This window comes from Setaria viridis, chromosome 5 (genome assembly GCF_005286985.2).
Source record: "Setaria viridis chromosome 5, Setaria_viridis_v4.0, whole genome shotgun sequence".
Taxonomy (NCBI): Eukaryota; Viridiplantae; Streptophyta; class Magnoliopsida; order Poales; family Poaceae; genus Setaria; species Setaria viridis.
The window spans coordinates 40,833,714-40,952,310 of NC_048267.2; the positions used below are offsets into that span (position 1 = coordinate 40,833,714).

The 118,597-nt window shown below is 48.7% G+C and overlaps 19 protein-coding genes, 1 long non-coding RNA gene and 1 pseudogene across 24 annotated transcripts; 10 read left to right on the forward strand and 11 right to left on the reverse strand.

Moving 5' to 3' along the window:
* Window positions 1-38: 38 nt before the first annotated feature.
* On the forward strand, window positions 39-3,360 carry LOC117855388 (laccase-6). The gene is made up of 5 exons (XM_034737731.2): window positions 39-487; window positions 687-841; window positions 948-1,303; window positions 1,381-2,370; window positions 2,996-3,360. The coding sequence occupies exons 1-5, from the start codon at window positions 386-388 to the stop codon at window positions 3,124-3,126; spliced, it is 1,734 nt and encodes a 577-aa protein (XP_034593622.1). The 5' UTR covers window positions 39-385; the 3' UTR covers window positions 3,127-3,360.
* Window positions 3,361-8,021: 4,661 nt separating this feature from the next.
* Window positions 8,022-11,813, forward strand: LOC117858701 (laccase-7). The gene is made up of 6 exons (XM_034741823.2): window positions 8,022-8,178; window positions 8,650-8,801; window positions 9,518-9,762; window positions 9,925-10,047; window positions 10,169-11,071; window positions 11,179-11,813. The coding sequence occupies exons 1-6, from the start codon at window positions 8,098-8,100 to the stop codon at window positions 11,628-11,630; spliced, it is 1,956 nt and encodes a 651-aa protein (XP_034597714.1). The 5' UTR covers window positions 8,022-8,097; the 3' UTR covers window positions 11,631-11,813.
* A 1,390-nt stretch (window positions 11,814-13,203) lies between these two features.
* LOC117855192 (laccase-8) lies at window positions 13,204-15,733 on the forward strand. Its single transcript, XM_034737488.2, has 4 exons — window positions 13,204-13,548; window positions 13,679-13,830; window positions 14,003-15,288; window positions 15,392-15,733. Exons 1-4 carry the CDS (start codon window positions 13,456-13,458, stop codon window positions 15,520-15,522), a joined length of 1,662 nt encoding a protein of 553 aa, XP_034593379.1. The 5' UTR covers window positions 13,204-13,455; the 3' UTR covers window positions 15,523-15,733.
* A 1,618-nt stretch (window positions 15,734-17,351) lies between these two features.
* LOC117855189 (uncharacterized) lies at window positions 17,352-26,972 on the reverse strand. Of its 3 annotated transcripts, XR_004640469.2 has the most exons (11): window positions 26,815-26,972; window positions 24,205-24,451; window positions 23,917-24,132; window positions 21,666-23,829; window positions 21,176-21,589; window positions 20,888-20,992; window positions 20,700-20,782; window positions 20,417-20,580; window positions 20,217-20,328; window positions 20,037-20,128; window positions 17,352-18,794 (listed from the first exon to the last, which is right to left on the reverse strand). XR_004640469.2 is itself a non-coding variant. In XM_034737486.2 (10 exons), exons 2-9 carry the CDS (start codon window positions 24,409-24,411, stop codon window positions 20,256-20,258), a joined length of 3,426 nt encoding a protein of 1,141 aa, XP_034593377.1. In that variant the 5' UTR covers window positions 24,412-24,451; window positions 26,815-26,972; the 3' UTR covers window positions 19,866-20,128; window positions 20,217-20,255. The 3 variants fall into 3 exon arrangements, 2 of the variants coding, with proteins under 2 accessions (XP_034593377.1, XP_034593378.1); XM_034737486.2 differs by lacking the exon at window positions 17,352-18,794 and having other exon boundaries at window positions 19,866-20,128; XM_034737487.2 differs by lacking the exon at window positions 17,352-18,794 and having other exon boundaries at window positions 19,866-20,128; window positions 26,679-26,951.
* Window positions 26,973-27,683: 711 nt separating this feature from the next.
* On the forward strand, window positions 27,684-28,675 carry LOC117855325 (heme-binding-like protein At3g10130, chloroplastic). Its single transcript, XM_034737646.2, has one exon. It carries the CDS (start codon window positions 27,826-27,828, stop codon window positions 28,489-28,491), a length of 666 nt encoding a protein of 221 aa, XP_034593537.1. The 5' UTR covers window positions 27,684-27,825; the 3' UTR covers window positions 28,492-28,675.
* An 898-nt stretch (window positions 28,676-29,573) lies between these two features.
* On the forward strand, window positions 29,574-35,854 carry LOC117856234 (fructokinase-like 1, chloroplastic). 2 transcript variants are annotated; one of them, XR_011898239.1, is made up of 3 exons: window positions 29,575-30,686; window positions 31,183-32,020; window positions 35,232-35,854. XR_011898239.1 is itself a non-coding variant. In XM_072293826.1 (2 exons), exons 1-2 carry the CDS (start codon window positions 29,793-29,795, stop codon window positions 31,873-31,875), a joined length of 1,587 nt encoding a protein of 528 aa, XP_072149927.1. In that variant the 5' UTR covers window positions 29,574-29,792; the 3' UTR covers window positions 31,876-32,169. The 2 variants fall into 2 exon arrangements, 1 of the variants encoding a protein (XP_072149927.1); XM_072293826.1 differs by lacking the exon at window positions 35,232-35,854 and having other exon boundaries at window positions 29,574-30,686; window positions 31,183-32,169.
* On the reverse strand, window positions 32,582-37,199 carry LOC117856233 (O-fucosyltransferase 19). Of its 2 annotated transcripts, XR_004640619.2 has the most exons (9): window positions 36,615-37,199; window positions 35,016-35,088; window positions 34,816-34,886; window positions 34,649-34,737; window positions 34,438-34,570; window positions 34,101-34,330; window positions 33,518-33,994; window positions 33,108-33,445; window positions 32,582-32,822 (listed from the first exon to the last, which is right to left on the reverse strand). XR_004640619.2 is itself a non-coding variant. In XM_034738640.2 (8 exons), the coding sequence occupies exons 1-8, from the start codon at window positions 37,050-37,052 to the stop codon at window positions 33,235-33,237; spliced, it is 1,722 nt and encodes a 573-aa protein (XP_034594531.1). In that variant the 5' UTR covers window positions 37,053-37,199; the 3' UTR covers window positions 32,582-33,234. The 2 variants fall into 2 exon arrangements, 1 of the variants encoding a protein (XP_034594531.1); XM_034738640.2 differs by having other exon boundaries at window positions 32,582-33,445.
* A 10,770-nt stretch (window positions 37,200-47,969) lies between these two features.
* Window positions 47,970-50,641, reverse strand: LOC117857049 (reticulon-like protein B12). Its single transcript, XM_034739520.2, has 4 exons — window positions 50,171-50,641; window positions 49,819-50,002; window positions 49,027-49,238; window positions 47,970-48,390 (listed from the first exon to the last, which is right to left on the reverse strand). Exons 1-4 carry the CDS (start codon window positions 50,244-50,246, stop codon window positions 48,227-48,229), a joined length of 636 nt encoding a protein of 211 aa, XP_034595411.1. The 5' UTR covers window positions 50,247-50,641; the 3' UTR covers window positions 47,970-48,226.
* A 260-nt stretch (window positions 50,642-50,901) lies between these two features.
* On the reverse strand, window positions 50,902-54,927 carry LOC117857048 (putative ataxin-3 homolog). Its single transcript, XM_034739519.2, has 2 exons — window positions 54,478-54,927; window positions 50,902-51,973 (listed from the first exon to the last, which is right to left on the reverse strand). Exons 1-2 carry the CDS (start codon window positions 54,739-54,741, stop codon window positions 51,242-51,244), a joined length of 996 nt encoding a protein of 331 aa, XP_034595410.1. The 5' UTR covers window positions 54,742-54,927; the 3' UTR covers window positions 50,902-51,241.
* A 1,246-nt stretch (window positions 54,928-56,173) lies between these two features.
* Window positions 56,174-60,597, reverse strand: LOC117858413 (polygalacturonase). The gene is made up of 9 exons (XM_034741477.2): window positions 60,096-60,597; window positions 59,850-59,987; window positions 59,597-59,767; window positions 59,458-59,478; window positions 59,169-59,376; window positions 58,872-58,953; window positions 58,508-58,616; window positions 57,252-57,368; window positions 56,174-57,148 (listed from the first exon to the last, which is right to left on the reverse strand). The coding sequence occupies exons 1-9, from the start codon at window positions 60,309-60,311 to the stop codon at window positions 56,924-56,926; spliced, it is 1,287 nt and encodes a 428-aa protein (XP_034597368.1). The 5' UTR covers window positions 60,312-60,597; the 3' UTR covers window positions 56,174-56,923.
* A 1,341-nt stretch (window positions 60,598-61,938) lies between these two features.
* On the forward strand, window positions 61,939-63,260 carry LOC117857573 (protein DEETIOLATED 2). The gene has a single exon (XM_072293827.1). The coding sequence runs from the start codon at window positions 62,216-62,218 to the stop codon at window positions 63,032-63,034; it is 819 nt and encodes a 272-aa protein (XP_072149928.1). The 5' UTR covers window positions 61,939-62,215; the 3' UTR covers window positions 63,035-63,260.
* Window positions 63,261-68,218: 4,958 nt separating this feature from the next.
* Window positions 68,219-70,905, reverse strand: LOC117856542 (E3 ubiquitin-protein ligase WAV3-like; annotated as a pseudogene).
* A 1,863-nt stretch (window positions 70,906-72,768) lies between these two features.
* On the reverse strand, window positions 72,769-79,061 carry LOC117857569 (alpha-glucan phosphorylase, H isozyme). The gene is made up of 15 exons (XM_034740307.2): window positions 78,745-79,061; window positions 78,457-78,636; window positions 77,645-77,821; window positions 77,475-77,560; window positions 76,742-76,931; window positions 76,456-76,548; window positions 75,877-76,061; window positions 75,633-75,750; window positions 75,421-75,552; window positions 74,932-75,150; window positions 74,655-74,858; window positions 74,353-74,511; window positions 73,896-74,159; window positions 73,606-73,796; window positions 72,769-73,172 (listed from the first exon to the last, which is right to left on the reverse strand). The coding sequence occupies exons 1-15, from the start codon at window positions 78,931-78,933 to the stop codon at window positions 73,046-73,048; spliced, it is 2,514 nt and encodes an 837-aa protein (XP_034596198.1). The 5' UTR covers window positions 78,934-79,061; the 3' UTR covers window positions 72,769-73,045.
* Window positions 79,062-83,099: 4,038 nt separating this feature from the next.
* Window positions 83,100-86,203, reverse strand: LOC117857571 (calmodulin-binding receptor-like cytoplasmic kinase 2). The gene is made up of 6 exons (XM_034740309.2): window positions 85,924-86,203; window positions 85,122-85,345; window positions 84,844-85,009; window positions 84,342-84,431; window positions 83,750-84,054; window positions 83,100-83,663 (listed from the first exon to the last, which is right to left on the reverse strand). Exons 1-6 carry the CDS (start codon window positions 86,201-86,203, stop codon window positions 83,349-83,351), a joined length of 1,380 nt encoding a protein of 459 aa, XP_034596200.1. The 3' UTR covers window positions 83,100-83,348.
* Window positions 85,339-86,701, forward strand: LOC117857575 (uncharacterized). Its single transcript, XR_004640817.2, has 4 exons — window positions 85,339-85,913; window positions 85,987-86,252; window positions 86,369-86,470; window positions 86,592-86,701. It is a non-coding gene; the product is annotated as an uncharacterized lncRNA (long non-coding RNA).
* Window positions 86,702-86,846: 145 nt separating this feature from the next.
* LOC117857570 (probable anion transporter 3, chloroplastic) lies at window positions 86,847-90,184 on the reverse strand. The gene is made up of 8 exons (XM_034740308.2): window positions 89,723-90,184; window positions 89,048-89,274; window positions 88,538-88,901; window positions 88,392-88,436; window positions 88,158-88,304; window positions 87,720-87,857; window positions 87,595-87,628; window positions 86,847-87,500 (listed from the first exon to the last, which is right to left on the reverse strand). Exons 1-8 carry the CDS (start codon window positions 90,143-90,145, stop codon window positions 87,316-87,318), a joined length of 1,563 nt encoding a protein of 520 aa, XP_034596199.1. The 5' UTR covers window positions 90,146-90,184; the 3' UTR covers window positions 86,847-87,315.
* Window positions 90,185-90,657: 473 nt separating this feature from the next.
* On the reverse strand, window positions 90,658-92,216 carry LOC117857572 (uncharacterized). Its single transcript, XM_034740310.2, has 2 exons — window positions 91,762-92,216; window positions 90,658-91,692 (listed from the first exon to the last, which is right to left on the reverse strand). Exons 1-2 carry the CDS (start codon window positions 92,175-92,177, stop codon window positions 91,038-91,040), a joined length of 1,071 nt encoding a protein of 356 aa, XP_034596201.1. The 5' UTR covers window positions 92,178-92,216; the 3' UTR covers window positions 90,658-91,037.
* A 3,146-nt stretch (window positions 92,217-95,362) lies between these two features.
* Window positions 95,363-95,764, forward strand: LOC117856543 (small ubiquitin-related modifier 1). The gene has a single exon (XM_034738883.2). It carries the CDS (start codon window positions 95,363-95,365, stop codon window positions 95,741-95,743), a length of 381 nt encoding a protein of 126 aa, XP_034594774.1. The 3' UTR covers window positions 95,744-95,764.
* An 820-nt stretch (window positions 95,765-96,584) lies between these two features.
* Window positions 96,585-97,000, forward strand: LOC117856544 (small ubiquitin-related modifier 1-like). Its single transcript, XM_034738885.1, has 2 exons — window positions 96,585-96,707; window positions 96,752-97,000. Exons 1-2 carry the CDS (start codon window positions 96,585-96,587, stop codon window positions 96,998-97,000), a joined length of 372 nt encoding a protein of 123 aa, XP_034594776.1.
* A 655-nt stretch (window positions 97,001-97,655) lies between these two features.
* LOC117858624 (sedoheptulose-1,7-bisphosphatase, chloroplastic) lies at window positions 97,656-100,748 on the forward strand. The gene is made up of 8 exons (XM_034741734.2): window positions 97,656-97,902; window positions 98,006-98,137; window positions 98,266-98,451; window positions 98,532-98,613; window positions 99,168-99,389; window positions 99,482-99,582; window positions 99,713-99,784; window positions 100,307-100,748. The coding sequence occupies exons 1-8, from the start codon at window positions 97,798-97,800 to the stop codon at window positions 100,586-100,588; spliced, it is 1,182 nt and encodes a 393-aa protein (XP_034597625.1). The 5' UTR covers window positions 97,656-97,797; the 3' UTR covers window positions 100,589-100,748.
* Window positions 100,749-105,047: 4,299 nt separating this feature from the next.
* LOC117854638 (protein OCTOPUS) lies at window positions 105,048-107,197 on the reverse strand. The gene has a single exon (XM_034736870.2). It carries the CDS (start codon window positions 107,180-107,182, stop codon window positions 105,227-105,229), a length of 1,956 nt encoding a protein of 651 aa, XP_034592761.1. The 5' UTR covers window positions 107,183-107,197; the 3' UTR covers window positions 105,048-105,226.
* Window positions 107,198-118,597: the final 11,400 nt, after the last annotated feature.

The following is a 118,597-nucleotide window of genomic DNA, read 5'->3' on the forward strand; positions in this document are numbered from 1 at the left end:
TCAATTGGAAAGGTGTTGCACGCAGGTCATCAGAGGCCGTAATCAGCAGAACATTCAGCTCAAGGCAAAGGTGCGGCCGGGGGTGTTTCAGTATGAGCATCGGTTGACTTGAAGAGCAGCAGTCTAGGAAGGACCAAGCACAAGAGGCCATTTTTCTTCACCGCTGGGTAATATTAAGTAAAGGCTTTACGCGCGAGCAAGAAAACACCCCAATGCCTGACTGCGTCAACTCAGACGAGTATAAAGGGCATTTGGATTGCATTTGTAATCATGGTAGGTTGAGTCATTTGTAGCTAGTTGATGTGAGTTCGTTATACATGCATCTGAGTGAAGCCCAGACAACAGCAAATCGTTGCTGAGTTCTTGCTGCGGCCTTGCAAATCCCATGCACTTCCGTATCATGCCGGGTTCCTGGCTGATCCTAGTTTTGGCTGTGTCCTCTGCTGCAGTCCTTGCTCATGCTGCTACTGTGGAGCATACCTTCAATGTACTCTCTCGCACACTCTCGTCACAGTTTATGAATTGTTTCAATCCACATAGTTCTTTGCTGCATATATGAGCACCATTCCTAGCTCTGCACCTCAATCGTATCAAAGTTTCAGAGAAACCGAAGGGCAATTGTTCAAACGGCGTTCAGTTTTGTTGATCAAACATGTTAACATGGCATATATCCTCCAAATTTTCAGGTCGCGACATTATGCTGGCCGCGCATCAGCCAGCCGGGGGACGTGAGCATCACCGCCGTGGATGGAGTACCCGGTCCCGTGATCGAAGCCTACGAAGGCGACACCGTGGTGGTCCACGTCATCAACGACTCTCCACACAACGTGACAATCCACTGGTACGCACGTAACTGAACAAAAACCATGGCCACGATTCCAACCAAAACGACCGCGCCGCCGCCGGAATAATCACCAGCCGCTGCCTCGGCCTCCTCGTGCGTGCAGGCACGGCGTGATCCAGCGGGGCACGCCGTGGGCGGACGGCCCGGAGATGGTGACGCAGTGCCCGATCCGGCCGGGCACCCGCTACACGTACAGGTTCAACGTGTCCGGGCAGGAGGGCACGCTGTGGTGGCACGCGCACGCCTCCTTCCTCCGCGCCACCGTGCACGGCGCCCTCATCATCCGCCCGCGTGCCGGCGCCGGCGCGTACCCGTTCCCCACGCCCGACGGCGAGGCGGTCGTCCTGCTCGGAGAGTGGTGGAACGACGAGAATGCCATCAGCTCCAACGTGATCGCCGACGCGTACACCATCAACGGGAAACCCGGCGACCTCTACGCCGGCGAGACGACGGCGAACCGTAAGCCGAGAGCTAATCGACGTACACTTCGCGTGCGTGTTCCGGGTTTGTGTTCACCGTCGATCTTCTGCGTGCAGGAAGCGCCAAGTTCGAGGTGACCCGCAACTCGACGTACCTGCTGCGGATCATCAACGCTGCACTCAACACGGCGTTCTTCTTCAAGGTGGCGGGGCACACGTTCACCGTCGTGGCGGCGGACGCGAGCTACACCACGTCGTACGAGACGGACGTGATCGTCATCGCGCCGGGGCAGACCGTCGACGCGCTCATGGCGGCCGACGCCTCCCCGGGCTGCTACTACATGGCGATCTCCTCGTACCAGAGCGCGTTCCCCCCGCCGCCGGGGGGTTTCAACGGCAACGTCACCACGTCCCTCGTCGAGTACGCCGGAGCGGCGGCGCCGGGCGGCGGCCAGCAGGCGCCGGCGCTGCCTGACACGCCGGAGCCGACGGACACGGACACGGCCAACCGGTTCTACACCGGCTTGACGGCGCTCGTCCGCCCAGGTATGCCGAGGGTGCCGCTCACCGTCGACACCCGCATGTTCGTCACCGTCGGGCTCGGGCTCCGCTACCCGCCGTGCGAGCCCACGCAGACGACGCCGTGCCAGCCGATCCCCGTGGCTACCATGAACAACCAATCCTTTGTTCTCCCAAGCGCCATGTCGATGCTGGACGCGCGGTACCGGAACACGCCGGACGGCGTGTACACCCGCGACTTCCCCGACCGGCCGCCCGTGGAGTTCGACTACACGAACAGGACGGAGATGGTGGTGGGCGGGTCCGCCGCGGCGCTACTGTTCCCGGGGATGCCGGCGACGAAGGTCAGGAAGCTGGAGTACAACGCGACGGTGGAGATGGTGCTGCAGAACACGGCGCTGGTGGGGCGCGAGAGCCACCCGATGCACCTGCACGGCTTCGACTTCTTCGTGCTGGCGCAGGGGTTCGGCAACTACGACGACGCCACGGGCTCGCAGCAGTTCAACCTCCGCAACCCGCAGGAGCGGAACACCATCGCGGTGCCCACCGGCGGGTGGGCCGTCATCCGCTTCGTCGCCGATAACCCAGGTGAATCCTTTGCCGCCCCGCCCGTTCATTGTTCTCTACGAAATCCGCATGAATTTTATGCCGGATGTCTTGAACTTGACTTGCAAACAGCATTGCATGGCCGTCAGCTGAGTCGATGTAACAGTTGTTGTACATAGAAATCGTGTAGTGGTTGGAGCATTTAGCACTTCATGCTGAGGTCAGAAATTGTCAAGTTAAACTCTTGAAAATTTTCATGAAATTTATGCGAAGAAAAAAAAATGCATGGGCTAAGGAAAGAAGTGGGATTAGAAAGGCTGGTTCGTGATGCACTTACTATTGGATTGGGTGGGTTGGCCGGCGACGGCCCACTAACAACGCAAGGATAAGTCAGGCAGAAAAGAATTGGGCCTACGGTTAGACTGGTCCACTGATGATGATGTGTAGAAGACACGCAATCACATTTTCTTTTCTCTCTTCTCTTTTTATATCATCAAGTTTTTTTCTTTATTCGAAAGGTCTACGATGCTTTTTGTCACGTCAAGCCGTTCTTTCCCGTTCCAAGAATCTTATCTTCGAACTATAGTCTTAGCACATTGGAGGGACGAAATACGCACGTACAACATGCTGCTGACAGGCTACAAAACTTTGGTTTGTGTACGTGTAGGAATGTGGTTCATGCACTGCCACATCGACTCCCACCTCTCGATCGGCCTCGGGATGGTGTTCGAGGTGGAGGACGGGCCGACTCCGGACACGAAGTTGCCGCCGCCGCCGGCGGACCTGCCGCAGTGCTGAGGCTGTTCGGGTGTGCCGTGTACGTTTCGGCCATGGAACCAGGCGGGGCCATGCATGGATTGCGCCAACCAAAATAATGTTCCGGACGAGAAGAAGACAAGCTGTATACTTCGATGATTTCGATTTTGCGATTGTTTGGGGGTGATAAAGTGTAAACTACTACACCCCATGTACGTATTTGCAGCAACTTTTTCTATCTTAAAATGTGATCCTTGATTGATTTTGGACCTGCAATTTTTTGTTAAAATATTCTGAGAGCGGTTTCAGTTGCAGAATCCTTACATTCGAAGCGATTGCATGTTCTCGGCTCATAAAAAAAAGTCTGTGCATTTTACTCCATACCGATTTCGAGCTTCAATTTCGCTAGCCCCTTCTATAATGCCCATATTGAATATTAAGCAATCAAGCGAATGTCCTTCAAACACGAACTTGAGAAACACTACAAGGATCGAATTTTTTTTAACGAACCATAAGACAGTACGAGTTTTTATATAGCAGAAAAATACAAAATTGCAACCTTAGGAGGCAATAGGTAGGGAAATAAAAAGGAAAAAAAGCCTATACTCGCCCGGTTGGATTGGGACATCAATGCGGATAACACTCAACTCAAAACCGCCAAAGCCGACCGGTTGGATTGGGACCTCAATGCGACCGCACACTCCACTCGACAACGGCAGCCGTACCAAAAGTCTTATCGCAACACCCACCAACAATCTCACTCTCATGTAGTCGGCGGAACCTTCCAGCGTGACCCCGCATTGACAATGATCCAAGAGAAAACAGACCGCACCACACCAAAAAGGCCACCATCATACGGGACCCTTCGTCATAGTGCCGCTGCAACACCACACTCCATTTGACAGAGTGATACCACTAGATCCGAACCTCTCGTAGGCTGCCTCGCAGTCACCACCACGAAAACACAAAAGCGCGGGGGCCTCGCCACGCCCGTCGTTGGACTCCACCTCGCTCTCGTCGCCTCAAAGAAACACCGCGCACGGGGGCCTCGCCACATCCACCACATTACTCCATGTCACGGATTCATTTCTATTGTCGCCATCAGAATGGAGGGCAAAGCTGCCCCACTTCCAAGGTCCCTATCGAACAGTCAAACCACCGTCGCAGGCTAACTTCATCTCATTGCTCCACCCGCGCACATAGCCTTCGCTGCCGAGGTAGTAGCCGAAGAAGTCGCTTGCGCCGTTTTCCGATGATGTACCACACTGGAGTAGCCTAGCAATGCTGAGCCACCCGCCGTAGTTCGATGCAAGCCTGTCATCCTACGATGCTGTTGCTGCAAGCGTCGTCCTCTGACGTAGTCCCACGCTGCACTGATAGTTGCCAAGCAATGCCCGCTGTCGCGGTCCGCTGCAAGCAGCCAACCCGACAACAATGCGATAACCCCCTGACTGCCACCAGGACTGCGATTGCCTCCACGTGAGATCAACAACCCCCATTAAGCTCATCATCCTGCACCATGCCGCCTTGCACCGCCACCGACTATGGCCTCCCTTGGTCGTCATCATCAACAATGTCACAAGCTGAGTTGGGTCTCTAGAGATGATGCCTCCAAGGACGGGACGACGTCGGTGGTGCCGCCATCGCTCGTCCAGAATCTGGACAGGGTTTTCACCCAGAGAACCCTATGCAGCAGGGATGGAGGTCCAAGATTACACCCTTAATGGGGAGAAAGACGCTCTAGGGCGCCACCGTCATTGCCACCAGCAAGATCGCCGGCAAAGGTTTCACCCGGAGCATCCCAGCCCTACCACTGCACGTCCCCAACCCGGCATTTCCAGGACCACAACCATGAAAGCCCTCCCGAGGCGCTGCCGCCGCCGCCGTGCCTCCTCGCGCCGCGCGTAGACCCCCCTTTGCTGCGCCACCATGATGCCTCACCGCATCGTCGGCGCATCCGCGGCTGCTGCCGCGCACGATCATCATCGCCTGCAGTAGCCCAACACATCTCGAGCCGGCACGCACGTCTCCTCCTTGGCGCCACCGCCGTTCTTCCTCGCGCCGCACGTAGACCACCCTTGTCTGCGCCACCGCAACGCCGCCGCCTCCACGTGCAGTTCTGGCCTCTAGTTCACCGAATCTGCCATCCCTGCAAGCTGACACTGCCGTGGCCGTCGACGTCGCCCGCACAGTCACCCTCCAAGCCGGCGGCCTGCGCCCCAAAGCCACCCCCGCGCGGCCACCTTTTTCCATCGCCGCTCCTCTACTGCGGCCGCTGGGAGCCGACGCATGACCCAAGTCGGCAGAGCCGCGCGCTGGCCGCGTGCTCGCCAGATCCGCTCGGCCTCGCTGGCATCAGCCTCTGGGGCCGCAGATCTACGCGCCGGCCACCGGAAAGGGCCCCCGGCTGCCAGCGCGGTGGCCAAGCTCACCCGACGGGGCCTGCCGCGCGCCTGCCAGATCCACCCTTGTCGTTGCCGGATCCGACCGTCGAGGCCACGGAAGCGCGCTTCGGCGGCTGAGGACGAGCGCGCCGCCACGGGAGAAGGGAGGCCATCGTGCGCAGCCCCCGCCCAGAGCACGCGGTCAACATGACAAGAGACCCCGCCGTCGCCATCCCTGGGAACCGTGCGGGCTTCCGATGGGTCCCTCCGGCGACGGCGAGGGAGAGAGGGGGAGGTGGCTGGTGGCGGTGAGGGGTGGTCGCCGCCCGCGTGGGGGGAGGGGGAGGGCGACGTAGTGGCTATGCTTGGTGTTACTGGCCTCTACTGATCATCGAGGAGGTCTTATGATTGAATTGACAGATCAAGACGACACAGGGTCCGTGCTTGGTGTTAGGTCCTGTTTGGATATTAGTGGCTAAACTTTAGCTCCTGTCACATCGGATGTTTGCATACTAATTAAGATATTAAATATAAGTTAATTACAAAACTAATTGCACAGATGGAGGCTAATTCACGAGACGAATCTATTAAGCCTAATTAGTCTATGATTTGATAATATGGTGCTATAATTAGCTCATGTTTAATTTTTCTAATTAGCATTGGAACATTCGACGACGTGATAAGGGCTAATTTAGCCCGAGGATAAACACGCCCTCGTCAAGTACACCTCCGGATTGAATTGACAGATCAAGAAGGAACAGGATGTGACAGTTCTGAGACGGACGGTGTGGGCCTCGTATATATCGTGATAAATGCAAGGTCGCCCACACATCCAGGCCAGCGCATACCTCCTGTATTTTCACAGGCACATACGGACTATACATCTTCGCTTAGGCCTGGTTTGGTTCGGTTGTAAATAAGCACCCGTCACATCGAATGTTTAGATACTAATTAGAAGTATGAAACGTAGATTATTTATAAAATCCATTACATAAGCGGAGGCTAAACGGCGAGACGAATCTATTAAGCCTAATTAGTCCATGATTTGACAATGTGTTGCTACAGTAAACATTTGCTAATGATGGATTAATTAGGCTTAATAGGTTCGTCTCGCCGTTTAGCCTCCACTTATATAATGGGTTTTGTAAATAACCTACGTTTAATACTTCTAATTAGTATCTAAACATATGATTAAACATTTGACGTGACACTTGCTAAAAATAAGCTAAGGTAACCAAACACCCTCTTATTCCTTCTCCAGACTCCAGGCCAACCGTACACGGCGATCCGGCGCCGTGCGCAGCCGTCAGGTCCGTGCACGGACGCCGTCGTACCAGCTGTCACCTCAGGCATTCAGGGCAAGGACACTCTGGACGCTCTCGGACGCATACGCAAGCTGGATGGGACTTTTATGATGAATTCTCGCCCGTATGCATAGGCATCACCGCGTTATCCCGTGAAGATAGGCTTCTCCGTATCAACTCCGCCACATGATTTTCAGGCCGGGTTTTTTTTGCCTCTTTTGGTGCCATCCGATGCGATACGGATGTGCAGTTCTTGTTTTTTCTATTGCCCGTGATGCGTGACCGCAATGGCATCGTCTCGGGCGGGTTCTGACAGCAGGAGCACGGGAGATTCTTTGCTTCGCAGGGGTTAAAATTAATGAGCTCCTTTTCATCTGCCTCACCCTTTGTTCTCCTGCTCCACAGTCCAATCTATGTACTTCCAGCTGGTCTGCACTCTCTGCACAAGTAGGGAGTGTGGTGTCTTTGACAGCGCATCAATGCCAAATGTGAATGTGCACCAAGTTTTCAACTCTTTGAGACAGAATTTGGGGAAGCAATTGTTTTTTAGGAATGGTTGTCTAGTAGCTAAGCTCCACGATTTTAAACTTCAAATAGCTAGCTGGCTAGGGTTACCTGGCTCGGGCGCAAAGTTCAGGTACACCTCAGCTTGAGAGCTGCTTTTCTTGACCCGAAAGGCGATTTAGGACACCGAGAGAAAGACGATTAGTTAGTTATTCCAGCAATGATGGTTTCCCAGCCCTAATTCCTTTTCAGTGCCTCCCTGATTACAAAACCAAGCTCGTACGCTAGCCATGAGCCCATCACCGTTCGTCAGAAAAATTAAAATTTCCGTTGCCCGCGAAAGTAAAACTCCTGATTGCCCCTGGTGAAAGCGGCATTGCGGACGTGTCGGGAATTCTGAGCTCGTGACTGTTCCATCGGATTTTGCCATCGATTTGATACTGCAATCAGAGCGAGGACGAAACAGGTTAACATCCAGGCACCACGAGGTGGCATTCATCCCGCCATCATTTGGTCAGGCCGTCGGATAAAACAATCAGGAGAGCACTAACACCTAGGCTAAGAGCTGCGTGTGAGCGTGTTATCGGTAGAGCAGAAGAAGCTTTATGTCGCGGTCACGGAAATTGGCCCCATATACGACGGCAATCCTATCCAAGTCATCCCTCCAGAAGTTGCCGAAAGCCTTCCGGAGTATATATACTTATCGTGTGCCCTCTGCACACACAAGTTGCCCGCGATCGCTGCCAAGACAGCTTTGCCTCTGCTTCGTCTTCCTCCCTTCTCTGACTCAGCTGCACTCTGCTCGACCTTCCATTCCACCCATGGTGCGGCTTCTCCTGGCGCTCGCGCTTCTCCTCGTCGGACCGGTGGCGGATGCGGCGACGGCGAAGTACACGTTCACAGTACTTCCCCTCTCTTTCTTTCTATCTACATGCATTCGAGTTACATTCGATCGGTTCAGTCGGTAGAATTTAGAAAGCTGAAGCTTTCGGCAAGACGACGAACTTGCTTCAGTTCGTTGTGCTTCCTCCATGAAAGAACAAGGGGTGTTTTAGTTCGCGAGTTACATTCCAGCTATCATGAATTCAGCTCAGATTATGCCTTATGTCTGAGGTCAGACAGAAATGGAGAAATCATACGACAAAACCTCTGAACCTTGCTGTTTTTCTTAAGAAAAAAAATCTGGCTGAACTTGATGATTGCTAGGAGAGTTCAGTTGCATAGTTCTGATGGAGCATCCTTATCTGCAATGCAGAGCCAGCGGACCCCCTAGCTTGCTAAAATGACACACGCTCATCTTTCTTTTTCTAGGATCCGCGGTTTTGCGCGTATTTCACTAAAAGGGCAATGCTTATCTGTAATGTTGCTATTAGGTGGGGAGCACGCAGATCAGTCAGCTATGCAGCACCACCAGTATTATTGCAGTGAACGGTCAGTTGCCGGGCCCGTCGATCGAAGTGAACGAAGGTGACGCGGTTGAGGTCAAAGTCATCAACAATTCACCATACAACGTAACCATCCACTGGTAACTCCTACCTCTTACTTAAACTCGAGAAACTTCTTCTTCTTCGTCGTCGTCGTCGTGTCGAAAGACAGGTTACTTTGCGAAAAAAAAAGTAGAGAGAAAATTATAGGGTTTTGTCAACAAAGGACAGTATTGCAGTTGCTTTGAGTTGTTATTTTAATCTCTTAGAAGCATCGAAGTCGCCTGTGACATCAAGACATGTACAAGGTGCCGTAAGGAACCTGCCATCCTAGAGTTTTATTGGTGTGATGGTTTTGATCGGTTTATATGTTGGATTTTCTTAGCCTCCATCCGGAAGAGCCGAAAGTGAAACCTCCGAAAAGGACAGCTTACCTGTCGAAACATAGCCTCTTAACTGTATGGATGCTCACCCCAACATTCGCCAAGTGTAGAGATGATATGGTTTATCTTTACAACAGAGTGTATCCAAAAAGCTTAAAGAAAAGTGAGACATGGAACGCCACTTAGAGTGGCATAACGTCAGAATCACCCAAAAAGTAACCAAGATTAAGCTAGACTGTTACTGGTACCACTTATAATTACTACTCCACTAGGGCACTAGGAGAAGAATTTGCATGGTTTTCACACTGCCTTTTGCGGCTGAAAGATACATCAAGCAATGGTCTATTCAGTTCAGTGCACTTCGACAGTATGGGCACCGCCCGAGGCAGAGCTGGCCTAACTCCTAACGCTGCTGATGCTTTGGAAATTGACAGGCATGGTGTGTTCCAGCTCATGACGCCGTGGGCCGACGGGCCGAGCATGGTGTCGCAGTGCCCCATCCAGCCCAGCGGCTCCTACACCTACCGGTTCAGCGTCCCGGGGCAGGAGGGCACGCTGTGGTGGCACGCCCACTCCTCCTTCCTCCGCGCCACCGTGTACGGCGCCTTCATCGTCCGCCCCCGCGCCGGCAACTCCTACCCCTTCCCGGCGCCGGACCAGGAGGTCCCCATCGTACTCGGTAACCGGTGTGCTGTAATGCATTTTTGGCCGCCGCCGCCGCCGCCTGGCATGGGGTCGCCCGTGCCAGGCGCGAGCTCGTGCATATCTTGATGGTGTGGACGGAAAGAAGAATCTGACGTTTCTTTGCCTCTGGATGTGGGGTTGTCAATGTCATCGACAGGCGAGTGGTGGAACCGGAATGTGGTCGACGTCGAGAACGACGCCATCTTGTCCGGCCAGCTTCCCACCCAGTCCGACGCCTTCACCGTGAACGGCAAGACCGGCCTGCTCTACCAGTGCGCGAGTACGTATGCATCGCGTCATGATTGATCGATTACGTTGGTGAATTGTAAATTGAATGCAGTAAAGAGTGCAATTGGTAATTGATTGTTACTGCTCGATTTGATTTGATTTGATTTGTTTAGATGAGACGTTCACGGCGGTGGTGGAGCCCAACACGCGGGTGCTGCTCCGGGTCATCAACGCCGGCCTCAACTCGCACCTCTTCTTCAAGGTGGCCGGCCACAACTTCACCGTCGTCGCCGTCGACGGGAGTTACACCTCCAACCTGAACACGGACACGCTCGTGATCGCGCCGGGGCAGACCGTGGACGCGCTCGTGACCACCAGCGCGGCGCCGGGGAGCTACTACATGGCGGTGCTGGCCCACGACACCATGAGCCCGCTGGCGTTCGCCGCGTCGGACACCACCACCGCCACCGCGATCCTCCAGTACAACGGCACGTCGACGAACCCGCCGGCGATGCCGGTCATGCCGTCCAGCTCCGACTCCGCGACGGCCAACGCCTTCTACTTCGGGCTGAGGGGCCTGGGCACGCCCGCCGTGCCGTCGCCGGTGGACGTGAGCATGACCATCGAGCTGGGGCTCGGCCAGCTGCCGTGCGACCCGTCGCAGACGAAGTGCAACGGCACCGCCGCCGCCGCCGCCATGAACGGCGTCTCGTTCCGGCTACCGGCGCCGGAGACGTCCCTCCTCGGGGCGCACTTGAACGGCCTGACGGGGGTCTTCACCGCCGACTTCCCCGACGGCCCGCCGCCCAGCGGCACGGCGATGGCGGTGGGGACCAAGGTGAAGAAGCTCGCTTACAACTCGGTGGTGGAGATCGTGCTGCAGAACCCGTCGGCCGTCCCGACGGAGAACCACCCGATCCACCTCCATGGATTCAACTTCTTCGTGCTGGCGCAGGGGGTGGGAACCTTCACCCCGGGCAGCGCGTCCTACAACCTGGTGGACCCGGTGGCCCGCAACACCATCGCCGTGCCCGGAGGTGGATGGGCCGTCATCCGGTTCGTCGCCAACAACCCAGGTATATATATACACACTCGATTGTTCTGTAGATTCAGCCCAAACGTTACATGGGCCTTTTGTTATTTTGGGCCTAACGAGTGGGCTGAAACTTTGGACTCGACGCAGGCATGTGGTTCTTTCACTGCCACCTGGACCCGCACGTGCCGATGGGCCTGGGAATGGTGTTTCACGTGGACAGCGGGACGACGGCCGGCGCGACGCTGCCTCCGCCGCCGGCGGATTGGGTGGGAGTGTGCGACGCGCAAAACTACGCGACGGCGGCAGCGGCGGCGGCGGCGGCGGCGACGCCAGCGCCGGTACCAGCCCCAGCCCCAGCACCAACATTAGCACCAGGATCAGCCCCAGCGGCAGCAACATCGCCACGGGCGGCGGCAGGATCGCCGGTGAAACCTTCGAGCCCGGTGGATCACAAACCGTCACCCAACCTTCCTCAGCGCAGGGGGGACGGGCGCCCCTCTGCTACCTCCGCTGCAGCTGAGCCGAGAGCGACTGGGCATCTCACTTGTCTCCTCAGTACCATTATTCTTTTCTTCGTTCTTCACGAACACAAGGCCTAGTGCGTGAGTGAGAAGCTGCATAGACGTGATACCCGCTCAAAAGTTACAGTTTTGTTCATTCGTGTAAGTAAAAGTGATTATTGTTTCTATACATGTGTATATGGATTTGATTCGATGTAATTGTGACATTCTCCTCCCTCCACAGGGGGAAGATGTGCATAACAAAGTTCAGAGTTCAGATTATTTGACTTTGTATTCATTCATGATTACGCACTGATAGAGCAATATACTGTGGTTTGAGTGCATGATGATGCTAGCCGCGACGCGATAATAGCATGGAGGACAGATGCCGAAGACGCCGCCACCGAAGGACCTAGTCACCATCTGACGACATTCTTGCCCATTCTCGTGCTTTATTTTTTCTATGAATACAACTATACAAGTTCCAATCATATCTTGCTGTCGTCAATGCTGTTACGCTTATCTTACATTCAACGCCGCAGGTTTCTTTGTATGCCCTGGTCTTTTCAATTTCTAGGTATAAATGACCAATGCGGCTTTAGCACAGCAACACGCAAACATGCTTTAGACCGTTTCGAGGATGATCATCTTAAGACGTAAATATACAAGAAGGTGCTGTCTTTTATTTCTGCGCTTCATTACACTGGAAAAGCAAGAGGGTTGACTTTGGGATTGGAAAGTAGGTGTAGGTGAAAAAAAAACAGGTGCCTTGCTTTATCTTTTTTTTCCTGATTGTCAACTGAACATAACCAACAAGATCATACTTTATTTGGTCTGTTGAAACCGAAGGCACAAGAAACTGAACCCAGTCGCTCCCAGTTGCAGGTGCCATATGCATCAGCTTTGTAACTTGATGAAAAGGATAACAAGAACTTCACAGGAACCAGCTGGTTCTCCCTTTGTTTATTTTTCCATGCAGTGGTTTCGTGTACATTTCGTTGCTGGAAAGAAACAACCCCATCTAGTTGCTTGTTTCAATAAAAATTTACCAGGTCATGCAAAGATACTTTTAGCACTAGGTACAATATGACTACTGGACAGGCAGAAACTTCCAATCCGGAAAGGTTCTGTAAACTGCAGTCTCGTTGGCCAGATGACTCGGGGAAATCAACGTATACACCTTTGCGAATAGTAGTGATGTTATGTTACATTCGACCAATGGCCATGGAAGTGTACCTTTCATCTAGTAACATATTCTTTTCTGAAAGCACCACTGCAGTTCTGACTTCTGTTTAGGACAACTAGCTACAACGCTCTACCTACTCCATGCATACGCTGTAACCGTTCAGAGAAAGTATTATTGAAGCATGCAATGTAAAAAGTAAAACAAATCATGATCAACCTCTATAAGAAAACTCTTGAGCACATTTGACACCGCATCTATACCATCGTTCTACGCATATACTACATGCACTTCTTCTTTTTTTATTTCCGAAACACAGTAGAGACGCAGGCGCAACCCATGTAAACACACCAGATTGTATATTTTGCAAGACATGACCCTGGATTCAACTGCTTCAGGCTTCAGCAGGCTGGTAGCAATGAAGAGGTCCAGAGCAAAGTGCAACCACTCCACGATAGAAAAAGAGAGAGACACAGCCGCCAGAGCGAATGAGAGAGATGTCCGACAGAGTATTCTCATGCAGTCGCAGTCCGATTACCTCTCCTTTGCTGAAGCTCTCACGCCACGCGGGAACGACATGGATCATCTGACGCAAGCCGGACTTGCTCCTCCAACGACTTATTCCGGCAGGATGGAGGCGTTCATGTGTAAATAAGGACGCCAAGCGGGTAGTTGTTGCTTTGCAGTTCGTGCACCTTGCACTCTCGTCTGAATTGCTACTCAGAAGAAGTCAGGAGATCGATGGCGCCGGCAGCCGTCGCGCTGCTCGTGGTGCTCATCCCGGCCATTTTCACGGCGACGGCGAGCGCCGCGGTGGTGGAGCACACCTTCAATGTAATTCTCGGTGCCGTTTCCTACATGATCCGTGGTGTCTTGCAAGTTTCCATTATTCCCTTGCTTGCTGGGCGTCGTTCTAACTTGTGCGTCCGCGGTTTGCAATGGCTCGCGCGTGCTTGAAAACCAGGTGGGCGGCATGGAGATCTGGCAGCTCTGCATGAACAGCGTGATATACACGGTGAACCAGCAGCTGCCGGGACCGACCATCGAGGTTAGCGAAGGCGACACCCTCGTCGTCCACGTCGTCAACGGCGCGCCGTACCCAATGTCGATGCACTGGTAAGTTAAACCACGCGCCATGTGACCATTCCGTTCCTTTCTCTCAACTACTGTGTTCTTCGTGTGTGGCAAAACAAGTACAAGGCCGATCTGCTTCTGGGCGCCAGCCCATTATTCCTACGGTTTTGGGCCCATTTTGACGACATTTTTTTTTCCTCCATGCGTGTGGCAGGCACGGCATATTCCAGCTGCAGAGCGGGTGGGCCGACGGCGCCCACATGATCACGCAGTGCCCGATACCGCCTTCCGGCAAGTTCACCTACGTCTTCAACGTCACCGGGCAGGAGGGCACGCTGTGGTGGCACGCCCACTCTTCCATGCTCCGGGCCACCATCTACGGGGCGCTCATCATCAAGCCCAGAGGCGGCTACCCGTTCCCGGCGCCGTACGCCGAGATCCCCATCCTGCTAGGCGAGTGGTGGAACAGGAACGTGGACGACGTGGAGACCGACGGGCTCCTCACCGGCCTCGGCCCGGCGATGTCCGACGCCTTCACCATCAACGGCTCGCCGGGCGACCAGACCCCCTGCGGAGGCGCTGGCATATTCCAAGTGGAGGTGGAGCCCGGCAAGACGTACCTCCTCCGCATCATCAACGCCGCCGTCAACGCCGAGCTCTTCTTCCGGGTGGCCGGCCACACCTTCACCGTGGTGGCCGTCGACGCCAGCTACACGAACCCGCACCCCACCGACGTCGTCGTCATCGCGCCGGGCCAGACCGTGGACGCGCTCATGTCCGCCTCCGCCGCGCCGGGGCGGTACTACATGGCGGCGCGCGCGTTCGAGAGCAAGACCGTGGCCAACCCGCCGCCGTTCGACAACGCCACGGCCACGGCCGTGCTCAGGTACAGGGGCGTCCCGGACGCCGCCCCCGCGGCTATGCCGGCGCTGCCGCCCTACACCGACGTGGTCACCGCCGCCAGGTTCTACTGGTCGATGACCGGCCTCGTCCGACCGGGCGACCCCGTCGTGCCGACGCGCGTCGACCACAGCATGGTCGTCGCGTTCGGGCTGGAGCAGGCGCCGTGCGCGCCGGACCAGACCAAGTGCCAGGGGTTCGCCGTCGTGGCGTCCATGAACCGGTACTCGTTCCGGTTCCCGGAGGAGGTGTCGCTGCTCGAGGCTCTCTTCAGGGGCGTGCCGGGCGTGTACTCCGAGGACTTCCCGAGGTCGCCGCCGGCGGTGGCGGCGGCCAGGAGGGCCACGTCGGTGAGGAAGGTGAACTTCAACGACGTGGTGGAGGTGGTGCTGCAGAACGAGGCGTACAGCAGCGTGCTCGGCGCCGAGAACCACCCGATCCACCTGCACGGGTTCAACTTCTTCGTGCTGGCGCAGGGGCTCGGGCGCTTCGACCGCGGGATGAAGAGCACGTACAACCTCGTGAACCCGCAGGTGCGCAACACCGTCGCCGTGCCGGCCGGCGGCTGGGCCGTCATCCGCTTCACGGCGAACAATCCAGGTGAGAGTTCGCAGCAAGCTAAATTGTTTCTTCAAAATCTGAGACGATGAGCCGTAAATTTTTAACCCTTCCTGTTGGCGGCGTAATTGTGACAAAATTGCAGGTATGTGGTTCATGCACTGTCACCTGGACGCGCACCTGCCATTGGGGTTGGCCATGGTTTTCGAGGTGCTCAACGGACCGGCGCCGAATCTGCTACCTCCACCTCCTGCAGATTTCCCCAAGTGTCACTGAACGTGATCGACGTACAGACTCTGCCTTTGCTTGACAGGTCCATTTGAAACCAAAAACGAGATGAGAGTGTGCGAGACAGCACGTGTGTGCGTAGTCGTTTCTTGTCGCGTATGGCTGCCCGATTTCATTGTGTTGTGCATGGCAAATGATTCCTTATTTTTCAATTCCAGTCGTTAATAAAGCTATGTTGAGGGGTTCGTGTTCTTTGGTATTCAGGCCCAGTGTCAATCTGTAAATGTTCGGGAAATGCGTAGCGTACCAGCGTGTAAGCATCATCAATCGCACGAGGGATCAGAAACCATCGTGAAAAAAATACGCATATTGTACAATCTTTGCAGTACGATTACAGAACACAGAAGAGAGTCCATAGTTGGATGGACCACAAAGTGTGCGATACCGTGCACAAACACAGTAGAACTAAAATACAGACAAACAGTCAAACCACAAACTTCTCTATAGAAGACAGTAAAAGAATCTATTTACATCGGTGCATACATTAATTTGTAAGCACCACTGAAAGTAACATAAACTTGCACCCTACATTACATTGTTATCGAAGATCTTAAGAATACATTGCAAGAATTTCATTACATCGGTAGCTACATTAGTTAGTAGGCGTACACCACTAAGGAATAGGTATTGCACGTCCAGGCCCCAGCGACAGGCCGCAGATATGAAGTGCCGTCAGTTCAGCAATGATCGAATGCAGTGAGCACAACCATCTTCAGTTGAGCTGCTACAAGAATCCCAAAGAAGTAACACAAAACAAAATAGATGCAGAACAAACATAAACCTTTCATATATTATGCCAAGATCGCACTGCAGCAAGACCATGAGTCTCTAACTGTTAGCACATTGAATTCAGTGCACAACAATGTAACCATCCTAAAAATTATTATTGTACCAGTAACCCAATTTATACTGATTCAATCCTAGCAAGCTGTAACATGTGCTTCAAGTCTTGGCACTCGAGGTAAGGTTCACTTCAGAGCAATGAATGTCACAAGCGCCAGCCATTCTACAGTTTCAATCTAGAACCCATGGGAGCGGTGAACACTGGGTTTGAGAAAATCCGTGACCGTGATAACATCAGTTTTGACCAAACCAGTGGGGTGATATGTAACCAGTACCCTCCCACTTCATGCCACTAAACCCCCATTTAGAATATCTACTACAAAAATGCTTGTATTTAGCTCTACTTTATACCTACAAATCAAATCTGCACAAAGTTTCAAAGTTCAAGCTAAAAGTAGATAACTGACCATTTTCTGGGTCCGAAACTGGGTGGAAACCACAAGAGACCTGATACAGCAAGATTCTGATTTTCACCCACCATCCAGTATACCAAACCATTGTTAACCCACAATTGGTGAATCCAAAATTATCAATCCGATGGTGGATCCAGAAGAGTCTGGCATGGCAATTGCTAACTTATCATGGCTGCCACCAACCTTGTATCTCATCAGAATCAATAAAATGTTCACTTAATCTTGCCCAATGATTTGTATCTAAACAACATTATATTTTTGATTTGTTTGCTAGATGCCTAGGGCCTCGTTTGGAACCGCGTTGGTGGCGTGTCTGGTGGGGAAACGCGGAATAATCCCGCCGAACGGTCCACGGCAAGCGCACTCAGCGAACCACGGCAGACGCAAAACACGGGATTTTCAACTGCGTACGCAAGAAGTGGGGTCGGAGCCACAACTCACTTCCTGGTGACACGCAGCTGCGGGACATGGTTCCAAACACGGCCTAGATCTCTAGCCAATTCAATAGCGCCAAACCAAACCGTGCGCAGAGGGAAAAGGTAGAACCCCCCCCCCCCCCCCCCAGGATGCTTGACGACATCCAAACCAACACATGGGCTACAAATTAAGTGTAGTACAGTACCCGCTATTCAGTTGTTCTTAACTAAAAAAATCATCTTATTAATTACCAAATAAATCTACACTCAAGTTTTGAGCATCTCTAAGGGCCTGTTTGGTTTGAGTTGCTTATTATAAGCAACTTAAAGTTGCTTATTTGGAGTTGCTTATTTTTAGTTCAGCTGTTTGGATACCCTTGCTTATAAGCATTGAATGAGGTGGATATTGTCATGTTTGCCCCTAATCATTGAGAGAGAGAGGGAGGGCAACCAGGCATTCAATGAGGGCAAGAGGTGTAAAGTGCATCTTTTAGTCCCCATAAGCAACCATAAGCAACCCAAGAGTTGCTTATTTGCTTATAATAAGCAACCCCATAAGCAAGAGTGATTGGTTTCATAAGCAACTTATTTGCTTACTTTAAGTTGCTTATGCATAAGCATGTGAAACCAAACAGGCCCTAACTGTACGGATAGCTGCCACCTATAAGATTCATACATGTTAACAAAGATGATACTATACACAGCTTTCACACTAATCTAATTATGACAGAGTCTACAAACATTAATGCAGTCCCACATGCAATAGATCTCAATATTATTGCATTAAATGGGTCCCAATACATTTCAATATTATTGCATTAAATGAGTAGACTATCTAGTAACTAGGAGGTACCATCTCTCTTCTCCATATAGGCAAAAATGTGACGCAGAAACCCTTGTATCTAGGTGATATGGATTATACGCCCTCAAGTTCTATTAATAAATAACCATAGTACAGTAGGTCAAAGAAGCCGCACATATGCGGACATTGAGCCTAGTTGAGTAATTCGAATCAAATCCAAGGTGAAGAAAATATGCCCAAGTTTAGTCTGAGCAACTTGTGTCTGGGAGAAATATCTTTTGTGTAATCACCAAGCGACTTTTTTTGGGAACAAGAATTTTTCTTTGGGTACTACTATCAGCCAAACCAACTAAACGCAGAAAAATGATCAAATGTTAGACCTGGACACAGCACAACCAATTGACCTTGGCATGAAATTGGTTTGAGCAAGTTCTAGAGACACTACGGATTACACGGACCAAATGTGCACAGAAGATATATCTAAAGATAAACAAAATCTTATGTCCTAAGAATCCTAGTGGCATAGCAATTCCTGTTGATCCACACAAATACATAAAATGCAATGATTAGTGTACAAGCAATTGACAAAAACAATAACATACACTTCAGCCCTGAACTATATGGGAAAATGTTTGTCAAAAAAAGTAGTGCGCATTGTAATGAAACCTCAATACATATCTTTCCTTACCAACATTAGTAAAGCATGTAATCCTTACCATCGTTAGGAAAGCATGCAAGAATGGCAGTCCAACTCCCGGCAGGAAATTATCCTACACTTTTCAGTTTCTGCTTAGCAAACAAACAACAAAAGATACAGATGATTTAATGGTCACTGTTGGAGAAATACATCCAGAAAAGGCTACCACCAGCAAAATGAATCGTATGCTAATAACCACATCAAATATAACTGAAGAAGCCATATTTCATCCACAACATTTAAGGTCAATTGGCTTCTAATGCTGTCCTATTCTGAACCTTACTATGGCAATGAAACAAGTGAACCATACATCACTATCTGGATGAGCAAAGCAACTATCTAGAAATGGACACTGCAGCTTTTGTATTGGTATTGACAAGTGCAGCATGCATGATGTGCACACCATGTTAATCTGAAAACCAAGTTGCCACCTCTCTTCTATTTTATTTTTATTTTTACAGAGTGTGAACACAATACTGCCACACATGCATCCTTTGGTTCTAAAACCTCCTTTCAATTAGACACCATCAATTCGTCTCTTACTATGCTAACATTCAAGCTATATCACACAACACAAAACTCTTCATGTTTGGGGTTTTCACTACACTTCTAAGACTCCCATTAACACTAATAAATGCGGGAGCAACATCCAATGAAAACTCTGTTAAAATCCAAAACCTCGTCCAAGCCAGCCATGTTTACATATTTTGTCCTTTTTTCCATCCAAACCTTGGATTTGTCAATTTTATATCTCGCAACTGGGACCAAGTTACAAGTTCCGTGACAAGCAATTCAATAAAGATGATGATCCTTAAAATATCAATCGCCATTAAGAAAGTATGGCTGCAGTGATGTAGCAAACCATCATATATACAGGGAGGCCTTATATTTTTGGGATCTATGTATGCAAACTAGTTAAAGTTTCAGGTACTGTAAGTACTGGAAACAATTTCTCAATTAGCATCTTACAAAGAGTTTGCAGTGACAGGTACTATTTTAGGGCTGCCTGAAAATACAATACACTTACGAGTCTTTTTGCTAAAGTTTCAGTGCGGTGCTGTGGTGTACTAGTAAAAGATCACCATCAGCCGAAGTATGAGCCTAGTGGAAAGACATGGGAGTCGCATACTATCACATATAGAAGACTAAAACTAAAAGGGTACTAACAAGTTAAGCATTCTTATGTTTCAGCAACTAAACATACAAAGTAGAACAATCGAAACCATAAAAGCATGTGAAGTAAAAAACATATCCAAAACAGTAAATCACAGAAACCATAAAGGCATGTGAACTCTGCAGACCAACATACAACAAAAGTTTTCGACCATTACAAGTTCCAAATATGCTGAACTGCTTTAACAAGATATCTGAACAGATCTCATTTCTCAATTGTCTTGGAAACATCCATAAGCATACTAGCAACCTGGCAAAAAGATAGGATAGTAACCAACTGAACCCAAGGGACAAAATAGCTGTGCTTTTGGAGAACAATGGAAACCATCAGCACTCACCATCAAAATAATCAGGCGCTGAAATAGGTAACAATAGTTCTAACGCCTATTCCCACGGAAGTGGCCCTTCCCAGCAACCTTTTTGTGGAAAGACTTGGGGCCTCTGTAATTCCTGAGTAAGCAGTGAATGTTCAGAGTTTATAAATAGGGTGCTTAACCTCAGATATTTGAAATCAAATTAATTTTAAAAAACATCTAACATCTTTTTCTGCATCGCGACATCTTGCTTCATTTTCAGAATAATGTCCATTGCAAATTGTTGATGTTCCCTTGTCTGTACGTGCAGATCCAGGTTCTCTGCACTTCCACAGTTAAACATGCATATGCGGCACCAACCAACATCTCCATTTCTCAAGGGTCCACCCTAGACAAACAACGAGTTAGCAGCCACACAATGCATAATCAGCAATAATAATAGCACAAGTGGTATTGCATTGTAAAAAGAAAAAGAAACAAATTTATATTCTCAAATTGATGACCCACCAAACCAAAGTGCACTGGTTCTTTTGGAAATCCATGACGAGAATAGTCAGCAAAAAGATTAGGATCACCTGGATACATGTGACCTGCGAAGTGGTGGCTAGAAGGTTTGGTTAAATGCGACAGGCCATGGTCATGGGCTCTCGAGCACCCAAACAAAAATACTTAGTATGTGGAAGGAAAAGAATCACCAGGGAGGAAATGAGGAGGGAACTCTGGACCATCAAAAGCATGCTGTACATTCCCAGGAAGGTTACCGGAGCCAAGCTGGTCTTTACGGGGACCACCACTCATCCCTTGAACAAATGCACGAAAACAATTCAAATTCATTAGAGAACCATCATTGATATATTACGGAAAGGCAAAGGTCGTAAAGCTTTCATAGTTTCATTCATGGAACCCACATAATAAAGATCTGATGCCACCAAAGTCTTCTAAAGGTTTAGTTATTAAAATTATTTAAACCAAACAATCCGTACCTGGGTTTCTGAAATTAGGCATTACATCAGCTCCATGGTGATTAAATTCTGCACCATGTGGCAGAAAGTCAGAGTGCCTAGCCATTGCATTTGGCTTCCTTGAAAAATCCTCATGCAAGGCTACAGGAAATGGACTTTTCTGGTTTGGAAATGGAGGCCTTCCTGGTAATGAATCTGAAAAACTATCAGGTCTACCTAAAGCTCTCTCGAAAGGTCTCGGACCCATCTGCAGGCCTGGACCATCCAGATGGGATGGCCCAGGAAACTGCCTCAGATCGTCTTCAATATTATTATGTCTACCAGGATATGCTGGAAGTGGCTTGAGATGTTCCCCTGAAGTGTTGAAACCCTCGTCAGGGAAAGCCCTTCCACTTACAAGTGAACCACTACCAGAGCCATTGCTCCTCGATGTTCCTGTGTGAATGGAAGTTAGGTCAGCATGCCCACAACAAAAAGGATTGAAGTATTTGCCTCTGAATCAGAGTATTACCAAGAGGATGTGGCCAACTCAAATGTTCGGGGACAAAAGGAGGGAACATTTTGTCCTGATCAGGTAATGGGCCAACCATGGGTGGTCGAATCATACCATCACAATCACCCGGTCTGATACCCCCAGGCTGCGACATTGGCATCTGAATTTGATTCTCTCCAAACAACCTTGATGTCGATCCAGAATGGAATGAACCATACGATTTCTGCATTGGAGGCTGAATATTTTCAGAGAAACCATGCTTAGGACCAGGATGCATCAGATGCTGAGGAAGCATTCTCTCCGGTCCAGCTGGATGTTTTGATCCCATGCCTGGGGGCACAAAGGAGCCTGGTGCCCCTGCATTTTTCTGTGATGCCTTCTGTAATGATCCACCTTTCTCACAATTATCCGAAGCCTTGTGCTCTTTTCCTCCCTGTACTGGACCATTTGAATTGCCTGCCCAGGCAGCAATTCCATCCCTTCCAATTGAACCATCTGTGATGTGTGATGCAACGCCAGTTTGCACTGCATCTTTTCTAACACCACCAAAATCATTATGTTCTCTGTTTATGTTTTCATCGCCCAAACCCTTCAACATTGTAGGTCTCATTACAGCAGATTCAGGACCATTATTTTTACTTTCGCTAACAGCAGTACTATCAGCAGCATTACTTGCAGTTTCTGACTTTCCTGGTTGCGAAGCATGTGTTCCCAGAGCTACAGAACCCTGCCCCATAGGTTGCCCAGCAGCAGGCAACTGGGATGCTAATACCACATTATCAGATCTAAGCATTGTTGGCTGTTGTTTTATGGCATCTTGAAAACTGTTAACTGGGCCACCAGGTTGATGTAGAAATTGCTGTGGCGGCGCAAGATGACTCGTAGGTCTGCCAGCTGAAGTTTGAACATGATGCCCAGCATAGCCATAGCCAGGAACATGCTGCTGCATATATGGCTGACCATGAGGTTGTGAAGGTTGGGAATGCAAGTGTTGTTGTGATGAGGGTATTCCTTGCTGGTATGGCTGACCTTGTGAGGAAACATATGAGTGAGGAGGCAATCCTTGCAGTGATGTCTGGGAAGGGATGACAGAATGCATTTGTGGCCGCTGAGTGGGGTACCCAATATGTTGTTGATGTTGTGTTGTATGCTGAATTCCTTGTGGAGTCTGCATAGCTGGCTGTTGGCCTGGCAATGGAGGGCGCATTGATGCAGGATGCTGAGAAACAGGGTGTTGCAATGAAGCGCTGTGTGGCATCTGCTGCTGTGATTGCGGCGCATAGGCCTGTGGCTGTGGGTAAGATTGCTGCTGCACTTGTGGAGATTGGAGCTTGACTTGAGAGTTTAGCTGCATCTGAGGTTGAAGATTTTGCTGTGGAGGTAAGGCTTGCATATGTGCATGTTGTTGCTGGGCAACGGTCTGTTGCTGTTGTGGAGGTTGAGCTTGTACTTGTGCAGGTTGTAATGTGGGGCCAGACAGTTGAAGAGGTACTTGACTTTGTGGTTGCAGCTGGGGAACTTGTGGGGCTGATTGAATTGGCTGCTGAGGCTGAGACTGACCTGAAGGTGCTTGAAGATGGGGAAGGTGGGGCTGACTTTGGGGTTGGGGTTGGGGTTGGGGTTGCACTGGATGCTGCTGAGGCTGTGCATAACCTGTTGGTGGTGGAAGCCGGGGCTGACTTTGGGGTTGCGTCATGAGTTGGGGCTGAGAGGACTGCACCTGAGGCTGAACATATGAGGTAGGCTGTGCAGAACCTTGTGTCATATTTTGGGACGCCACTTGCATTTGAGGTTGCGTGTACTGCTGATGCACCTGCTGGTATTGGCCATACTGTTGATATTGCTGCATGTAAGGGTTGTACCCAGGGTACTGCTGCTGGTAGTACTGTGAGCATTGGAGTTGCTGCTGGTACCACTGCTCAGCTGTTGGAGTTTGAGAAGAAGCAGCTGATGCAGCTGCTAAGGAAGGGGGTGCTGTTGCTGTGCTTGCACCAGTTGCCCCTCCTGTTGCTGCAGCAGAAGCTGTGACAGCTGTGGCTGTAGCTGCAGATGGCAATGTCATAGCTGGAGCTGCAGCAGAGCCTGCTGGGGCAAGTGATGGATCTTGGGTGATTGCTTGAGTTGTTGCAGCCGATGGCTGTGCTTGACTACCATCAGCTTGATGTGTTTGAGATTGTGAGCCCTGCAAATAACAAACAGGTAAAAAGATTATCAGTAACAACACATTTCTAGACATAACTAGGAGATTCTGAGGACATGATGGACATACAGGGCAGAGTTGAGCATGTTCTTGCACTTGACGATGTACAATCTGTGTCCCACAACGATTACAAACAACAGGGGAGTTCCCATATGCACAAGCAGTACTGTGTGTGATACACGCAGATAGCGTTCCTTGCCATTGGCAACCACTCTTATTATACAGGCAATGGACTGTGACCTTGCCAATTGTCTCAGCAAGGGATTTATTTGATTCTGTCAGAGGCTGCATATTGCAAATTAGGTTGTAAGAGGAGTGCCACAACTTGATATGTTTTAACTCATTGAATATGCATACCTTGGAATCAGTTTCTGTCACCAAGTAGCCATCATAAGGGCAAGCTTTTGTGGTTGCCGCTACATAAGCTAAGCAGGGTTTGCAGTAGAGATGTGTGCACTGAGTTTGCAAAGCTTCATTGGGATATATGAGTGTACGACAAACAGGGCAGAAATATTCACCAGGAAGGGATTGAATACTCATAATGCATTCATTATCGAAACCCATTGCTGAAACTTGCTAACTTCTGCCAGATCAAATGTCAAATCTGCACAAATAATCACATACACTTACGCATTGAATGTGTGCAATGCTGCTATAGGGGATTGATGCATAGAACATGTGCCTCTACCATTCAGAGTTAAAGAAATCAAGTGTGATAAACACTTGATATGCACAACACAAGAACATAGTGTCATCTAATAAAGGCACAGCATCCATGCCTAGTGCCTATTTGTCACCTAGCCCGCTTAGCGGCTATTAGGTGCTAGAGGCCACCTCATCCCCGTCTAATACTTTTGGAATGTACAAAAGAATATTCGTGTCAAATGCAGAACTTACTAGCATTTAGACCAAATAATATATTATGAAAGCTGATATGGCTAAGTCAACTATTACCAATAAGAACTAAGGAAAAGCATTAAGTTAACAAAACTAGAAAACTGTGTCACAGAAAGTAGGGTAACAATAGTAACCCATTTCATTATAGAACTAAAGAGTGCCTTGCTCACTATTCTAACAGGAAAAGTTATGGCAGGTCATCAAGGTAGCGAAGCTAAAGAGCACCAGCTAGGTAGCTACGGTACTAAACTGAGCAGAAACCGCATACAAACTGAAACAAAAGTAGTAGCATACATAATTAAATCTGAAATCGGTAAAGCTGTTGAGAAGGTAATCCAGGTAGGGAAACTACCAAACAGTAATGACATAATGATTAAAGCTAGTAATAACATGAAATCGCCAGCATAAATAAAGTTGAAACTGTCTAGTCTGAAATGGACAGTAATGGCCACATAATTGATCAAGGCATGCATTAATAAGGTGCACAGAAACCAAATACAAGTAGAACAAAAGAACTAGTACTGCCAAACTGCATTATTGAAGCTGAAATGGACACGTTAACGGCCACGAATGGAAATATTTTCATGTAATAAATAATACCATGCAACAAGAATGCCACATCGATATAGCTACATAGCAAACAAATACCTAAAAGCAGCTACCTCCATGTGAGACACAAGATAAACAAGCAAGAGAATCGAGTGATAGCAGATATCAACATTGATCTAGACTTCAAGAATGATTATCAAATATGAGCATGAATATACCAGTAGCAACTTGTAAAACCATCAGACACAAACAGACGTGAAAAACAATCAAGCAATGCACTGCAGATTATGATTTAGACATCATCTACAAGTGGAATGGAATATATATTGCCAGAATTACAGATTGCAACATTACTAAAAGACCCAGCCATCCCAACGTGCCACTTCCAGTCATTGACAAGTGGAATGGAATATATATCAACGTGCAGTACCACAAGCCAAACCAAAAGTAGTAATGTACATAATTAAAGCTGAAATCAGGCCTAGCATGGAAGGTAATCCAGGTACGGAAAGTAACCAACAGCATTACTAAGCTGCACAGAAACCAAATACAAGGGGAACAAAAGAACGTATACTAACAAACTGCATTGTCGAAGCTGAAATGGACATGCTAATGGTCGCAAATGGAAAAAATTTCATGCAATAAATAATACCATGAAACAATAACGCCACATCAATATAGGTACATAATAAAGACATACCTACAATCAGTGACCACCCCCACCCACACGTGAGACACAAGATAAACAGCCAAGAGAATTGACTGATAGTATGATATCAACACTAATCTGGACTTCAAGAATGGTTGTCAAGTATGGGCACGAATCATACCAGCAGCAAATTATAAAATCATGAGCCATAAAACAGACATGAAAAAACAATCCAGCAAGCCACTGCATAATATATTATGGAAGTATGATTTAGGCATCACCAACATGTCTCGCCAGAATGATCAATCACTAAAAGGCCCAGCCATCCCAACAATGCACTTCCATGACACAAGCTGGTGCAGTCTCAAGATAATTCTAACAAGCTACCCGCTTGCCCTTTCAGAACCAGTGCAATCTATTCACACGCACAAGAAAAAGGCTGCTCATAAAGCACCTAAATACCACACAAAGGAACGAACAAAAACTAATCAGCTGCAATCCTCCATAAGAGATCTAAGCAGGCAACACACCTCCCTCCACACAAGAACATGGAACAGAGAGGCTCCAGGCTCCAATCTAGGGATAAACAACAAAAAGAAGGATGCCAAATCGCAACAATGAATGTTGCTTGGCTGCCATGTACTCCACGAACCAACTTATCACGAAACACTGAATCCCCGATCACACCACCGCCATCAAGTGTATACCAGAGAAATGCGGAGCAAGGGATATGTACATCTTCGTTCGTAACTCGCCAGCTCCAAAACCGCACCGGCAACGGTGGTGGAGGAAAACCCCAACCCTAGACCGGAGGCAACTCAAGCGGCCCGAACCTCCGTTGGGCGCGGAGGAAGGATGGGGGTAGACCTCACCTAGGAGTCCACTGCGGCGGGCTGGATCGCCGGGGGCACGAGGACGACGAAGCGAAGCAGGGTGGGGCCTGGAGGGCGGCGACTGGAAAGGTTTTGTCCTCGCTGTGCGTGCGACTGCGAACGACACCGAGGTCCGAGGAGACCAAGATGCGGCAGGATCTTGCAGATTGGGCCCTATAGATTCTTACAGATGGGCCGTAGGGAACTTCCAGACTGAAGCTATATAGCAATACGGCCCTTCCTAAAGTTATCTAGCAATACGGCCCGTTCAGAGAACGAAGAATTACGACTGTGACATCATTTCAACTATGTGCCGTTTCAACATTTTTCCATTGCGTTTCGAATTTCAGAGTTGGAAAAATCAAATCCGAAGAAAACACAAATATAACCACATGGCTAACGCGAACTGAGCATACCTACACATCCAGTTCTCAACTCAGCACGGATTCTCGTATTTTTCTCAATTTATTACAGAATTTAATCAGTATTGTTAGACCACGTGTCCATCAATAGCAATACACCAGTAGTACCTTTGTCAATTTTGAGAATTCGCTTGTTCGATCTTTTAAAGGTGCTTGGATGGTAGAGTTGCAGTGTGTATTTATATGAACGAGTGTGGATGCGTGAACATCGCGTCCTGTACCGTGTGATTTGGAAAAAAAATAACCACATGGCTAACTACAGGCCAAGTTGGCAAGTTCACTAGTTCAGGATGTCAGCTAGAAAGTCAAAGCGGCAAAGCCCATCATCCAAGATTCCAAGCTTGTCCTCCAAGGCGAAACCAAGACGCACCCGTGGAGCAACGCGCGCCACGACGCAGACACCGCCTCGTCCACACATCAGTCTCTTCTCGCCGCTTCTTAAAACCAACACACGCCCAGCACGGTGCCAAGGCAAAGCGCCGCTCATCACACGCACATCCAAAGAGCCCGACCGCTCAAAGACCATCCTCTGAACCTGCACTGCACCGTGCCTAGCTAGCTCCAGCTCGCCTCCCGCCGACGATCCGCCATGGGGATGGTGCTGGGCAAGATCACGGTGGAGACGCCCAAGCACGAGGTCCTCCACACCGGCGCCGGCTACGAGATCCGCAGGTACCCGCCCTGCGTCGCCGCGGAGTTCACCTACGACCCCAAGGAGTGGAAGGGCGACCCCGACGGCGGGTTCACCGTCCTCGCCAACTACATCGGCGCCCTCGGCAAGCCGCAGAACACCAAGCCCGAGAAGATCACCATGACGGCTCCCGTCATCACCTCCGGCGCCGGCGACGGCGAGGCGTCCTCCGAGAAGATCGCCATGACGGCGCCGGTCATCACCACCGGCGGCGAGCCGGAGCCGGTCGCGATGACCGCGCCCGTGATCACGGACGACCAGCAGGCGCCGGGCAAGGTGACAATGCAGTTCCTGCTGCCGTCCAAGTACGCCAAGGCGGAGGATGCGCCGCGGCCGACGGACGAGCGGGTGGTGATCCGCGAGGTGCCGGAGAGGAAGTACGGGGTGGCGAGGTTCAGCGGGGTGGCTGCGGAGAAGACGGTGCGGGAGAAGGCGGAGGGGCTCAGGGCCGCGCTGGAGAAGGATGGGTACACCGTCAAGGGCCCCTTCGTGCTGGCGCGGTACAACCCGCCCTTCACGCTCCCACCGCTGCGCACCAACGAGGTCATGATCCCCGTCGAGTGACCACCCGCACTCGGCCACCGCCCAGCTGCCGGGCCGCGGCTGTTCAGTGATTTGAGTGTTGGACGTTTCAGGGACTCTGTTTCGTATCTGTATTTCCTTCGAACCTGTTGTCTTACTAGTCTTTTCTTGTGTAATTATTGTAAAAATATGCTTAGTGTGACAAATAATGGATAAGTTTCTACTACTCTCGGTCGATACTTAGTTACTTACATACCGGCACGGTGGTGCTGCGGCCCTACAGTAGCTCTGCATTTCAGAAAGAGTTTTTTCAGTACAAACACAAGAACGATTTAACTTGGTTTGTTCAGTCGGCAAGGCATAAACACGACCTTAAATTGATTTCAAATGGAGGTTTATTGAACAACAGGAGTGTTTCAAAAAATTATTTTGAAAAGTTTGCACAGTAGTTGACTGTGTTGGTTTTTATATGGCTTTCAACATTATTCATATAATGTGGTTATTATTTAACTCAATGTGGAATTATTCGGATACATGTGATTCATATAGTGTGGTTATTATTTAACTCAATGTGAAATTATTCGGATACATGTGATAAGGAATAATTGATGCGGAATTTAACTCGAGGAGAGGATGTTTGTGCTAGAATAGAGAAGAGGAATTAATCGAGATCAACTCTACTGGAATATTTCTTATGTACATACATGTTTGACTTTGGTACAGTACGACGAAAAAAGCTGGGTTTGTTTTGCAGGATCGGTTTTGTAGGCTGTTAAACCGACATGATCCTATTGACATGTGTACTAGCGACTTATATATTTTAGACTCATCAAACCGACATGTCTGATCGTGGTTGGTCACATCTTTCAGGAGTCACACGGATTTTTCGGAACACGGGTGAAATATTTATAATGCCTGGAAGCGGAGCTGGATCCCTACTCTCTAACTCTGCATTGTGAGCGGCACAGGTAGGGAAATAGAGGTAGAGCGTATAGATCCACGGAACCATACAAATTGTGCCCTGCTTGGAAACTGGGGGAGCGGGGGACAGGGAGCTGCTCTTTTCCTTCGGTCCCCAATTTTTTAGCTACGGAGTACGGACCGTACTGAATTCGGCCCAGCCTAGTTGGCCTGACTTTTCATGTTCTATGTGGGCTTTATCTAGCCCAGCCCGAAAATGCTCGGATGTCGTCCCCCCATGCATTTCTCCCGTTACGGGCGCGACCCGACATCCTTAACGGTTGCTAAAACCCTTATCGGATCACACTGACACTGGATAGAGTCGAGTCGAACGCTCGTCGCCGTCCCCCTTCCTTCCTCACCTCGACCAAATAGGAGCGGCAATGGCCATGGCCACCCCCGCCTTCCTCCTACCAGCGCTGTTCCCCAAGCCCAATTTCCTCGCCGCACCTCTCCATCCAAGTCTCCCACGAGGCCGCCAACTCCGCTGCTCGCCCAACGGCGCCGCCGTGCCGGAATCCCCTAAACCCGCTTCTCGCCGCGGCCGCAAGAAGTCCCCGTCCCCGTCCCCGTCCCCGTCGGCGCCGAAGGCGAAGGCCACGAGGCGGAGAACCAAGAAGGAGGGCCAGGAGTCAGACTCGGAGGGCCAAGAGGAGCCGGCGAAGCGGACCAGCCGCCGGACAAGGAAGTCCAAGGAAGAGACCAAGCAGGAGGAGATTGTGGCGCAGATGGCGAGCGACGGAACTGAGGAGACGAGTCAAGAGTCCGAGGAGGAGGATGGGTTGGAGGTGGGGGGCGACTACGACGACGCGGAGGATTTCGCGAACGATTGGCCTCCGCTGGTGTGCTGCTTCGGCGCGCCGCGTTGGGAGTTCGTGCCCACGGTGCGGGTGTCGGACCGGCAGATGCACCCCGATCAGTACTCCACGTGGCTGCACCTGCAATGGGAGCCGCCGGAGTTCGCGCGCGCGCCGGGTAGCGCGGCGAGCAACGTGGCCATCGCGCACACCCGGCTCGGAGGGCGCGCCGCGGTGCTGGGCAAGGTCGGGGACGACGACTTCGGCCGCGAGCTTGTGTACCGTATGAACTGCGAGCGGGTACAGACACGCGCCATCAAGTTCGACGGCAAAGCAGCCACGGCCATGGCGCGCATGAAGGTGAGCTTCCGGGACCGGGAGGATGGCAAGGGCGGCACCAAGCTTGTGGCCGAGACGGTGAAGAGCGCTGCCGAGGACTCCCTCCGCAAGAACGAGATCAATGTCGATGTGTTGAAAGAGGTGAGTTGGTGATACTTTGGAGGAACATTATGCTCGCGTCGTCATTTTGCAGCAAGCTATGTCTGAGTGTCTCTATGCGGATGACCACCAGTCCACCAAGGTGCACTGTTTGCATAGCAATTGCATCAAAGCAATTCTTAGTTTTCAAACAAAATTAATGTGATCTAGCAGCATGACATGATTGTAACCTCTTTTTGTGTGTGTCATTGAAGGTCTATTCTTGAAACAAGATTCAACCTTGATGCTAAACTCTCTACTCAACTTGTTTAAGTATTCAGACAGATGCCATTTGATCTTGTAGTTCAGATTATGAGATGAATTGGCACCTGATCCCTCTTTATATAATCTAAGATAGCAACGGATTATGAATTGATAAAAGTTTCAGTATGTGCTGCATATTTACGTTGTTGCTTACAAGATGAGTTTTCGATGTTGTCATTGCTATTACATAGTCAACATTTTTTTAATTCAAATCTAATCCTTAGTAATTACACAGGCCAGAATGTTCCATTTCAGTTCAGAAGTTCTGTTAAATCCCTCAATGCATGATACACTCTTCAGAGCCATTGAAATGTCCAAGAAATTTGGAAGTAAAGTATTCTTCGATCTGAATTTGCCATTGCCATTGTGGACATCAAGGGATGAGACAAAGGAGGTGATAAATAGGGCATGGAAAGAGGCTGATATAATAGAGCTGTCAAGGGACGAGCTTGAATTCCTCCTTGATCATGAGTATTATGAATACAAGAGAAGGACTCCACCTCAGTATTATCTGGAAGGATTCCATTTTACAAGAAACTGGCCACAGTACTACCACTACAGCCCTGAAGAGATCGCTCCTATTTGGCATGATGGAATAAAGGTCCTGCTTGTGACCTACGGGACACTTCGGATCCACTACTACACGCCCAAGTTTCATGGCTGTGTGGTTGGGACAGAGGATGCACTCATAACTCCATACACCACTGACCGAACAGGTTCTGGGGATGCTGTTGTTGCTGCTGCTATTAGGAAGTTGACAACTTGTCCTGAGATGTACGAGGACCAGGATACATTGGAGAGGCAACTGAGATTTGCTGTTGCTGCTGGAATCATATCACAGTGGACAATTGGTGCTGTGCGAGGGTTTCCCACTGAGAGTGCCGCCCAGAACTTGAAGGAACAAGTCTATGTGCCTTCTATGTGGTGAAATGGTAAATCATTTGCCAAGACATGAACAACATATTAAATACAAGCATACTTCAAGAATGGTCTAACAGAATTGAACAAGGGATTTTTTTTTTCTTTTACCACAAGAGAGCTACAGGCGCAATTTATATGCACGGATTGCTCAGGTATCCTCGTACCATCCCCATTCTGTAATCATTTCAATGTTAGGGGCAGTATGCATGTCATTAAATGCATTAGAAAGTTTGACTGCTACTGAAATGCCTCTATTGACTGACAAATGTTATATAGCTGAATCTTCAATTTAGCTTGTGAACTGAATTTGCAATCAGACTCTATTTGATGTGCTACTGTAAAATATGCTGCTTTACATTTTAATTTTGGTCATGATTTCTAAACCATAGTAAGGACCCTGTGTTGAATGAGCACGCAGTTCTGGGGAGATTTTAGTGACTATATTTCTTTTTTCTCGACCACAAGGAGAGTCTTCTCCCAGACATTTTTTTTTAGTTTAAGTAATAGGATACTGAACCCTGGCTGGCTAGGAAACTTGCTGAAACCAGTTTCTCAGGGAGCTACCCGCAAATTGGTGAGCCCCGGGTTTGACCCTGGGTGGCCCTCTCAACTGAAGGTACTAATCAGCTGAGCTACTGCTTGGCATAGCTTGGTTCTCATTTGGTGGCTATATTCATTTAGACTAAAACTAATGTGGGACGAGGGAAGGCACATGAACATAAATGTTGATGGACTGAACTAGGCTACCAATATTTTATGACAGCGAAAAACGTGTAACAACATCCAATATTTCAGTTGCAGTTACATGTAATAAACTAGGCTAGAAAAGGATATAATTTGTTGCTTGTACATAAAATCTTGATCCGGGAAGGGTAAGACCAGAACGAGGTCTTGCCTGAGTGGAGGCCACCCTCGAAGGGAATCATTGTGCATACACATAATTTGCACCTGTGCCTAATAAAATGAATAAAATCAAATTTATCAAAAAGAGGTAAGACTGTATTCTGGACTATAGGGTAAAGCATACAAAACTGTTCAATTTAGCTAATTCTATCCTCTTGTGGCACATATATCCTCTTAGAATTTCTTTGCCTCTTCTATTTTTAAACTTGGATGAATAATTATTCGAAAGCGCGCATCTCAGTGAGTGCTCCCTCCCATATCCTTGTGGAAGATTGAAAAGTACACGAATTCTATCTGCGTCTAGAAAAATAATATGTGCTCTTGCTGTCAGTTTACCAGGACTTGTGCTGTTTGCTGTATATCAATGAGTTGGACGAAATTCTGCGTCCATGCTACATGCAGTTAAGCTCGCTGTACACTTGAGGAATGAACTATCCATTCCTCAGTAGTTTGTATAGTAAGTTCATGCCACCTGATCCTGTGTGTTTCTTTTGCACAAGCACCCTGGAAGAGGATTTGCATAAAAGTACTCCTCATGCCTTGCACTTCGACCAGACAGCCTCTGATATGGACCTCCAAGCCTGTTTTCATGATGCATCTTCACTTCACTTTCAAACTCATTCCAATTTATTGTACCTTCATCAAGCTTGTCAATCATCTCGACAAGCTTCTGCCTACAGACAGTCGAAAAATTCAGCACTTTGGATTGAGATCTAAATACTGGAAACAACATTCCAGAAATTTACCTGTTGGGGTTAATGGTTTTTCGGAATCCTTCGTATCTTCTATGACCCTGGACTGCTTTAGCCATATTTCCATCATATGTATACACAAAAACGTCACTCTGGAGGGCTACATTGTAATCCACAGCAGCTAATCTGTTTTGGTACAGCTTGAGAGACTCTAATTCATTTTCTGTTGCCAGACTATAATGTGTGTAGAAATTTGGATATTCAGCCCTTAATGCATCCATGCTATGTACACCATACAGTTCACCTGCTACAATGTAGATCTTCGTGCTGGAAGGATAACCCATAGCTTTTAGGAAAAGAGCTGCTTCGCGAGGAGTCATAGGGCAGCCTCCTTGGAGTCGCCTCTCCTCACTGTTGATTTCCTTCTCTTTCCAGTGCTGCACCTTGAGTCGCATTTCCCTAAGTTCCTCTGCCTCTTGATGTGTTAGGTTGTGGCTGCAGCCTGTAAACGAGAGCATGTCCTTCTCGTACCTGTCAGTTTATAAGGAAACCAAAAGTATCACTGATCTGCTAATTCCTCTTGAGTCTTGAGCAAAATGATGCCAGCCTCATATTAGACAATTGCAGTTTCAGTCACCTTAAGTGAAGTGCGATATAATTGCTGGACCCATTCCTCAGTCTATCAACTAGAGTATTACCTAGCTCTTCGATTTCTTTCTTGTATCTTAATGCCTCGTAATTTGCCCGGCAACGGAGTCGTTGGATGGAAGGAGGGAGACCATTGTTAACAATCCGAGAATCTGTATGTGTGAATTTCACAACTTTGGTCTTCTTCAGTGTCCTTGTGAAAGCTCTGTAATAAGAAGCCTGCAAAAAGTAAGGAAGTAAGTTGCCTTTTCTTTTTCTGCCTGCTCAAATTTCTTGATCTGTAAGTAGTTGCTATGTCCACTTAGCCTGAAGTAGTCGGTCCATACCTTGGCCCAGGACTTGGGCGCTCTAATATAGGGTTTCAATCTTTTGTAAGCTGGTGGCAAGGAATCCACAATCATGATGTCATTTTCTAAAGTTTCCTTGAAGTGCTCAACGTCAAATATATCTTTGAAATCGCTGCATGTCAAGACAAAACATCAGTAATCCCAAAAATTCCTATAGAATGTTCGCTGTTTTGGTTGCAAAGAGATGGACCTTGGATCTGTCCAGAACGATTTATGATCCAGAGTAGGGATTACTAGGGTGGCGTTCATGAGCTTAGCAACTGCAACCATATCGCTTATCTGCAAGAATGATTTTGAAGAAATGCATGTAAGCTGAAATTCCTATGTTCAAGTTTTGTAAGATAATTGTATACGTACTCCCATTCTCATCTGGTTCAGGCCACCATTGGCGTCGACGATTATGTAACCAGCCGTTGCACTGTTGATTCCTGAAAAAAGCAGAGCAAGTGTTACCCAAATGTAAGCACTCAGTTGAGACTAGTTAATTTTAACTCGAAGATGGAAGATTACTTAGAACTAATGTTTAACTTGAAGGAAGATGGGGAAGATAAGCTTACTGTAACGGTTTTTTGGGCGTTCGATACATTTTGTGTAACCCTTGTTATCCAGTTTCGTCCATATCTGGGTCATCTGGTGGATTTCAAAGCAAGTTTTCAGTACAAGCACTTCATAAATTCTACAACCATGCACCGACATGAATGAAATTCTGAAATCAATAATATAAATTAGGAGCACCTGTATCTAATAAATTCTTTCTGTTGCTTTATTTGCAGGTCTATGGTTGCTTTAGTTAGGCGGCAGAAAGGCAGGGTCCTTGCTTCATATTGTCCAATCTGCAACAAACTCTTTTTTGCCCGTAGCACTACTAGGGTACTTCGTGGGGTAGGATGGGTTGATGCAAACTCTCACTTTATGTCCATTCATTTTTAGCTCTTGTTTTCATTCTCTCTTTATTTCTTCTTTTTTGAAGACTCATGTAGAATTTTGGAGGTTTAAGGATTAGGTAGCGTTAGGAAACACCAAAATTTTGTCCACGCGCAGGATTCTGATCTTCTCTGGATATGTGTCTTGACTCTCCAATGGCAACTTGTCTGTAGTCTCATGATGTAACTGTCAGCACTGTAGCTTGCCAGCTTGTTTATCATCTGGTTGTTCTGCCTATGCATGTACGATTTTGAACAACTGTTTTACAATAACTCGTGATTTGTAAAACAACTTTGCAACCAGGAGGGCAAAATCTCAAGTGGTGGTTGACTTATTAATCAAGTGGTCAAAAGCACCTGGTTGTAGCGAAGTTGTACAAAAAAATTGTATGTCAACTTGTCAAGTATTTCCTTTCAGGAAATATGAACTTCTGTGGAACACATATCAATATTATTTCACTTAAAATTTGTAATTCTGCTATGTTTTTTTTTGGTGTGGCAGTGCACTTCCTTCAATGCTTTTGAAACGAGCCAGCAGGGGAGTTCCCCTGCTTATTCCACTTCACTGTGAATTTTCGCAATGTTCAATTAGCTATGTGCGCCCATTTCTGGTTTTGAGAACATCAACGTCAACCCCTTTGGAAGCGCCTTGCTAAGGGCCCATATCGATGACATTAAGTACAAGGCATGGGTATCGGTATCACTCTCCCAATTGAATTCCCCCTCTGGACTGGTAACCAAATAACAACACGAAAAAAGAAGAGAATAAATGGCGATTTGCCAAAGAGTTGGCACTTATTCTTCTGACAAGGACATGTACGGAAGGCGGCCCTGAGTCCTTCCCGAATTCTGGTGCTTCTGAAATGTCTTCGGCATCCCAGTCTGAATGTCTGATCCTACAGCAAAGATCCAAAACACGGCAACTACGACGCGCCCGCCCGCCCGCCCGCCATGAAACTTCTCTTGTTTCTCAAGCGCGCGCACACGCATACCCCGCCAGACCCAGTCCACGAAGAGCAAACGATCCAACGCGTCTCTTCCGCGTCCAACCGCCGACTCGGATCCCGCTAACTCGACAGATTCGAATGGTTTCAAGTTCATGAAAAAAAAGTTTTCAAAGTCCCCAGTTTTAACTGTAATTAACATGCTAATTACTGGCAGGGTCTAGTCTAGTGCATCATGTGCATGGCAAGAAGAGTAACTGAGCAGTCAACGGCGTGGTCGAGCACTCACCGGCGGGTCGGGCGGGCGGCGAGCGACGGCGGTCAGGTTCTCCTCCCTCCACCCGAGCACCTCGCCGTCGCCGGCGTCCACCCTCCGCACGAGCCTCCCCGCGCCGACGTCGCCCCGGCGAGAGCTCACGACGAGGACCAGGACGACGGCGGCGCCGAGCAGGCACGCCACCGCGTTCCTCACCCAGGCCCGGTCGACCGCCGGCACCCGCTTGCCGCTGCCGCCGCTCCTCCTCGCGAAGAGGAGCGCCTTCACGTGCCCGCGGCGCTCGGTCCCGCTGTCGCTGTCGTCGCTCGGGACGCCGCAGCAGTCGGCGGCCGCGTCGCGCTCCACGTCCGCCAGGCGGCGGCGGTGGGCGCCGGACGGGACGGGGCTGGAGCTGGAGGACGACGAGGAGGAGGATGACGCCGGGGACGACGACGACGACGACGCGACCATGGCTGAAGCAAGCGCAAGCGCGCGTGCACTCCTGGCTTCGTTTGGTTTGGAGTTTGGACACACCCAAGCGCGCGCAGGAGCTCGATCGATCACCTTGGCCGCTCCGGTCGGCAACCGCGCGGGAGTAAGGGGAACGTGGGGGCGAGGTGGGTGGTGGTTCGGAGTTTGCACGAGGAGTCGTGCGCGCGCGTGCGTGCGTGCCCTCCCTACCTTCCCCGCTGGCGGTTCGGCTCCGCCACGCGCTGCTGCCTGCCAGGTGCGCCGCGCGCGGGCGTGGAGAGGGTAGGGGAGCACGGAGCAAGCAAGTTTTATTCTTCAGCTCGCTCTCGCGCCGGTGCCGTTGGCCCTCGGCTGTGCCATGCCCCGACCCCGATCACCCGATGGCAGGCAGGCACCGCGCGGGCGGGCTCGCTTTCGTGGCCATCGTCGTTTATACGGCTCGCTTTCGCGGCTCTCTTTTACGGGCGTGACGGGCGACGGGTGCGGGCGCGGTGTGGTGCCGCCGTGGGAAGGAGGGCGAAATCTTTAGGCGCGCTGCCCTACGTGTCCGAATTCCTGATGCCCCAGGTCCCAAGTGGATAAAGGGTTGAGCTGAATTGGCTGCGCTTGATCAGATTAAAGATGAAGGTCTTTCAGAAAAATAAAGATTAACAGACGGATCAGGTCAGGACTCGTGAAGCGACCAGCAGGTAGTGCACGCTACAGATGATCCGTGAAAGTAGCTTTTCCTTTTCTAGATGCCGGATGGGACTCCAGGGTGTTTGGATAGGAGGTGCTAAACTTTTTAACAGTGTCACATTCGATGTTCGATGCTAATTAAGAGAACTAAACATGAGCTAATTATAAAACTAATTACAGAACCCCTAGGCTAATTAATTCGCGAGACGAATCTATTAAGCCTAATTAATTCATCATTAGCAAATGGTTACTGTAGCACCACATTGTCAAACCAATAGATTCGTCTCGCGAATTAGACTTCATCTGTGCAATTAGTTTTGTAATTAGTCTATATTTAATACTTCTAATTAGTATCTAAACATCCGATGTGACAGATGCTAAGCTTTAGCGGGTGTATCAAACACCCCCTTAGCCTTTTCCGTTGCCAATGCGTACAAAGAGAATATAGCACAATGGACCGAATGGTCCACATGCGGATCGAAGCTTCGCCGAGCAGAGCTATCGCATACGATCAGTGCGTGCAACAATCCTTAATGCGTACTGCGATTGCCGCCTTAACTTTAATTTGCACCGGCAGTGGAGGTGGTCCTGCCGCCGTGCTAGTGCTAGCGTGCCTGATCCCTTAGCTGAAAACACTGACCATTTGGTAGGTAGGGACGCCCGTGTGTGCTAACCCAACGTATTTAAAGTTGTGAACTGGTGATGCGCTGCTGACCGAGTTTTCTCCCGCTTTGACGTAGTCCCGAATATTAAAAATAGAACGGCCTTTTTTTTTCTGTAGTGCCGCGTCAACGGGTTGATTCTCTCGGCACGCTTGAAAAGTCAGCTGGGCACTTAGCGCCGCCACGTCCTCGAGAGGCAGCCTACCGCGTGTATTCGCGCGAGCTGCAGCCACACGGCGTCCCAAAGACCCTCGCCGCATCTCGTTGTCAAACTTGGCTTTTTCTAAGGCGTGGCTAATAATTTATTCCCCACACCTTAGACATAGTATGGTTTTATAAAAAAAAATTTAGATCTGTGCCAAGAGAACAATCATGTCAAAAATCAAATAGCTAGCATGCAGAAGAACTCTATGACGTGGCAATGTTTGGGTAGGAACCGGGAATGCGTAAGAGTGAGCCGTGACAAGCTAATCCTATCGGCCCATGATGATGCATCTGACTCTGACCAAGCGTACGTAATCCAGCCCGGTTCAGTGCCCGCGGCACCAGGGACATGACCAGTGCACGCCGGTGGACGGTGGTGCACATCGGATGGGCGACACGAGGACGACGAGTCTCCACGGGCCGCGACGATGATGGCCAGTGCGAGGACCCAGCTGTTCTTGTCTGTTTGCATCCGGTCAGGCCGATGGATGCGCGTGCAACGCATCCCAAGTGGGAATCCACCGAACGGAGACGGTGGTTGGCCGCCGCCCCCCTGCCGGGTCGGGTTCTAGTCTAATCAAGTTGACGCGCACTACTTAGCCTAGTGTTTCGCTTGGTGCTCGGCAACGAACTTTGCTTATCAAATGGTGCCACGAGTGTGGGTTGAGCACTAATTTCCTCTGCCCTGGTTCTTACAGCAAATGGCTTTGTTTAGATTGCAATATCTGATTTGTTTGAGGTGACATGTCAGGTCAACACGAGTAATGTTGAATAGTCACCTCAGAAGAGGCTTGCGTGACACGTGGATGGCCGCTCGAATTTGCGATACGGTTGGATATGATGGTGATGCATATTCAGTATATTGGTATCAGGTATGGGTGCAATGCAATTTATTGTGTGTGAAATAAATTGAGACGACGGCGCCCTTACTCTCGGCGCCATGAGACACCGACGCGTTTAGATTTAGGTACGCGCCAACGCGGCCGCCAGATGGAGGAACAAGGAGCACTCCTTTTTTTGCGTCAACGTTGGTCTTGATCGAGCCCGACTAGCGCGACAAGGGCAGGGTTCTCGCGTCGCGTCACCGTCTGTGACTAAGCGCCGGAAACCAGCGACCTAGTAATTCTTCTGCTCCGGAGCTTACCGCAGGTCTGTCGCGCGGCACCAAACAACACATGAACCCGTGACCCGGCCAGCCTCTGCCCAGTCCATCAAGCGCCGGAACGTGCCTCTGACTGCTGGGTGGTGGCTGCTGGTGCTCCGCAACCGCAGCCTCCCGGCCACGGCCACGACGCGAAGCAAAGCATCCGGGGCGGGAGCGGGACGAGGACGCGAGGCCTAGCATGCCTCGCACGGAAGCCACTCGTTAGTCGTGACCTCGCCCTGCGCGGTCAGCGACGTAACCTTGCCCGAGGGTTACAAAGCCACACCACGACATTGTTTAGAGACACGGGCGCGCGCGCGGGGGCACCGCAGCCCCGCGTGCCGGTGGCGTTCGGTCCCGCCCAACAACAGCAACAACAAGGCAACGACGCCATCCGCAGATTGGTCGGGGACCTAGGAGGACGAGCGTGCAGGAGTACATCCACGCCACGGACTTGGGGAATCCAGGACTTCGATCTTGGGAAGCGTCAGCCTTCCGGGTTCAGGCGTACAGCTTCGGCCACCGCCACGGCCAACCGGCTGATCCTCACGCGCACGCGTGACATCCACCGCCACCGGGATGGATTTTCAGATGATCTCCAGCAGGATACATGTACTGTGCACGTGATCGGTCGCGTGTTGCCGCCAACTGGGCGTGCCGCTGGAGTTTGGAGGCAAGCTGGTTGTTTGGATCAGCCGGCGTCAGGACGTCTCAGCAAACCATTGATTGAGTGGAGGAACCGACGGTCACAGCCGCTGATATCGTAGCACTGACAAATCGGAACATCTTCGAAATAAGTCAGGTCCTTTACCTAATTACCTACAACATTTGGCCTGCTGCTGCTACTATAGTTCACAGAACATTGCAGCTGCAAAGGCTACAATATGTAGGCTTACCACTACTGAGACAAGTGCCAGAATTGTCTAGCGTTTGAATCACAAGTTAACTCTCCATTTTGGGTAGGAAGACTATGAAGAGGGAAAAAACAGAGGCATGAGTTAGCAAAACATGACAAAAACTTCGGCCAATTTACAGGAGTACCAATTATCAACAGAGCCTCTCTTTTTTCCCAATGTCCTCAACATCTACTATATTTTTTAAATAAAAACTTCCGGCAGGAGTTCTGCTAGGTTTGTTTTAATAGAGAAGAAGGGTTTACAAAATTGGTGGCCTAAAGGTCAAAAAAGAGAAAATATCACAGCAATGCTCGCTCACCGCCCAACCCTCTAATCTCCTGGGATGACCTCTAGTAGCCGTTTTGCTCCTGCAAGACCCCATGTTCTTGCTTCTTCTTTGATCTTCGCAAGGAGTGTTTCTGTGCAAGATGTCATCTTTGGAAAATTCTCGCATTACACTCTTTCCAAATTTTCCATGTGAACATCCACTAAAGATTCCCTAGAAGAATCTGGCAATATGTGCTTCGGATTTCTCCAGCAATACTGGGATAGTGAGAATATGACAGGGTAGACAAAAGTTCAAAAAGATCAGCTATACTGCTATTGTTCTGTCCATTCTATTGGTAGGCACAATAAACTAACAGAAGCAACCATCCGATTCATAAAAATGTTAAACCAAATGGGTAGTCATTCGCTCAGTTGTCTAAGTGCACAGTAAGGGAGAAAACTCACCACAGTAAGCCTCACAAGCATAAAGCACCCACTGGAACATACATCGGACAGCTCCGGAATGGAAATGGCAGTAAAGTTACAAGTATCTATTTCTTGGACCATTTTACAAGTAATCTCACCATATTTATTGAGAGCAGTGTCTATGATTAGCGAAGCTAGAGCATGACAGGAATCACCGGATCGGTTAATATTGTTTGGCTTCGCTTCGCCTCACCTCTGAAAGGGCTTCAGTTGGAAGCTCAACAGCGATCAAAATATATGACATACTACAGAACAAAAAATTTGACCAAAACTTTACAATCTGTACAATGGTTATTACTACTCCAATAATTGGTAGCTGGCAAGTATTAGGAACAACTGCAAGTATTCGGGCATGAACAGCTCATTTAACAACTAAGAGCCATGCCCTCCATCAAGTCAGGATACAAACAACTTAAAGATGTAACAGCGTGGACAATTGAGACCTGTCAATGTTTAATACCCAAGCAGAACAGGAAATAGCATGTACACGGCTTGGAATACTTACAACTAATGCTAACCCAAATTTATCACGGTAAAAGGAGGGTATGAATAGTATCCAAATGTGACATTAGTCAGTACTGTTGCACCTGCACCTGTCTGTCTGTGTATACAGACAGTATTAGATATCAACAACACGTAAGCTTAATCGAGGATTCAATAGCGTTTCAGGTGCAGGATGGAAAATTTTCAAGAAAGGCAGGTGGTAAAAACAATAAGCGATCACAGAAGGTAGTGATGATATCAGTAGCAGCTAGCTGGTCTGTGCCAAACAATTAAATAAGCTCAACAAGCTCACAATAGACCTATGGCTCCGTACATGCACTGATTATCGAATGTGATACACTAACTAATAATTAAGTGTTGCTGTGGCACATTCCTCACAAGGGTGGAATCTGACTATCATAATTTGTTAGGAAAACACATAACATAATTTTACAAGGAAAAGTGTATGGTCCCAACCTTATAGATTATTTGAATGCAACATCCTCAGAACCTCTCTTTTCTCATCCACTATTTGTTCATACTTCATACTAGCTTGCCCTCTTACTCGTATAACCTTTTTTCCTAGCTTGCTGAAGCAATCTAAGTGGAAATATCATGATTATCAACATCACCATTAAGAAACCCATTGATTCACCAGCTTTTCTTAAGTTTTTCTCTGAGTAAACCTGAAACCAATGAGCTGATATAGCTGCTGCAAATTAATTAAGAGTAACACACAACTAGTAAAGTGACAGGATGTAAGCAAACTAAAAGTAGAGTTTTCTCCTAAAAACAAAGCAAGTCACTGAAGTGTTAAGGTAACACGGACGCCTTGAAGTTACCAAAAAATACTATGGTAAGTAAAGTCATTTGGGAGTGACCTCCAGATTACAGTTAAGAAACAAGCAGGCAAGAAGCTCAAGGAACAGAAAATCAAACAGTTAAAGGATGGTCTACTGCATGTGACTGGCACAGGGGCAATTAATTGAATTTCAAGATGCTCAGAATCTAATATATGAAGCTATAGATCTGTGAGGAAACTACGAACTGCCGAACTTAATGTCTGTTCTGAAAGTGTACCGTGCGAATTGTAAAAATGTCTAAAAAACAGCTGAAACGCTAGTTACGCTAATTTATACCACATCGTAGAGATATACACACAACAAAGATACGTGTAGGCGTATTGCGTATCGTGTATAGTACTTGTGTGCGTAGTAAATATGTTCAGAAAAAGGACGGGAGTCTAGTAGGAGGCAGCATACTGGGCGTCGAAGCAGAAGACGGCCAGGCCGTGTGCCACGAGGTAGCGAGTGAGGAGCGCAACACCGCGGCGCTTGCGAGCACGATGGTGCGGCACCCTAGGATATAACTCTGGTGGAGTCACCGCAAGCAGGGGATCCACAGGTCGGTCGCGCGCAGAGGCGCCGCGGCCGTCCGCACCTGAGACTGAGATCCCCAAGCGGCCGGAGGCGGAGGAGGTAAGGGGTAGAGCATAGGCGGAGGAAAAGGGGGAAGACGGACGATGGGGTTGAAGTGCGACACGCCGATTCACTTGACCGCCGGGCGCTGGCTGCGGCTCTCTGGCAAGTCCATGTCGCCGGCAGCGAATGCGCAGAGAGCGAGGAGACCAGGAGAAAAGGAGGGACTAGTTCGAAAGAAAAACGTATGATTTAGATCCGATTAAGGGGGTTATGTGTAAATATTTGGATAGTGGAGAATAATAGCGATCCGATGAAGGGGTTTTGTGTAAATATTTGGATCGCGGAGAATAATCGCGATCCGATACAGGGGTTTATGTGTAAATTATTTGGATCGCGGAGAATAATCGCGATCCAATATAGGGGGTTTTGTGTAAATATTTGGATCTCGGAGAATAATCGCGATACAATTTAGGGGGTTTTACGTAAAACTTTGGATCGCGGTGATTAATTTGAAGCTTCTTTTTGTCTCGCGACCTTCCCCGCTCCGCTTCCGATCACCGGCGGCCGCCACCCGACGTCGAAGGCACGCCCGAGGGAGCCGCCGTCGCTGTTCCTGAAGGAGAAACCGTTGGAAGAGAATCTGTTTCAGGTAATCACCTGTTCCGCCGGAGGACGCCATCGTCGACAGGCGCAAAGCCCCCAAGGTCGCCACCGCCATGGATAAGTTTGCATCGTTCAGCTCGGCACCTCGGCACTCTCGCGCCGTTGCCCACTCTCCGTGACGCCGCCGGCGCTGTCCCATGTTCTTCGAATCCATGGAGGACAGGATGGCGACAGATTTCGTCTACCCTTCTCCGCCCCCTTTTCATTATCGCCGTTGACGATCACCAAGACAGAAAGAAGCAGGGGCCAGGGGGTATGGCGACAGGCCGCATTTGTTTTGAGGACTCACAGTCCATTGATAGCAAGGATGAAGTAAGCCGATAGATGTGGATTTCATTGAGAATCTTCAGGCGCTGAAAGGTCCAAATATGGGTAAAGCCACCTGAAGATGGTGGAAATAGCACAATTTCACCAAAGCTTAAAACTCTTGTAGACAGACCACGATCGTGGTTGATATCACAATTGTTTAGCCTCGAAAGACAGCCTAGTGTACACGGCAAAATTTTGGATAGGAAGAGAGCAAAAACAGAGTCGTGAGTTAACTCACATGATAAAGATTTCGGTGAATTACAGGGCCTCTCCTTTTCCCAGTGCCCTGTTCAACTCTTTGCATGGTCGCTCGCATGCCTGAACATCCACTAAAGCGCCCTAGAAGAATGTGGCAATATAGCTTCGATTTCTCCAGCAATGCTGGGATGGTGAGAGCAATAACGACACCTGGCAGACAAAAGTTCAACAAGATCAGCTATATTGATATATGTTTTATCATTTTATTGGTACGCACAATAAACTAACAGAAGCAACCATCAGATTCACAAAAATGGTAAACCAAATCGGTACAATTCAGTTGTCTAAATCCACAATAAGGGAGAAAACTCAACATGATAAGCCTTACAAGCATACCCACTGGAACGTTACATTGGGGCAGCTCCAGAATAGAAACAGCAGTACGTATAATTGCAAGTAACTATTTCTTGGACCAATTTACAAGTAATCTTACCATATTTATTGACAGCAGTGTCTATGCTTAGAAAAAACAGCATTTAGAGAAGCTAGAGCATGGCAGGGACCGGATAATAATTGTTTGGCTTAGCCTTACCTCTGAAAGGACTTCAGTTGGAAGCTCAACAGTGATCAAAATATATGACACTACAGCACAAACAATTTGACTTGTAAACTTTACAATCTGTACAATGGTTATTACCACTCAGATAATTGGTATCTGGTAAGTATTAGGAACAACTAAGAGCCATGCCCTCCATCAAGTTCGGATACAAACAACTTAAAGATGTAACAGTGTGGACAATTAAGACCTGTTAATGTTTAATACCCAAGCAGAACAGGAAATAGCATGTGCACGGCTTGGAATGTTTACATACAATGCTAACCCAAATTTGTCACGGTAAAAATAGGGCATGAATAGTACCCAAATGTGACATCGGTCAGTACTGTTGCACCTGCACCTATCTGCATACAGACAGTATCTATATTAGCAGCACGTAAGCTTAATCAAGGATTCAATAGCGTTTCAGGTGCAGGAAGGAAAATTTTCAAGGCAGATGGAACAAAATAAAACGGCCACAGAAGGTAGTGATAATACTAGTAACATAGAGCTGCAGTCCCAAGCAATTAAATAAGCTCAACAGTCAACAAGCTCACAATAGGCCTATGGCTCGGTACATCCGTACGTGCACTGATTATCGAATGTGATGCATTAACTAATAATTAAGTGTTGCTTTGGCACATTCCTCACAAGGGTGGAATCTGAATATCATAATTTGTTAGGAAAACACATAACATAATTTACAAGGAAAAGTGTACAGTCGAAACCTGATCATTTGAATGCAGCATCCTCAGAACCTCCCTCCTTTTCTCATTCACTGTTTGTTCATACTTCATACTAGCTTGCCCTCTCACTCGTATAATCTTTTTTCCTAGCTTGCTCCAGGAATCGAAGTGGAAATATCATGATTATCAACATCACCATTAAGAAATTCATGGATTCACCAGCTTTTCTCAAGTTTTCTCTGAGTAAACCTGAAACCAATGAGCTGATATAGCTGCTGCAAACTAAGAGTAACAGACAAAAGTAATAAAGTGACAAGATGTAAGAAAACTAAAAGTAAAGTTTTCTCCCAAAAACAAAGAAAATCACTGAAGTGTTACGGTAATATGGAAGCATTGAAGTTCCCGCAAAATATATGGTAAGTACGGTCCACCAGAAAAAAACTCATTTGGAAGTTAAGGGGAGGTTTGGTTCATTAGAACCTTCTAAAATTCCTGTCACATCAAATCAAATGTTTAGATACTAATTAGGAGTATTAAACATAGACTAATTACAAAACTAATTGCACAGATGGAGGCTAATTTGTGAGATGAATCTATTAAGCCTAATTAGTTCATGATTTGACAATGTGATGCTACAATAAACATGTGCTAATGATGGATTAATTAGGCTTAATAGATTCATCTTGCGAATTAGCCTCCGTTTGTGCAATTAATTTTATAATTAGCTCATATTTAATCCTCCTAATGAGCCTCCGAATATTTGATGTGACATAAATTTTAGTTCGGACTAATGATCCAAACACCCCTTGACTCCATATTATAGTTAAGAAACAAGCAGCTCAAGCAACAGAAAAGCAAGCAGCTAACAGGATGTGAACAAGGTCAACTGTATGCGACTGACACAGGGGCAATGAATTGAATTTCAAGATGATCTAATATATGAAACTACGAACTGTAATCTGGAGTTAACTACGAACTACGAGGAAACTATGAGGAAACTACGAACTGCTGAACCAAATGTCTGATCTGAAACTGTACCGTGCGAATTGTAGAAATTCTAAAAAATCGGATGAGACTCTAGTTATGCTAATTTGTACCACATTTTACAGATACACACCCAACGAAGATATGTGTATAGTCGTATTGTGTGTCAGTGTATGATACTTGTGTGCGCAGTAAATATTCAGAAAAGTACGGGAGTTGAGTAGGAGGCAGCGTACTGGGTGTAGAAGCTCCAGACGGCCGGGGCGTGTGCGACGAGGTAGCCGGCGAGCGTGATGGTGTGGTACCCGAGGAGACAGCTCAGGTGGAGGCACTGCAAGCAGGGGACCCACAGGTTGGTCGCGCGAAGAGGCGCTGCGGCCCTCCGCACCTGGGCTCCCCCAGCGGCCGGAGGTGGAGAAGATAAAGAGGAAGAGCATAGGCGGAGCAAAAGGATTTGCCGATCCACTTGACCACCGGCTGCGGTTCTCCGGCGAGTCCATGTCGCCGCCGCCGCCGGCGGCAGCGGAGAGAGCGAGGAAACCAGGCGAAAATGAGGGACTAGTTCGAAAGGAAATGTATCATTTAGGGGGGTACGTATAAATAATTGGATAGCGGAGAATAATCGCGATCCAAATAAAGGGGGTATTTTGTAAATATTTGGATCGCGGAGAATAATCGCATTCCGATCTAGGGGGTTTTGTGTAAATAATCGGATCGCGGAGAATAATCGCGATCCGATTTACGGGGTTTTATGTACAAAATTGGATCGCTGTGAATAACTACGATCCAGTTGAGGGGACTAATTTAGAAAGCTTCGGCTTCTTTGTCTCGCGACCTTCCCCGCTCCGCCTCCGATCGCCGGCGGCCGCCGCCCGACGTCGACGGCACGCCCGAAGGAGCCGACGTCACTGTTCCTGATGGAGGACCCTTTGGAGGAGAATCCGTTTCAGGTAATCACCTGTTCCGCCGGAGGACGCCATCACGCCATCGTCGACAGGAGCAAAGCCCCCGAGGTCGCCACCGCCCACCGCCATCGAGAAGTATGCATCATTCAGCACCTCGGCACTCTCGCGCCGCCCACCCTCTTACGCCGCCGGTGGCTCTCCCACGTTCTCCGAATTCATGGAGGATAGGACCCGCGACAGATTTCGTCTCCGCCCCCATTCCAAAGAAGCAGGGGTACCTGCTGGATAAATTCGCATATGTTTTGAGGATTCAGTCCATCGATTGCAAGGATGAAGTAAGCCGACAGATGTGGATTTCATTGAGAAGCTTCAGGCGATGAAAGGTCCAGAAATGGGTAAAATCCCACCTGAAGAAGTTGGTAAAAAGAGCACAATTTCACCAAAGCTAGAACTCTTGTGGTGTGCTGTGTGCAATTCCAAGGCTACAGTATATAGACAGACCACGATCTCGGTAGATGTCGCAACTGTTTAGCCTCGAAAGACAGGCTAGTTTACAAGGCAATTTTTTTTGTCTTGGAGAATCTACATCGCTATCAACTCAATTTCTTTTGCAATAACCTGTTTGTCATCTTACATTTATACTCTTCGCATGCTCCCCCACATGCCTGAACATATGCTGAAGCTATCTCGAGATATCTGGCAATATGTTCTTCGGATTTCTCCAGCAATGCAGGGATCGTGAGAGTAATAACAGCACCTGAAAGAACACGGGTTCAACAAGGTCAGAAGTTCGGCTTTGATGAGCAAGATTAATACATCAAGTGTTTTCCCATTCTATAGGATATCCATGCTTCCCATTCTATTCACATTAGGTCGAGCGTATCGGATATTGTCCCTATGAACGAAGTAGACGAGAGTCATCCTCTGTCATGTTCAGTCATCCTCTGTCATGTTCTTGTGTATACACTAGAAACCTCTTTCACTTGGACTCCATTCAGCAGAACTAGTGTAGAACTTCAGTCGCTATTTGCAAATGTCATAGTCCTATGTACACAGTTAGATCTGTTTGCAAATTGAACAACTGCCACCAGCTAAAAGGATTATGTACTGGCCAAACATGTACGAACTCGTTTCTACTTTCGACTAAACTAGTGCCATATGCAGCTATTCTATCTAAAAATAGAAGTGATAGTTTGAGCATTGGCTCTGTTTCCATGACTGTGTCATGTATCCCTGCCATTAATTACCCGCACACAGTTCGCCGTGCAATTATCAGTGATTTGATGATAAACATAGTTTACAACATTTTCACATTACAATTCAATTTGGGGTTCTTGTAAAGATGCTCAGTGGTACTTATATCTTTAAAATGTAAATCGGTAAGGGAACTTACTTGCATACACCAAAGTGATAAGATCAGTCAATCGGCCAACTATGGAAGTCAGCAGCAAAACAAAAGCCACCTTGTAGAAGAGGCTCGAGTCCTTCCCAAGTGCAATGTTTCCAAAATCCTGGAGCACCTTATTCACGAAGTTACCCACTATTTCTGCTGCTTCACTTGTTGACTTATCAGAAATTTCCATCAACGGAACAGGAGGAAGTGCCCTGCATGGATTTCTTTTGCTTAGAGTCGGCACATACATTAACTACAGAACTATTACCTAATACCAAAAGTTATTATGCAGATGAATCGTTTCATTATTGGTCTGTTCCTTATATACTTTGATTACAAGGGTCATGCTATTGCACGGTAATGTAAATTTTACTCACTCAAAATGTAACTAAACAGTTCTACTTCTAGGTTTCTAGCACATAGACATCTGCAAATGGCATGCCCTTCTATACCCCAGGAGGCCAGGACTAGACTCAATCACCACTGCAGCAATTTAGTATCCATATCCAAAATGCTAAAGCTGTCCAACCAGGGTCCAGGTCCAAGTCCAAGGCCAATTAAATTTCATTAGCTTTAGCACACCACCAAGGCACCAAGTGACCAAGAGCAACAACCCCCTTGGTGCTTCAACAATCTTTACCTGTTTGCAGTCAATCCAAATCTTGTGAATGCTATCTAGTAGTACAAAGTGAAATTTAACAATCTATTTGTGGAGTACAAGTAAATAGCATCCACAATAATTGAATCAACCACAGTAATGCATCAATAGGTATGAGGTGGAACGAGCATCACCTGTTGAGCAGCTGTGCAGCCTTGGCCCAGACGAAGAGGACGGTGAGCAGGATCATGAGCACCTGGGACACGAAGGAGAGCAGCGTGTAGCCGGGCACGCAGTAGAAGAGCGCCCATGACGCCACCACCGCGGCCAGCAACCCGCCGGCCACCTCCGTCCTCCTCCACAACACCACATCCGCCACTGCACCCACAGGAAAATTTCCAACGCCAAACGCTCTCAGTCTCAGGTCCCAGACGCGAAATGCAACACAACAATCAGAACGACCAACACGATCTGCACTCCAGACCATAGAAAAACACGATCTGCCTGTAAAAACCTAGAGCGCAGCAATTAAATTGCAGAGCTCACCGGTGCCGCCGCCGAGGAGGTCGTGCAGCGATCTCTGGGCGCCGAACAGCCGGCAGCTTCGGCCAGGGCAGTCCATCGCAGCACGGATCTCTCCCCCGACGGGAAAAGGGGAGGGGAGGACAGGACAGGCAAGAACTGCGATGGAGTTGATGAGCGGCAGCTACTGACTGATCTCGTCTAGTCCAACTTCTCGAGCTGGATTTCGGAAAATTGCGAGGGGAGAAAAATGGGTGGAAAGAAAAGGCGCAAGCGTGGCGAGGGACACCACACCAGAAGACACCCGTGGCATCACCCCGTCAGCAACGCCGCCGTATCTGGACCCCAAAGAAAAGATGGAGAAAACTAGTAGAAAACGATGGTGTCGTATCCTTAGATTTCGAGCAGATGACAGCGGGCGGGCGGTGCATCGAGGTGCCGCCAACCACCCGCCCCCACGCCTTTCGGCAGCTAGGCTGCGGTTTGGCAGCCTACAGATGCCACAAAGCCAACGCTCGGTGAAAAAAAAAAACGCTCGCCTCGTCTTCGACCATCAGGCAGAAGCAGCCATAGCTTCCGAGAGAACAGATAAAAAAACGATGCAAGCTTAAGGTGTGGTTCATCGTGACAAGTGAATCAACAGCCTCGCCTGTTTCAAATGAAAGAAATAAGACTCTGCAGGAAACAAGAGTAACACCTGCACAAACACATTCTTGAGTCGGTAATTTCTGACTGCAACAAACAAAGCACACAAATAACAACGGAAATACGAGCATTCAGGATCAGAGTTGCAGCAGCTGCACGAGTTCCAGCATAAGTTCACATGATAAATGACGGAAAAAACAGGTTCAAAACCGCCACTTAGGTCTCTATGCAGATTCCACATAACCGTTGCACCAGTTAAGTTTTTAAACCCATGCAGTTCAGACTATGCAATTTGTATACAACATTCAGAAATCAGAAAAACTTCTCCACTGGAATGGAGGGCAGTTTAGACGCCTCCCTCTCTCTTGCTTTCTGTTTGTATGCTCTAACTCAGTTACAGACTAACTGAAAAATCTTCATAGGGAGGCGTCCTCTCTAGTCTAACTCATTCTATTCTTCTTTTGGTGATTCTTTAACCTCTATAGAAGAAACCTCCCCTTTTGTGTCACTTCCTGAAGCTGGCTCCTGGGTGTCCTCACAGGGAGGAGCACTTGGTTCAGACTTATCAACTTCTTCCTGGTTATTATCTTTGCTCGAAGATGCTTCAATAACAGGAGCATCCTGCTGCTTGCTGTATTCTTGAGCTGCATCATAGCTGGGAAATGGACCCCCAGCATCCATCAAGCTAGCGGCTATTGCAGCATTCAGATCAGCCTCTTCCTGCTGCGCTGCAATCATGTCCATTTCACTCATCCCTCCAGATTGCTGGCCAAGTAAAGGGGATTGCACCTGGTGAGTAGGTGGTGTCTGCACCTGGTTGCAGGAGGCTGTTATCTTCTGGGCATCATCAGGGGTAAGCCACTGACCGAACCCATTAGAACCTTCAGTTGCCATAGGGCACTCCTTGGGGAAATTGCCTCTAACTGCAAAGATACTCCAGCCTGACCCCTTCAGGGTGTCAATGAAAGCTGAGAGGTAGAACTTTGACAGGTGCTCAGGAGCTGGGTAAAGACTGTTAAAGTTGTACCACTCCCCATTCACCTTCCTGATGCAGAACCAGTGGTCCTGAAGGTGGCAAATGAAAGCAACCTCCTGCTCAGGGTCAAATAGGGATGACCCTGCAGCTGGGGAATCAAGGGGAATAACTTGGAGGTCCCAAACCTCCAGGGCCTTCTGCAAAACCTATTAGAAGAAAGCATAAGGTCAGAATATGGTCATGAGTGCGCATTGCTAAAACAAGAACAGACCTAAAACTTGTATTTTTCTATTAACATAAAGTTACAGTGCTAGAATAAAGAATAGCTATATATTAATCTAATAATCAGGCCACCGGTATCATGTCTGGCTACATTATATTTAATTGAACAAATGAACAATACACATGGAAACAAATAGAAGCAATAGACTGCATAACAGCATTCCAGGTTCATTGCAAGAAAAACAATTGTTCATAACAAATGCGGTATAAAGGCTGAGAATAAACAAAGTGAAGAATCACAAATTCCAATACTTAAACACATAACTTGTGCCATCTGTCCAAATTCGGATCTAGTGTGAACTCTCAAGTACCATACAGGAACATAGCGTGCAATGGTAAACTATTGTAGTTTATCGGCCAAAGATAAACTACAACTATAATGCAAAGATGAATATAGTGTGCAGTGGAAGGGGAAAAGGCTAATTGCTGCATATGTTAGGTGACCCTTCTCCAATACATCCTGAAGGAGAAAAGCTCAAATAATTGTAATACCTCCATATTGTGAAGTAATACCAGAACAGCACTGAAGCATATACACAGCAAACTACTGTCGTCATAAAAAAATGATAAATCATGCACACAAAATAAACGCGTAAAACATCCGAATATCAGCAACATGCAAAACAAAGGTCTGTTCACTATTTGCTTAAATTTCAGGATTCATCGTATCCTGAGTGACAGGTATGCGGTTTATCTAGGGAACCATCCTTTTCCCCTTCCATGATTATTTGTTTCTAATTGCAGTCACAGCATAGCTCTTGCAGAGTAGGATCGTAGCGAAGGCACTGGCCATCAAAAGGTTAATCAGCTTGTGCTATTGGCTCAGCGAAAGCCTAAACCAACCTATTCGACAAGTGCAAGCGTTACTGCCTTTACTAGTCATATTTGGCGTACAACATATTTCACTCCTTCAGTGTCATTACACAATTTGTAATATATTTACTTGAATCACTTATACCCATATTTGGATTTACAATAGATTCAAACCAAAAATATGTACGAGATCTCATATATCCCCATCGAACAAAAATAATGGATGCCATTGTTACATGGACACAGGTGTGGGTGCTGTACTGCTGTCCGACTCGGGTGCGGCTGTTGGTGTCAAACTCGGGTGAAAGTGTCAAATTTGGCAATTTTTGGGGGTGGGGTGGGGTGGGGGGGGGGGGGCATGCCAAATACCCCTTGGAATCTGACACGGGTGAGTGATATCCAACTCAGTGTGTCCGGATAACAATGATGGCTGTACAATCATCTGGAATTTAATGACTTGTCACTAGTGAAACTCTTCAAAGTGCATACGTCCATCAAGTTTTCTTTCCAGAATTGTTCGTAGATCAGATTAAATTTAGAAGTAGCATTTAAAACCTCAACGCTGCTAACCTTAATACCGTTATCAACTCCCTCGTATTCCTAATTAAAAATTCAATGACAAAACATCGAATACCTGAATTAAAGAACAATCACCGTCAAAGGTAATAAAACTGGAGCTATTCTTAGCGTCAGCAATTCAGTACACGACAAAAGTCAAGCTACGGAAAAACTCTTGAATATGTACACCAATCACATAAATTTGGACAGTATAACGGAAGTAGAAGACGTTACTATAGCATGCATGCACATGCATTCGTGAAGGCCGAGTACGTAAAATAAAATGGCACCAACTGTCGTGAAGACTTTTGCTATCGCTGATACAAGATCATGTTACTTCTTTGTTCCTAGTTGATTATTCAAATGCAACGTGTGATCTGTAACTTGCAAGAAATGACTACATCTAAACTTTTGTAGCAATCCAAAACAAGTACAATCCTATATCAAATCGCCTGCAGGGAATCATGCAAATCTCAGCGCGGTTCTATGCTAGTTGAAGACATAAGTACTGATGGTCCCTCTGCACCCCCTTCTGCATCCATCAAAGCTCAAATCATGATCATAAACCCAAAGGCATAACTAAGTATCTTCACGGCTGGAATAGGATCATATCATACATGTTCAAGGAGAAAGTCTATACAATTCTGAGCAGACCTTACATGGCACTACCACTAGCAACAACCCGATTCAACAACAAGCATTCCTTCAAATAACTGGGATGATGCATTGCCTAGACAATTTTATTTTCGTCCTAAACTAAACCCTGCTAATCTCTCTACTTCAAGTAATTCTCTTCCTTGTTAACAAATCCATCTTACTAAAGTATATATCGGCACTTTTAACCTAGAATCATTTACTGGAAAGCAATCCACGGGTTCCAAACAGCAATGCCCAAGAAAAAATCCCCTAAACTCTAAGCAGCTATCTTAGCACACAAACAAACAAGTTGTGGCCGAGCCCACGGAACAAGCTGCGATCTACGCATCAGTCGAACTAACCGAGCCCACGAGAGACAAACGGATTAAATCTCAAAGAATCGTGGAGGGCCTCGACTAACCTGGATGCTGAAATCGCCTCCGAGGGAGACGTTGTGGGATCCCTCGGCGAGGAAGTCCCCCGCGGCAGCGTTGGCGACGCCGGGGCTCTGGGAGCCCTCGAGCATGACCAGGCGCTCCCGCTGGTCGAGGTCGGCGGCGAGGGCGGCGAGGTCGAACTCGGAGAAGAAGGGCCCCTGCAGGGCGGTGTTGACGCAGTGCACGGCGCAGAGCTTCCCCTCCTGCACCTCGTGGTACAGCAGCCCGCCGTTGCTCGCAGCCTCCATCACGCCGCTCCACAAGCCTCCTCCGGCGCGGCGATTGTCGCCTCGCCACCTCAAGTATCGCAGATTCGGAATCGGGGTCGAGGAGGAGGAGAAAAACGAAACTGCCGGGACGGGGGAAAGGAGAGGGAGGAACGCGAGGAGAGTTGAGTGCTTTCGGCGTGGGTCGGCTCGGGCTCGGTGGTAACGCAGGTTCCCCTGCTGAAAACCATAGACAGCCGCGACACGTAGGCGCGACCTGGAAAGGCCGCGCCCGGCAACCACGTGGATTTTCTAATTATTCGATTGCGACTATCGACTTGCCGGCTTGCCGCTTTGCGGTACAGTTTGAGCGGAATAAATATATAATCACGCCGCTAATACTTTAAGAATTTCATTTTAGTTTGCTCGTTGTTGAATCTGTATCTCGTATATACATATAAGAAATTTATTTTTGGTCATTGTTGAATTTGTACGTGGGAGAGGCCATGCCTTAAGAATAGATAAATTGAGAAGCTTATAGATGATAAAGGATGTGTATCCATGCTCCGAAATTGAGAAGGTTATAAAGAATTTTGTTTTTGGTCATTGTTTTTATGAGTGTGTGCGCTCCAATTGGGGTGAATTTGGGTCCGTCGTCCCTACATGATAGGATGTGTATCCATATGCTTCGAAATATTTATCATTATTTTTTATTGCAATGTTTGACTATTTATTTTATTCGAAAAAAATTAAGTAGGTACTCCTTTGTCACATTAGATTTCTCCTAAGTCAAATATGTCCAACTTTGACTAAGTTTATTGAAAAATACAACAACAATTATAATACCAAACATATGCACTATCAGAATATATTCCATTGTGGATTTAATGAAATAAGTTTGGTATTGTAGATGTTGTTGGATTTTTCATCAAAGTGGCACAAGTTTGACTTAGGATAAATCTAATGTGACCAGGGGGAGTATAGTTTAATTTGTTTGTGACTTGATCATGATGGATACTTTAAGCATAACTTATTTTTCCATAATTTACAATAATTTTTTAACAAGATGAATGATCAAAAGTTATTGGTGCTAATATTTATACGGTGGAAATACCATCTGCACATTGAGAACTTCTAGTTGGCTCAAAAAATATTAGGCCATTGCATATCCCATTGATGTAGAGGCTAGTTAGCTACTATGAGATCGATTGATCCTAAGAAAGTTTGAATGGCCTTCAAATGATAATACCATAGTACAAATTAAACTGCAAAAACATTTTTTTCAAATTAACATAGTTCTATATGAAATGATGCCACAGACAGGAGTGGATCCAGCATGGGGCTGGGGGCCTGGAGCGCCCTACAAATTTTAGCCATAGATCAAGTGGAGGAACAAGAAAAAGTACAAATTTTAGCCATAGATCAAGTGGAGGAAGAAGAAAAAGAAAGAGGAAGAAGAAAAGGAGGAGGAAGAAGTAGAGAAAAGGAGGAAGGAGGAAAAGGAAGGGGAAGATGAGTTCCTTTCACAGCCTGGATCCAAATTCACTCTAAAACAAATATTAACATTGTAGGAAACCTTAAAAGAATGCATTTAAGCTAATAGAGCTAACATATTAATTTATAGAACGTTAAAGAGTTTAGCAAGTCTATCAAGTATGTTCACTGAACTAAAATCCTAGTGGTAACGGGGACTTCAGGCTTAGAGCTAGCTGACACATGGTATGGAGATTGGGGAAACAAAACATTAGGTGTTTTTAACAATTGTTGCTTATCTAAAAGGATTATAGCCAAGATTTAGAAAGAAAAAAAAAAGAGAAACGATTGCTTGCTTCCTGTCCAGCAACTGGCTCCTGATACTTTCAAGAACGTATCTGATCTAGGAATTTGAAGTGCTGGCCTTAACTAGGATATTAGTATGTGATACACAAGCAACAAGATGTAAACACATGTCGACCAAGATTTTCAAAACCAGACATACTTGCATCAAAGTAAAGTGTGTGGAACACAAGTACAGAATTTGGGATCCCATGATGCAGCCATGCAGGGCACTCCAGATCAGGCATGAAGCAAATGGCAGCATACACTTGTAACAAAACAAGAAACTAATTAACATGTTGGACTCCGAGTGTGAGGGCAATTAAATCATGTGTTTTACCTACTTTTGCTTTCTTAGAATGTTCTGAATGAATAAGCATGTATACAGCATGTGGCTACCCCTATGGTACTACATTTCCGCGCTGCAAAAAGGGAAGCTATACCCTAATTGTACAATTGTGGCGTTCGTGTAAGAACATGTAGCATATCTTCCTTCTCCAACCAAGTAAATATCTTGTACCAGTATTCCATCACAACGGACAGCTCCACTGCAAATAAAACTGACGGCAACTTTTGAAGCACTTGTTCCATGGATGTTTCTATAGCGTATATCACGTACGGCAACAGCTGACTCCTACAAGGTACAAAGAAGGGAACGTCCCATGATTGCTGGTTTAATTTTCTAAAGGTCTTGTATGAAGCAGCAAAGGAATTTGGATCATCATAGAGGACAGTACCTGCTCATCACATCGTTTCTTAGAGTCACAGTAATTCTGATCGATAATTATAGGGTTAGTAACATTATTCATTGATATATCTTGAAAAGTTATCCTCTCAGCATAGCCATGTCCTCCCTGGTAATTAAACCGTAAGAAACATCATCAAAATAAAAAAATATGTAGCACAACTAAACAAATAATTACTTTACTTTGTAAATATATGAAGATGGCCTACTTTATTATTCTAGTAAAATATATTATCCTCTACCATAATACAATATTTTTTAATTGAAATACACACACATGCATAATGTTCTTTTAGGACTATATGCATATTACTTAGTACTATTAAGAACAACCATTTCTTCAAAATATATCAATATATTTAAAGTCAGAGCTTCGAGACAACTTTCGCAGATGTTCAATCTTGCGAGGCGTATGAGCAAGATTTTGAGTACTCTCCCGACCTGTTAGAGGCCACCCTAATAAGCAGAGATTGCCGGGAAAACGTTGCTCAACAAGAAGATCTCAGTAACCAACTCGAAAAAGGATACCCTCGATAACAAAACAACCAATCATAACCTAGCGATAAAATGCCAGCACGGGAAACACCTACCTCCTATCTAGTTACTACTTTCGAGTTAAGAGCGGGAAAACGGTTTTCATGGCCTATAGTCCCCTGCCGCCGAAGCACGAACTACTTTAAATCGCGGATCGGCAGCTTCCTGCGACATTCCTTCAATGCAAATGTGGTATTTTTATACCCTTTGATAGATAGCAAGCAGCTCCTATAACTTGATCGACAGGACCCAACCAACTAAACTATTGATTTTGGCAAAGCTAGACCTTTTGAGGAAAGCAGATGCAGATAACGAAAGGAAGCTATTAGTTTTTCTTATACTCGACTCAGGGCTAAAATCTGTCAAATTTTATAATATTGTGGATATTATTCAGCAATGTTGCAAGTGTTTTATCCTCCCATGTTTCATATGACTGGAACATTTAAGTATTATGCAACATGCGAGAATAATGTTTGGAACGCCATAAAATAGCATCTGTAACATCAGAAAACCTTTTACATTTCCTTGCCTAAAATCAAGAGTCATTTTGAAACATCACATGATAACATTTGTAACATCAGGATAGCATTCGCAACATAAAAATAGATTTTTCTCTTAAAAATCTATCCATTGATAAATAGCAAATCTCAATAAAAAAAACATACTGGAGCTGTCCAAGTTCCCATGCCAATTAGCGAGAAGGACATGAATTACCTGCCAAGTTTTGATCCGCACACCGTTGGTAGTGCCTAGCAGAGTGGCCTTCTCCACCAGTACGTCAGAGACATGGGCCCATGAGCTGTTTGCTCCTAGGCTACCAATGCTGCAATAGCAAACAATACCAAGAAGACACGAAAAATTTAGAACCCTTCGTACAACCTGTCTCAATGTCCTTACAAATGTCAGATTTGAAATACTGGATGCCTACTGCTAGCATTGGATGTGGTATTCGTCAGAAACACATGCAAACTCCAAATTTCAATGGATCATGTAGCATCATCTAAATCCTTTTTTTTTAAGATAAGCACCATCCATTCTAGCATATAATTTCTAAATTTCAGTTTATGTACGGCTATACCTTATTCCATGGCCCGGTCCACAAAATATGTCTGTCACCCGTACAAACATCGAGCCAGTCACAATGGAGATACAGTCATCACCTGCACTAAATCAGAAGGAACAAGAAAGACAAGAAAGTTAACCAATATCTCGTCTGATCACGAAATTTGGAGTGTTATATGCAGCCATGAAGGTGAATATTTCCATGTTTTCATATGCATTGTCCATGGCACATGATCTCCGCAATGACCAAGTTCTTGAACATTTATGCGAGGACGACCGTCTGACAAGAATCGCAGAGGGGATATTCAAATACCTGTGCTGATGCTGCAGTCGCTTATGGACACTTCCTTGCTGTTGGATACATGGATGCCATCAGTGTTGGGGCTCCATCCCGGTGCAGTGATGAACAGCTTTGAAATGAGCACTTTCCATGAGTAGGCGATCGCGACGTGCATCTGCATGCTATCCCTCACCTCCAGGTCCTCCACGATTAGGTGTGTGCATCTTCTGAAGTACAGCGCCTGCAAGGCTGCAAGTCACCCACTGAAACCCATCGCTGATGCACACTGCTGTAGGTGCAAAATGCAGGGTCGGAGAGGTACCGTCGGGCCAGTGACGCATGGCTGATGGATGGAAGTAAAAAATGCCCAAAAAGATTATCAAGTGAGAAGCTGGAAATGTGCAGGTGAAGTTCAAGGACCTTCTTTTCATGAGAAGAAATTGAACAAAAACAAATGTTACCATTGATGTGTTGAATTTGCACGAGTTGATCCACCACTGCTGCCCGTTCCCATTGAGCGTCCCGCCGCCGAGGACACGGAGGCGATCGATGCCCTCGAACGTGATCCAGTCTTGCAGGTCATGATCCAGCCAAACCGACCGGTTGGATGGAGCCTCCAAAGTCCCCTTTATCTGATCGATTGCAGTGAAGCAATGAACATCCCAACACAGATAATGCTAAAATATACATTGAAATAGTAAGCAACAAGCTCACCATTGCAGTGATGGAGCTAGCTCTGCAAGGGCCACGGAAGCTCACGGGCGTCAGGAGGTAGGTCTTCCCCTCAGGCACAAGGAACACGGACCGGTAGTCGGAGGCGTTGCATGCCTCTCTCCACGCCGCAAGAAACGCCTGCAATGCTTGCAGCACCGATCAGAACAATCGTAGCAACAGCCCCAAGGCACTGCAAGAAGATTGCAGCAAAGAGCAATTCAAGATGAGGGCAGCTCTTAGTTTTACCTCGGTGTCATTGCATCCGTTGGCTTCGGCTCCGTAGTCGTCGACGTCGACGACCCTCGGCGGCGGCCCGGACCTGAGCCACAGCTCGTCCGAACTTTCGGCCGTCGGGCCTTCAGCCTCCGGGAAGATTTTCTCCGAATTGGCAAGATTTAGCAGCATGCGAGGAAAGATCGACATGGCAACGATGGAGGCTAGAAGAAGCCTCTCTAGACCCATGTGAAGCTGAAGCGCTCGGGCGAAAAGATTTATCCAGCGGTAATGGAGGAGAGGAAAGGATGAGCGTTAGCATGCATTAGCATCCAAGTTCTTTGGAGGGAACGAACTCGCCGAGCATGACTCTTGCGTTGCTAGATACCTCTGCAAATGAGTGGCTTCGTTAGAGCATCACGAGTGTATGAGGCCAAACCGGCCTTTTGGGTCCCACGGTGGGTCTGTTACGCATGGCAGCACGAGGCTGAGACCTCTCCTCTGCCAACTAACCTGATTCCTCACGTCACCACACTCACCAGAAATTAATTGCAGCCTCCGCGTCACTGCAACGTACGTACTATGCTATACACTGCACAGGAGTGTCTACTGCATGAATAAAACAGGACCGATAACAAGAGAATCGGGGTACACGTACGGTGCATGAGTCTATGGAGAGCTGTGGCCTCCACAAATTCTAGAGGCTAGTAACCTTACCATTTTATTTGTTCTTATCTTATCATACTGCCTTGAAGAGCTAGCATGATGAACCTGTCGCGTTCCAAATATTCAGTTGGGTTCCAGATGTTAAGAAGCAACTACCACTCGATCGGGAGCATCACTGACGCTGCATCGTCTGACGGATAGAGGACCACGATCATTTAACAATCGGCACGAGCGCTGTTTCATCATCCAAAAGATCCATCAGCCTCTAGTAAGTGTCTGGATCAAGCCATGTGCCGTCTCCTAATCTTAGCCGTTTCTCGATGCTGCTATCGCCGGGCAAATTATTATTCCCGCATCACATCCACTCTCCGCCCTCCTTTTCCTTTCTGTGCAAGTGCAAGCTAGGCATCTCTGTGGTATAAACGCTGATCGGCGTTGCACGGGGCCGACGACGCCCAAGTTTCTTTTGTTGCCGTTGTCGTTAAAGATACTATCATTTAACAATCAGCACGAGAGCCGCATTATCATCCACAAAGATCCATGATGCTCGATACCAAATGAGATTTGCTAGACATGTGCTGATGTGCATCACTTTTTTTTAGATTAATACTTTCTCTCAGTCATTTTTTCTGGGTGTTCTCCCCCAGCTCCGACAATGGCGCTGGCGAGCTTTAGGGTTCGGGTTCCGGGTTTGGGGTTAGGGGTGGGGGTTACTTGTGGTCTGCGGGTCTAAAAGAGGCTTCGGGGCGGCTCGCCGGCCGACGGTGGTAGCGGTCGAGATAGCGGGAAAGCGGAGGCAGCGCGGGCGCCATCGGAGCTGGGCGATGGAGGACCCCGGCTGGGCGGTGGAGGCGGCAGGGGTGAGCACCAGCGACGGGTTAGCGTGAGAACGGTCAAGACGGTGGCGGCGGATTCGGCGATGGAGGCGGGGGCGAGCAACCATCGGCGGAGGAGGAGCGGGGAGGAAGAGCGGTGGGGGGTGGGGGGTGGGGGGCGATGACAGGCATTGTTGGCACCGGGGATAGCGCTGGCGAGAGGAAGATAAACATCGCGTGCAACGGAAGAGGATAAGAAGGAAGAGGGTGTTGCTTGGGATCGAAAAAAAGTGATCGAGAGATAACACGAGATCTCAATCGATTGAGATATATACTAAACAGACTTTTTTTAAAGAAAATGTGCCATCACTCTGTTCCTAGCCGCTTTGCCGTGATCCTTTCCAGTTTCCGCCTGATCACAATGATTGCGCCCATCACGGCATCACCCGCACTCTGCACACCAGGCGTCCGGTCCCACCTAGGAAAGGAAAGCTGCACGGTGCCTAGCCGCCGGCCGGAAACGCCCCAAACGGCCAAACCCCTCGCAATTAACGCCCGAGCGCCGCCGCTATCCGCTCGCCTCCGCACCCCGCACTCTCGCCACCGCCACCGCCACCGCCGCACCCGGCCCCAACCCCCCTAAAGGGCTAAAAACCTCCGTCGGGGGAGAAGATGGCCGACCAGGCGGCGGCGGCGGCCGCGGGCGACGCGGTTTTCGCGCGGTGCCTGCTGGCGCTCTACCTCATCAGCCCGCTCACCGTGCTGGCGCTCCGCTACGTCTCCGCGCCGTACGGCAAGCTCTCGCGCCCGGGCTGGGGCCCCGCGCTCCGGGCCCCGCTCGCGTGGTTCCTGATGGAGAGCCCCACCCTCTGGCTCCCGCCCCTCGTCCTCCTCCGCTCCACCCCGCCTTCCCCGCCCCCGCTGGCGGCGCTGCTCTCCAGCCCGCTCGCGGCCCTCCCCGCCGTGCTCTACGCGTTCCACTACGCCCACCGCACGCTCGTCCACCCGCTCCGCCTCGCCCGCCTGCGCCGCGCCCCGGCCCCCGTGCCGCTCCTCGTCGCCGCCTGCGCCCTCGGCTTCAACCTCCTCAACGCCTACGTGCAGGCCCGCTCCATCACGCTCCACGCGGGCCGCCAGGCCACCCCGTTCGCCCTGGCCCGCTGCGCCGCCGGGCTGGCCCTCTTCGCGTGGGGGATGCGGACGAACATCGCGGCCGACAAGGAGCTGCTGCGGCTCAAGGAGGCCGGGGGCGGGTACAAGATCCCGAGGGGCGGGTGGTTCGACCTCGTCACCTGCCCCAATTACTTCGGCGAGACCGTGGAGTGGCTGGGCTTCGCCGTGGTGGCGTGGACGCCCGCCGCGTGGGCCTTCTTCCTCTACACCTGCTCCAACCTCGGGCCGAGGGCAAGGGACCACCGCCGCTGGTACTTGCAGAAGTTCGGCAGCGAGTACCCGGCGTCGCTCAAGGCGTTCGTCCCCTACATCTATTAGGTGCAGTACTCGCTTGGAGCTTCTGCAAATCAGAGGTGGACAAAAATTGTCTTCACCCATTGAAGTCTTTTGCACCATATGTGTCTCAATTTTTGAGATTTCCCTGCCTCTCTCTGGTGCGCAATGACAGGAAGATTGTGTGAATCATTGGAATCAAAATGCACCGTGCATGGTCAGCGCTTATATAAATATTATTTTCCGAAAAGCAAATTCACTATTCATGCTAGATTACCAGCTTCCGTTGAGAATTTTGCTTGGAAGTGAACCTGGATGTCTGCCACCTCTGTAGGCTGTAGCGTAAAAACACGTGTTCATCTGTGTGTTTGCAGTGACAAAATTCTAACACATGATCAGCTATTCTAGAAATTTCTAGAAGGATCTTAAGAAATTTTTTGTTTCTCCATCCATGGTGGATCGATTAGACATTGGATGCACATCACTCTGCATCCTTTGTGATTGGTTCAAGATACCTCCTCCCTGTCAGTTTTGGATCTTAGTCTATGTTAAGTTTAGTACTATTCTATTGTCTAACCTGCAATTTGTTCAGTATGTTCAGTTTTGCAAGACACATGGAGTATCCGCCTTCATCATTGCTCACTACTGTTAATACAAAAGCTCACAAAATCTGATAAATGGTGCATTAGATCTGTTTCAGGAAATATAATTCAGAATACATGTCAGTTGTTTTGGTCTACTGCTTTTGCCAATGTCCAAAATTATGGTAGCTTCTTCCTCTCTTAACTGAAACGAAACTTGCACCTGAGATCAGCATGTATGGACACTATGTCGGTATCGAGATTCTTAGGCTACTGTTGGCTTTTTGAAGTACCATCAATTTATCTCTACTTGCCCTGCTACCCTCTTTAACTAGGAATACTGAAGCAGTGAAAATAGCAGTGGCAACCTCTTAAAATATTCATGCTCATATCCTTTATAGCGATTTCCTTGGAATCATATGAAGCAATGGTACTAAAACCACAATAATTGTATTTGTACAGCATTTGGATAAAGCATAGTGTCATTTAGTGCCTGAAACCTGCAAAAAAAAAATATATTGGTGTAAACAACATGTGTGCTCCCATGTTGCCCACAGTACAATGAATTTACTACAAGATGAATCAGTTATGGTGTTATGGAATGCCTTCTGGAAAGATTAAGTTGGTTGTGTATATTCCTTGTTCTCTCCTTTTCCCAGCACCTGGGAAGATTAAGTTTGTTAGGTATGGTGCGTCTTTGTTTGGTATGGTGTAAGGTACTGCTCATTCAATAGTGGTTCAGTTTCCTTGTCACAGCTTCCACTGGAATTCCATTGGCCACGCTGCATAACAGAAATGGACAATAAAAATCAGCTACCAGTATCAAGCTGAACTGGAAAAGGTTCACAAATACTGTAGCTCTGCATACCTGAAATGGGTGCTGAGTAGCCTCTGAAAAACACAGTGGTTCTCCAAATTCTCTAACCAAATTCCAACAAGTAACATGCCAAGATTCTTTGCTATCACAGCAGAGGAGAGGAGGTCCATTTCTCAACACAAACACCATTAGCTCTAGCTGCTGATTGCAGAGGGAGTAGATGTTTGCACTTGGTTTTACTGGCACTTCTTTTCTCTTCAGTCTTTTAACAGCTAGAAGAAAAGCGAGAAAGAATCATCCTATTCCTGGGGTAAAAAGAAGTAGCGTTCCTAGGAATCTAAAGTAGGAGTAAACCAGAACAAATTCTAAGTTCTTTTCTCTGTTAAAGAAGAACAAAATAGAGGGGGGAAATCTGTTATTTTCTGCTATAGCTGAGCAAAGTGGAATGCTGAGTTGGAGTTGGTTATGAGTTTTGTGCGTGATACCTTTTCAGATTGTGGCACATGGTTATCTTACTCAGTATGCTGCTACTGGCAAGCCTTTTTTTGTGTGTGTTGAGGTAGTTTACATTCAAATTGTGCACGTCCGTATGATCAGTTGTTGCTGTCTTGTTGAATTCATCCTGATCATAATGTCAAAAAAGTTTCACATCAATATGTGAGGCGTGAGACATATTTGATCTTAATTGATGTTCATGTACTCTTGGGGTTCAGTCATGTTGTGATGGGCTTCTGTTTATTGAATCTATGAGATGTAAACTCAAGAAATGATGGTTGTGCCTCTGTGTGTTTTTAAGTCCTGAATAAAGATTGTTTACTTTGTGAGGAAAGAAATGACGGTTTTGCCCCTGTTATTGAGTCATGATTAAAGATAGTTTGCTTTGTGAGGAAAGAAATTACTCCAATTGGAGTTTTGGCAGGATGATCCTGAGACATTTTGCCTTAATTTGTATTGTAGACATCAATGCTGCGAGTCTGCAGTATGTACAGCGCTCTGTGCCTCCGTGTTCTTTTAGTGCACCTGAGTTTTCACAGTGAGACAATTCACAGTAGAGGGAGAACTACTTCACAAAGAGTAACACCGATGATACATATGGACACGGTAATTTCCTTCCAAGAAAATAGTAATGCTGTATCATCGTCATTGACTAACTATCTGCGTATCTCAATTGACAGAGCAACTGAATATTCCATACAAAAACGAATCTGCGTCCGGCTAGCTTTGCCTTCAACTTCTGTTGATCTGTTCTTCCGGATCTTGTCTCTCCTATAAATCATCCAACTTCTGCATGTCCTACTTGGGATCAAAGAGACTGCCACCCGGCTCCGACTGCTGCTGTTCGCGTGCCTTCCTCGACGATTCCACCATGCTCTGCTGCATCGCCGGGGTCGCGAACCCAAACCCAAATCTCGGCGCGGGCGCCGGCGCCGCAGCATCGAACGCGGGCAGGCTCCCGAACAGAGTTGACGATGATGCACCGGCCGTGGCCCCGAAACTGAAAGCTGACCCCTGCTGTTGGCCGAAACCTCCGAACGGTGATCCCATACTTGGTTTTGCCCCAAAAGTGGATGCCGAGGGCGCCGCGGACCCGAAGAGCTGCACCGTGGATGCGCGCTGCTGCGCGTGCGAGCTCATGCCGGCGAGCAGGCACGCGCGCCCCGTCTGCTCGTACTCGCGCCGGTCCGCGACGCGCGCGCTCAGCTCGCGCACCTCTCGTCGCCGGATACCTCTCGCCGGCGGTCCACTGTCCGCACAGCCTCGGCGTGCTCGCCGCGCTCCGCCGCCGCCCGCGCCGCCGCGATGTCCTCGGCCGCCGGGAGCCCGGGACTAGGGGTGTTTATCCAAATATTTGGATCGCGATTAATAGCCGCGATCCAAACCTAAAATATTTAGACCGCGACTATTAATCGCTATCCATTTCGGGGGTCTTTATGTAAAACATTGTTGGTCCACTGCTCCCCTTGCTGTCGCCGGCGGCCGACGCCTGACGCCGTTGGCGTGCCCGACTGCCCGTGCGGGGCTTCCGGATGAACCCCTTGAGTCCTTCGCCTGCTCTGGGGGAGAACGCCAGCGACGAGGTCATCGACGGCAGGCTGCGCCGCAAGGACGGACGCCGCCACCGCGCCCGGTGCCGGAGCCTAGCGTCGAGATGCACGCGTCGAGATGCACGCGCCCGGTGCCGGAGCCTAGCTGGATGCCGAGCGTGACGATGGCGGCGCTGTCGCCCATGACTGTGGTCAGCATCATCTCCTTCTCCAGGATCCGGTCCAACTCCGCCGCCACCAGCCGCATCCTGGGCCGCCGCCTCGCCGACGGGCTCAGGCACTGGGACGCCAGGCCCACCAGCTCCGTCGTGCCCTCGGCCCTCCGATGTGAAGCTCCCTCCCACTCTCCCAGCCTCCGGTCGACCAGCTCGTTCAAGGTGAAATGTGCCTCCATCTAACAGATCCACAACACAATCAACCCGAACACGAATTTTCCCGCTGCCATTCGACGGAGCGGCGCCTTCGAACCCTCGCATCAGCCTGTCGATTCCGGCGTCAGACAACCTTGGCGATGAAATACTCGTCGACGAGGACGTTGCTCGTCTTGAAGTCCCTGTGGATCAACGGAGGCGCGATTCAGAATTCATACTTCAAACTCTGTTTGTTTTACGCTTTTTACACTTTTCCAGTGCATCAATCGTCATGAGAGATGTAAAACAATGACAGCCTTGTAATCTTTAGCTGCTCCAGTGGCTATGGAGAGCCTCTTCTTGAACTCCAGCCTAGTCATGGACTCCTTGCCGGTGTCTGATGAACAGCACACATACAACACAGTGTTCATGCAACATTCAGGGAGTCATCAGCTTAGCTCATTACCGTACAGATGGCAACTCAAACTGCCGTTCGGCAGGTAATCAAACACCAGCATCTGTAGACCCTTTTCTTGGCAGTAGCCGATCAGCGTTACGACGTTGCGGTGCCAGATCTCTGATAGCCTCCTGATCTGCATTTTCACAAGAGACCCATGTATTTTTTTTTCAGTCAAGTGACGAATTTCATCTTGCAAATTACTGAAGACGTTCAGGGTGCACAAGAAGCTGGGCAGTTCAGGAAAAATGTGTGTTGATCAGTAACTGAAAACCGAGAAAGACGCCGCTCGCCCGGGCGTGATGTGATTGATGCGCAAGCGTAACCTTCTTCCCCACATGGCAATTGGGAATGGCCGGATGGTTCTTGCTACTTTCTTCAACTGCAAGTCTGCAACAACAAATTATTATATTTTTCAGTGCAGCCTGTGCAAGTGGAATTGTGGGTGTTCGGATACGAGGTGCTAGGGTCATATCGGATGTTCAGATGCTAATTAGGAGAACTAAACATGAGCTAATTACAAAACTAATTGCACAGATGGAGTCTGATTCGCGAGACGAATCTATTAAGGCTAATTAATCCATCATTAGCAAATGGTTACTGTAGCACCACATTGTCAAATCATGGACTAATTAGGCTTAATAGATTCGTCTCACGAATTAGACTCCATCTGTGTAATTATTTTTGTAATTAGACTATGTTTAATACTCCTAATTAGTATCAAACATCCGATGTGATATATGCTAAAGTTTAGCAAGGGGGTACGGAGCTCTGGACTGCTCTGCTGATAATTTACTGCATAGTGATGTAAGTTCAGATTGAGTACCACTTGATCCCCTTTTTTTCTTAGTTGTTGTACTCAGATTGAGTAGTTTTTAACTTTGTATTGGAACAAGTTTCGGACAATGCAAATCAGAAGGGGCTTGTGGCCCTTAGCCGCCTCTAAGAAAAGCTTCTTGAGAGATATTTCGTTCTGAAGTGGAAAAAAGAAGCAAAATCGGATTCAAGAGAGTGGTCCATGCACAGTTCATATCTCACACAACCATGAAACTCGAGATTAACGAAACAAGCCACAGTCTAAGCTAACCTAAGCAAGTAAGCACTTTTCCAATGAACTAATCCTTTACAGTGTGCACTTGTACATATGATAAAACTACGCCTGAAGCCTGATTAATTCGACGTTCTTCCGGATCCTAGCCAGCCAGCTTCCGCCTTGTTCTACCTGGGCCGCCGCTGCTCACGTCTCTTCTTCGATGACTCCACCATACCCTGCATTGCCGGTGTTGCGTACGCGGCCCCAAAGGTCGGCGCCGGCGCTGCATACGCTGCCCCAAAGGTCGGCGCAGCCCCACAGGTCGGCGCCGCCGGCATCCCTCTTCTGTACACAGGTGGCCCGGACATGAACGGACTTGAAGAGGATGCCCCGGTTCCAAAGGTGGCCGGGGGTGCCGCGGCCCCAGGTGGCGCGACGCCCGCGTACCTGCCGCACCCCACCGGCACCGCGGACCCGAAGAGCTGCACCGTGGATGCGCGCTGCTGTGCGTGCGAGCTTATGCCGGCGAGCATGCACGCCCGCCCCGTCTGCTCGTACTCGCGCCGGTCCGCCACGCGCGCGCTCAGCTCGCGCAGCTCCGCCACCAGCGCCGCGCACCTCGCGTCGCCGGCCAGGCCGGCGGCCGCCGACGCCTCCCGCCGGCGGTCCAGTATCCGCGCGGCCTCGGCGTGTGCGCCGAGCTCCGCCGCCGCCCGCGCCGCCGCCCGCGCCGCCGCGATGTCCTCCGCCGCCTCCACGCGGAACCGCTCCCGCGCGACCTCCACTGACGGCGCCATGCCGGCCACCACCACAACCGGCCTCTTCACCACGGCGTCCTCGCAGGAAACGTCCACCGTCTGCCTTGTCGCCGCGTCCCTGTAAGTGCAGCTCACTTTGACGAGGCGGGTGGTGCTGCCGTCCCCGGCGGCTACTGGCACGTCAAGGAGAAGCAGGAAGCGCCTCTCCTCGTCCGCGTACAGCTCGCCGACGTCCACGGATGCGGTGCGGCCATCCGTGTCGACGCGGCTCTCGTAGCGGCCGGACTTGACCGTCCGGACGCGCACGCCGGGTTGGAGGCACTCCACGGCGACGCGCGCCTCCTGCACGGCGACCGAGAGGAGCCCGCCGATGCACTGAGCGAAGGAGTCCTGCACGACCGCATGGTCCTGGATGAAGGAGAACGTGCCGCCCGTCGCCTCCGCGATGGCGTGCATCGCCGCCGCGTCGTGGTCGATGCCGAACCCGAACGTGTGAACCGTCAGGGACCGGTTGCCTTCTCCGCGCCTCAGGGATTGCGGCACGAGGTCGATGTAGCTCCTGGCACGACTGAAAGCTCCGTAACCACCTTGTCCCAGGCTGTGATGATTGTCCTGGCCGTCAGAGAGGAGGATGACGCTCGCGACGGCGTTCCTTTGCCGGCGGCCGTCGAGCACCTCGGCGGCAACGCGAAGGCCGTCTCCGATGTTCGTGGTGCCGTTGGCGATGAGGGACTCGACGGCGTCCTTGGCCACTGCCTGCCCACCGTCCGTCATGCGTGTGAGCCGGATGATGCGGCGAGCTCAGCACGAGAAGGTCACGATGCTGAGCCGGTCGCCGGAGCCGAGGTGGTCGATGACGAAGCCCATAGCCTGCTTCAGAAGGCCCAGCTTGGACCCGGACATGCTCCCGCTGATGTCGAGGACAGTGACGAGGTCAAGCGGCGCGCGCTCCGACGCCTCGGCGGCCGCGGCGGGTGCCTTCGCATGCAGCAGCACCGCGAAGTTCTCTTGGGCGGCGTCCCTCGCGACGGCCGGGTGCTCGCAGTGCGTCTTGAGGACGAGCTCTCCACGTACTCCATTGTTCGCCGCTTCATGTTCCTGGACCACTTCCCAGCCGTCGAGGGGCGATACCTCCACCGGCTCGTCGTCACTGAATGCGCTGATCGGCGATGGAGTCGACGATGGCATTGGTGGCTTGGGGAAGGAGGAGCTGGGCGGCGGGGAAACGAGGTTTGGAGGCAGAGGAAACAATACCGGCCGTGGCTGCGACGGCGTCACGGTCACCTCGTCGCGCCAATGCGCGCTGCAGACCGGGCAGACGCTGCCAGAGATGCAACGGAGGTGGAACGTGTGGTTGCACTCGGACGTGACGGTGGCCTGGCCGCGGCCGATGGCGCCATGGCAGACACAGCACGAGGAAGACTGCGGCGGCGTTGGCGGCGCACTGCCGAGCCAGAAGGGGTTCTGCGTCGCCGGTGGCGCCTTCGTTCCAAACAAGTTTGCAAACATGGAGGAAGGCCTCGGCATCGGGGGCGGCGGCTGTCCAGACGTGCTCGCCCTCGGTTGCGCAGGCGAGGCAAAGGAGAACGGGGATGCCGGCGACCGGGCGGGTGCCGTGGCCGGCGTGTCGCTCCACTTCGCGGCGCAGACCGGGCAGGCGGCAGTCCCGGAGACGCAACGGAGGTGGAAGGTGTGGGCGCACTCCGACGTGAACGAGGCCTGCCGGAGGCCGATGTCGCCGCGGCAGGCGTCGCACGAGCTGCTGGTCTTGTTCGGCATGATGGTTGCGAACTTCTTCGCATCTGATTTCGTTTCTTTCCGCTCTTAAAATGTTTTCGTTCCCTATTTAACATCGGGTATAACTTTGATTCCTTACATGACACTTTGTTAGATTTTTTATCGATCACCGTTAAATACCTTATGAAAAGACATTTTTGCTCCTATGGAAGAATGTGAGCCCCACCACACCCACCCTCCTCTCCGGTGTCTCGATCTCCCGCCGGCAAACAGTGGCTGCCCGCGGGCGCGGCTGGGGCAGCTGGAACTCGGGCGGGAGCAACAGCGGTAGGGATGACGACGGAGCGCTGGTGTGGTGGAGGCTGGCCGAGGCGGCGCGGGGAGGCGGCCGGGTCAGAGGAAACGTTGTTGGCCGGCGGAGTGGAAGCATCGAGGGCGGTGTCGGGGATGGGGGCGATGTCGGGCGGCGGGGCGGAGGCAGCGGCTGTGGCGTCGACGAGGGAGGTGGTGGCGTCATCGTGCGTGCGCTGGGCCGCCGCTCCACCACGCGGGTCCGCCACCGCCGTCGTGCGCCCACGTAGGGCCGCCGCTCCTCCTCGCCGTGGGCATGCTCGTTGTGCTCCACTCCCTCCCCCCGCCACGCCGTCCTCCGCCTTCGCCGCTCCGGCACCGACGCCGGCTCGTCCGCAGCCCGCACGCCCACGCGTGGGGAGGGGTGGGGACGGCCGCCGCGGCTGGAATAGACCAGCAAGGAGGGGCGCGGCCAGCTTGGAGGCGACGTCGAGGGGTGGGGGAGGTGCAGCCGCATACAACGACTGGGTAGCGCGGCCAGCCCCCACAATGGGGGCGGCGTGATGGCGTGGTAGGCAATGGGAGAGAAGAGGAGGGGAGGAAGGAGAAGGATGGGTGCGGTGGGGTCCACATTCTTCCATAAGAGAAAAATCGTCTTTTCACAGGGTATTTAACAGCGATCGGATGAAAAATATAACAGAGTGTTATATAAGTAACCAAAGTTATATCCGATATTAAATAGAGAATGAAAAAATTTTGAGGGTCAAGAAAGGAACGAGACTTAGAATCTAATGTTAAATAGAAAATTATCTCAAAAAGATGCATCCCCCTCGGAGCGTATATATCAGCCTGGGGACTTCCGGTCGCGTGAAATTGGCGCTGATTGCAACCGCATCCGGATCTGGTTACTTGAAAATTGGAGTCGGTCTCGCCTTACTTTCTTTATTTTGTATACTACTCCTACTGATGCATCAGCCTGGGGACTTCCGGTTGCGTGAAATTGGCGCTGATTGCAACCGCATCCGGCTCTGGTTACTTGAAAATTGGAGTCGGTCTCGCCTTCCTTTCTTTATTCTGTATACTACTCCTACTATCTTCCTTCTGCACATCTGGTCAGAATTTAGACCTTCGCGTACATACACGTTAAGGACTCTGCGCGACAGCCTAATGAACACGCTTACACGCCGAGCCAAAAATGAGCACGTACTCCCTCGTTCCAAAATCATAAATCGATTTAGCTTTACCTAAATCAAACTCATTTAAGTTTGATCAAATTTATATAAAGATAGATTAATATTTTAAATATCAAATAAGTACACCACCAACACATATTACATGGTGTATTTAATGAAAGCAGTTTCATATTGAGATTGAGGGTGCCGGATCTTTCAAAAAAAAAGTTGCATATTGAGATATATATACATTTTCCTATACATCTGATTAAAGCCGAAGAATTTCATCTAAGGACAAAATTAGAGTAATTTATAATCTGAAATGGATGGTGTACCAAGTAGGAAAGGAGATTAAGCATTAGATTTCACTCCATAACTTCGTGTGATCCATTCATGATTTGGGCGTGCCAATTGTTTAATGCAATTTTATTCTACTCAAAAAGAAAAGGAAAAACTCAACATGTTATCATGTGGAGATGGACTCCGCTGGCTACTGTGAGGCACACACAGCCATTTTAAAGCACAATATATTAACAAATAAAGTAATAAATCTTGAATAATTTTTATTTCATGACGGAGTATTCCAACACGGATCAAAAGGATCTTGTTTCAGACAACAAAAAAAAAAGAACAAAAGAAGTTGTATTTAGCATGCGCTTCAAAATAAGCACAGCGCGCGGTACAGCATGCTTCGTGCGCCGTTCCTTGCCTTCAAGCTTCAACGGAAGCAGGCGTCAGGCGCCGTGGATCATTATTCATCCTTATTATTATAGCATCCGGGGAACTATGATTTGTGTTGATCGCTTCCCCCTCTTTTAAGCAACAGGGCTAGCCTTGATGTCCCATATCTCCTTGGCATACTGGGCGATGGTGCGGTCGCTGCTGAACTTGCCACTCCCAGCTGTGTTCAAGATGGACATCTTGATCCACTTCTTCTTATCCCTGTCACAGAACCAAAGCAATCAGTTTAAGTAAAGAAAAAAAATAAAGAAGAATATCTCATTTGTACAGAAAATATGCAGATTAGTATAGTAGATTGGGTCAAGATATGAATCAGATTTTGACAATGTTCCGCAAATGATAAATTGTTAAACATTTGGTATGGTAATAGAACTTGGTTCTTGAAAAGTAGCACGTTCAGTGTTTGATTGATACAGAGGAACGGTGATTTTATTCTCAATTATAGCTAAACTTGTTAAAACAGGGTAGGCATTGCAGCTAGCACCCAGAGTGTTTGAATCTAATGGTGACTAAGGTAACAGTCTAACTAATACGAAGGCAAGGATTTTTATTAAAACTTAAGACTGCACGACCATGTTTGTTCAAGAGTTTGCAGGTGGACTTAATGCAGAAAGTATTTTGTTAGTGTTCTTACTTGTAGGCTGCATCCACCCGGTCCTGTGCATCTATATAGCCTGGGAAGTCATAGCCAACAAGGAAATAATCACCACGACCAAATCCAGAATTCCCTTCAAGGGAATCCAAGAGGGGTTCGTAGTTGTAGCTGCCAAAAGCACCGCTCCTTATAAGCTGCTTGGCTTCCTCAAATCGTGGGTCTGGTTTGAACTGTTTGTATTGTAAGAAATAAGTCAATAATAGTCCATCCACATAAAAGAAATATAAACTGAATAAAGACAACAGTGAATTCTAGTTGGAACTTCTTACCAAGCCATTTTCTCTGTCCTTCCTCAGCCCAGCAACTTCATCAGCTTTGGCACCGAAAAGGAAGAAATTATCTTCTCCTACCTCCTCTCTTATTTCAACATTAGCTCCATCAAGGGTGCCAATAATAACACAACCGTTCAGAGAGAATTTCATGTTACTTGTTCCACTTGCTTCCATACCAGCAGTACTAATATGTTGTGACAATTCGCTACCAGGAATAAGCACTTCAGCCACTGATACATTGTAATTTGGAATAAAGACAACCTGGGAGGAAAAGGAGAACCACACTTTAAATAAATGATATGGACCATCATGTATGGTGTAGCATATAAACAAGGGTGATACTCTATATGATGGATCGCAAATACTACATACTAAAGTTTCTGAAGGGTTCTATGAACAAACTAACATCAAAATATGAATGTGATAAATATAACTAGATCTGAGAAGTTCATACCTTCAGATATTTGTTAACTTCAGGATCATTGTTCACTACAGCACCAACATCATTTACCAATTTCACTATTCTTTTGGCATTTGTGTATGTTGCAAACGCTTTCCCCCCTAACATGACAGTGCGTGGCGTAACCTTCTGCTTCTCTTCTGCGCTCATTTCCTACAAGATTCATAGGCCTATTTCAAAGCTAGAACATGGTATATGAAAAAAGTGCATCTAAAGAAGTTAGCTCAACATGGTAAAACCAAAATGGGTATGAACACCACTTCAAAAAGGGATACAAGCAACTCAAAGAAACCTACCTTTAACTTTTTGTATCTGTAAACAGCTCCCAATATGTTTAGCAGCTGTCTCTTATACTCATGGATGCGTTTAATCTGTATATCAAAAAGGCTAGTTGGATCAATCGTAACACCTGTCACATCCAACACATGTTTGGCCAGGCGCTTCTTGCAAGCTAACTTTGCTGCTGCCCACTCAGCATGAAGTTTTTCATCATCTGCAAACTGTTGAAGGTTTTCGGTTATACTGTGATGAGCAATAACAAGTAGATACAAGTGTAGAAGCATTCACACATACTTTGCGAAGTCCAGTAAGTAGATCAAGGTTACTTGTCCACTGATCTGTCTTTAGCCATTTTGTGACTATTTCACTCAACTCAGGGTTACAAAACTTGAGCCATCTACGCGGAGTGATTCCATTAGTTTTGTTTTGGAATTTGTTAGGCCATATGGAGACATAATCTGCAAACAGTTCTTGCTTCAAAATGTTGCTGTGTAACTCAGCCACTCCATTCACCTGTCAGAAAAGTTTGAATATGCTTCAGTACATTCTCATTGATATTATAAGACAAATAAATATTAGAATATTCAGTAAAACATTAGGAATTGGAGAACCCCAGAACTAGTTGAAGGGCATTGTGGTTATGCTAATAATTATTTGCCATCAGGTAAGATGAAGAGGGCAGCAAATCCAGCATAGTATAAAGTCTGATCTTAGCACTTGATACTGCTCATCCTGACATAAGCAGCTATAAAACATGGGCATGGAACAAAAAAAAAAGCTTACCGTATGAGAAGACACCACGCACAAATTTGCCATGCGCACCACTGGCTTCTGGGGATTTGAGCTATCTAAAACTTTCATTGAATCGATCTTTCCCTCCATTTCCTTGTGTTTGGAGATTACCAATTCTCTGAACTGCAAAATCAGTGGAACAACTTGTGAGGTTGTACCATAACTGCTGTGCCTAGAAAGAGTAAACGTGCCACGCAAATTACCCGCTTGTCAATTTCCTCAATAATTTCCATGTGTCGTGGAAGCAATTTCCTCATTACAATTTGTGACCATTTTTCAAGAGCTTCAGGAAGAACTGTATGATTGGTGTAAGAAACAGTCCTGGACCATGGAAGATAACTTTGTAATTAGTTCAAGTAAGAACACCTCTAAAAGTTTAATGGAGCTTAAATATTGGTCAAGAAAGATTTAAAAAGATCAATTATATAAAGAAAAATTGAACTTCACCTGTATGTGATATCCCAAGCTTCATCCCAACCAAGTCCCTCCTCATCCATAAGTAACCTCATTAGCTCAGGGATCGCAAGAGTAGGGTGGGTATCATTCAGTTGAACAGCAACTTTGGTAGGGAACTCACTCCACTTCCCTGAAGCCCTGTCAGCTTTCCTTTCTTTAAATCTGGCAATCATATCCTGGAAATAATCCACTGTCAGTTATGCTCATCAATATTCATCACAGATACATTTTTTTAAGATATTGATTATTGACAAATCTCTAGCAAACTATAACCATAATAAAAGGTATACTTTAATTAAAAAAACAGAGTAAATGATCTAAAATCTAATCATCATAGTACATTTTGAAAAATATCCAGGTGGTTGTGCATATAATATAACTATATACTGTGAAATGGTTGATCCTGGTAATAAAAAAATAATGTTGACGACTCAAACAATACAAGAAAGCTATAACAATATGCTTGCAATTATATCATACACCATTCTCAAACAAACAGATCACAAGGTTGACATATATGTTTGGTTCTTTTTATTGGAACCTTGCAGGTGAAATGATTTGCTTAGCTACCTGAAGTGATGCGCTGCAAAGGAAAAACTGCTGCTTTAGCCTGAGAAGCTTCCCTTCTTCTGTAGCATCACCAGGATAGAGAACGGCACATATCTGCAATGTGATACTCAAAGACATAAGTCTGTTTTCTAGACCAAACTAGCTAGTCTATGAAGGAAAATGTTACAGTTTCAGCACACAACACCATCAATTAGTATCAATATTCCATTAATTAAAAGCATCACTCTTCCTTTAGTCTTTGGAATTATGTAAAATTGATAGTATTCAGCTTAGAATGAAATATCACCTGTTGGGCCCTAGCATGAAGTTGAGCAGCTGACTCATATTGACCATCATTGAATTGGAATAAGTTGAAATCCTCAGCAGTAGCTTTTGCTTCCCAAAGACGAAGGCTGATTGCATTTTTTGTCTTGTATCCAGGAATCGGCACGTCATATGCTAAAGCCTTTAGGACTTCTCCACCAACCCATTTCCGACTATCACACAATAAAGAAAGCAATCATATGACAAATTAAATCAAGGCCAAATAACCACACATAATATAAAATAAACAACAAAAAAAAGTCTGGCAGAAGGGTCCAAAGATCTAGGTAACTTTTATGTATGGATTTATCATTAAAGCATAAACAGATTTGCCAAGCCAAACTTAATTTTATGGTTCAGACATGCAAATTCATATTAGCAAAGTTTTTGGGTTACACAAAACCGGATCTGCACCTAAGAAAGTATTCCACGTCTTTGCAGGTTTTTTGGTCCAATCCCAAAATGACTAGGTGATGGATGCTGTAGGGCAATAAATGGGCTTAATGAATTTTTTTTTCATGTGTGTGGGACTTCTACCATCGAGGTTAGAACTAGGAGTTTAGAATGGTAAACCAAGTTAAGAAGGAATGTGATTCTCTTTTTTTAATATAAAAACTATAACGTATAAGAAGCATTAAAAACTTCAAATTGAACTAAAAATCAGCAAAAATAAATATCATAAACAGGAAATGTATAGGTGCTCGAGTTGTACTTACGAGCCATCAGGCAAGATCTCCACATGGCCAAAAAATCTGACTGGGAACACAACATCATGCCTGGGAATCTCCCAGGGGCTGAATTTCTGAAAGGGAAAAAAAGAGATTGATTATAGAGATTTATAGAAAAAATGTGTCAGCAGAATCATATGAGCATCTGTGGTTCGTACATCAAGCCAATCTTCGGCGGTTTCTTCTTGGCCCTCCTTGGCAATGTGTTGTTTGAACAGTCCATATCGGTATCGCAGGCCATAGCCCCAAGCAGGCAAATTCAATGTTGCCATTGAATCCAAAAAGCAAGATGCAAGCCTACCCAAGCCACCATTTCCTAGAGCTGCATCTTTTTCCTGAGAAAAATCAGTTCAAAATAATTTGCATCATCAGTATCAGTGAGAAAATTGCTGGCATTTCAATCAGATCAGAAGGTAATAGTCAGATGTCATGAATCCACACATAAGGTCCTTGGCAACATTTAGGTTCATATATGAGCCAAATTATGCCAATCAAGCAGATAAAGAGAAAACATGTCAAATTGTGTTGATCCTGGAGCTTTACCTTTTTAGATAAACAAATCATTCAACTTAAAACTCATTTTCAGATCTGCTTCACTTATGCTGTGAGTATCGAATTTCTGTCAAGAATAGTCACAGTAATATCATGGGTTCTGATAAAGTTACACGAGTTAAGTTCCTTTCATATTCAGTTCAGATCTGGAATCTACAGAATCTCTTCTACAAAACGTGCGAATATATTCCCTTTTCCTGGTTTGGTAAGATAGTGAATCAAATCTAGGCTTATCCGATCGATCATCTCAGCTGTTTCTTAAACAAGTGATAAAAGCCGTCGATCCCATTAGGCAACGTCGCAGTCAAACAAGGCACCATCCTATTTAAATAACCACTGCCAGGTACTTCTAAATTGGCCTTAACTAACAAAAAGGCACACTGCAATTTAGGAGCGGAGACACTCCAAGAGAGCTCACCTGCCCCGCGAGGACCTCAAGCTCGTAGCCGAACTTCTTCACAGCCTCCGCGTAGGCCCCGGTGATGCCGAGGTTGCCGACGGCGTTGGTGAGCGCGCGGCCCTGAAGGTATTCCATGGACAGGTAGTACGTCTGCTTCGGATCCGTCTTGTGGAAATGCACGTAGGTGTCGTTCCATCTCTGCACATGCGCGCGGGTGAGGGAAAAGCTCACAGATCACACCTCCGCCTCAGTGCGGTACGCACGCCGCGAGAAGGGAATTCTAAGGATCGGCACGCGCGCGCTCACCTCGATGAGGTGGTCGCGGACGCTCTCGGCGGTGGCGTAGAAGGCCTCCTCGGGCCCGAACGCGAGCGGCGAGAAGTGGGGGCTGTACTGCGCGTGGTAGGAGATGTTTCCGGCGATGTCGGCGGGCTTCTCCGCCGCGGGGCTGGCCGCCGGCTTCACCTTTTCGGCCGCGCCGCACTTCTCCGGCATGGCGGGCACCCGGCGGGTGGGCGGTGGGGAATTGCGTAGAGCAGTCGGCGTGTGAGGAGGAGGAGGCGATAAGGCTTCTCCGGGGGCTCGGGCAAGCACCGAGTGGGAGAGGAGGAGGAGGATGGAATGGGAGGAGCTCTGGAAGCCCGTGGCGCCTTTTCTAGGAGACGGGAGGGTCACGTGAGGAGGGCGACGGATCCGATAAATTGGGCGAGACCGTGAATTTTTGGGAAAACTGAAGCCGAGGGGAGATATTTTAGTTCGTGGTAGGGGACAAAGGCAGGAGAAAATGAAGGGGCGTCGATTGTTTTGTGGCGCCCCTTTGATTTTCTTTTGCTCTTTTTGCTTGACAAGTGTATTTTTGGCGGTAACTGTTAAATGTATATTCTCAGAATCAAATATATGCCGAACAATAGAATTTTTGGTCTCAGTTTTCCTTAGAAAATATGAAGTGGTAATTTGAATTTATATTTACATGTCAAACGAAATTTTGACATAATTGTCGTACAAGAACTTGTTCGATCGCGAGTGTCAGTCTACCCGATCGGTGGGATGGACGGGGAGTTGCATCGTCCAAGTGCAAGTAGCATGTACTCCAGTACTACTGTGGCTTATTTGAAATTTACTGTGGATTAGGGTAACTAGCATTGTTACACTGGTTTATGTTGCCAAAATGTATATATCTCGCAAACACATTTTTTTTTTCCTTTTTCGTGGTTTACACCGGACTATCAGAGTGACAGAGTGCAGAGATCGGGGGATTCAGGAGGCACGATTGGCAGGGGGGCGTCCTGAATTGGCAGAGGAACTCACGTGCCACGTGGAACGAGCACGCGAAGAGCCGAAGAGCGAGCGCGAGAGGGTGAATCGGGTACGGGATGGATCGTTCGGGCAATGGCAAATTTTTCCAGATCGGGCAGGAGCGCCGCTTTGGCCTTTTCCCCATCAGCTTTCCTATTTGAGAATGATATCTTCTGGCCTCGGGCACCGTGCGCGGCCAGATGATTGTCCCCGGTTTTATCATCATACGGCCCGATGGGCACCATGTTGCGAGATCTCAGGTTCTCAACTTTCTGAAATCCATGCTGGAATCGGCTCCATTTGGGCCTCATCGCTCATCCCAGCCGCCTCATCGTTCAGCACTCCAGCTTATGCGAGACCTGATCTGATGGTTGTTTGGTCGTTCTCTCAAGTGGCATCAACCCAAGCAGCGACGAGTCCTGGGCGATGTGATTGGTGGCATGTGGCAACCCGCAGGTTTGGAACTAAAATCGCGGGTGCCGGCTACTGAAATTGTTCGTGCGGCTCCGGCTCCGCTAGATTCGAAGGTGCCTTAAATATCCTTAGGCACTTTTTTGAAGGTGAGGATGACCGCAGGATGGCGACCTCTTTGCGGTCCATGAGGCCCACCACGCTCGCGTCGCCTTCCGTCTCCGGTCGTGAACCGAGCCAGGGAACTGAGGCTTGTAGATTCAAATTGCATTGCGTGCATCATGCGTGGTGTCATGTGCTCGTCCTGGTGCGGGGTCCTTGCTGGTCGTTCACTGAGCTGTCATATGGTCATACGGATGGTGATGCACGCATGACAAAGTATCATGTGTAGCGTTCGGGTTGGCGCAGTCAGCTGCCACATCCCCCACGGCCACGGACCACGGTGGATGGAGCCGGGGGGCGGTCGATGTTCACGGCGTGTGGATGTCAGCGTAGCCGGCGATGATCGAGGTGAGTGAGAGGAGGCAGACTGTTTCCTTTCATAAGTTCCTGCTGGGTGAAATCTAAATAGGTACATGCCGTCTCTAAGTTATACCGCACCCAGTTTAAACCATGGCAGATTTGATGGAACTAAATCAGCTAATTTGGTAGTTTAGATGTTTGTGTATTTTCCATTAACTTATTGAAGTTTGACTTTGCATAGGAGTAAAACGTCTTACATTTTAAAATAAGAGAGAGCAGCAACCATTAGTGCAGACGGAATTTAGTAAGTTTCTTACTGAGTGAGGGCCTTGTAACTAGCTTGACGCCGGTGGTAAGAATCGATACGTTACTTGCTAGATTTTGAGTTAAAGTTGGGTCTTTCTTCAGCCCACTGCCCATCTCTTGGACTCAACTTGTCTAAAATCCCTCTCTATTTATGTTGATGAGCTCTTTCTACATGATGACGAATGTCCAATGACAAGTAGAGCTTCAAAGCGGAGTTCGTGCTTAGAAATAGAGCTAGAAAATATATATGAAGGGACAAATATTAGAAAATGAGTCATAGAGGATGCTCTTTCTTTAAACAAATTGGTAGGAGAGCCGTCAATTATATTAAAAAGAAGTTCCTAAACGGGAGAAAAATATATACGCTCAAAGGATAACCTAGAAAAAAATCTCACTAAATACAAACTATAAACATGGCCCGACGTTAGATCCAGCCAGCTAAAGTGCAAATGTGCTTGGCCCGACCATCATCCAGTTGTTTTTCTTTTTCATTTTTGCAGTTTATATGGTAAAATTTTCTATGCATACATGGAGTGCACCATGCTACCTATATGTCTTAAGACGGTGTGCTCAACCACACGAGAAAAATAATAGAAACAAATGATCCACTGAAGTTAGAAAAATAGCCATTAATTTGAATCCGGGTGTCATGCCACTATTTTTTATGAGGTGTCAAAAAAATAATGAAGAGAGAAATAAAGTAGGTTTTCATCTTGATAAAAATCATGAAAAAACCTACAAATATACTCTCTCCGTCCCAAAATACTAGTTTTTAATATTTTTTCTATATACTTAGACACAATATATATCTAGGTGCATATAGAAAAGTCAAAAAGAATTGTAATTTGGAATGGAGGGAGTACGGTTGTGTCTTGCCTTTGAAAAAAAATAAAAAATGTATTGGAAGAACTATTCCAATAATCAAATTAATTCTCTTTTACAAATTTTCCACTCTCGGAAATACCCATTGACTGTTTTTAAACTTTATGTTGACACCAGTTTTTGACCAGGATCAACCACTGAGGATAAGGTTGCGAGAGCCGATAGAATCGAAGGCGAAGTCCAGGGCTAGCACGGCGTCTCCACCGAACAAGGAAAAACGTCAAGACTTATTTTAAGTAGATTTTAGAATAATTGCAACGGTTTACATCATAACTAATTAGGACTTTGATTTGCTCCATGGTGTGTGTATATATATATATATATATATATATATATATATATATATATAAACCCAGAGCGTTGTACAGAAATCATCAATTCATCAATATAATTTTTTCATCTTCACACCACCAAACCCTAGGAGTAGCTGTAGAAATAGTTCTCGACGAGTTCCTTCTAGCTAGGAGCGCTGCATCGGCTTCGACCTCCGACGAGCTTATAAGTACTGTTATTATCAATCTTTACGTTATTTGTATCAAAACTTTTACGATTAGGTTTGATATTTTGATTCTCTTATCGTAAGGCTAGTTATCGAGTTTGCTTAGATTTGATTAAGTTGAATCATATCGATCTCTTAGTTGCTTTAAGCGCTCACCAGTTATCTGATCATATCGGCTAGTTTGATCTTATTATTGTTGTATCGTTATTAGATCCGATAGATCTCTATCCTTGCCCCCCATGCCACTCTTTAGCATTAACTTATTACTGTTAAGCCGATGCTATCTCGGTTAGATTCGATCCATCCATCACAGTAGTAGGTTGACGTTATCAAGCCGATGGCTACATGCGCGCGATCTTGTTATCACGTTCTAGTCTTTTATATTGTTAGATTTAATTAATGCCCTGCGATGCCATACTGTCTTTAAATTTAATTAATGCCCTGTGACGCCATACTGTCTCGGTTAGATCCGATTTATCGGTTCATAACATCAAGTGAATATGATAACTTAATTGGCATGCACGTGATGAACAAGTCATCGTCTAATGGCAGTTGTTTTAATCTGATCTTATCAAAGCCCGTTGGCTCATCTAGCCGATGGCACATGCTATTAATTTTGATAGTCATTGCTGCAGTCCATGATTATATTAATAGCATATTTTATATGGTTTATTCAAAGTAACACCATTCATGAGCTCGTAGGCTTCACAGCCGATCTGCTCAATAATTTAGCATTACCAAGCTTTTTCTTGTCAAATGCAGATCACATTGACTGGCACGCCGTGCACCTTCGCAAGCCGATTTGGAGCCTCGATTTGGAGCATGCAGTGAATCAAATCTCCCAGCACGGTGCAGAGTCTGCAACACTTTATTTGTACTAAAACGGACCAAAAATTTTATTTGCAAAAGCAGAATTCAGTTTCCCTTTAGGATACTTCAAACGGTAACACAGTAAACACGATACTCTATTTCGGCCAAGTCAGCCATACTTCGCAGTTCGTACTAATTTGATTCTCCATCGACCATCGTGTTCCCGTCAATTTCGTGCTGCAGATCATCTTAAGTTCCCGAACCTCTCCTGCCTCGAACTTGTAACCGACGGCGGTGCGTACGTCGAGTCATCGTGCCGCCTCGCTGCTGCGCTCGCGGCCGCGGCCGCCGCGCGCTGCTGCTCCTGCTGCAAGTCGCGTCTCACGGACCAGAGCACCTCGGCGCACCGCCGCATTGCCGGCCGCGCCGCGCGCTCCGGAGCCGTGCACTCCGCCGCCAGGGCCATCACCTTCTCCACCGCCGCCACCACCGCGCTGCTCCGCCGCATCCGGGGGTCCATCACCACCACTACGTCGCCCTCCCTGCACTTGCGCAGCGCCTGCACTAACACGGTAATTTCGTCAAACACCTCACGTGCAGTACGTTTCCGTGTCAGAAGCGCTAGTTTATGTGTGCTTGCTTTACCCATTCGGTGGTGAGGCGTTGGTGGCGCCTGCGGCCGCGCCCGCGCTCGATAGGGCGTCGGCCGGTGATGAGCTCGACAAGGAGGACGCCGAAGGAGTAAACGTCGCTGCGATCGGTGAGCTGGTTCGTGTGCAGGTACTCAGGATCCACGTATCCGGCCGTCCCCTTCACTAGCGTTGAGACGTGGGTCGCTTCAGGGTTTTCGGGGGCTAGGCGTGCGAAGCCAAAATCGGCAACCTTTGCTCGCAGGTGCTCTGTTAGGAGAATGTTGGATGACTTGATGTCACGGTGGATGATTGGGTGATCTGCACGCCCATTGTGGGAAAATGTTTGTCGACATTAGGATGCTGAAAAATTGGTATCTGTTATAGGTGTCAATAGATACGTTGTGTGGTGCTAGACAAAGTTCTGATCAAGAATGTTCTGAGCTGGTGAATTGGTGATTTTGATGCTGCTTGTTGCATATAGGGAACTGATGTATAAACATTCAAGGCCATAGTTATATATGCACTTGTGCTTTCATCCCAAATATGAATATATGCATATGCTGGAAGGTGATTCAGTTTTTAAAGTAGAAATGGAGTGTAGGTACCTGTATAACCATGTAAGTAGGCAATGGCATGAACTATGTCAATAGCAATGTTGAGACGCTGTGCAAATTCCAATGGTTCACCTTGTGATCCTGCATAATGGCAAAGTGTATTTGTAAATTCTCTTTTAATCTGATGGCTACAAAAGGAAGATTGGTAACACAATTTGAGTCCAAGAAACAAAAGTGACTGGATGTAGAAATATAAATGAAAATATGGTTAAAACATACATGATTGAAAACCATAGGGTTAACCTGAATAGCATACACATGTTTTCGCATCTCTTCCAGTAGATTAGCATTTAGGACATCATGAGTGACTTTTGTATTTATAGACAATACTTCAATCCATCTAATTTCATCCAGTTCTACTATCTTTGTTGGCTGACAAAATTAGTGGATTCTACAACTTTATAGGTTTTACCATCTTGACAATATTGATACAGTACATTAAAAACAAAATTATTATGAATTCAAGCATGTCTGTTGCAGATGTTTGACATACCATCCAAGTGTTGACGGAGTGTTCCATTATTGACATACTCAACCAGAATTAGGCGTTCATCCTCGTATTCCACGTACCCAAGAAACTTCACCAAGTTCAAATGCTCGACCTTTGACAACATCTGGATTTCACTTCTAAACTCTACAGATATATGCCCGCCATGCGTCTGCCAATTCCAGATGTTACATGAAAACTTATTCTTGATTTGATTGCTGCAAGTAGTTCATTGTAGTAAATATGTACAGTCTTTCTTGTGTTGAAGGAATTCACCTACAAACCTTAGTAGCCCGCTTTACAGCTATGATGGATCCATCCCTGAGCTTTGCCTTATACACAGTGCCAAAATTACCTAACCCAATTCTGTTTTGTTCACTAAAGTTTGAAGTTGCGATGCAAATTTCCTGAAATGAGAACTGTTCTTGCCATGACTTTGTTTGGCTGCTACTACCTCTCTGTCTGGATATATTATTGCTCGTGCTACTTGTCGATGAAATTCTGGAGACTGCAAGAGACAATTGGAAACCTTCTTAACTGGAACTCAGATTCGCTTGAATAATTGAATAGTTGATTAAGAACACATGCTCACACAGTATTCATCATTAAGCAGCTACATTTGTTTTTTAGGACTACATTTGGCCATATGGGGTTTGTTAAGCCTTGTAGGTTGAGTGGAAGCTTCAGGATTGACCACAAGCATGTCAATATATATATCAGTTCGAAAGCAATGCTAAAGTGAACGAGTTTGAGTTCTCATTTGCTTATGTGAAAAGTGGAAACAGAAAGTGGTCAAGTGGCAGTGAAACCCCAGATTGTAGATCCGGAGCCCCATTAATCTCTAATTTACTGGTAGGTTTGTAACCAAGTTGAAGCTTAATGAGGGTAGACTCCTTATCTACAAGTTGTTTCTTGACTAAAACTTTAAAGGCCTGATATGGCTCATTTGACTAGGACACAAGGTAAATATTCATGCCTTGTTTCCAATGCAAAAGTCTTTTCAGGGCTAGCTAGTAACTAAGATGATCACAGGCAGAGAATCAGCTTTTACATGACGGATGAATGGAGAAAAGAAGGTGAGCTTACTGGGACTAATAGTCACATCCTGGCCATCGATTGGTGTGTTCTCATGGGCTTCCTTGATTTCAGATCGAGGAGGAGCGAAGCATTTTGTGCATGACCCTGCAAGTGCAGCAACTTTTCCCCTGATCGATCTTGAGCTCCTGACCTTCTTGTTGACCACACGGGAACGAGGTGTATAGGTGGAAGTCCAAGAGAACCCTGGATCTGACTGATGAAACTCACTGTTGAAGCCAGAGAAACCTCCATGGCCGGTGGGGGATGCCCGGTTGCGAGCTGCCAGCATAGCTGATAGGATTCGAAGATGGCTTGAACAGCTGCTCGTGCATAATCAGGTACCATGTTCTTCTGGCTGTAAGGTTTTGTAGACTTGGAGGCGACAGACTGATTCAAGTTTGACTGGGTGCATAATCTTTATTATCATAAAAAGGTTGTTGAAATGGGTTTTCAGGTCAAGCCAATGAGGTTAGGAGTTATGACTTATGAGTTAATGTGCGTATGAAAACTACAGTTTGCAATAATTTAGTTGGTGGAGGATGTCGACTCAGAGTAGGTATGTTCCACAATTCCATTGCCAGAGTCCAGAGAGGAACTGGACCATATGGCATCGTCTTTTGGCCTATCCTGTAACTGTGAAGTTCTTGCGCTGAAGCGTTCTCTTCGTGATGTCACAGAAATTCTTGATGCCAATAGACCTCCAAGAATATTTCCTTTTTGACGGAATGGAACAGTTGACTCCGGTCTTGATTATATATAAGCCTCGAAGAAGCAATTTGCAGTCGCATCGATGTGTGCTGACATTCTCAGTACTGAATAGCATCGCATTGGAATTTTAATAATTTTCATCAATGTACATCCTTCCATGTTCACCCTCAAGGAGTCTTCTCCCTATTTCTTTGCTTGCATATTATACTTGAAATATGGAAAAATATCCCCAAAACCCTCATGATTCTTCAGGATTTTAAAACCTCACCACTTATTTCGTGGCATTTACACTCAAGTTTCCTGTGTTTTGAAACACCTGTTATCATAATCCATGCTGGATTCCCAGCCTCCAACTAGCCTGCAAATCAGTTTCTCTACTGGTTTTGGCGCCATGGATGGTCAGGCTCCTACCCTGTTATTTATTCTAAGTTACACCTTCAATTTCATTGACTATAACACATTTCGGACTTGCCCTACAAGAAAATCTAACATGATCTTCAAAGCCGGTTCCATGTGTTCACCATCACTGATATTTGACTTCCAAGATAAGCTCACTGCATACCTTGCGCTGTACAGTCACAACTTCAGCTCTCCATGTGCATAGAACTCGAGGGTTTCTAAGAGGGGGCGGTAACGCTTTGTTCTGAATCATCATTTTGTGCTGGATAGAAACTGTAGAGTTCCTCTGAGGCGCTAGCCAGTGCCATCAAAGTCAACACGCTCTCCAGTAGCAAATATATCCCAGAAAAGAGCACTACTGAAGTACAGAAGCGACGTCAGTATCAAAAACCCACGGAAAGAACCCATCCGATCAACAAAAAACCCTGCTCCAACAGTTCCTAAAATGGCAGCAAATGTCCCAGCTGTATTTGACATTCCTATCACAGCACAATTGTAGATTAAAACTAGTTAATGCAACCGAATAAAACGTTATAGCTGAAGTGAGGAAGGAACATATTTACTATTTAGTACCATGTAGGACTCCAGCATATTGTGGGGCAATCTCCTGATATATATTAAAAATGAATCAGATGGGAAAAGATGATCCAATTGAGAAGAATAAGAGTCACTGAACTAAGGTATGAAAATTTAGATACCTGTAAATTTACTAAGAAACCTGAGTGGCCAAAGGATTTCAGACCAACAGCAATTGTAAGCCATGCTGAAGCAATAATCGGACTCTTTGCTGCATTCAGACCAAGCAAAGCAATACCAGGTCCTAGAAAGCCAATTGACTGCAGGAAGAAAAGTCAAATAGTCAGGGTTTAGTTTTAATCCCAGCAGTTAATGCATACATCTGAAGTGAAAAAGATAAAAAAATTAATATCAATGAAAATAAACTGCCAATGTTCATGTAAGACTTAACATATGTTTGGTTGATTTATCTTGTGAAACCAATTACCAGCAGTTAGAGCACAGCATATCAGGAAGTATGTTACATTTGTTAACAATGTGGATGGGTGTACAAGAATGTATGAATAAAATAAACAAAAACTTTCCCGGCTGTTCTGCTACATTTTTTTGAATCAACATACCTGCATTATCTTCCGTGTTAAAGTAATGTTTGTACCATTTCTAATAAGCATGTCCGAGACAAGACCAGCCACATAACCTAAAACTGCCATCATCACCCAGGGGAGTGCACTGAACCATGCAGCTTCTCTCAGATTGACATGATATATCTGAAAAGCATAAAAATAATATCAAGTTGAATACTGGGAGTGTTAATTTATATATTCAGAGAACATTGAAAAAGAATGAAGACTTACTGTTTTAAAATAGACTGGCATCCATGAAAGGATGACAAAATAACCCTGAAAAAAAATCATGACGCTCAAGATATTGTCCATAAAATGTGTCTTTGTATGTCAGAGTTGTAAAGAATTGGTGAAAAGTAGATATTTATAGGAGTTACCCAGCTATGCATGGCATTTGCACTGATCAAAGCCCATGTTGGCCATTTGGAAAGTAGTTTGCTGAAAGGGGGAACCTTCTTTGTTTTTGCACTCCCGATTGGAGGTTTGACCAATTTCTGACCTTTGGTTATATACTCCAGTTCATATGCTGATATCTGTGCATGTTCACCAGGTGTGCCAGATATAGCTGGTATCCACACCAACACCCACAGAAATCCAAATAATCCAAATATCACAAAGGGTCCAAATATTCCAGTTCGTGACATGATAATTGGGGAAAGAAGTAACCCAATGGTATTGCCAAGCTGAAAGCCAGCCATTGCAATACCCACAGCACTAGATCTCTCTGTGTTAGGAAACCACCTGTAAGAAAAAGGCCCAATGCAAACAGTTACAAAAATCTTAACAGAAATGACGCCCAGCCAAACAACAATATGTTGTGGGGACTGGGGAAAAGCTTGGGGATGAATACAACTAATCAAAAGGAATAGAATTACAAAGGAAGATACCTCAACACCATGTTGTTCATGCTTGGGAGTGCCACTCCTTCTGCAATACCCAGCAAAACTCTGGTAAAGAGAAACAACCAGATAGAGCGACCAGCAGCCCAAGGAGATAGGAATGTAGCCAAGGACCATAATGCTACACCATAAGCCATGACTCGCTTTCCACCATAGTAGTCAACAAGTGCTCCACCAATTATAGGCGACATCAGGTATCCCCAAAGAAAGGATGACTGTTTGCAGTGCCAAAAAAACACAATGGCATCACCATATTGTTCAAACAAGATGCGCAAACCCATGCCCTTACTTTCTTATGTGTATTTTTCGGTAAATCACTTCCGCTGCAGCAGCCTGAGTGAGAAATATGAAGTGCTACACAACTTTGGAGTGAAAATTCAAACCTTATGAACCATGTTTAGTGCTTTACTACGTTTGCAGAGGCAGAGCAAATGAATATGACACCAAAGGTGTCATCTCGAGCCATACGAGCACGCTTTTACTCAAAATTATCACTTCAATTAATCATTCTAACATCACATTATTAAAACGGCGATTACTGCAATTGTGCACTCTGAAAACCAGATAGTTCAATGAGAATTGCTTGCTAGTCAGTACTTAGCAGTAGTCACTAGCGCAGGTGGAGCCAAACATAATTCATCAGAATAATCGGAAGCCGGGTACCTGCACGACGCCGGCGAATGAAGGTGTCCAACCGTACGCCTGGGAGAGCGGCACGATGGCGACGGACATGACGACGCGGTCGGCGTTGCAGAGCGCGAGGGCCAGCCCCAGCATCGCCGCCACCTTCACCCTCTCAGACGTCACGAACTCCGCCACCGCCGCCGCCTGAGCCTCGCCTCCTCCGGAGGCCGAAACCCCCGGAGGTGTTGGAGCGCGAGGGGGCCTGGCCGGAGCCCGGAACTGCCGAGGAGGATGCAGGAAGCGGTCGTTGAGACGGTGGGCCCGCCATAGAGGCGGAGGCGAGCCTCGGGCGTGCGCGTGGGCGGGAGGCGGGCACTGGCTGCGGCGGCTGGAGAGGACGGGAGGAGCGGGAGGCGGCGGAGGCGGGCGGGTCAAGGGGAGCAGTTGGCCGGGAGGCGTCATCGTTTGTCTTCTCCGTCGCGGAGTCACGGGGGTGGAGGGGGAGCCGCGGAGTGGAAGTGAAGTGACGATCCTGCTGAAGTGGGTTGGTGGAGTGACGTGTCAAGTGCGCGGGCAGAATACACGGGCCGGTCAGCCCATTAGGGCCCATGAAACATATTAGTACTTTTCTTTTTTCGTTGTTTTTTCCTCCTTTTTATTTCCAGGCATAGATTGATTTCTTGATTTTATGTTTATACCTAGGAGGGAAGAAGTTTTTTTTTTAGTCGCTGCCTCGCTGGTGACCTTGGGTTAGATGGAGGGCAAGGGAGATGGGAGACAGTCAGAGCAGTAGTGCATTGGCATTGCAGGCGGCTAATGGACGGGATTAGTGGCAGGGAGCAGCAAAATTGGTGATGGTGACGCTGGCGGGAACGGAAATATGTAGGACCAGCCATCATCATACAATACAAGGCAAAGGTCCAGGACTCAGGTTTCTCTCAGGGAAGAAAAGGTAGAACTCAACTAAGCAAAACTAGGTCTCAAGCAAGAAATTGTTGATACTTGATAGTACTTGAGTAAATATATGGACACTAAGCTTGACCAATTACTTCAACAAAAGGGCTTCATGTGGATCACCACTCTACATTTCCTTCTGGTTTACCATAATGTCGAATACTAGAACCTGACGAGCAAAATCTAGCACATGTTCACCCAAGTTCAGAAAAAAAGCATCCGATGCAGAACAGCAGAAACATGGACCGTAAGACAGCAGCAGATTAGCATCGCACTAGTCACCACACCAATCAGGTCTCTCCGAGCTAATACAAAAGGGATCTTTTAAGAATAAATAGCGAAGGTAACATCAATCTCAACCTGTGGATCCCCACCCTGCTTCCAACCGCAACCGTGCTTCTCACCGTGCAGGTCCGGCCGCCGCTTTCCCAGCCCGGGCAGTAGCAAAAGCACCAATGAGGCCGCGTGGGAGGATCTTCGCGTGAGGAAGCACAAAGGTGTTGAAAAAATTCTCACGGCTCATACAGGCCACGCCGTAGAAGGATCGACCGCCCAACGGCAACCCCTTCTCCTTGAAAAGCTTCAGCACCTTGAGCCGGGGCACCAGCCTCCGCTCGATGCTGAACTTGAGCAACGATGGCCCTCGCGCAACAGCCTCGACCTCCATGCCGGCCTCTTTGGTCAGGAAATCTACCGCACGTCGCAGCCGGTCCTCGGAACTCGCCAATATGGACGGCATCTTGGCCACCGCCATCGCCACCTGACTGCTGGACCAGCCGAGGGACCTGAGCAGCTCCATCTTGGCGGTGGCGTTCTGCCGCCCGATAGAGTAGGCCACGACGAGGGCGTGGCGGAACATGGGTGTGCCCCGGGGCACGCCGAGCTCCTCGGCGCGCGCTATGACTGCCTTGAGACGCTCCTCGGACCCGGAGAACAGCCGCGGGGCGATGGAGGCCACTTGGGCAATATCACGAGCACCTAGGCCGCACTCGCGCAGCAACGCGGCTTGTGGCTCGATCTTCTCGACGCTCCGGCGGAGGAGTTGGGCGTCCCTCCTGATGGTGGCGTGCAGCTTGGTGAAGGAGCCGAAGAAGGATATGAAGAACGCGAGACGGGAGACGTACACCGGGCTGGCGAACACGTAAGGGACGAGCGGCACGAGGCGGGCGATCTCGGGAGTGGAGAGGCCGATGCCGCGGAGCTGGGAGACGCGGGGGGCGAGGGTAGACTCCACGCTGAAGCAGAGGACCCGCGGCCTCCGGGCGATGGCAGCGGCGACATCGGCCTTGGAGAGGCTGAGGCCGGCGAGGAAGGCGCGCACGGCGTCGGGCTGATGGGGGGTCTCGAGGTGGGAGAGGAGCTTCGAGGCCTTGACGGCCTGCGATGGTGTGAGGCCGCAGTTGGCGACGAGGTAGCTCTCTGCGACGAAGCCGGCCGGTGGTGATGCGGTGGTGGTGGTGGTACAGAGGAGGCGGAGGCGGACGAGGGAGAAGAAGGCGGCGCCGGCGCGGACGGAAGAGACATTCTGGAGCCGTTGCATTGTGGTGGGCGGCTAGTGGCTGTTCTGGACTTCTGGTTTCCCCTTGCTGCTTTTTGTGATTACTGCCTTACTGGGCTTGCTGCGCGCATCCGTAAAGATGGGCCAGGCTTTCCCCACTTGCGATCCTGGCTTTAGTATCAGTAGTAGTATCTTCAGATCAAACCATGCAATTAATCCGCGATTGGGAGTCCAGGCTCCATTTAGGCCTTTTGTTCACAACCATTTTAGGTCTTAGCCAAATAGAGTTTCTGCTTGGCCCAAGTAAACCATTTGGCTGGGATTTTAGCTCCACATAAATTCTTTTGATTTGAAATTAAACACGTACTAAATTGCTTGGACCTTGAAATGGAAGTTGTGTGCTAAACACGCCTTCTGTTGACCTCTAAAATTTGGTGGGGTCAAAACTGAAGTATGCGAGGAATGGCGAGACAATTCATGCGTGCGATAAGCATATGAACTTATGCTGCAAATTTTTCCAAAGAAGATGTCTGCGACGACCAAAATTTGCGTGGCTGTAAAAAAGGAAATATTGGTCAATTATATAAGGAGAAGAGGAGGATTATATAGATATGGTATGGATTAGACGGGTGCATACCAAATTCTCATCCTGAGCAAACAAAAAAAAAACTCATCCTGCCGTTGGCAGGTGGTGGTCCAGTAAAGCATTTAGGGGTGTTTGGATACCCCGTGCTAAAGTTTAGCACCTGTCACATCGGACATTCGGATGCTAATTAGAAGGACTAAATATGAGGTAATTATAAAACCAGTTGCAGAACTCCTATGCTAATTCGCGAGATGAATCTATTAAGCCTAATTAATCCATCATTAGCAATGGTTACTGTAGCACCACATTATCAAATCATAGACTAATTAGGCTTAATAGATTCGTATCGTGAATTAGACTCCATCTGTGCAATTAGTTTTATAATTAGTCTATGTTTAATACTCCTAATTAGCATCCAAACATCCGATGTGACATGTGCTAAACTTTAGCACGGGGTATCCAAACACCCCCTTACTTTGCGCCTCGACGCGCGGCACAGCGCGACATCTTCTTTCCCCGCGCGCTCGATGTTCACGCCGTCATTAGTCTTGGAACTTGGAAGGCTAGCTCAAAGGTCATGCTCCTTGTAACCTGCTGGAGCCCTATATAAGGTGGCACAAACCACACGATCGACGAAAGCCAAAACGCCAAACGGTACACCCGATCCGATCGAAAGGCGATAGAGATCGAGAGGAGGATCGACGTCGACGCCGTCACCGGCGAAGGTAGGGCATGGGGTTAAGGAGGAGAGGGCCACGGGCACGACGCCGGTGAAGGTCGTGCGAGGGGTTAAGGAGGAGGAGAAGGGTATGGACCTCACGCCGGTGAAGGTATGTCGTGGGGCTGAGGAGCAGAGGGGCTCGGGCACAACGCCGATGAAGGTCGTTCGTCTGGTTGAGTCCGAGGAGAGGGGCACAGGCACCTTCGTCGGTGAAGGTAGGGCGAGGGGTAAAAGAGGAGGAGAAGGGCACTGGCTCGACGCCGGTGAACATAGCGAGTCGGGTTGAGAAGGAGAGGGGCACGGCCCCGATGCCGATGAAGCCATGAAGGGAGAGAATCAGGAGAGGGGCACGGCTACGTCGAAGGTAAAGGCCAAGGCTGGCAGAGGTGGCATCCACATCGATATCAAGTTTTGGTGCCCGACGGCGGAGGACGTGTTCTTCCGCATCAAGCGCGACGGGAAGATAGGGCGGCTCATGAACATGTACTGCGACAAGCTCTCGATCGACCACTACGTCGCAGCAGAATACGGCCCGAGCGGACGCCGGACGAGATCGGGCTCGAGGACGACGACGCGATCTTCGTATATCTCCACCAGCATGGGAGTGTGCATGAAAAGTCATCGAGGTTTTTCGGGTTTAATCCGTTGATCGGGCAGCGCTTTTCAGATTGTTGCACTTATCCGAACTTCGTGTGGAGTTCTTACCAAGTAATGATTAGGATCGTGCCCGTGCGTCTTGGGTTACTTGTTTGAACTCTTGGATTCCTTCATAGCTTTCATTTGGGCTTTTGTTGCTTTTCCAGCTGCTAACTTGTCAAACTCTTCTTGTCTGAAGATTTAGAAAAAGAAAATCTGTCACAATTTACCTCAGAGGTTTAGACCAAGTAATCACTACTTAGTATCAAATAAGAAGAATATAAATTAAAGAAGCCTTCCCAATCTAAAGTCTCCTATTTCTCTTAAAGTCAACCCCTCTCCAAGCTTGCCGTGCAGCCTCCTATACAACAGTTGCACTGATGATCTGAGAAGGATTAATTCTGACAATAATACCTGAAGGTGGAGTCTTGAACGTCTGCACTTGAATTTCCTATCTAAGCTATAATCTAAAGGTAGAATTTTTATATCTGATACACTTCTAACGACCTAATTCAGTAACCGATACAATTCAATAAGAGAACAAGGCCATCCCAGGATTAGCAAGCTTTGGACAGTTCTAATCAGGTGGGAACTCTTCACAAAATGAAGCAAAAGAGGAAATCAGAAGTCCGAGGTAACATTGTGTATCAAGAACGGGGAGACAAGTTTCAAAGTTTCACGGTACTTCTCAGTTTCTTAGTTTGTCGTGCATCTGAACTTTGTGTGATGTTTTTCTTCTTATCTTATGATTTGTTTGGGCGGTGTTCATGCTCTTAGAATCTGGTGCTGCGTGACATTATTGGCGGTGTTGTGTTTTCTGAATTGTCGGCGTCTTGAAACTTTGACATTCAGATCGTGATTTGTTTACGTGGACAAGTAAAATTTGATATGTCCTTGTTGAGAGAAAAAAATTAACTGCGGTAATTGAGGATGGTAGAGATAAGTTACTCCGCATGTGTAAACTGAGGGTTGAGATTCGAGAGTAATCATAGTACACGTAGAGCACATTGACTGGAAATCAAGCATAGACGAATCCAGGATAATTATTAGTGTATCAGCCTGCATATGTGCTAGTAATATGCTAATCCAAAGGCTTATCACAAATAGCTATACCAACACGCCGTCTGATCCAAGATCGGACGCCTCTTAGTTTTCCAGCGCTTTCCTTTTGGATCTTGGAATGCTATCGCCGCCCTAGCCCCCTGGCTACATAAATTAGTGTGGCGGGAACGAAAACTAACCTGACATCAGATCAATCCGAAGGCGATCTAGAGAGGAGCGAGGATGCCGCCACCGTCGTCGCCGGCGAATGCGGAGCCCGTGGTTGCGGAGGAGGCGAGGGGCACCGGTACGACGCCGACCGTGAAGGCCGAGCCGGGCGGTGACGGCGCCCTCATCTTGATCAAGGTGCAGAGCCAGACCGCGGAGGACGTGTTCTTCCGCGTCAAGCGGAACGTGAAGCTGCGGCGGCTCATCGACATGTACTGCGGCAAGCACTCGCTCCACCCCAAGGCCGTCAAGTTCGTAGGTCCCGACGGCCGCTACATACGGGCCGAGCAGACGCCGGAAAAGGTCGGGCTCGAGGACGGCGACGAGATCAGCGTGGTGCTCGACCAGGAAGGCGGCGGCGGGGCGCCGGTGCACGCGAGCCAGATTTGTGCGTGAAAAGCCGCCGAGGTTTTTCTGTTTGACCGGCTAGTAATTTCCAGTTTGTTGCACATGAATCTGAACTTTTTGTGGGGCGTTCTTCTTGTCGTATGATTTGTTTGGGATCTGCTGGTGCGATGTGACGATTCACAATGTGTTTGGCGGTTGGTTGCTGAATTTTTCTGCATGTTGAAAACTGAACGCGCGTTCTGAATATGATCTGGTTACGATAAGGGTTTGGCACTCTAGAATCTGGATACGACCAAGCTTAAAAAATGGAAGGGACCTTTGGGCTTGAGTGAGAGTGCTTAGTAAATTGGGCCGTAGTCCAGGCTCCATTTAGGCCCTTCTGTTCACCATTTAGGACTTGCCGAATAGAGTTTCTTCTTGGCCCAAGTAAACCATTTTGTTGGGATTTTAGCTCTGCATAAATTCTTGAGTTGAATGAGGTGTGGTCATATGCAATGCTAGTATTTGGTTGATCAATTTGTTTATACTATTTTAAATTACGTACGTACTCTCTTATTTAAACTACTCTGTTATTGCACAAATTGTAAATGCTGCATGGATCTCAAAATGGAAGCTGTGCTAAACACGCCTCGTGTAGTTGCGTTGACCTCTAGACTGCACTTGACGACACGTCGAAGTGATTCAAAACTGAAGTGACTCACGCCGTCTGATCCCAGATCGGACGCCTCATGCCTCCCAGTTTTCCCGCGCACTCGATGTTGACGCCGTCATCGTCTCATCTTGGAATGTTATCGCCGCCCGAGTCCCCTGGCGAAATAGATAAGTCGTGGGAACGAAAACTAACATGGCACACCAGATCGATCCGAAGCCGATTTATTTACAGAGGAGGATGCCGCCACCGTCACCGCCGGAGAATGTACGGCCCGGGGTTGAGAAGGTGAGGGGCACGGCCACGGCGGCGCAGGTGAAGACCGAGGCTGGCGAAGACGACGGCGGCCTCATCAACGTCAAGGTGCAGAGCCAGATCGCGGCGGACGTGTGTTCTTCCGCATCAAGCGCAACGTGAAGCTGCGGCGGCTCATGGACATGTACTGCGGCAAGCACTCGCTCGACCCCAAGGCCGTCCTTTTCCTGGATGCCGAGGGCCGCCACATCCGTCCAGCTCAAACGCCGGACGACGTCGGGCTCAAAGACGGCGACGAAATCGACATACTGCTCAAACAGGACGGCGGCGGCGGGGCGCCGCTGCACGCGACGTGCGAGCCGGACTCCTGCGTGAAAGCCGCGGTGGGTTTCCGGGTTTGATCGGGCGGTATTTCTCCATTTTGTTGTGCACGCATCTGCACTTCTGTGTGGCGTTCTTCTTCTCTTATCATTTGTTTGGAATCTGGAGCGGTGTGACAATTTGGTTGGCTGTTGATTCTGAACTTACTGCCTGTTGAAAACTGAATGCACATTCAGATCTTGATTTGTTCACGTGGATCATCGACTCTTCTTAGACGACGTCTGATATGATGGTAAGGGTGCTTTTGGGCATGATAGTGCTTAGTCCAATTGGGCCGTACTCCAGACTCTATTTGGGCCCAAGTAAGATATTTCGTTTGGAGTATCATGGAAGGTTAAATGGCAATGGCGTGGTGAGGTTACTTAAGCAACACGACGCCTTTAACCAACACGATGAACAAGGGGGAAACTGGGCCTGTTTCCTTCCGTAGCTGCCTGGAGTACCGCGTACGCCTCGACCAAATCTAAACGTGCAAAAGGCAACTACGGGCTACGGCTGGACCGATCCGTGGCGCGTCTCGGCGTGGCCACACAGCCCACGAACGGTCGTCGTGCACCGCGGCGAGGCCCCCGCTCTATCTTCTCCGGTGCCACGTGGCGCCACGGCGGCGGCCGGTTTATCTCGTCCAGACCTGCATCCTCCGTGTGATCCATTCCCTCCCCGAGGCCGTGCTCGCTAGCTGCTGCAATTGAAAGCACCAGCTGATGACCACCAAACGTTAGCGCACGCAGACAATTTAACAGCTTCAGAGTGCCCAGACGTATTAGGCCCTGCTCGCTAGCGTCCGGACCATCACAGACGACACCTGCGAGGAGCGATGGAGACCGTCGCGGCGGCGAGCTACGCCGGCAGGGCCACCAGCGCCACCCGCTCCCCGACATGCTGCGCGGCCATGTCCTTCTCGCAGTCTTACAGGCCTAAGGTACGGCACTCGTTTTCGCTTCACTGAGAGTAGCGGCTCGTCACGCAGCACGTGCAGATAAGATTTTGCTGATGGCTACTGTTGTGTCGCGTACGCACGGCAGGCGTCCAGGCCGCCGACCACGTTCTACGGCGAGTCGGTGCGGGTGAGCACGGCACGGCCGCTCTCGGCGAGGCAGTCCAAGGCGGCGAGCCGCGCGGCGCTCAACACCCGGTGCGAGATCGGGGACAGTCTGGTGCGTCGTGTGCATCGATCGTCAGTATAAGCTGTGTGCGCGCCGGTGCGCCGTGCCATGCTAGGAGAAACCTGACGCTGACCGCGTGCTGGGTCTGTGGCTGTGTGTGTTGGGGTGTGGTGTGGCAGGAGGAGTTCCTGACCAAGGCGACGCCGGACAAGAACCTCATCAGGCTGCTCACTTGCATGGGGGAAGCCATGAGGACGATCGCCTTCAAGGTCCGGACGGCGTCCTGCGGCGGCACGGCCTGCGTCAACTCCTTCGGCGACGAGCAGCTCGCCGTCGACATGCTCGCCAACAAGCTCCTCTTCGATGTGTGAAACGAGTGATCTCGCGCTGCATATGTCTGTCTCGCACCGAAAAATTCGCTCATGCCCGTTCTCTCTGCCTGCAGGCTTTGGAGTACTCCCATGTGTGCAAGTATGCCTGCTCTGAGGAGGTCCCCGAGCTGCAAGACATGGGTGGCCCAGTCGAAGGTACTGCGAGCTGGATTGGTTTGTTGCCAAAATTTTGGCAAGCCAATTTTTTACCACCGTTTGGTTCACATTTATCTTACTAAATTATTGGCAAGTTTTTCCCAACTTTTGGCATGCCAAATTTTTTGCAACAAACCAATGAGGCAGTGCCATTTCTTCCCTCACTGTACATGACCAAAGCTTCCAGCATTTGTAACATGACAAAACAACAATAGAAAACGAGAGACCGGCTACTACCCCCAATATGTTTTTACCTCAACTAGAGAGTTGCAGGTTTGCAGTGCAGTGCTCAGCGCTGCTATTACTCAGTTCTTCTGCATCTTCAGAACACTGTAAATAAATGAAATTGCAAATCAACAGCAATATTCCTTACCAAATTAGCATTCTGTCTTCTTGGATTCTAGTTTCAGATGTATGCGCTGATCTGTCTAAACCTGCCACCTTACCCCAACAACTAGGGATATTCTCGTTTTGACCGTAGAAATGCAGAAGGAAAAATAAGGAAGTAAGGCTTTGTGATTCAGACCGGCTAAACTTCTCATCACATCTCGCAGGTGGTTTCAGCGTTGCGTTCGATCCCCTTGACGGTTCCAGCATTGTCGACACGAACTTCACCGTCGGAACCATCTTCGGCGTCTGGCCCGGCGACAAGCTGACTGGAGTCACCGGCGGCGACCAGGTCGCCGCTGCGATGGGCATCTACGGCCCTCGCACGACCTACGTTATCGCCCTCAAGGACTGCCCTGGGACACACGAGTTCCTCCTCCTCGACGAAGGTGACCCTGAATGTGCAATCAACAATGACTGAGCAATTGCAGAGTTGCAGTGTGTGATGCAAGTATAATCAAGATATTCATGAACGTTGCAGGCAAATGGCAGCATGTCAAGGACACCACGTCCATTGGGGAGGGGAAGATGTTCTCTCCTGGTAATTTGAGAGCAACGTTTGACAACCCTGACTACGACAAGGTGTACTCTCTTAGCAGTCATTACTGCTTTTTTTACTTTCTTCAAATAGATCTCGATCACCTGTCTAATTGAGTATCTACAGTAACATCTTTTCGTCAGTCTGACTTGTGCAAAAATGTGATCTTTGCAGCTCATCAACTACTACGTCAAGGAGAAGTACACATTGCGTTACACCGGAGGAATGGTTCCTGATGTCAACCAGGTATATGTCAAAAAAATCCTTAGCTTCTGCAAGTATGGTTCGCACCTTACAATGCACGAACATATTTCTTCCTCAAACCGAGCAAAAATCATCAGAGAGACTTCTCTCAATTCTCAAATGACATGGCAACAGCCAACAGTTCATACTCATTATTCAGTACTACTACACATTCCAACACTGATCAGTGACATGATCAAACTGTCAATCAATTCTACAATTTTCCCACCAAAAGAGTCCATTTTTTTCTGACAAGGCAAAGCAAACTTTTGAGAACAAGAATTTGGTTTGGTGTGTGCCAGTAAATGCCTGGAACTGTAGTGTTACTGCAAGCCCATGCTAGTGACTGTGTTGAGCATTGAGCTGTACCTGCATCTGCTTTAAGCAAGGCCACGCCAACACAGCAATTCCCTACAGTGAACCAAGTTCACTTTAGGTCCCTTTTCCAGTGCTACTTTCAGTGTACAGAACTTACGTGACCAGCATGCATGATGCATTGATGCCTGTGATCGAACGATGACGCAGATCATAGTGAAGGAGAAGGGCATCTTCACCAACGTGACGTCCCCGTCCGCCAAGGCCAAGCTGCGGCTCCTCTTCGAGGTGGCGCCGCTCGGCTTCTTGATGGAGAAGGCCGGCGGGCACAGCAGCGACGGCAAGCAGTCGGTGCTGGACAAGGTGATCAACGAGCTCGACGAGCGCACCCAGGTGGCCTACGGCTCCAAGAACGAGATCATCCGGTTCGAGGAGACCCTCTACGGCTCGTCCAGGCTCACCGCCGGCGCCACCGTCGGCGCCGCCGCATAAGTTTTGCTGCGATATAGTATGACATAATTAAATGTGCAAGCCGTGTCACCATTGAGAATCCAGTTGGTGACCGACGCGGCGACACGTATACAGATGGCTTGCAGAACTCTCCCGCAAGGTAATTTTTGCATACGGTTTGTATCAGTATTCATGCATGGCAGCACTCGTGTCATCAGATGTCTGCATGTCTCGGCTCTCGCCGGCGTCTCTGCAGCCTTACTTCTTTTCGATGCTGCCGTGTATGGAACAGTCCTGCAACAGAGGCCATGTCCCAATGTTTCAGCCATACTGGAACAGTACGTAGACTGTCAAGAAGAAACAGTACAGCAGTACTAGCGCCATAGAGTACGCCGGTCGAGCAGGCAGGCGCTTGGCTTGCGGCCGGCCATGGCCCTCGAGGTACCTGCTAGACCAACAAAACATCCAGTGCTGCAAACCTGACGAGACTATTGTTCCACGACCGGCTCTATTGTTCTTTCGAGAAGATGTTTCAGGGTCAGGGCTATGGAGATGCATGATACTGTGAGGCAAGTTCAGATTGATACACGGAACTACAGTGCCGTTCATGGTATAGTCCTCTCCGGTCGGCATACGCACACAAAGGGGTAGTGCAGAAAAGGTACGCAAGTTCACTGCTGCCTTGCCTGGACCATTCCATCGCGAACCGGACGCTCCAGGGTTACCGTCCAGACGTACAGCGTCCAACACGTCGCCTGTTGATCGTTGATTGCACAATCGATCGATCGAGTACACACACGATGCCCGGAGAGCCCCAGCCCCGGCAGGAAAACTACAGCCTGCGGAGCGGTCGTGTCCTGTACGATCGAATATCGTGTGTGCCTCCGTTTCCGAGTCCCTGTCACGTGTCTCCGATCAGCTAGCACATCTCCCTCCATGCAGCGGCGAGAGGGGCTAGCTCTAGCTCTACGACGTCCGTCGAAAGAACACGCGACACGGTTCCAGTCCGGCGGCAGCGCGGGGAGGACGGAGGTGACCGGCGGCCGTCGGTGTCGCCCCTGCCAATGCAAAAACGAGGACGAGGCCCGGAGGCCGTGCGTGGCGTAGGCCGGTAGGGGCAGAGGGGGACACACGGGTACCACGCTAATGGCGATGCGGATGCGGCCGCATGCGCCTCGTGTTCTCTCGGTCCGCGAGGTGTCCGCCCTCCTCGCGGCACCCGGGTACGGCGGCGCGCAGTGTCGTGCCGCCGATGTGATCCCGACGACGCGACGCCTGCCCGGCCGGGCCGGCCGGTCGGTCTGCCCCGTCGCGCTTTATTTGACAACCCCCGGCGCTGGATGAGGCATTGAGGCGGCCTCGTGCTTGCCGCTTGCCATCATCATGCGCGCGATTCCGATTCCGCTGCGATCTGGCCGCGGCCGGTGCGCGGCAGAGCGGTCGTTTTTACCGGCTGCCGCAGGCAGATGCGGCAGGCTATCGGCCGAGGTGTTTGGTCCAGCCATCAGTCTGATGGTAACCTGGTTTTGCAGCCTGGTTTACAGGTGGCTCGTTGCTATCCGGCCGCTGGCATGATTTACCATCTCGAGGGCTTCCTCGTCGCCATGTCTAATTGCGTAGTCAGCATAACAGAGCTGTGGTGATGCATCCTCGCGGAATCTCGTGGGAATGATGGCTACCATGTTGAGCTTTATATGGTGTCAACTGCCGATCACTCCATCCCAAAGCAATCGGTGTATTTCTAAATGTCAAAGTTTCATGTTTATGTTTGTAAGAGTGCCACATAAGCAGTGTATTTATTTCATAGATGAAATATTTCACACAATGCATTGTTTCAGCTTTTGTTGTTTCAAGGATTACATGAAAGACACAAGTATTTTGAAAACTATGTATACATGGTTTTCATGCCCATGAAACCAGTTTATTATCTCACCTCATAAATAGTGTGCTATGTCATCATAATTGACTACATGTCACCTATTTATTACCCACAAAATTGCCATTAAGAATGATCTAATAGTCAACAGGAAGAACATCCCACCCGAACTGCGGTGATAGGTTGTGGTATAACCACATTAATGACATTGTTTTTAGATAAACCTGCAAAGCTCGTTTAATTCAGAGAAACAAAGCCATCGCCAAAGACAAATTACCTCATCTAACACCAAATCCCAATACAAGAGTAAATTATGGTATAGCCATAGACGAACAGCTCATCGTTAATGACCGTCACAGTTCAGTTCTTGGTAGCATACTTTTACAAAGTAGTAGTTATCTTTTATGAGAAAGTTGTATTGTACACCAGTGTTTTGTGTGCTCTCCGTACTCCAATTTCGATTCCACCACCGCTTGTAAATCCAAGGCCACATGAGCTTCTTCTTCACCTCCGGTGAGCTCTCTAGCAAGGTTGGCAAGGTTAGTGGTTAGGATTGGAGTGGTTAGGGTTCAAGATTGGGGTTGGTATTGGAATTGCCGGAGTTTGCGGTGCCCAGGGGGAAGGCTAAGGAAGGTAGGGCAGCCGACAGAGGTGGTGGGCGCAGTGGCGGTGAGGTCGGCAGCACCATGGTAGAGGTGGTGGGTGCGGTGAGGTTGATTGGGCCAGGTAGGCGCGGGGGCAATGAGAGTGGCGCGAGGGCGGGAATGTTGGTGCCAGGAGTCGGAGCTCCGCACCCGCCCGGCAAGTCCCTAGCCCGACGTGGTAGGGCGGTGGCATGTGGGGCGGAGGTGGGGTAGGGTAGAGGAAGAAGAAATCAACTGCTGAAAGGTTTAAGACGTTGCTGGAGGTTGAGGACGGCTGGAGGTTGAAAATGACCGGAAGCCATCCGACTCCATCTTATGCACTGAAAAATCGAGTGTCACGGACTAGAGAAATGCTAAGTGCCCTGTAGACACTCCCTATCTTTATTTTCCATTTATTTTCAAAAAGGGAACAGAAGCATTAGGGTGAATGGGGTGCGTATGCCCTCTGGTGGTTAAACAGTTGCATCAGGCCTCTCTAATATGCTTCCAAACTTGGTGCTAGCAAAAAAGATTATAGGCTCCCTCTCCCTCGTCATGAGTTGCAGGAACACTATGGTGCAAAATCGATATCAAAATAAAAAGTTGCAAATCAAGTTGGGCATGAAATCTCGTTATGTGGAATTAAGGACGAGAAGAGTGGTCAATATTTGAAAGAGTCGAACAAAGTTACCTTGCCAATTGGAAGAAATTCCATCATCACAACAGAAGGCCTTGATCAATCAACTCGTCGTCACTGACCGTTGAAACAATATGGTACTATACATTGTGACGATTTCAACATACTAACCTGTATTGTCTAAAAATTTGATAAACTACCTTAGACGTGTAAATGACTTCAAATAAATGTCTTTCATATAAAATTTGGCTCTATTATCCAAAACCGTGTAGAAAGGTTATGAATTTCTGAAACAATTATTTCAATTAAAAATGAGAAAATTATCCGTTTAGTCTCCCAAATTATAAAATTCGTACTCCCAAATGAGCGGGCACAAATAACTCATGCGGCTCTAATCAGTAGTTCTCCACAGGAGTACGAATGAGTGCGCGGACACAGAGTGCTTTCATAGTGTGGAGACCAACACAGTCTGATCTGAGGCGATGTCGAGACCAGCTTGCCGGTCGGGACAAAGCATTGCGGCATGGCCGACGGGCCAACATCGGTCAGAGGCAGCCAACACAAGTCCACAGTCCAAACGCGCCTGTATCTGCTGAGCAACACGTTCAGAATCAGAATACAGGTGGATGAGCGCACAGGGGTCCAGCCGAACGCCAACGCCTGTGCCGCTGGACCTGCTGCCACTGCCGGTGGGCGCCGCGGCGCAACGCAACGCCAACAGCAACAGCATTACCCTGCTGGCTGAGAGGGAAATGGCAGGCAGAGGCACCGAGGCAGCGCAGGAGAAGAAACAAGGCCGGCCGCGGCCGGGGGACGTCCGCGACGAGGCGACACCGGTGGAGCCCCACGGGCAGGGCAGGGCGGCCGACGGTGGGGGCGCCCCGCCCTCCCCGCCGCGGGCCAGCCGGAGGAATGCGGGAGGAGCCGCCTTTAACGGTTTCCGAGGCGGCGGCAAGCACGACCTCCTTTAAGGACCAATCACGTGCAGTGGACGGGCCCGAGCCTAGTACCACCGGTATCGGGAGGCCATGGCCATGGCTTGCTCGCTCGCCCGGCCGGCCGCCGTCCGTGTCAACTTCTCGGGTCGCGTTGTGTCTCCGTGCCTCCGTGGGGAGGAAATTCCCCGCGGTCCAACCGTCCAAAAGAGCAAGCGGGTGTGACCGGCGGTAGGCCCCTCTCGGTTGACACAAAGCCGTGCTGGTCGTGTGGTCCGGCACCAGAATTAGAATGTGTTTCCCTCCAAATTTAGATGTAAACCTCGTCAAATTGCAGGCGATGGAACAACAATGGCTCATGGAGAAAACGCTGATGATTGAACATGCGAAACGATGGGATCACGAGGTACGGACACGCAAGAGGAAATCATGACGAGAATACGAGATGCGTGTTATCCAATCACCCCCAGATTAACAAAAATAACGGCTTAAATTACAATACGCGAAGATTTATGGCTATAACCCCGAACCCTCTCCTTGAACAGCAAGCAGCAGCAAGGTAACGTGCAGATCGGCAGAGGAACCTGACTGGCTGGCCGGCGCCGTAGGCTAGTACAGGCGCAGCACGCTGCGCGCGAACGACTGCGTGGCCAGCGGCCGCCCGGGCCCGGCCTTGCTCGGCAGGCCGCCACCGCGCGCCCTCGCGCTGCCGCTCCGCATCGGGGTCAGGTAGAACCTCAGCATGCCGTTCTCCGCGGCGGCGCGCCCGGGCGAGTAGCGCGCGCTCCGGTTCCGCTCCAGCGGCGGCGCCTGCGCGTGCGGCTCCTCCCTCCGCCGGACGTTGCCGCTGGCGTCCACGTAGCTGCGCCTGGAGCTGCCGAGCCCGCCGCTGTTGCTGCTGAACGAGCTGCGCGCGCTCAGATTGCTGTTGCACCGCTGCATCTTGGGGTTGGCGCCGCGCACGCGCAGGTCGGGCCACGGCTCGGAGAAGGAGCGGTCGGCGATGTCGGATGGCCCGCCGCTCCTGCGCCCGGCGGCGCGACGGTGGATGAGGCCCCAGAGGCTCCACGCCTTGCGCCACCGGCGCGGTTTCTTGGCGGGGCCGGACAGCGCCGCCTCCAGGCTCGCGGAGATGTCCTCGATGAGGGAGTTGGAGCTGAAGCCGCGGTCAAGCAGGTCCTCGGCGTGCTGGAAGTGGTAGAATTCTGAGCCGCCAATGGGGGACTCCTTGCCATTGACAGCTGCGGCCACTGCTCTTGGGTCGGGGACCTCGAAGGACGGCCTTCGCACTGAGCTTGAACGCTCCAGGCTCCGGCGCCGTCGGCTGGAGGAGTCGAGGTAGTAGTCTCTTGTCTGCAAGGAGCCACCTGGCGGCTCGGGGTCGAAGTCGTCTTCCACGGGGATTTGGCCATCGGAGCGCTCGACGATGTCAGTCGGCGTGTCCTCCAGGACGGAGAGGATGGGAGGGAGGCGGGAGAGCGGCGGTGGTGCGCGCCCGAGGCCAATGCCGGCGCCGGCGCCAAACAGGTACCCGTCCCAGGACGCGCGGGGCTCGTCCCACGAGAAGCCGGCGTCGTCCACGGACATGCGCGCCGCGTCGAGGGAGAAACGCGGGTCCGTGTCGCACGAGCGCCGGCCACCGGCGAGCTCGGAGCCTGCCTCCCCGCGGAGGCGGCGCCGGCGAAGGAAAGACGGCTTGGAAGGCTTCTCAGGAGGAGGCATTGCTGCGGCCGCGGCCTTGCTCACGGCAGCCTCCTTCTTGAGCTTCTGCTTGCGCCGCCACTTCTGCCACTTCTTGCTGAACACAGAGGCGGCGACCCAGAAGCTCCCGGCGATCTCTTTCAGGTCTTTGGGCGACGCCTTCTTGGTCTGTGACGACTCGAGATCAATGTGATCCTTAATGGCCTTGCCTTCCCTGGCCACATTGCCTTCGGCCTCCACCTCGCCGGAAATGTCCATAGCCACAAAGGGCTCCTCGTCAACCACCGGTATTATCTCGTCGGTCTCCATGACCACGGGAATGACCTCGTCCAAGAAATCATCAGGGATGCATGGTGCCTGCGGTGGAGGCTGGACATCGGCGGCGAGCGCAGCCGCTGCGGCCGAGGACGAGGCCGGGAACGCGCCGAACGCCGTGCCGTCGCGGACGCGGTCACGGTCGTCCTGGTGGAACAGCGCCCACAGGGTGCTGCGCCCGCGCACGTCGCACGAGTGCCGCTGCGGCTCGTCCGCCCTGGCTGCCGCAGCAGCGGCGGCGGCGGCGAGCGCGTCCCCGCCGCGGCCGCACGAGAACGACTTGCACCGCCGGAGGTCCGGCGGCTCGGCCGGGCCGGACGCGGACGAACCGCCGGCGCCGAACGGCCTGGCGAAGAGGGACCGGATGGCCGAGGTGGACTTGCGCCCCGGCGCCGAGGCCGCGGCGGCGGACGCCTCGAGCCCCTGGAGGCGCTCGCGCAGGCACGCGGCGCAGAAGCCGGTGAACGTCTCGCCCGGGTGCAGGTCGCAGCTCGTGGACACCGACCGCCGCGCGGGCGGCGCCGGCGGGTCCATCTGCAGCGTCGTCATCTCGCCCCCCGGGCGTCACCCCCCCCCCCCCCCCCCCCCCCCCCCCCCGCACACACACGCACACCCACACCCCCCCGACGTCACTGTGCGGCTAGTACCGTTGCACCATTGCACTCGTGCTGCTGCGGGGAAGAGGGAGTTGCCGGTGCTCAAGGCCGCGCGTTTTGTAGAGGCGTATCGGACAGGGTGAAAGGGGTGAATGGAAGAGGAGAGAGAGGAAAGTGAAAGTTAAAGGCGAATCACGGGCCCCGGCGAGGCCGAGGCCTCTCGCTCGCTCTCTCTCTCTCCTCTCGTCGCCTCGGTGTCTCTCTCTCTCTCTCTCTCTCTCTCTCTCTCTCTCTCTCTCTCTCTCTCTCTCTCTCTAGTTCCTTTTGCTTTGTAGCTCTGGGCTCTGGCGTTCTTGGGGTTCGTGGTATGGTGTTGCTTTGCTCGCTCATCCTGTTCTTTCTCTCGCACACATCCTGTAACCTGTAGGTGCTGTGTCCGTCCTATCGGGATTTGCCTGATCTAAAAGGCGATTATATGGGCATAATCTGCACGCGTGTGGTAAAAAACGTCACTTTGCTTGAAGCAACGGGCGAACGGCGTGTCCGGTGTGCGTCACTGTTTTTCCCCTTTCAACCAGTGACGAGCAAGCATGTCGTTATACTTCTCGTACACTGGTAGTTTGGCACTTGACGTTGACGATCGGTCTTTTGCAGCTACGTGTTCCACTTTACTATTACATCAACTCTGCATTTGCACAAGTGATGCTGGTACTTGAGAGAGCTGCTCATCCAAAGATCACCGTCAGCTGGTGTGATGCACTGAATGAGCTGCTGACGGCGGGTGTTGCTGCTCTACTAAGCTCTATAGATGTCCATGCAGCACGATAGCCCGGCACGAAACCTGATTTTTTTGGTCCGGCCCAAGGCCGGCCCGGCCCGTAGCTCATCAGGCTCGTGCTGGCCCGGTTCGATCCTCGGCTCGACGGGCGGCCCGGCCTGGCACGATGACAAGGAGGCGGCCCATTAAGACCCGTTACCAGAAAAAATCAACCGGCGCAAACCCTAACCATTCTCATCTACCCCGCCGCCACAGTGCCACCCTTCCGAGCTCCGCATCCGCGGCTCCACCCCATGACCATGTCGCCTCCCATCCGAGGCTCCGAGCCTTCGACCTTCCCTCCGCCCGCGGCCTCCACCGCTGTTCGCCGCCGCCCTCCCTTACGGCCTCCGCCCACACAGCCGTCACCTTCCTCCCTCGCAGCCTCCGCCCTCCGTCAGCACCGCCGCCGTCCCTCGCGACCTCCACCGCTGTCGCCTTCCTCCGTAGCGGCATCCACTCCACCGGCGCCGCCTCCCTGACTCCCTCCCTTGCAACACCTCCACCGTCGCCGGAATAGTGGACAGTCGCGGCAAGGGATCTGGCGGCGACATGGGGCCCGCCGTGCCTCGCTGGGCCCGATTTCGGCCGTGCTCTACGGGTCGGCCCGGCACGAAAAAGGCCTTTCGAGCCCGTGCTTGGGCCGCCAGTGAGGCCCGTGGGCGGGCACGGCCCGGCACGACGAAGTCATCGTGATGGACCAGGCCCGCATGAAAATTAACGGGCCTTGTCGGGCCCGTGCCGAACCGGGTGGGGCGGCCCGAAATGGACATCTATAATGAGCTCCCTACAATTCAGCAGCGCTAGTATCAGTGAGAGAAGACTTTGCTTTGACTCGCAGCATACAAGATTCACCACGTATTTCCGATGCCAGTTCAATTTCACCTTATCCGGTCAAAGCACTTGGAAAAGCATTTTAGCATCTCTAAGAAGCTTTTGTTGACAAGTTGGTGTGAATTGCGCTTTTCCCCCAGCTTTCCCTTTCTATCCTCATTTTCGAGCTCCCACATGCTTAGGGCCAAAAGCGCAGGGCCTAATCGGTCATTTCCCACCAAGGCTAGCTCATGCAACGATCCAAAGGGAGAGAATAAAACCAGCCCACACCCCCTTCCCCTCTACTCCAAGATTTGTCCTACTAGCCTGGCAAAAGGAAGCACCCAGAATTACTGAAAAGTGTTTTGCCGCTAAACCATGGCATCTGATCCACGGTCCCTAGGAGGTTAGCAGCTTTGATCATGGCGCTCTAGGCACATGACAGGAGACCGGGGTTGTCGCCTTCTCGAGCTTAGGGAAGTTGATTAAACCATGGTACCTCCTCCTTTGTATCTGCGGCTTTGTTTTGTCTAAGACTTTGGTGAACTTGTCTGATAGTGAAATTAATAAAGAAACCGAAAATGAGCAGACACCGGACAGCCAGACACTGTTGTGTTGCTCCGTTCTCGAAAAGAATTGAGAGCACTCCGAGGAGCCTAGATTAGGCGATTTAGCTGGTCTGATTGAGGGATTAGAAAATGGCCGGTGCTAGATCTCTGTTCAGAGCTTCAGATACTGCAGAAGCAAACAAAACTGGTTGCTGGCGAGCTCACGAGCCATGCTCTGTTTCACATTATGTCGTCTTCATTCTGTACTTGATCACATCGTTCCCGGCGAGATAATGGCAATCTCAAAAGTCCAACGCGTTTTCTCCATCCTCCTTTTTGAGCTGCGGCGAGCCAAGACCGATCTCTTTTTTTTTCCCACCTGAGAGCGTGAGAACAGGGCGCCTTTGTTTTTTAATTGTTTAGCTCGCACGGTTGATCAGACAACACGGACATGCAGAGATATACACTAGCGAGTAGCGATCGCCATTTCTGTCACCTCATTTGTACTGAAACCGAGCCGTGATTGCCTACAAAACTAGACCTGAAACGCCCGGATTCAAACGGGAGCCAAAGGCGAGCAGGAACCAGCGGGAAAGAGCCGATCATGGTGGCGCGGCGTTTCCCGCGGCGCCTTTCCAATTCCACCCTCGCCATTTCCCGCAAAAGGCCAGCGCAAGAAGGGCTGCTCGGCTCACCGCTCGGGCGGCGTCAGCGAGAGCGCTGGCGCTGCGACTGCCACTGTGCAAGGCTGCCGCCGAGACGCCAGGACAACACCAACCGATCCAGGGGCGCGTACAGGGCAAGGACGGACGGGCAGCCGGGCAGGGACGAACGGCGGGCACGAGAAAGCGTCACGCAGCGGCAGGGGGGCGCTCATGATTGTGGTAACATGCGGGAACGATTCGCCCGGCTCGGCTTTCCCGGCCGAAACCCCCGAGCTGGCGAGCTCGCTCGACCGCGCACGGTGCCGCCGGCGCGCGGGGCACGGACGGATCCGATCCATCCCCCTGGAGATCGCGTGGCGTCGCGCGTAGGTAGCCGGGAGGGACTCGGGGGAGCCCTGATGCTACTGCTGCTGCCACTGCAAAGCGGCCGAGGAAAAGATCCGCGTTCTTGGTCTTGGCGAGGGGAACGGGGGGCGCTTTACCAAAATTAGAGCTCGATCGGTTCGGGCGATCCGCGCCGCTCTCCTCACCTCGCCTCGCCTGTAAAGGCAAAGCTCACCGCACCGCATCGCTGTTCTTTTTCCTCCGCTTGTGCTCCGAACGCTTACTTCCATGCGGCGCGGATCCCTAGCACGCGGCGAGGTAGAGGTAGCAGGCTAGCAGCAGCGTGGGACGGAGGAAGGGCACCAGCATCACAAAGCGACGCTTTGGCGTGATTGATGCTAGCTAGCGTGGTGGCATCACGCCGCGTCTTGTTTTCGCAGTGGCCGGCCGCGACGGCCACCCGCGACCGTGTGTGCTTGGAGCTTGCTGTGCTCGTCTGCCGTCTCGTTGCTTGGCGTGAGCAGGGACAAGGCCGGCAGGGGGAGCGTATTGCGTATAGGGACATGTCCTTGTTGCATAGAGTGTTTTGGAGTTTTGGACGAAGGTTAGGTGTGTGTAAGATCGTGTATGCTGGTCCTGCCGGCCGCTGCTGGGGAACTGATCGGCTGAAAAAGGAAGGAAATTGCAGGAGGCTGCTGCTGTGGCAGCGTCGCTGCGGCCTGGAGCTGGCCTGCCTGCAGGCTGCAGTAGAGCGCAGCTGCACACTGCCAGCCTCCCTCTACCTCGCTACGACTTTTGTTTGCATTGAACCATATTTATACCTCTAGGCTGCAGCGACGCAGGTTGTTACTACTATTGTACAAGGAAAAAACAACGTTTCTACACGTCGAATCTTTGCTTCCAATGAGCACTGGAGGTGATTGTTTTTGACAGAAGTGTTCGTTAGATGTAACCCCGTCTGTAGCACTACGGTTTTCCAACGTCGAAAATCTTGGCATCTTGAATCTCGCCAACATCCAACTGTGCAGGCGGAGTAATTGGATCGTGATCAAACAGCTGGGAGAGCCTGCATCGGACATGCTATATCTTCCTCTCGACTTGGAAGCCACGGAGGGAATCCGAGGCCAGAGCGGGATAGAAGTAGAACGAGCATCCACAAGACCTCAACCAAGCGAGTAAGATAGTGCATTGGCTGGTATGAGAATTACTACTCGGACTGAAAGCAACGGTTCAGGATCAGACGGAGAGAGCAGCAGGAAAGCCACCAGCGGCCACAGCGGCATGCCTCGAAGCTCGCGAAGAGTGGCAGGGAGGAGGGCCCCCCAGCGGACGAGAAAAAAACAATTTCTTTTCCTGGCCTCAAAGCTGGGCGTGTAGTAGTATTTGCGTCGCATGGGAATCAAATCGCCCAGCAAGCGGCTGCCCAAAGCGCTGGGGAAAGCAACGGGCTCCGCAGCTTTAATCGCGCCTCTTTTCTTTTCTTTTCCAGCCACGGGCGACGACGCCCCGCGCGCGTCGCAGCCAACACAGCAGATGGTAGCGTAGCAGCGCGCCCGGCGTACAGGATGGCGTCGTCGCGTACGGGTAGTCAGCTGGCAGCACGGCGAGAGCGCCAGGCCGCCGCACGAGCACAACGACGGCGCACGGGCTGCGGCGGCGGCGCGGTGGCATGCAGTGTGGGTGTGTGACGAGCAGGCGCGGCGTGTTCGCGGGGGCGGGGGGGCTCGCATCTCGAGGCACCTAATCTCGCATCATGACGGGGTTTATGATGATCAGCGACCGCTTTTCGCACCGAATCATCATATTTCATGCGCGCGCGGGTGCGGGCGGGGGCAAAAAACCCTTTTCCGAATTCTTTGCCTAATCATTGCCGTCCCGCTTGGATCGCGGGGGCGCTGTCCCGGTGGCCGGTGGAGCGCCCGCGGCCCGCCGCCAGCTCTCCTCCAAAGCGAGCTGGTCAGAGGCATGCGCGGAGGTGACGTGTGCGGTGTATGTGCTGCGGCTGGCCTCGTCAAAGCTTCAAAGAAACGAACTCGCCAGACAGGGTCATGGCGTCATACAGACGTAGGTTTTGCAGCCTCCTCGTGCAAAATACCGAATTGGGCTCCGAGGGAGAGGCATAGCATAGAACAGAAACCATTTCTGATCGATGTCACGAAAGGAGAAGCTGGCATGCCATGCCAACGTCTGGAGATTACGTTGTTGCAAAATTTCACCGAGCATGGTTGTGGACAGGCCCATGGCGACAGAATGGAAATTTGAATTTCCCCTTAGCTTCTGAGATGAAACGCACTGGGCCCGAGCTTGGAAAATATACTGAAGACGCATCAAGCCACCAATGATCCTTCTGCGCTCAAGTGCTGAAAACACACACCAAAGGGAATCTTTAGCTTTAGCGCCAAATTATGGATGGAAAGAACTTATACATTGACTACATAATGTACAAGCACGTGCATGAATCTTGCTCGCAAAAGAAAAAAGGAAGTGCGTGCATAAATCATTCTGCAGGAAGCATGCAGATTCCACTTATTTTGTATGGCTCCCTGCTCTGAGATATCATTTACAGGTCAACAAATTCAGCTCAGCCGCAAAAGCACAAGGTGCTTCTGCAGCTTAGGCAGAGTAATAACTGAGAATCTGGAGAACTCTCATGATTCATAGTCAGATTATCGTAAAGGTCTTTTTTATGCCAAGTCCGCGCGTCTCCAGAAGCTTAGCCTGATGTCGAAGGGATTATTTTGATGCTACATGAGTGTAGTGCGAGTTTAAAGATTAGCCTCGACTGGAAGGAAATGTGAGTAATGAGGACTTGCATGCATCAAATACAATGCACTGAGGAACCAGCCGGAAAAAAAGAAAGAAAGAACTCCGTATCAAAATATTTTTCGTCTTATTCAAAAAGTTATCACAAATATAAGAAAAGTTAAATCATTATTAGAATAACTTTGATGATGAAGTAAGTCACATACAAAATATAATCTTTTTAATAAAATAAATGGTCAAACAAGCCATGAATATTTGATACGGAGGGAGAGGTTATTTTGGCTTTTCTAGGTGCATAGATATTATTTGGCTTTTCTATGTCTAGATGCATAATAATGTCTATAAACCTAGAAAAGTGAAAATGACTTGCGATTTGGAACACGGGAGTAGTATATAAGTTGCTACTCACTCGTAATTAGCCAAAGCCTGTGGGCCTACTTTATATTTGGGCAATTGGGCTTTTACTCACCTAATTCACCTTCCCGAAGGAATCTTATTTCTTTGAAACCAGTCAAATTATGAAGGGAAAAAGTATACCCTCTATTCTAAAATATTGGTCGTTTTAGCTTTTCTATTGGTGGAATATGCTCCTTTCTAAATGCTTCTACATGCACCAACCGTTGGACGTCTAACTTAGCTTGTCCTAAATTGGGGAGGCATTTTATGGTAGCATGCTTGCATGCATGTTTACTGTCGGCCATACATCTATGGGCCCACCGGGAGGCTTGGGCAGTCCTACAATAGGGGGTTGTACACCGAGACGTGTCAGCATGGAGACTACGGTACAGGATGGTGTGGTCTACGTGGAGAATAAGGACTAGTCGAGAATTAGAAAACTACTCGTAGCAATTAGAGTTCGACTCGAATTTGACTAGTACTTTTGTAAACAACCGACCTGCAACCTACCTAGCAATATAAGGCGAGGCATGGACCCCCTCCAAACAACTTAATCAATACAATCCAACCAACGTACAGGACGTAGGGTATTACGCGATATAAGCGGTCTGAATCTGTCTAAATCGTGTGTTTGAGTTCACCTTCGAGTTCCTGGTCTTCGGCGAGCGCCACGCACAAAACACTACCTCGGATACCCCCTCGGTAGGTTGCCGGGTCTAAACACCGACATTTATAGGTTGCATGCATGGATTTTTTTGTTCAGTCATTCGTTATTTGGATTGCCTGCATGCTCCAACCCATATAAACCAGTTGAATGTCGTACGATAGAGAGTAACACAACTAGCAAAGCCATTCTGTGTTTCTATTCCTCTTGTAATCCGCTTGGGTTGAGTTAACCACTCATTGTAAATCCCTAGCATTTGTAGACCTCCAGATATATTGAATAGTGAAGATCATCTTTGTGTATCCGTGTCTTGCTTCCAAATGAGTTTCCACATAAATATGTGTCTCTTGTGGTTGTGATCATACTTGTTTCGCCAGTTGATTTCTAACAAGTGATATCAGAGCCAAGTTCATTGCCTGTTCAATTCAGGTTTCTTCAACATGGCATCCTTGCAGTATGATCTTCCATTGTTGGATCGAGACTCTAGGTTTTCTCTGTGGCAAGTCAAGATGCGAGAGGTTCTAGTGCATACTGATCTAGATGGTGTGCTGGATCATTTCGGTGGGAAAAATACCACTGATTGGTTTGATGATGAAAGGAGAAAAGATTGTAAGGCCTTGTCTCAAATTCACCTACATTTGTCAAATAGTATTTTGCAGGAAGTGTTAAAGGAGACAACAGCTGCTGCACTTTGGTTAAAGTTGGAGCAGCTATGCATGACAAAGGATCTCACTAGTAAGATGCACCTTAAGCAAAAGTTATTTTTGCATAAGTTGCAAGATGAATGAAAGATGTTGGATCATCTTTCTGAGTTTAAAGAGATTGTTGCTGATCTTGAGTCAATGGAGGTAGAGTACGATGAAGAGGATTTGGGTCTAATCCTTTTGTGTTCCCTACCTAGTTCATATTCGAACTTCAGAGATACAATATTATATAGTCGTGATACTCTCACTCTTAATGAAGTTTATGAAGTCTTGCAAGCCAAAGAAAACATGAAACAAATGGTATCTGCTGAAAGTTCAAAATCACAAGCAGAAGGCTTATTTGTTCGTGGCAGGATTTTGGAGAGAGGATCCTCTAGTGTATCTAGAGGTAAGAGTTCAAATGGCTATAGGGGCCGCTCACAGTCTAGAGGTAAAGGCATTATATATTTGAGTGTTATAAATTGAAAATTAAGAAAATGCGAAATGGCACATTTAAGCCTAAAGGTAAAACTGAAGATGAAGGTAATGCTTCAGTTGCTGCTGAAAGTGGTAGTGAAGGTTATGTGCTTGTTGCTTTTGCTGGATGTGCAAAGATTGATGATGAATGGATTCTTGATTCTGCCTACACTTTTCATATATGCATTCATAAAGAATGGTTTAGCACTTATGATGGTGGTTCTATGTTAATGGGTGATAACACACCACGTAAGGTTGTAGGCGTTGGATCCACTCAAATTAAGATATCTGATGTTATTATCAGGACCTTGACTGATGTGAAGCACATTCCAACTATGATGAGAAATCTCATCTCCTTGAGTACTCTAGATTTGAAAGGATACAAATACTCCACTGAAGGTGGAGTTATGAAGATATCCAAAGGTTATCTTGTCGTCATGAAAGATGATTTGAAATTTACCAATTTGTATCTCTTGCGAGGTACTACAATTATAGGTAATGTCGCTGTAATTTCAAAGGCATTATTTGATTCTGATGCTACAAAGCTTTGGCATATGCGTCTTGGGCATATGAGTGAACTTGATTTGGCAGAGTTAAGCAAGAGAGGGCTTCTTGATGGACATAACATCAATAAGCTGCAGTTTTTGAGCATTGTGTGTTTAGCAAACATAGGAGAGTTCAATACCTCAACACATACAACTGAAGGTATTTTAGACTTGTTGACACAAAAACTTGGAGTCACGGACAACAATAAGAAGCTAGCATGCGTGTATATGGGCATGGAGTCCAAATCGGCTTCATTGGATTGATCGGCAAGGAGAGGCAAGGATGATATAAAGGAAAGGCCAGCACGTATGGAATGAAATGATTAGAATATACAACATGGATTCTGGTGCACTTTGCATGCCATGCGTGGGAGGCTTCTAGAATAATTATGCATGCGGCCGATCTGTGTATGTACGGGAGGTTGTTTCATAGAATAAAATATTTTAGAGATAGAGTTGGGTTAGTTAGAGATAGAGTTTTTTATTAGAAAAGATTGTGTACGTGACTTGCCTTGTGCGTGGTTAGATGCCAATTATGTAACGTCCGCCCTATAAATATAAAGGGACGTGGCCATTGTAAAGAATAATCACACGATCAATATACAACACATCTATCTTTTATTTACCTTTTCGGCTTCACGCCATTGCATTAGGAGTAGGAGTAATGTAGCTTCTCGACGAGTTCCTTCTAGCAAGCTGGGCTGCATCGACCTCGATCTCCGGCGAGCTGCAAGTTCCGTCACCAGGTGTTCTAGGCTTTAACCACCGGGCGCATCGCTGTGGTTTCGTCTAGTTTCATCTACCAGTTATCGAGTATCTTGGATCTTTGACTTACGGCGCATCGCTTCTGTCTCGATCTACGGTATTCACCAGCTATCCCGCCTTGATTAAGCTTGCATCGGCTGATATTTATCTGTTCTATCGTCTTGCCGTTTACGACATATTAATTATTATTAATTTTGTCGGAATAGACGATAGATCTATTTTTAATAGCCTGTTGCATCTTAATCTTGGTTACCCCTTCGAGTGCTGTTGGGAGTAAGTTCCATTGTGATTGGATTCATCAGCTAGCGGGGTTCAGATTAACGTCCTGCTAAATATTTCTAGACTGCAACTACCGGGCGCATCGCTGTGGTTTCACCTAGAGATATTGGTGGAGAGTTTAGTTTAGATCTCATCGGCTTGTGGCTCTAGCTATGGTGGAGCAACAACTCAACAGCATCGTGTTTTCTATCGGCCGTATGGCTGATGGTTATTGTAAATTATATTAAATCGGCCCGATCGGCCGACTCCATCGAACTTCGAGAGAATTATCTCCACCTTGTCAGTTGAATGGTCAAACTGACTGGCACGCCCGCGCACACCACGCACGCCGATTTGGATTCTGCACTGGAGTTAAGCAGATCTCCCAGGTCCTCATGTGCTGATGCAGGGTCCACCACCATCAGGATTTTGCGTCAACACATTTTGGCACGCCCAGTGGGACACGGTTATAAGGCTCACATTTTTATTCAATAAAAAAGCATCTTCAGCAGTTGTATCAAGTTCATCGGCATCGGCGTGTTGGAGTTAATTCAAATCAATATAATATTCCAACTAGAAGAGCCGATGGTACAGAAAGATGATCTTAATTTCAATCGGCTGCACATTGTATAGATAAATTTGATGCTAGATTAATTACAGAGGAAACCGATACAACATCGACACCATCATTCCTTACTGATGTTATATATCGGCCAGTTCAGAGGAAACAAGTATCGGCTGGGCACATAGCAGCTGATGGAGTTTTGTTTTTTTTATCAGCCAAAGGAAACAAAGCATCGGCCGATGGAATATAATCGGCAAGCATAGTGGCCGATGGAATTATTTTTTAGCCAATGGAACTTTTTTTTTCAGCCGATAGAAGTATTTTCAGCTGATGCAACATTTTTTTTAGCCGATTGGAAAAGCTCCAGCGGGTGGGCAAGAGAGAAATAAAAAAATGCATCGGCACTTGTATCGGCTGATTGGAAGAATTAAAAGGGATTGGCCGATTGGAAATTGCATCGGCTGATGGAAAATGGGATCGGCCGATTGGAGTTGTATCGGCTGATTGGAAGAATTAAAAGGGATCGGCCGATTGGAAATTGCATCGGCTGATGGAAAATGGGATCGGCCGATTGGAGTTGTATCAGCTGATTAAAAAAAAACAACGACCGATTGTAGAGAAAGACATCGGCCGATTAGCATCAGTCAGTTGGAATTAGAAAAAAAAAATAGAGAGAGGCATCGGCCGATTAGCGTTAGCCTGTTGGAATTAAAAGAAAAAAAGCAGAGAGGCATCGGCCGATTAGCGTCAGCCAGTTGGAATTGAAAGAAAAAAAAAAGCGTGGCATCGGCTGATGGAAAATTGGTTCAGCCGATTGGGAAAAGAAAAAAAATGGCATCAGCCGATGGGAAAGGAACGAGTGAAAGCAGGGCAAAAGAACAAAAAAGAAAGAAAGAAATAAGAGAAGCATCGACCGATTGATTAGAAAAAAAAAGCATCGGCCACGTTGGTGCGTTGATAAAAAGAGAGGGGCATCGGCCATTCGTGCGTCTCCTTATTGATAAAAAATTGGCCGATTGAAAATTGGATCGGCCGATCAAAAGTTGTATCGGCTGATTGATTAAAATATATGTATATATACATCG

What these genes read in the sequence shown, in the direction of transcription:
- LOC117855325 (XM_034737646.2), top strand. Translation starts at nt 27,826, where the DNA reads ATGGGGATGGTGCTGGGCAAGATCACGGTGGAGACGCCCAAGCACGAG.
- LOC117856543 (XM_034738883.2), top strand. Translation starts at nt 95,363, where the DNA reads ATGCCGCCACCGTCGTCGCCGGCGAATGCGGAGCCCGTGGTTGCGGAG.
- LOC117857571 (XM_034740309.2), bottom strand. Translation starts at nt 86,203, where the DNA reads ATGCTGGCAGCTCGCAACCGGGCATCCCCCACCGGCCATGGAGGTTTC. An exon ending in CTGTAAAGCGGGCTACTAAG is followed by an intron (nt 85,010 to 85,121) that starts GTTTGTAGGTGA and finishes TGGAATTGGCAG; the next exon opens with ACGCATGGCGGGCATATATC. An exon ending in ACTCCGTCAACACTTGGATG is followed by an intron (nt 84,432 to 84,843) that starts GTATGTCAAACA and finishes GCCATTATGCAG; the next exon opens with GATCACAAGGTGAACCATTG.
- LOC117856233 (XM_034738640.2), bottom strand. Translation starts at nt 37,052, where the DNA reads ATGGTCGCGTCGTCGTCGTCGTCGTCCCCGGCGTCATCCTCCTCCTCG. An exon ending in TCGTTCTGGACAGATCCAAG is followed by an intron (nt 34,571 to 34,648) that starts GTCCATCTCTTT and finishes CTTGACATGCAG; the next exon opens with CGATTTCAAAGATATATTTG. An exon ending in CGCCCAAGTCCTGGGCCAAG is followed by an intron (nt 34,331 to 34,437) that starts GTATGGACCGAC and finishes TACTTTTTGCAG; the next exon opens with GCTTCTTATTACAGAGCTTT.
- LOC117858624 (XM_034741734.2), top strand. Translation starts at nt 97,798, where the DNA reads ATGGAGACCGTCGCGGCGGCGAGCTACGCCGGCAGGGCCACCAGCGCC. An exon ending in CCAACAAGCTCCTCTTCGAT is followed by an intron (nt 98,452 to 98,531) that starts GTGTGAAACGAG and finishes CTCTGCCTGCAG; the next exon opens with GCTTTGGAGTACTCCCATGT. An exon ending in CATGGGTGGCCCAGTCGAAG is followed by an intron (nt 98,614 to 99,167) that starts GTACTGCGAGCT and finishes CACATCTCGCAG; the next exon opens with GTGGTTTCAGCGTTGCGTTC.
- LOC117857569 (XM_034740307.2), bottom strand. Translation starts at nt 78,933, where the DNA reads ATGCCGGAGAAGTGCGGCGCGGCCGAAAAGGTGAAGCCGGCGGCCAGC. An exon ending in GCGTGGTGTCTTCTCATACG is followed by an intron (nt 75,151 to 75,420) that starts GTAAGCTTTTTT and finishes CTTTTCTGACAG; the next exon opens with GTGAATGGAGTGGCTGAGTT. An exon ending in AGGACAGAGAAAATGGCTTG is followed by an intron (nt 73,797 to 73,895) that starts GTAAGAAGTTCC and finishes CAATACAAACAG; the next exon opens with TTCAAACCAGACCCACGATT.
- LOC117857573 (XM_072293827.1), top strand. Translation starts at nt 62,216, where the DNA reads ATGGCCGACCAGGCGGCGGCGGCGGCCGCGGGCGACGCGGTTTTCGCG.
- LOC117857049 (XM_034739520.2), bottom strand. Translation starts at nt 50,246, where the DNA reads ATGGACTGCCCTGGCCGAAGCTGCCGGCTGTTCGGCGCCCAGAGATCG. An exon ending in CCTCCTCGGCGGCGGCACCG is followed by an intron (nt 50,003 to 50,170) that starts GTGAGCTCTGCA and finishes CTGTGGGTGCAG; the next exon opens with TGGCGGATGTGGTGTTGTGG. An exon ending in TATCACTTTGGTGTATGCAA is followed by an intron (nt 48,391 to 49,026) that starts GTAAGTTCCCTT and finishes GTGTTCTTTCAG; the next exon opens with GTGCTGTTATTACTCTCACG.
- LOC117858413 (XM_034741477.2), bottom strand. Translation starts at nt 60,311, where the DNA reads ATGGGTCTAGAGAGGCTTCTTCTAGCCTCCATCGTTGCCATGTCGATC. An exon ending in GCAAATTCAACACATCAATG is followed by an intron (nt 59,479 to 59,596) that starts GTAACATTTGTT and finishes TCCATCCATCAG; the next exon opens with CCATGCGTCACTGGCCCGAC. An exon ending in TGCGGATCAAAACTTGGCAG is followed by an intron (nt 57,369 to 58,507) that starts GTAATTCATGTC and finishes TTTAATTACCAG; the next exon opens with GGAGGACATGGCTATGCTGA.
- LOC117857570 (XM_034740308.2), bottom strand. Translation starts at nt 90,145, where the DNA reads ATGACGCCTCCCGGCCAACTGCTCCCCTTGACCCGCCCGCCTCCGCCG. An exon ending in CATTCGCCGGCGTCGTGCAG is followed by an intron (nt 89,275 to 89,722) that starts GTACCCGGCTTC and finishes CACTGCAAACAG; the next exon opens with TCATCCTTTCTTTGGGGATA. An exon ending in TAACACGGAAGATAATGCAG is followed by an intron (nt 87,858 to 88,157) that starts GTATGTTGATTC and finishes TTCTTCCTGCAG; the next exon opens with TCAATTGGCTTTCTAGGACC.
- LOC117856234 (XM_072293826.1), top strand. Translation starts at nt 29,793, where the DNA reads ATGGCCATGGCCACCCCCGCCTTCCTCCTACCAGCGCTGTTCCCCAAG. An exon ending in ATGTCGATGTGTTGAAAGAG is followed by an intron (nt 30,687 to 31,182) that starts GTGAGTTGGTGA and finishes GTAATTACACAG; the next exon opens with GCCAGAATGTTCCATTTCAG.
- LOC117857572 (XM_034740310.2), bottom strand. Translation starts at nt 92,177, where the DNA reads ATGCAACGGCTCCAGAATGTCTCTTCCGTCCGCGCCGGCGCCGCCTTC. An exon ending in TACGTGTTCGCCAGCCCGGT is followed by an intron (nt 91,693 to 91,761) that starts GTACGTCTCCCG and finishes CGCCACCATCAG; the next exon opens with GAGGGACGCCCAACTCCTCC.
- LOC117856544 (XM_034738885.1), top strand. Translation starts at nt 96,585, where the DNA reads ATGCCGCCACCGTCACCGCCGGAGAATGTACGGCCCGGGGTTGAGAAG. An exon ending in GCGGCCTCATCAACGTCAAG is followed by an intron (nt 96,708 to 96,751) that starts GTGCAGAGCCAG and finishes TTCCGCATCAAG; the next exon opens with CGCAACGTGAAGCTGCGGCG.
- LOC117855192 (XM_034737488.2), top strand. Translation starts at nt 13,456, where the DNA reads ATGGCGCCGGCAGCCGTCGCGCTGCTCGTGGTGCTCATCCCGGCCATT. An exon ending in TGGTGGAGCACACCTTCAAT is followed by an intron (nt 13,549 to 13,678) that starts GTAATTCTCGGT and finishes CTTGAAAACCAG; the next exon opens with GTGGGCGGCATGGAGATCTG. An exon ending in CTTCACGGCGAACAATCCAG is followed by an intron (nt 15,289 to 15,391) that starts GTGAGAGTTCGC and finishes ACAAAATTGCAG; the next exon opens with GTATGTGGTTCATGCACTGT.
- LOC117857048 (XM_034739519.2), bottom strand. Translation starts at nt 54,741, where the DNA reads ATGGAGGCTGCGAGCAACGGCGGGCTGCTGTACCACGAGGTGCAGGAG. An exon ending in GAGGCGATTTCAGCATCCAG is followed by an intron (nt 51,974 to 54,477) that starts GTTAGTCGAGGC and finishes TTCTTCTAATAG; the next exon opens with GTTTTGCAGAAGGCCCTGGA.
- LOC117855189 (XM_034737486.2), bottom strand. Translation starts at nt 24,411, where the DNA reads ATGGGTTTCGATAATGAATGCATTATGAGTATTCAATCCCTTCCTGGT. An exon ending in GAGTTGGCCACATCCTCTTG is followed by an intron (nt 21,590 to 21,665) that starts GTAATACTCTGA and finishes CCATTCACACAG; the next exon opens with GAACATCGAGGAGCAATGGC. An exon ending in CCCTCCTCATTTCCTCCCTG is followed by an intron (nt 20,783 to 20,887) that starts GTGATTCTTTTC and finishes ACCACTTCGCAG; the next exon opens with GTCACATGTATCCAGGTGAT.
- LOC117854638 (XM_034736870.2), bottom strand. Translation starts at nt 107,182, where the DNA reads ATGACGACGCTGCAGATGGACCCGCCGGCGCCGCCCGCGCGGCGGTCG.
- LOC117858701 (XM_034741823.2), top strand. Translation starts at nt 8,098, where the DNA reads ATGGTGCGGCTTCTCCTGGCGCTCGCGCTTCTCCTCGTCGGACCGGTG. An exon ending in CCTGCTCTACCAGTGCGCGA is followed by an intron (nt 10,048 to 10,168) that starts GTACGTATGCAT and finishes TGATTTGTTTAG; the next exon opens with ATGAGACGTTCACGGCGGTG. An exon ending in GTTCGTCGCCAACAACCCAG is followed by an intron (nt 11,072 to 11,178) that starts GTATATATATAC and finishes GACTCGACGCAG; the next exon opens with GCATGTGGTTCTTTCACTGC.
- LOC117855388 (XM_034737731.2), top strand. Translation starts at nt 386, where the DNA reads ATGCACTTCCGTATCATGCCGGGTTCCTGGCTGATCCTAGTTTTGGCT. An exon ending in CTGTGGAGCATACCTTCAAT is followed by an intron (nt 488 to 686) that starts GTACTCTCTCGC and finishes CCAAATTTTCAG; the next exon opens with GTCGCGACATTATGCTGGCC. An exon ending in CACAACGTGACAATCCACTG is followed by an intron (nt 842 to 947) that starts GTACGCACGTAA and finishes TCGTGCGTGCAG; the next exon opens with GCACGGCGTGATCCAGCGGG.